Raw genomic sequence first — 144,179 nt, forward strand, 5'->3', positions numbered from 1 at the left:
AAAGCTTTCTGTAAGTCTACAAATGCTAGAAACGTAGGTTTGCCTTCGCTTAATCTATTTTCTAAGATAAGTCGTAGAGTCAGTATTGCCTCACGTGTTCCAACATTTCTACGGAATCCGAACTGATCTCCCCCGAAGCTGTCTTCTACCAGTTTTTCCATTCGTCTGTAAAAAATTCGTGTTAGTATTTTGCAGCCGTGGTACTGTATACACGTTCCTCAAAATAAACTATCCAGGCGCCTTGCAGAAGTTTTTGTTCTCGTGGGAGGGGACTTATGACCACAGCAGTTGAGTCCCATAGTGCTCAGAGCCATTTGAACCATTTTGTTCTCGTGGGAACAGCTCAGCAAGTACCTGTGGAGTTTACTTGGGGAAGTTACTTGCTAGTGGGACACACGCCCTACACTTGCAGCTTGTTTGGGTCTCAGTTGGCGTGCAATCGTTCGGCTGCCCCTCGCAGCACGGTGCCCTGTACTGCCAGGAACGGTGTGCTTGCTGCGGAGTCAGCTGTAGGGGCTCTGAGCCGGCGTCGGCCGACAGAAGCCGCGCCAGTGCGACATGCGCTTTTGGCGGGAAACCGGCGCCAGCTGCGGGCACGGGCCGGGCCGGGCCGCTGAATGAATTAGGGCGCAAGGCCGGAGCGGCAGAACAGGTAGGCAGGTGCGGCGCACATCTGCTGCTGCACCGCGCCAACCGCGCGCTCCGGAGGAATCCCTTTGTTACCTCGCAGCAGCCGCCAGCCAGCAGGTCTGCAGAGCGCTGCCTGAAGCGGCGCTGCACGAGTCTCCTCTGCACGTACATCTACATACTGCAAACCACTGGGAAGTGCACGGCAGAGCGTCTGTCCCACTGTATAGTTATTAGGGTTTGTTCGCGTTCCATTCACATATCCAGCGCGGGAAGCATGAGTGAACGACTCCGTGTGCGCTGCAATTACACCTACACTACTGGCCATTACAATTGCTACACCAAGAAGAAATGCAGATCATAAACGGGTATTCATTGCACAAATTTACTATACTAGAAATGACATGTGATTACATTTTCACGCAATTTGGGTGCGTAGATCCTGAAAAAACAGTACCCAGAACAACCACCTCTGGCCTAACAACGGCCTTGATACACCTGGGCATTGAGTCAAACAGAGCTTGGATGCCGTGTACCGGTACAGCTGCCCATGCAGCTTCAACACGATACCACAGTTCATCAAGAGTAGTGACTGGCGTATTGTGACGAGCCAGTTGCTCGGCCACCATTGACCAGACGTTTTCAATTGGTGAAAGATCTGGAGAATGTGCTGGCTAGGGCAGCAGTCGAACATTTTCTGTATCCAGAAACGCCCGTACCGGACCTGCAACATGCGGTCGTGCATTATCCTGCTGGAATGTAGCGTTTCGCTGGGATCGAATGCAGGGTAGAGCCACGGGTCGTAACACATCTGAAATGTAACGTCCACTGTTCAAAGTGCCGTCAATGCGAACGAGAGGTGACCGAGACGTGTAACCAATGGTACCCCATACCACCACGCCGAGTGATACGCCAGTATAGCGATGACGAATACATGCTTCCAATGTGCGTTCACCGCGATGTCACCAAACACGGATGCGACCATCATGATGCTGTAAACAGTAGCTGGATTCATCAGAAAAAATGACGTTTTGCCATTCGTGCACCCGGATTCGTCGTTGAGTACACCATCGCAGCGCTTCTGTCTGTGATGCAGCGTCAAGGGTAATCGCAGCCATGGTCTCCGAGCTGATAGTCCATGCTGCTGCAAAAGTCGTCAAACAGTTCGTGCAGATCGTTGTTGTCTTGCAAACGTCCCATCTGTTCACTCAGGGATCGAGACGTGACTGCACGATCCGTTACAGCCATGCGGATAAGATGCCTGTCATCTCGACTACTAGTGATACGAGACCGTTGGGATCCAGCACGGCGTTCCGTATTACCCTCCTGAACCCACCGATTCCAGATTCTGCTAACAATAATTGAATCTCGACCAACGCGATACGATAAACCGTAATCGCGATAGGCTACAATCCGACCTTTATCAAAGTCGGAAACGTGATGGTACGCATTTCTCCTCCTTACACGAGGCATCACAACAACGTTTCACCAGGCAACGCCGGTCAACTGCTGTTTGTGTATGAGAAATCGGTTGGAAACTTTCCTCATTTCAGCACGTTGTAGGTGTCGCCACCGGCGCCAACCTTGTGTGAATGCTCTGAAACGCTAATCATTTGCATATCACAGCATCTTCTTCCTGTCGGCTAAATTTCGCGTCTGTAGCACGTCATCTTCGTGGTGTAGCAATTTTAATGGCCAGTAGTGTATAAATCAATGCCCACTGGCAGCTAATGTCTTTAATTTCTTTGTGTCTTGATTCATTTATTTATTTCGCCTGATCCGATTAGGACCATCAGGGCCTCTTTCACGTCGAACCAGGGTTTCACGCATAGTGTACCTTTTTACATCATAGTTTCCAGAGAAATAAAAATTTTGATAAGATAAACAGTATAAAGGCATTTGAGTGTCTAAAGTGCCAGTGTGAGTAAATAACATTGTCTATGAGCTAATAAATTTAATATTGGCAATACTTGCAGCCTGCTACCAGTAATAGTGATACCAGTAACAGAGATAATAATAACAACAATAATAGTAATAATAATGATGACAGTAATAACAGCAACGATAATGGCAGATATAAAAAGAATATATCGGTGTACAAGAGACATGTTTGCTGTTATAGCGAGTCGTGGAGAAAGGAAATTTGAAAGTTTACCAGCTAAGAATAGTGGGAAAAGAGGGAGATATGGTTTTAATAAAGGATGTGCAAGGGTAACGAATGCGTACAGGGACAATGGCAATCCTTGTTGTTGCTTTAGGAGATATGTCGTTAGGTATTTTCTGAAACTGGATATGTTATTGAGTTCTCTAACATAACAGAGTCGAGTGTCTGCCACTCAGAAGGCCTTCGACAAAAGTGGCTGAACGATGGAGTGGGACAGAAAGGTTGTTTCCGCCATGTTGTTCAGATAAGAGCGGTAACGTCGAGGTGAGACATGAGGGGCGGTGTTCATTGATAACATAGTAAAGAAGGCAGGTGGTATGAAAATCTCTGATCTTATCCGCACGCTGCCAGGATAGCATATAATGGTGAAATATGGTAAAAGAGTCGAACATCACTTATGTCAGCAGTGAAGGGTTACGTGACCATCCAGTGCCATTTTTATACCGTGCATAGCGCTCCAAATCTGCTAGTGCGATCTTTTGAAGAACTGACTTATATTTTTTCCACTGGTCTTATATTACATATAAGACAGGTTTGTAAACCAACAAAAGGTGTGAGTCCAAAATTGAAGCCATCATAGAGTCTAAAATCAGAATAAATCAAGAAAGACGACGTCAGTCATTAGAAAGGGATGAATTCCTGCCGAAAATTCATAAAATCCTAAATTTAAATCATCATACAGTCAGTAGAAAATCATAATACATCAAAACAAGACCACATAGTTAGTTAAAAGAATGTGAAATCCTACCGAAAATCCATAATGTGTTTTGATTCATATTTTTTGAACATTTATGTTGTTATGAAGTGGGGTAACGGTGTTTCAAGGCGTAAGTGAACGACAGGATAAATCCTACGCAAAAAATGCAGTGCAGAGGGATCAAGTAAAGATTGTCCGTTTGTTAGTGATAGATGCCTGTAACCGACGATTTAGGAAGATGATTGAGGTACAAGGTACGTGAGCTACTGAAAAGAAAGTTTAGAAGATGATTATCGTGACTGGCTCGAAAAGACTGGGGAAAAACCAATAACAGAACTAAATATTGTTCTAAACGGGCAAGAAATGGTATCCACGCCATATAAAATACAATATCCGTGTGTGTTGAGAACATCGAGGATTATTGTCACAGTCTATAATAATCACGACACTCCCTCTCTTTATAATTACAGTCAATCTGAGTAGCTTTGTATCGCTATTTACCATTTCTGGAAAATGCTGGACGTAAAATAAATTACGTATCACAAGAGATTTTGAAACGTTTTGCAGCTATAGTTACTGAGAGTTTGGAAAAGTAAAAATGTGTACTAGCTTTGCCCTATTAGAGTAAAATGCCAATTTTAATGCTGGTACAAAGTTACACAGTCATACAGGATAACTTCAGACCAGTCTTAAAAAACAAAGAGTTTTCCCTATATCTAATGCTCTGGGTAAATTTAGATCACCCCATAAGGAAATCAAGTGTTAATAAAAAGTAAGAACAACCAGCGTTATTTCTTTACTGTACGTTTACTTTGAAACACCAAGATATTTCTATCGATCTGGTATTGTTCAATTTAAATCAGTGTCATCAGAAGCTCTCTCCATAGCCAACACAATAAAGGATAATCAGAAGGCTAAGAGCTTGAAGAAAGCTCGAAAAAAAGCTGAAATACTAACCAGAAACCACAGACGTAATAAAACTATAACTTTTAGCTCTAAATAATGGAAGTAGGTGGAGTAGCAGCCATTTGAAACAAAAGTGGTAAGTGATACAAACATAACCTGACTGGTAAAAAGTTACTTTGATTGACTGTACCCACTGCTATGGCAACGCGACAAGTGGCCAGCAAGCGACAATCCTGAATACGATATCGGATGAATTCGAATCCTATTGTTTACACTGATTTAAAAGATAGTTTTTTACAATATGGGGCGTATGTAGTGTCATAACAATAGACACAACATTTGCCATTCTTTGAATTCCTAAGAATCCTGAGAGGTATGAGATAGTACATTACAGAACAGTTTATTTACGATTCTCTTGCAACACACAAATATTTACTGAAGAATGTCTTTTGCCTTTAAAAACAAAAATTTGCTCAGAAGACCTGACATTTTCAGAAAGAAGTCGTATAGCTACCAAAAATCGTGAAGTTTGTTCGCTACAGTTTCAGCTAAATCAATAAATGCTGAACGTAAGAAACCTGTGTGGGATGTAATACCTACATTATTTAACGTACCAAAGAAGCCACCGCAACAGTAGCTGAAGGGTAAATCACACAGACGTGATAAAACGCGAAAGCAATAAAACTCTTTCCCAACACAGAAGAAACGAATTCCGTAACTGTTTGTACTTCTGACATAAAGTCAGGATGGAAGACTGCGACCATATTGGAAATCAGTAGGAGTACCACACAAATAATGTATTGGTCACTAAATAAGTAGTCACAACCTGATAAACCAATGACTTAATTTGACGTGTTTCTGGTAAAACCCATTCTGAACATAAAGGATTCTACCCGAAACGCGTCAAATAAAGTCACTGGTTTATCAGCTGGTGGCTTCTTTCTTAGTGACCCAATACAGCAGTTGCGTAGTACTTCCATTGATCCACAATCGTTGTTGCATCTGAGCCACGAATTACATGAATCTTCAACACATTCCCTTTTGAAGCAGAAGTAATAATTACGTTTACAAGTCTGTTCTAAATGTAAGAATTAGACTCCATAGAATATCTTTGTACCTCTCAAGGAACTTATCTACTACAATAAGAAAAGACAACAGAAATATATGCTTCTCATTTTTTTTCTTTATTGTAATTTTAATCACCTCATACAGGCGGGCTGTCAGCAGCATAGTACGCTGCTCTTCAGCCTTAAGTGGAACAATAACATGACATATAGGTGATACAGACAATACAGTAAAAACGGCGGGCAAAAAAAGGAGATACAAAAAACAATAAACATGAAGTCGTTCACGCTGGACGCAAAAAACGGTAACACTTGGTGACACGGCGCACAGAACACGGATGACGGCGACGGCACACGTGAACAGTTGAGGCGTGACGGTGACAGAACACCAAACACAAATCGAGGCACACACACGACACACAGATGGCGATGATCTCCAGCGTGCGGAAGTCCACTGAGCGTGTACGAGTCCGGGGACCTGCCAAGAGTGAAGGAGGAGGAGGGGAATGGGAGAGGGGAGAGAAGAGATGCCATGGGCAGAGGAGAGAGGGGGAGGGAGGAAGGGGGAGGGGAAGCCCGGGGGAAGAGGGGAGGAGGAAGGGGGGAGAGGAAAGAGAAGGGAGGGAGGGAGGGTGCCTAAAGGAAAGGACACAGGAGGTGGGGGGGAAGGTCAAAGTTGATAGGAGGGGTAGATGGAGGGGAGGAGGACATCATCAGGGAGGGGGAGCTGGCGGAAGCCACCTTGGGAGAGGGTAAGGAGGGTGGAGAGATGGAGACCGGGTGAGACGTGGGAATACAGGCGCGGCAGCGGGCGGGGGTGGGAGAGGATCGGGGATACGAGCGGGTGAGGAGGATCAAGTTTGCGGGAGGTGTACAGGATCCGTATCCTTTCAAGGAAAAGGAGGAGGTGGGGGAAGGAGATGAGATCATACAGGATCCGCGTGGGGGAGGGGAGACGGATGCGATAGGCAAGGCGGAGAGCATGGCGTTCAAGGATTTGGAGGGATTTATAAAAGGTAGGGGGGCGGAGATCCAGGCTGGATGGGCGTAACAAAGGATAGGGCGGATGAGGGATTTATAGGTGTGGAGGATTGTGGAGGGGTCCAGACCCCACGTACGTCCGGAAAGGAGCTTGAGGAGACGGAGTCGGGAACGTGCCTTGGCTTGGATTGTCCGGAGATGGGGGGTCCAGGAGAGGCGACGGTCGAGGATGACGCCAAGGTACTTACGGGTGGGAGTGAGGGCGATAGGACGGCCATAGACGGTGAGATAGAAATCAAGGAGGCGGAAGGAAGGGGTGGTTTTGCCTAGAATGATCGCCTGGGTTTTGGATATGCTTCTCATGCGTGAAATATGTATTTATATTGTCCTGGTGTCAGTGCAGTAAGCTACAATTATACATATATTCCAAAGGATTTCTTAATGAGTAACCAGTAGCTTATATCAGTGAATCAGTCGTAGCTCATGTCATGAATGAATGAGATTCGGCTGTTTTTGCATCTCTTTTACGATAATTCGTATCTCTTGGCAGTTTAATAACGCTTGGAACGCAAAAATATAACAATTATTTCATTAACTAAATGCAAAATAATTTTAAACATACATTAATTTTACGACATACGTCACTACTTTCTCACAGCATTCTTTCAGACCGCTTGGAGCGCTAGTGTCGCTCCAACTGCCAAACAGTAACAGCTTTCATACCAGAGAGGGTCGGGAATCTATGTATTAGACTGTCTTGTTATGTGATATACGCTGACGTTGTCTGTGATTAGTGCTTGTATTCTTTGAAACACAGGACATAATGTTTACTCTTTGTCAATAAATCCGCTGTTAACATAGAAAGTGACGAGCGTTACGTACTAATTTGTGTTATTTTACATTTTGTATCTGAAACACGAGAATCAAGAGATTTGAAAGACAAACGAGTTTGCTGTAGGCGAACAGTGACTGGTTCTGTCCTCATAAGTGGTGGATGGAGAAATAGCAAGAAAAATACGTCGGATAAGGTACGTAAGCCAAGGCAGCGGCGCCATTATATGTATTATATACCGATCAGTTTCTAACACTGCATTTTCGTACTGGCTCCGCGTATGCCTTTAATGGTGGTAAACAAATCTAGCCGGCCGGGGTGGCCGAGCGGTTCTAGGCGCTACAGTCTGGAACCGAGCGGACGCTACGGTCGCAGGTTCGAATCCTGCCTCGGGCATGGATGTGTATGATGTCCTTATGTTAGTTAGGTCTAAGTAGTTCTAACAAGGGAACCTCCCCATCGCACCCCCCTCAGATTTAGTTATAAGTTGGCACAGTGGATAGGCCTTGAGAAACTGAACACAGATCAATCGAGAAAACAGGAAGAAGTTGTGTGGAACTATGAAAAAAAAATAAGCAAAATATACAAACTGAGTAGTCCATGCACAAGATAGGCAACAGAAAGGAACCTCTGGGTTCAGTAGCGCCGTGGTCCCGTGGTTAGCGTGAGCAGCTACGAAACGAAAGGTCCTTGGTTCAAGTCTTCCCTCGAATGAGAATTTTTATTTTCTTTATTTTCGCAAAGTTATGATCTGTCCGTTCGTTCATTGACGTCTCTGTTCACTGTAATAAGTTTAGTATCCGTGTTTGGCGACCGCACCGCAAAACCGTGCGATTAGTAGACGAAAGGATGTGCCTCTCCAATGGGAACCGAAAACATTTGATCTCAAGGTCATAGGTCAACCGATTCCTCCACAGGAAAACACCTCTGGTATATTCTATACGACACTGGTGACGGCATGTGCGTCACATGACAGGAATATGTTGTCGACCCACCTAACTTGTACACTTGGCGAATGGGTGAATAGATTCTTCTACCTTGCCCGATTTAGGTTTTCTTGTGGATGTCATAATCACTCCCAAAAACGTGATGAAAACATAAGTTTGTTACATTAACTGCAACAAATAAATGCAACAGTTTAACAGTCGCACAGTTTTCCCTGTGCTCTGTCAAAACATGTTTTTAACGCTTTAAAATTTTTCCGTGTGTAGACTGTCAAATCCTGCATATGTCCAAGCAAATCTGAACATGTCCTGGAATTTTGGAGAGCGAAGTTGATTATGTGTGAGTACCTGAACTTTGATAATTGTCTCAAAATTAAAAATAAAAATTTTCATTCGAGGGAAGACTAGAACCAAGGACCTTTCGTTCCGCATCTGCTCACGCTAACCACGGGACCACGGCGCTACTGGGACCAGAGGTTCCTTTCCGTTGCCTATCTTGCGCATGGACTACTCAGTTTGTATATTTTGCTTATTTTTTTCATAGTTCCACACAACTTCCTGTTTTCTCGATTGATCTGTGTTCAGTTTTTCAAGGCCTATCCACTGTGCCAACTTATAACTAAATCTGAGGGGGGTGCGATGGGGAGGTTTCCTTGTAAGTTCTAGGGGACTGATGACCTCAGATGTTAAGTCCCACAGTGGTCAGAGCCATTTGAACCATCTTTGAACTAATCTAGTGAAGCGTTTGTAGCAGTTTCAAACATGCACGCACTGACCAGTGACTATTGGCGTTGATATTTAATTGTATCGCCGCGCTAATTTACAGCGAGCAAAATATTCATGTAGCAGTCGAGTTGCTTGGCGTAATGGGTCGAACGTCAGAGTCTTAAGACACTACATGATGTTATAGACCAATCATGACGTATTACATTGAAACCAGAATCTCTATCAGTTGACTAGTGGTGTCATCCATTTGCAAGTGACTTCTGGAATACTGTTCAGATTACCTCACCGGTTTCGTTATTACAATAATGAAATCTCGTGCAGTGTTTAGTTGCTCCGAAATATATGTGAAAGGAAGTAACATTTCGTTCAACTGGAAGGTAGTTTTTAAAACGCACAAAATTTACGAACACATTTTTCTAGATTGTCAGTGAGTGTATAGTTCGAATCTAAGTAGTGATATCGTTACCTAGCAGATGCAAATGGTCTTCTAATTGAAAGTATTTATTTTCACCCTCTCACGCTTCTCTTCGTCATTATACAACACAAACATAATACCGCGCAATACACGCATCCATTACTCTCATTTACATTCCACAAATACACGTAGCATACAACTCTCACCTATACCCAAGAAATAAAGTCTAAAGTAATATGATTTGAATGATAACGGTCATTATATATCTAGAACACGTTGGTCCTCAGAAAAAACTAACTGTAAGACTTTTTTCTATAACAAACGATTTGTAGTATATACTGACGGAAAAAAATGTCACAACACCAAGAAAGATTGTACTTTTAAACGAAAGTTGGTAGTCGTGGTTTCTACATCTGAGAGATGATGTATACACATATTTCGTGCCATTCTCATAAAGCCTAGTTTACATGGCGACATTGGGTTGCACCACTCGTTAGGTGCAATGAGTTGCACGCAAATGGTTTCATGTTTGACTGTAGACACGTTGCCACCAGTATACACTTCAGTTTCGTCGATTTGAGGGTCTCTGAGTAGTGTCTGAAATGAAAGTATTGGCAGCTGCACCTCGTACGAGTTGTGATGGAGTTAAATCTGGTTGCGTGGAATCGCTGCATAAGAAAAAAATAAACGTATTTCGATCCATGACTGGATGAAGGACAGACGTCAGCTCGGTTGCTCAGCATCCTTGCTGAAATAATTTATAATGGAAGACCCAAGAAGTTCTTCCAGTTACCTTAGAATGTCAACAGCACTGTTCACGTTTCTTCTAAGTAGAGTTAATTATACGATAAGGAGTAAAGATGCTGTAATGCACGAAGCACTGTTGCCAGAACTGCAATTACATATCATATTGCGTGCATTACAATCGAGAACACTCGGCATGTTATAAGATGCGGTTCTAGTTGGTGATGACGCTTTTTAATTAACATCAATAATTACTAACATTAACAATAATAATTATTAACATTAACAGCAATAATTATTCGAAGAAGGCCGAATTAAGAAGAGAATGGTTCGCAAACTACTCTCTTGAAGATAGATCTGTACAGTTGAAATATTTCAAAATTCTAACATAGTTTGGAAAGTAGGAGACGAGGTACTGGCGGAAGTAAAGCTGTGAGGACGCGGTGATCCGTGCTTGGGTAGCTCAGATGGTAGAGCACTTGCCTTCGAAAGGCAAAGGTCCCGAGTTCGAGTCTCGGTCCGGCACACAGTTTTAATCTGCCAGGAAGTTTCACATGTGAATGGGGATCACTGCTGCGACGTTTAAAATAGATGAATATTGAGTAAAGAATGCAGCTTCTTGATTTGTGTATCCTTCCTCCCTGTCAACAATATTCCTTAACAAAGAGTGGGCCAATTCGAACGATGGGATTTCATTCTTGTACACGAGAGCATTGCCATTTTGTTGTCAAACATAGCAGAAATATCGATACAGCTCAGTTAGTAACAAAATGTCAACTTGCAAATTCAATAGAAAGAACTGATAAAGAGGATTAGCACAGCTTCCAATTTGGATGTTTTGAAGTTTTTTTATATTTTAGCAAAATATGGGTTACAACATCGAAATAGCTTCGTGTATGAGTTGCCTTTCGTCCACGTCAATTTGGGAAACAAATCAAAATAATCTGACGGTCTCATATCGGGACTGTATGGTGGGTGGGGACGCATTCCCATCAATATTTGTCGAGCGTTGCTCTCACTGGTGGGGAATATGCGGTCTCGCATTAACATGCAAAATGAGGACACCAGCTGTAAGTGACGGTGACAACTCAAAAACACTGAACTTGACAATGATAAGATGACGAAAAAAGAAACTGTAAGTGAAACATGATTAAATACATACACACACACACACACACACACACACACACACACACACACACACACACAAAACAAAACAAAAAAAACCACGCAACCATTCTCTAAATTATTAATCTCTGGCATAGCCACAACAGTTTGGAAATAGTAAATTTTGCGTAAATGTTTTGCCTACATTAAGTTGTATAGAGTTGCAGGCGACAAACTGTAAAGAAAAACAGGCACTATAAAAACGTAATACAGCAGGAAAACCACACCATGTGGTAAGAAGTTATGAATACACAATTTTATGTGCTGCTCAAAAACCTGTAATTACGATTTATAAACTAATATTTGTACGTATTTAAACAGTAAAGAACCTTCTTTATGTTTAACAGCCATAACAATAAAAAAGCATGTCTGGGACAAAAAAAAAATCGTGTTTTGCTAAAGGCGGACCCCTCTCAAAAACATATGTGACAGCTGTTGACGAAATTTTAGGGTGCAAAAAAGTTGCAGAACCAGCTTTTAGTATGCACCTGTCACAGACGTCCTCTGGAGCACTCCATTCATGTCGTACGCGAAGATCATAATCAGTTTCACATTTTACTGCTGGTAGGCGTGGAGAGCCAGAACTTCAGTTCTGGCCCAACATCTCGTATCCAGGTTTCATGAAGGGCACAATCCTATTCAGATACTGTTCTCCTTCTTTTCTGAGATTATTTTGCGACCTGCTTTGTGCTCTTCCCTCATCATGTGGAACCCATCTCGTAGCCAGGTTTCACACAAGGATACATTCCAGACAAATATCTCCAGAAAAGACTTCCTAACTCTTAACTGTCCGCAGCTCGTGGTCGTGCGGTAGCGTTCTCGCTTCCCGCGCCCGGGTTCCCGGGTTCGATTCCCGGCGGGGTTAGGGATTTTCTCTGCCTCGTGATGACTGGGTGTTGTGTGATGTCCTTAGGTTAATTAGGTTTAAGTAGTTCTAAGTTCTAGGGGACTGATGACCATAGATGTTAAGTCCCATAGTGCTAAGAGCCATTTTTGAACTCTTAAATCTATATTCGATGTTAACAAATTCCGTTTTTTCAGAACAGATTTTCATGCTATATTCAGTCTACGTTTTATTTCTTTCGTACTTCGGTCTTCATCAGTTATTTTGCTGCCCAAATGAAAAAACTCGCCTAGTAGTTTGAGTGTATCGTTTCTTAATGTAAGTCCCTCAGCATTCTCTGATTCAATACAGCTTCTCTCAATTACCCTTGTTGTACTTTTACTGATGTTCACCTCATAATCTTTTTTCAAGACACTACCGAGTCCGTTTAATTGCTCTGCCATGTCATTAGCCGTCTCTGACAAATTTACAGTGCCATCGAGAAACCCCAAAGACTTTCTTTACGCCTGAACTGTAACTCCTGATCCAAATTTTTCTTCGGTTTCCTTTACCACTTGCTCAGTGTATAGATTGAATAACATAGGGGATAGGCTACAAACCTGTCTCACTCCTTTCTCAACCACCCCCTCCCTTTCGTAACCTTCCAGCCTTATAACTGCAATGTAGTTTCTCTAGAAGTTGTAAAAAACATTTCGGTCCCGTATCTTACCCCGCTACTTTTAAAATTTCCTAGAGTGTAGCCCAGCCCACATTGTCAAGAGCTTTCTCTAGATTTACAAATGTAAGTTTGCCTATCTTCCACAGTGTGTCGAAGGGTCAATGTTGTTTCGCGCGTTTCTACATTTCTGTATAACCCAAACTGTTCTTCCCCAAGGTCAGCCTTTACATGTTCTCCACTCTTCTGTAAATAATTCGTGTCAACATTTTTGAACCATGGGTGATGGTTTGGTAGTATTTACAACTATCAACACCTGATTTCTTTGAAATTTGAAACATTATTAATGATTCCTGAAATCTGAGTTTATTTCGCCTGTCATACGTCTTGCGCACCATGTGAAATAGTTTCGTCATGGATAGCTCTCCCGAGAATTCTGAGGGAATGCCCTTTACTCCAGAGGCGTTGTTTCCACTTGGGTCTTTCAGTGCTCTCTGAGTCTTCTCGCATTAGCGTTATTTCCCATTTCACCTTCATCGACATCCTCTTCCCTTTCTATATTAGTGTCTTCAAGTTCATTTCCCTTGTAGAAGCCCTAACCCTCCCACCTTTGAGCTTTCCCTTCCTTGCACAGCACTTGGTTGCTATCTGAGCTCTCCATATGCATGCAGTTGATTCTTTTTTCTTCAAAGATCTCTTTAATTTTCCTATTGCCAGTATCTATCTCTCGTTTACTTATGTATGCTTCTAAAGCCTTGCATTTGTCCTCTACCCCTTCTTACTTAACATTTTTTCACTTTCTGACAGTTTCATTTTTTGATGTCTGTGTGCCCCTTCGCCTGCTTCATTTATATATTTACTCCTTTCTGCACATTGTATGACAGAGTTGAAGAAAATAATTTATTTTACAAAATACCTTTATAGGCCTTCAATGTAGTCTCCAATCTTGCTTGTGACAGTTTCCCAACGTTTTGGCAACTTCTGTATTCCGGACATGACAGCTTCGTTGTTCCTTCGGTTTGGGAAACAAATCAACGTCTGTTGGTTTCATATCAAGACCGTACGACGGGTGGGGGCGTATTTCCCATCCATATGTGTCGAGCGTTTCTCTCACTGATAGGGCAATATGCGATTTGCATTATTGTGCAAAATGAGAACACAAGCTGCAAGCATGTCAGGCCTTCTTTGATGAATTTTAGGGTGCAGAATCAGCTTGTAGTATGCGCCTGTTACAGACTTGCCCTGGAGCACTCTATTTGTAGCTATGACTCCATTCATGTCATACGCAAAGATCATTATCAATTTCGTCTTTTGTTGTTCGCAGCTAATTGTTTTTCAGGCGTGGAGAGTCAAAACTTTTCATTGTGACGTCTGAAACTTCAGTTCTGGCTCAATATCTCGTATCCAGGTTTCATCAAGTGCAACAACCCTATTCATAAACTGTTATCCTTCTTTTCAATAACGCAGAAGCTCTTCTCTCAGATCATGTGGAGCCCATCTTGCAGCAAATTTTCTCGTCTTTCATTTTTCTGTTATGATTCTGTAAACTGAAGTGACAGACGTTCTGTCCTCGTACGCAATTTCATCGCACATTTTTCGTCGATTCTCTCTCAAAATCTCATCAACGATAACCGGAGAGGTGCAGTTTGTTGCGGTTGACGGCCCTCCAGTTCTTGGTTTGTCCTCAGTGCTCACCCGACCTTCACGGAAACGAGTAGACCATCGTGATACTGCGCTGCGATCCAGTATACTATTCCTAGCGTTGCAAATTTCCGATGGGTTCTTTCCATTTAGGGATTCGATTTTCATGAACCGCTTGTCGCAACGTGTAATCCGATCTGTCTCGGTATCAGATTCCATTTTAAAACTGTATTACTCGTGACACAGCTACACAAACCGCAAGCCAGCAAACACATATATACACTCCTGGAAATTGAAATAAGAACACCGTGAATTCATTGTCCCAGGAAGGGGAAACTTTATTGACACATTCCTGGGGTCAGATACATCACATGATCACACTGACAGAACCACAGGCACATAGACACAGGCAACAGAGCATGCACAATGTCGGCACTAGTACAGTGTATATCCACCTTTCGCAGCAATGCAGGCTGCTATTCTCCCATGGAGACGATCGTAGAGATGCTGGATGTAGTCCTGTGGAACGGCTTGCCATGCCATTTCCACCTGGCGCCTCAGTTGGACCAGCGTTCGTGCTGGACGTGCAGACCGCGTGAGACGACGCTTCACCCAGTCCCAAACATGCTCAATGGGGGACAGATCCGGAGATCTTGCTGGCCAGGGTAGTTGACTTACACCTTCTAGAGCACGTTGGGTGGCACGGGATACATGCGGACGTGCATTGTCCTGTTGGAACAGCAAGTTCCCTTGCCAGTCTAGGAATGGTAGAACGATGGGTTCGATGACGGTTTGGATGTACCGTGCACTATTCAGTGTCCCCTCGACGATCACCAGTGGTGTACGGCCAGTGTAGGAGATCGCTCCCCACACCATGATGCCGGGTGTTGGCCCTGTGTGCCTCGGTCGTATGCAGTCCTGATTGTGGCGCTCACCTGCACGGCGCCAAACACGCATACGACCATCATTGGCACCAAGGCAGAAGCGACTCTCATCGCTGAAGACGACACGTCTCCATTCGTCCCTCCATTCACGTCCGTCGCGACACCACTGGAGGCGGCACACACCGTCAGGTGGCTTGCGGAGTATGAATGAAGATGTAGATGTTGGGGCGTGAGCGGAAGACGGCCTAACGGTGTGCGGGACCGTAGCCCAGCTTCATGGAGACGGTTGCGAATGGTCCTCGCCGATACCCCAGGAGCAACAGTGTCCCTAATTTGCTGGGAAGTGGCGGTGCGGTCCCCTACGGCACTGCGTAGGATCCTACGGTCTTGGCGTGCATCCGTGCGTCGCTGCGGTCCGGTCCCAGGTCGACGGGCACGTGCACCTTCCGCCGACCACTGGCGACAACATCGATGTACTGTGGAGACCTCACGCCCCACGTGTTGAGCAATTCGGCGGTACGTCCACCCGGCCTCCCGCATGCCCACTATACGCCCTCGCTCAAAGTCCGTCAATTGCACATACGGTTCACGTCCACGCTGTCGCGGCATGCTACCAGTGTTAAAGACTGCGATGGAGCTCCGTATGCCACGGCAAACTGGCTGACACTGACGGCGGCGGTGCACAAATGCTGCGCAGCTAGCGCCATTCGACGGCCAACACCGCGGTTCCTGGTGTGCCCGCTGTGCCGTGCGTGTGATCATTGCTTGTACAGCCCTCTCGCAGTGTCCGGAGCAAGTATGGTGGGTCTGACACACCGGTGTCAATGTGTTCTTTTTTCCATTTCCAGGAGTGTAGCTGCCACGCCTGAATCTCGCTCGCAACTGACAAGTCTCGACTTCATCACTCCGCTGTAGCGGTCGCGCTTGAGCAGTGTGCAGGACTTTTGAAATGACGCTCGTAAATTCAATATATCCTTTGATATCCAAAGATTGCTACTAGGTCTTGTCTTTTTACCTACGTGAGCCTCTGCCGTCTTCACTATTTCACCTCTCAAAGCTATTCATTCGTTTCCTATTGCATTTCTTTCTCCGGTTTCAGTCGAACGTTGTCCAGTGCTCCTTTTGAAACTATCAGCAGCCTCTGGTTCTTTCAACTTAGACTGATTTCATCTTCTTAATTTCCTACATTCCTGCAATATTTTTAGTTTCAGTCTACAGTTCATAACAAATAAATTATGGTCAGATTCCACATCTGCCGCTGGAAATGTTTTAACCCCACTTTATACGGCACACCTAAAGTATACAAGTCAGCACCAGCGTCTCAAGTGTACAAGGTGGAATTAAAAGACTGGTTCACGCCGACCGATTACACGATATACCTACCACATATGTCTGCACAGGCACCCTAAGAGAATATATTCGGAACTACAGTCTTGTTTATGTCGTCGAGTGCGAAAACTGATCGGTTCGTAGAACTGCTACTCACTCATATCAAATCGTCTGAGAGATCTAGGTTCATATTTATTAAGCATTTGTTGTTCTCTTGAACAAATGGAATGAAATTGCATTATGATTATACAGAACTGTGGACTAAAGTGTTATTTTTTGTATCATGCTAGTGCATGAAAATTATTATCTATATTTGCTTTCGTTTCACTGCGTTTTAGATACGGAGGGCGCTATTTATGATGCATTTGAAGTGACAGTAGCCTCTAGCCTCTTTAGTAATTAGAAGGACAGAACAGCGACGTAATGCCATGGACAGGAATTGGGTTTGGCCTTGGCTGCGAAGAAGGGATTAAGGTGGGGACGCATACTCCCTGTTAAAGAAGGAGTTGAGGACTGAAGATCCTCTGGAATTCAGGAATTTCGACAGGATTAATGTGTCATGTTTGACAAGCTACTGACCATTGTAGACGACGGGATTCGCCCATGACACTGTGGTGAGGGAAGCTATTTCACTTAGCGGGAGGTAAGAATCAGACCATTTGATTTATGCGTTTTGTGATTGGACCATCACATATCACTGACAACTGACGTAATGCCCCATTATGTTTCAGGCTGGTTGTCACACTTCGATTCCTGGTAACTAGGGAATCATTAAAAAGCCTAGCTTTCAACCATAGAATTTAACAGTATTTCAAAAATTGTGCACATGTATGCTGAAATTTGTAACCAGCTGAAAGATAAATACTTGAAGGTAAACTACTGTTACTTTCCTAGTGTTGAGTAGCTTCAGATGGCGCTGAAACACTAATTTTGGTTAAACTGTTAACAGGTCCCAACAACAGGAGCAGAATAGAATCGTTCTTCTGAAGAATTTGGTAAGTTGTGGCAGTTTCCAAACTGTATTGGCAAGCCACAAAATTGAGCTATGTACTATTCAAAGCGTGACATTATGTGAACGTAAATGTGTACAAATGGAATAGTAATAGTGACATATTCTACACGAGTAGAACTTTTCAGCAATTCATTGCAGTTACCAGTATACGTGTGTTCATTATTAAATGTGTGTGCAAATTCTTTTTCATGTGCAACGGACGGGAAACACGTTGGCTTTGTTCTTAATGATCTGCAGGCTCGACATAATACAGCTACAAAAAGTTTCACAGCCTTGTGCTGCTGGCTGTTGTAGATGCTAGATACAGGTTCACTTTAGCTGACATTGATTGCAATAGCACAGTAAGTAATGGGGATGTCTATGCCAACAGTCAGATCAGTACTGCATTTAGTGAAAACTGGCTAAGATACCCCAGGAAAAAAACACTTCCAAGCAGTAACATAAAAGTGTGAGAGGGGTACCCAAAAAACCGGAATTATGTTTTAATAGTTATAGTTTTTCAAATTGTTTGCAAAACACCATCTGTCTCAAAAAACTCTCCTGTACAACTAATACTTTTGACCCACCAGTGCTTCCACTGTTCGAAGCATTTTTAGTTGTCACCTTTAGAAATGGCTAACAGCTCTTCCCTCATTTTTTTCTTGTCTTCTCCAGTGTTGTCAAATCAGTGTCCTTTCATGCCCCTTTTCATATGTGAAATTAAGAAAAAGCCAGGTCAGGTAAGAAAGGTGCGTGGGGCAGCGGAACCGTGCCATTTTTAGCCGAAAACTAACAGAGACGGCTGTATGTGCAGATGCGTTGTCGTGGTGGAAGAAACAGTCTCCTGTCTGCCATAAATTGGGTCTTTTTTGACAACTCTGTTGTCGAATCTTCCTAAAACTTTCAAATAAAATATACGAAGATGGTATCAGTTCTTTCCGACATGTCCGAAAGAACAGATACCATTGGTGATCTTGCAGCTCTCGAAGAATGAAGTTACAATGAAATCCAGATCTTTAGCTGCTTACAGGCGTTGATAAATATCAACGAAGAGAGTTGAAAATGTGTGCCCTGACGGGGACTCGAACCCGGGATTTCATAATTACATGGCAGACGCTCTATCTGACTGAGTTATTGAGGACACAGAGGATAGAGCGACTGCAGGGACTTAGCTCGGGCACGTTCCCTGTGAGACCCACACTTCCGACTTACTGTCCATACACTACATTTTTAGTGCTCTTGCCCATTATGCTCATTACTCGCGGCAGTTAATCTAGAGATTCCCCTAAGAGTTACCATCTTCATATAGATAAGGCTTACCGGCCAATGATCTTCAGTGCGGATGCACTCACATTGGCCGAACTCTTACGGAAATCGGTAGATTAACTGTCGCGAGTAATGAGTATAGTGCGCAGGGGCACTACAACTGTAGTGTGTAGACAATAAGTTGGAAGTGTGGGTATTTCACGGCATTTCAAAAATTATTATGCAGGCTTATGCTGAGCGTGCCAGAGATAAGTCCCCACAGTCGCACTCCACTCTGTGTCCTCGATGGTTCAGTCGGATAGGGCGTCTGCCATATCCGCAGGAAATCCCGGGTTTGAGTCCCGGTCGGGTACACATTTTCAAATGTCTCCGTTGATATTTATCAACGCCTGTAAGCAGCTAAAAGGTCTGGATTTCATTGTAATTTCATTTCAAATAAAAGGTTTGATTGACAGTCTGGCATGGGAGAACAAACCTTGAATGGATTACGCCCTAAGCAAATCAGCATTATTTTGATGAATGACTTGACATTTTTTTGGGCAGGATGACGATGATGTCTTCCATTGGTTTGATTGTTGCTTTGTTTCTGGGTCGTAGCCATAGCACCATGGCTCATCACCAGCTATGACCTTTGACAGAAAATATGAATCAGTTTCAAACTGTTGTTTCAAAGCACAACATGCTTCAACTCGACGTTCCTTTTGATTGTCACTCACAGCCTGAGTAACAAACTTGGCATCAATCCTTTTCATTCCCAAATCTTCCATTAAAATTCACTGAACCGAGCTCCAAGGTAACCTACTCATTTCTGACAGTTGATCAATTCTCAGCCGATAATCTGTGAGCACAAGCTCTCGAATTTTTCAATATTTTCATCTATTCGGGCTGTTTGTGAACGTCCAGAACGACGTTTGTCATCAGTCGACATGTCACCGTTTTTAAATTGAACAAACCACATTTACACCTGAGTTTTTCCAATAGCATCATCTTCGTAATCTGTTTTCAACATTAAAACAGTTTCAGCAAAATTTTTACTGAGTAGAAAACAAAATTTCACAGCTGCACGTTGTTCACATAAACATGCATTTATAATGAACGAAAAAACAATCACAGGACATGAACAGAACAAGCCAGGTCGACAACACAGGTGCCACTGAACTGGCAATTAGCCGCGCCATACACGCCTTGCGTCAGAAATGCGTACTGCACAAGCTCCTCCCATGGCAATGTTATTTCTTTTATTTTTCGTAACTCCTTGAAATAGTGGCACATGATGCATTTCATTTGGAACCACACATCATGAAGCCATTCACAGATTGTGAGAACCGTAAGGAAAATTAAGTTTTTAACGACAGGCCTTCAAGAGTGACGTGTAGTAGAAAATGCATTTGGTATTTTGGCCAAACGCTTCAGGATTTTCCTGAGTAACGTGTACCTTCCTGTGGAAAAACTGAAATTGATCAACCACACTTTGTGCATAGTTCATAATTATTTAATTTATGAAGCAGGTAGCAGTTATCTGGTAAATACGGACGTAGAAGACACAGATTTGTGCACCATAGGGAATGGTTCTTGGCAGGGTGACCACTCTCCCCGAAGCTTGCCACAACAGGGCAAAACAGGACATCATTATGTGCCAGAGAAGTGCATGAGGAGTTCTGTGAATATTTTAAGTCTGTAGGGTACATTCGTTGGCATTCATGATAATGCACTTGGTTTCTGCTTTTATTTTCCAGTTTTTAATTTTCTTCAATTCAACTATCATAAATAGGCCCAACTTACCATCCTCATTGCTACCATTCATTGCTGCTTGAATGTCTTGCAGCACTGACTATGTACTATTTGTCTGGCCGTCTTCAATCTCCCTCTTCTGCTTCTCTGAATTGGTATATTGCCCCATTTTAGATATTTCTGGTGTGCATTGAGGGGTAAACAAGGAACTGTTGTCATCTATACACACCACTGTAAATATGTCATGCGAGTACTAGGAAAAAAGAAATTTGTGACATGTCACACTGTAAACATGAAATTAAAATTAAAATGATTTTACCAACTACAGCAGATTGTATAAAATTGTGCATGGAAAATGTTAATTGTGTAAATAACATTTATGAAACCTGAATGTTGGAACCACCATCTTACTGCAATAAATATATACAATAATATCGAAATGTTAATGTTGAATTTCTTTCTTATTTTCTATAAAGAAAAATGGGAAGGAAATCAGGGACCCTGATAAAGTAAGTTACGTTTTAAATCAACATCATGTTGAGGTAGTGGGCAAAATAATAACAGTAAAAGAATTGTTTCTTCTTTTAATTGGTTTGTTTATAACTCTTCATGTTCCATACCTCCCGATGTAGCCTTGTCTGGTACTAATTTTTATGTTATTAGTTTTGTTTATTAATAGAAACTGTTATGCAGGCATGCTGTTCATATATTGTGTTAAATGTTTTCCTGTCTACTTCATTGTTATTTTCTGTTCAATTTTTTACTTTGTCATTGCATTACGACCACAATGTCAAAGATGTTACTTACTGTATGTTTCTGCTTCAGTCTAGACATGTTACTTCACTTCCAATGTTGTTTGCAAACATTGTAACTTCTTTACTGACAGTACTCAGTAAACGTCTGAAGGTGGCCTTGTAAGCCAAAAACTGGTTAACACAATAAAAGTAATATTGTAGAACAAAAGCAAACTGGTGCTTTTCATTTATTAAGTAAAACTCTCCTGACACAACCATCCATACGGTGTTGTAGAATACCTTGAAGCAAAAAAATTAATTTAATATTTCATATGTGACTATGTAAATAAATAAAAATTTTTCAAAATCACAAAGTGATTTACATCTTCGGTAATTACATGTCTATACCAACATCTTTTAGATGCTTGTATTTTAGAGGCTGTTTTTGAAGAAAACAGTCAGTTTACTGATACATCCATGCAGTATTTTTGAAACTTGTCGTGTTTCAAAGTTCACGTAAACTTGTCCAAGACCACTGTGTCTTTTGTTTATTTATGTCCACGATAATTCTGTACAAGAATGATACATGGACGTAAATAAACAAAATAACCAGGTAAATGTTTAATGAAATGACAGGAATTTTTATATGACGAATACACACACACACACACACGATGGCGCTATGGTTGGCCCGCTAGATGGCGCTGCCATAGGTCAAACACATATCAACTGCGTTTTTTTAAATAGGAACCCCCATTTTTATTACATATTCGTGTAGTACGTAAAGAAATATGAATGTTTTAGTTGGACCACTTTTTTCGCTTTCATTAGGACCCATGTTTCTGCTCCATAGATTCGAACTGGTCTGATGATTGTGTTATATAACTTTATTTTAGATTTCCTAGTCAGCGGTGTGGACTCTAAGAGATTCTGTGTTACATAATAGGCTCAGTTAGCATTTTGCAGTCTCGCTTTTATTTCTACTTGTCTCTGAATTTGTTCATCTACCACTGGTCCCAGAAATTTGAACTGTTCAACATGCTCGAATTTGTGTGCACGAACTGTTAGATGTAATTGTTTATTCCATTGATCTCTACATATTTGAACTATCATGATTTCGTTGTCTCGTCATTACTTTCTGGGCAAGTCATTGATGCTTCTGTTACAAGCTCCACAAATAATTGCCTAATCTTTATTTTACTGTTTCCACTGAGCATTATGTCATATGCATATGATAACACATTAATTTTGCTTTCTTGGAGGATCCCAGCATGTACCAGTTTGAGTTTCCTCACAACTCTTTCTAAAGCTAAATTGAAGAGAAAGGGGGGACAAAGCATTTCCTTGGCTTTACACAGTTTTATTTTTAAAATGGTCAGTCATTAATCCATTTAGTAAAACCCTGCTTGTATTTTCCTCCATGCATACTTTGCAGAGATTGATCAATTTAATTGGGAAACAAAATTCAGTCATTACATTCCACAAGCTTTGTCTATGAATGGAGTCATAAGCTTTCATAAAATCGATGAACAGGTAATGTACTTTTTGTTTACATTCCCAAACTTTCTCATTTATTGATTTGACTGCGAATATGTTGTCAGTGGTGGATCTGTTTTTGTGGAAGCCATTTTGATAATCCCCAATTTCCATCATACGGTTTTAAGCGGTATAGCAATAAACAGGATAAGGTCTTATAACCTGTATAGACTGATGATATTCCTCTATAGTTTCTGAGATCTTCCCTGTCTCCTTTTTTATATATGGGGACTATTAACGATTTTCTCCACTCTGTTGGGATGTTATCTGTTTTCCAGATTATCTCTATAAGATGAAATAAACGTCTGTGCAATGCTTCTCTTCCATATTTTAGTATATCATCTGGGATGCCATCACTGCTAGTTGCTTTGATACTCTCCTCATATGTGGTTCTGGAATTTCCTCACAGTTGTGACTGTTGTGGGAACTAATAATTGGTGTTCTGGATGAGGACAATTCAGTAGGTTGTTAGGTTGTCAAAAATACTCCTTGCCTGTCGCTAAAATTTTTTTTGGTTCAACCATCATATTGCCATTTAAATCCTTCATCACCTTGGTTTTGTAATGAAAACCTTTTCTAATTTTGTTGATTGTACCATACATTTTCCAGATGATGTTATTTTGATGATATTCATGAATAGATTCAATCTGTTGTTTTAGCAATTGTTTCTTTTTATTCCAGTTAAATTTGTTTGCCTGCGTTTGAGCCTGCTGATAAGCGAGTTCTATCTCAGGATTCTTATTTGTTTGCAACCATTTTTTCCATAGTTTCATAACCTTGTCTTCAGCTTCTTCACACTCTTCATCGAACCATTTCTTCTTGCATTTCTTAGCTCTCTGCAGGTTATTATTTGCAGCTGTGAGGATGAGTTCTTTACATTGTTCCAGTATTCATCACTGGTCATTTCAAGGCTTTCTTCCATATTACTTAAGGCCTCAAACAGATTTAAAACTTCAGCTTTGTACTTCGTTATTCCTTCAGTCCCTGTCACATTTTGCAAATAAAATCTGTTCATGTTTTCCAGTCTATATTTCACTTTTGGTGCTGCCTTCAGCTTGGTTTTCATTGTCCTTATTACTAGATCTGACCCCATTTCAGCTGCTCAGAAGGATCGTACATCACTAATTGTTTTTCTGTGTTTGCTTTGTATGAGAACATGATCAATCTGATTTTCTGTTTTCTTATCATTTGAGTACCATATTTCTTTATGTATTCTTTCATGAGGTGAGGTAGTACTACTAATGATCATATTTGTTGATGCAACGAAATTTATCACCTGAATGGCATTGTTATTACTTTCCCCATGCAAACTTTCTTTCCCAATAGTTGGTCTGAAAATACCCTCTTTTCCTATTTTTGCATGAAAATCGCGTATTACTATCTTGATATCATGTTTTGGTGGTTTGTTCCACAGGTCTGGTAAGTTTTCATAGTTGTCCTTTGCTACATCATCTTTGTCATTAGTTGTTGCATGACAGTTTATTAGTGACCTGATTCTAAGATAGCAATGTCTTTCATCAATGGCTTCAAATATTTATTACTGTAGGTAGAAGATCAATTAGTACACAGAAGCCACTCCAAATTCGTGATAACCATTTTCTTTACCACTGTTGAATATTGTGTACTTATCCATATCTTGGATATTCCGATCTAATAGACGTGTTTCCTGTATTGCTAAATTGTTAATGCCTAGTTGTTTGCTGAATGTTTGAAAGGATCCTGTTTTAAACATACTCTGTACATTTCATGTTCCAACTCTCATGTTTGATGCCCATTGCAAGGTCGTCATATTTTGGTGTCCATTTTTCATCTGAGACATATGTGAGATATTCATAAAATTAGAATTTTCCATAGGTGGGTTATTGGCCCTGTGTTCAACTCCCAACCTGGAGGACACGGTCTTTTTCTGTAGGAGTGTTCCTCCCTTAGCCTTTGTAGATTCCTCTGCCTACTACAAGGCAGCAGTGCTGAATTTGGTCCAGCCCAAGTATTTTATTTCCACGGTACGCATCATACCTGATGAGCTTTCCCCTATCCACCACCTGGAGAGGTGCCCGATGGGAGACCAGCAAACTCCACATGGAGTTTATATATATTACTGCTTATAGACAGCATGTTTCTACACAAATGGCAAAATGGAGGTGTGACTTTTTACTAATAGCAACCACATCACATGAGTTGCAGTGGTGAGATCAAATGCATCCTGGGGTATAAGATGTCAGTGGAGGAGATGCACTTTATACCATAATAAATTGTTCAAAAGTTCTTATTAAATGAAAATGATACAGAAGCATCTCCACAAACTAATGCACACAGTAGTGTATTTGATTTATCAAAAAGCCTTGTAGCTCCTTCTGTACAACAGACCATAAAAAATGCTCTCTGATGCACTGTTCTGCCTTACAAATATTTGGGCTGTTTTAAATGAATTTCACTTATTACTAACTGTGTGCCTGCATTAAAGTTTCCACTACTGTGCATTTGACATGTGAATGTTTCCATTTACACAAATAACATGAAGAGCAGAAACAAAGTGGAAGGATAAACAACTTGAGCACAAAATGCACATGTCAGAACTCTGGGAAGTCAGTTTATAACAACAGAAATTAATCGGGGATATCAATGTACATTCCTATAACACGATAATATATCTTATGTAAAGCAGAACACATGCAATGGCAAGGTAACAACAATTAATACTAATGCCTAAGAGTGGGATATTTGGCAGCGGTTTTCTTGGAGTGACATGATCCTTTAAAATGTCAAATGCACGAAGCACTACACGCTTGATTTGTGGAAGGTGTGTATGTGGTCGCGCTTGAGCCACTCTGCGATGTTTCCCGAACCTTTTTCAGTTCTGCAGAGTGATGAGAACAAAGCGGCGCCAATCGCGTCTTGAAGTCTTCGTTTGTAACAGTCTGGACAACTGCTCTCACTTTTGTACCAATTATAGCAATGCTTTCCTTCCTCGTATGCTGAAATAGTATAGAAGATGTAATGGAATCAAACACATGTGCTACTTTCACCAATTAATATGATATATACACCTATAGCATGTAAAATTACATGCACATTAACTTAAAACGTATAAACTCAGAAGTAAACATTTGTAGATTACCTTATTATGTTACAAATATCCGTTGAGTCACACACAAACCTTTTTTTTGCTATATTCTTCTATCAAAACTTCCGGCTTTCTCTATTCCATTCCATTCCTACAACAAGAAGCTATCGTTAGGTATAGAGCTTTCTTTCAATTGCAGTACAAAAACAAGAATTTTCATTTGTGTCATTAATGTACTAGAAAGATTTCTCACTGAAAAACACACAGAATATTGTGCGCAATCGTCGAAACATTTCTCAACCGCCCACTCTTTCTTCTAACGCTGTAAACAATAAAAAACGGAAAGCCGTCTCTACTGCGCATGTGCGGATACATGGCAGAATAGATCACTCCCATTTCTCCACGGCTAATGAACCGTCTGCTAAAATCGCAGCTTCAACCGTTCTGGCGCTAGGTGGCAAGCTAGCTACATTCAAACTGTAAATATTAGCTGGGTCGTGTAATAAAGGCTTTACACTTTCTGATCTTGTTCCGAAATCTCAGTGTTATCATTTCATAAACACTCGGAAACCTTCAGTGTCTTCCACATATACAGTCTTCTTGCATGATTCTTGAATCAAGTATTGGCGATTAATCAGTTATGGCCTGTACAAATTTGTACCAGACAGCTTCCTCTTTCATTCCTTTCCCCAAATCCGTATCCACCTGCTATTTTTCTTCTCTACCTTTTGCTATTTCGAATTCCAGTCCCGCATCACAATTAAATTTTCGTCACCCTTAACTGTCTGAATAATTTCTTACATCTGTGAGCTAGTTGGCATATAAAATTGCACTTCTGTCGTGGGTGTTGCCTTTGTGTCTATCTTGGCTATGATAAAAGTATTCATTAGGCTTTTCATGGTAGTTTACTCACATTCCTATTGTCTTACTTCTTATTGCTCCTACACTTGCACCATCTTTGTTTGATTTTGTGGTGATAAATTTGTGCTGATCTGACCACAAGTCTTATTCTTCCTGATACTAACGCCAGCTTCATAAGATTTTAACCTGTCCATTTCCGTTTTTAAATTCTCTAATCAGCCTACCCGATTTATATATCTCTCATACTGTGCTCCGACCAGTAGAAAAATGTTCAAATGTGTGTGAAATCTTATGGGACTTAACTGCTAAGGTCATCAGTCCCTAAGATTACACACTACTTAACCTAAATTATCCCAAGGACAAACACACACACCCATGCCCGAGGGAGGACTCGAACCTCCACCGGGGCCAGCCGCACAGTCCATGACTGCAGCGCCTGAGACCGCTCGGCTAATCCCGCGCGGCCGACCAGTAGAAGTCCAGTTTTGTTTTCCTGGTGACAATAGCTCCCTCAGTAGCCCCGTCCAGAAATCCGAGTGGGGGCCTACTTTACTCTAAACTATTTTACCTGAGAGGATGCCGTCTTCATTTAAGCATTCAGTACAGCAGAGAACGCTTTCGAAGAAAAGTCACAGTTGTAGTTTCCCCTTGGTTTCAGCCTTTCGCAGTACAGTACAGCAAGACCATGTTGGTTGATGTTACAAGACTAGATCAGTCAATCATCCGTCAACAACCGAAAAGGCTGCTACGCCTCAACACGAAATACAGTTTAGTCTGGCTTCTTCATACACTTCTATTTTTTTTGGGGGGGGGGGGGGGGGAGAAGTTCAGCCTCAGCTGTTCTGCCAAGGACGCAGGATCGACTGCTGCAAAACGTCAGTAGTCATCTGTCTTCTCTAATAATAATGTATCTCAAGAAGTAATAGTACACATCGAGATTGTATGTGAAGGTGTCATCGATGACTACATACGACAGCTGAGTGGTAAAATATCTGATACTGTTCTTGTATTGTAGGTTGGAACCAACACCTGTATTTTCCATAGACAAGCCGACCATGTTGATCGCTTATTATGAGAAGGCGGGATAACAAAGGGTTCTTTGCGCAGCTGAGACGCTTCAAAAGCCAAAGCATGCAAGTTGTTTCAAATGTGTATCCTTTCTTACCTAACAGCTTACTTATTAACGAACTGGCTGAAGTACAGCACTGGACATTAGCGTGAAGTACTATTAGGGTTTAATATTACAGGGTTATTTTCACAGAAAGTATTTTTGACGTAAAGCACAATTTATCAATGAAGTGTCATCTAAAGTGCAGACTGCATTTGAGAGAAATATTGTCACACTCTGCATTTCTATGGCGGATGTAATTTGTTATAAGTATGAAGCTAAGGCCACATAAAAGAAAACTGCCCAAATCTTGCCAGTAGTATATTTATCGTCATCGGTTTCCACGCATTTAAAGCCACGACATCTGTAAGGCAACCTGTGCGAGAAGCGCTTACTGGACCGCAGACAGGATAGTACGGAACAAACATTCGGCATCTCTCCTTCAATAAGTACGGAATTCTTCCCCAGCATACGAAGTGACGTCGCTCTTCTTCTAATAGAGAACAATTAGAAAGTAATACGAAGAGTTCAGAAGCTCCCATTATCCCTCAGTCATCAATTTATTGATGGGCCAGACCCAGCACAACGTAATCGAAGTTCCGACATCACAACGGACAAAACAGAGGTGAGTCAGACCACAAATATCAGTAACTCATCAGCTGTCTCATTTCCCCTAGCGACCATTTTCAGTTTGAAACAAGCATTTACGAGGCAGTCTCTGTTTGCTATCCCATAGGGTCAATCCATCCTCTTCTCCAATCTACAATTCGTAGAACATTGAGACAACTGTGATGATAAATATTCTGAATGTGTCTGAAATTTTTTTGGATAATCCATGGGAGAAATGTTATCCTGTGCTGAACGACCTGACGAAAGCTCTTTACCAACAGACGAATTCAAATTAATTGTTAAGGGCACCAGAAAATGTAAAAGAGTAGCGGATCTCGTAAACATGGTTGACAAAAACATAGTCAAGCCAGAAGATATAAATGTACACCACCAATTACAAAGATTGTTGCTGGCGTTATAAAAGGAACTAGAATGCAAAATCGCGCCAACACACTTTCTATGTTAAACCAATAGAACAAAAACGGCTGCCTTGTGAAAAATATAGTGCAATCCCTTCAAATAGTACAGGGAATCCTCAAGAATATACCAAATGCTTCAAAGCAAATCTGTAGCATTCTCGAGCGGCTGCGAGCAATCTTATGCAACTTGTAAAAAGCAACACAAATTTTGTCATATTTCGGCGAAAATCATATTATTTACTCAACAACGTAGCTGGAATAGGATGAAACTATAGAGCACACAGTGCGGTTAATGTGAGGAAAAGAGGCGCACTGATTGATACTAACAAATTAATAGCTGACATAATGCTGCACCAGTTTTCAGATGACCAAGATGCGGCGGTCCTAGAGCTCACTAAATGCCTTTACAAATTTCATGACGCCGACTGTATTTGGATATAACGCCAGAAATAGCTAGAATTTCAATATTTAAAGGGGAAACTGGAATGCTAATTGCCATAGACACTAACGCTCGATCAACAATGTAGCGCAATAAAACTTCAAGTGACAATGTGGAAAGATAAGGAAATATATGTCAATGCTAATAACCTTTTCGTCATAACGTAAAGAGTGCTCTGTTCTGTGGATGAAGTTCACTTTTTTGTCCATATTTGCTTTCAGATACACAAGGGTTAGATAAATTTATGGAAACATGCATGCTGGAATATGGATGCTTGCACATAATACAGATGTTATAGCCAAGCCTGCAAGTTACCCTGTTGTATTTGACCACGAACGGCACCTGTACTATGTCCATAGTACGTCGCATGTTTCGGCCGTGGTGAAAACATTGTTCTGTGTAGCTGAGGGGAGGAGGGTTTAGGTTAGTGGAAACAGCCCGATTGACCTATCTTCCCACCAAAATTCTAACTTTCCGCCAAAATCCGCCATCTTGGATGACGTCAACAGAAGACATCATGGACCCCATCTTGGATGACGTCATCGCCGCCATATTGGATAACGCCACTTGGGGGTGATGACCCCCTACTATTACCACTTTCACCCCTTCCTGTTCCAGTTGTGAAGTCTGGAAGAACGATTGTTGGTAAGCCACTGTGTGAGCTCAAATCTCTCCCTCATTGTCTTTCCGTGAGATCTATGTAGGAGGAATGACTATATAGTTTGACTTTTCTCGGAATGTACGCTCTCAGAACTTTAATATCAAACCACACTGTGATGCCGAATGCATCTCTTGTAGCATGTGCCACTGGAGTTGACTTAGCAGCTCCGTGACGCTGTCGCACTTGCTAAATAAACTTGTAATGAAACGCGCTGCTCGTCTGAGTCCGAACCGATAGGGATCCCATACTGACGAGCATTATTCAGTTGTTGGTCAAACGAGTGTTGTGTAAACCATTTCCTTTGTTGATGGACTACATTTCCAGAGGATTCATCCCATTCATCTCAGTCTATCATCTGCTTTACTCGTGATTAATGCTATATTCCTAGATATTTTATGGAAGTAATTCCTTCCATTGATGGTTGCGAGATTTTAAAATCGTAGAATGAAGAGTCTTTCTCTCTATGTATCCGTTGTACATTATATTTGTTTAGGTTGAGAGTCAATTGCCATTCCATGTACCAAGTGTCCATCCTCTGCAGGTGTTCCTGCGTTCTGATGCAATTTCCTAGCATTAGCACTTTCTGTATACAATAGCATCGCCCACCTTTCAGTAAGAAATTTGATGTAGTTAAATTTTATACTGGGATACGTTTACGCTGGAGACCACAGTTTTTGAGTTATTCAAGGAAAATGCGTTTGAAAGTCACTTTTGTACTTTTTTGTTGAATAATTCGAAAACTTATAGTCTGTAGCATAAAGTATCCCAGTACAAAATTTAACTACTTTAAATGTCCTACAAAATGGTCCTCTTCGTATTTTCTGTAGGTCCAATAGTTTGAGGGTATCAAGCATGAGAACATGAAAATCTCACACGTAGTTTTTGAAGGTATTGCGGATTGCCTAAAACTCATGGGTAGGGACAGCTGAATCACCCTATATATTGTGAAAGGTAATGGTCCTATAACACTCTCCTGGAGCACAGCACAGCACAGCAGAAGTTACTTCTACATCTGAAGACTCCTCTCCTTTCAGGATGGCATGTTGTGTTCTGTTTGCCAGAAAATCTTCAATCTAATCACAGAGTTGGTCTGATATTTCGTACACTCATATTTTGTTCACCATGCAGCAATGTGGAACTACACCCTCCATACACTGCAGGTTAAATGCATTATTATGCTGTTGGTACAATCGTCACCTTCCACCATTTAAAAAGAGGCAAGATTACGACTCGTCGGACCACACTACATGTCTACAATCAGCTTCTGTCCAGTTTCTGTGTTTGACCCATTGAAGAACGGTTGCTCTGTGTATTGCTATTAGGTTCCAGACTCCATACCTCTGTTTCAAAAAGTTTCTTTTGCTGTATTTGGTCAGACGCTAGCTGAGAAATCCTGCATGCACTGACTGCAGCAATTCCTATTGGATTTGAAATTGTCTGTCATTGACTAGGTGTGACACTCATGTCCAATCCATTTTGGTTAGTATACTTTCATGACCACTCATTTGACACCTGTCACATGGCTGTGAATTTTTCTTGTACATACGTTCGACAGTCCACTTTGATACACCAACAAATTGCGCTACTTCATAATGGCACGACCTTTGATTCATCCTATCACATTTACACATCAATCCAATTTAATGTAATGATTCCCTGCAATTGACTGGCGTAAATTGGGGCAGTGATCATCTTCATGCTCAGCCACATTAAAGTAAGTGGCGGAGCGCATCTAATAGACTTTTAATGTGATGTGATAAGAGTGCTGCCTTCTGAGAACCTGATCGTGGCTGTTAACGAAGCAAGACTCAGCATCAATCGGAGATTCCGTGAAAGATGAAAGATGTTCAGACATCCCCTGGGTTATGAATGCCCAGTTTCAATGGCAAGTTGGGAACTGACTGATTTGTTTTGTCTTATCAATGTAACATGTAGCGAAATTGATATTGAAAACATATGTGAATGTTGTGATTGACCTACAGTTACATCTGTATTCTGCAAGCCACATTATAGAGAGTGGTGGAGAGTACCATGTATACCACTGTTACTACCTCCACTTTCCAGTTCCAGTCACAAATGGTGCGTAGTAAGAATGATTGTTGGTACTCTTCCATGTCAGCTCGATTGTCTCTAATTTTACCATCATGGTCTTCTCCACTACAGATACATAGGAGATTGCAATGTATTGGCTGATCCTTCCAGTAACATACACTCTTGGAATTTTACTAGTGGGCCACACAGCTACACAAATGCTCTCTTGTAATGTTTGCCAGTGGAGTAGGATGACCATCTTGGTGTGTTTTTATGCTTACTAGATGAACCTTTGATGAAATACCCTCCTCCTCTTAGAATTTCCTCTACTTTTTCTGTCAGTCCCATTTGGTAAAGGTCCATATTGACGCATGCAAGCATCGGTTGAACGAGTGTTTTCTAAGCTACCCCCTCACGGATGGGCTGCGCGTTCTGAGGAGTATTCTAATGAATCTCTGCCCTTTCTACAATCACTTTATGTGGTTGTTCCACATTAAATCACCTCTGTCCATATTACCAGAGATTTATTTGATATGGCTGCTTCCACTGATTGTTCAGCAATTGTGTAATCAAACAATAACGATTTTCAACTGTCTCATTTAGGTATATAGTGAATAATAATGGTCCAGTCATGTCACACATCCGTAATTTCCTTTACATCTGAAGACTTATCTCCTTTATGAATGAAATCCTATATTCTCTTTGCTAGGAAGTTTTTCAGTCCTGTTACAAAGCTAGTCTGATGATCCACAAACTCTTATTTTGTTTTTTAAGCAGCTGTGTAGAACTATGGCAAACATCTTCATCTGCATCTTCACAGATACTCCACAAGTCACCATACGGTGTGTGGTGGAGGGTACCCCGTCCCACTAGCAATCATTTCCTTTCCTGTTTCACTCGCAAAAGGCTGTCTATGTGCCTCTGAAAGTCACTATCATAGCATCAACCTGGGTGTCAGAATCTGTCGAGTATTGTGGACAGTCATTTGAGTTTCACACAATCATTGTTTGCATGATATATGATAATTCCTATGGAAGAGATTTTTGGTCTCCAGGAAGGAGGTCCAAATTATACAACAAACTGACATCAGTGATATAGGCATATAATTCTTTGTGTCTGTTTGAACATCCTTTTTGAAAGTAAGAGCGATCTGCACCTTTTTCCAATGAACAGGAACGCTTCGCTTCTCCAGCAACCTATGGTACATTGCTGCTAGAAGAGGAACAAGTTCTTTTGGATGCTCAATAAACAATGGTCTGCAAAACAATGACAGTACAAAATTATCTATTACAGCATGTGGCATTAATATGCGGGTGATGGAACAGTAATTTACTGAATATGTACAAATACACTTTTTGGGGCAAGTTAGAAATGATACCTATGTATACATATATAATTAATATTTCTAATTATAGTGCTGGTTAGGGTAACATACTGCATAAATTGTGAAATAAAATAAAAAGTACTTGTCATGTTGATTAATCATGTTTCTGCCAGTCATTCGTGTCTTTCCTGCACGATATTTCAACTGCGTGACTCCAAGTCGTCTCCAGGTGCTGTCCGATACTGATTACAGTGTGGAATGAGTCCGATATTTGTGCCTACATTGTGCTAGGTGTTCCCTGTGCGGTCCGTGCCACGCCTGGCGCTCTGTCCGTGGTGTGCGCCGACCAATAGCAACGGCTGTAGCATTTTCTTCTAGCCGCGGCTGTTCCGAACGCTGTGCCCATACTTCGTGGTTATCATCCGTTTTTCAATACAGCTGAATTAAGTTCTGAATGGCGTCCAAGCTGTGCTAGACGTTTTATCTTCTGCTTGCCATCAGTGTGGTCGTAGTGTGCCGTGTTAGGCATTCCGTCTGAATTGTTGCCCCCCCCAGGAACGGCTGCATTGTTACCGTATTTCCAGGATGATGGTGTTCAGATTGTCGTTCGAGACTCTGAAGAATGTCCTCAGATATTGTGCCTGTTGTCTTAGGTACCATTTCACGTACGTCCTTTGTTACATGTACTGGGCTGTTACCTCTAATTCCATCTTTATACTTGGTTCCCTTGGGGTCTGGATGTTGCCTACATTCCGTCATCAGAAGAGCTCAACTGGAAACTGCTGTCCTGGTTAATGAGATTCTCCGTGACCTTAAATCTCAATAGATTCTTTGATGATGCTGTCCCAGTATCTCGATGTTCATGTTAAAATCTTGGCAATATTATACTTCACAGAATGATTGAGTTCTAAACTATGCTCGGTAATCACTGACTTGGTTGCCTGTCTCAGTCTGGTGCCCCTTTGGTGCTCTTTGCACCTGATGTCAAAGGTCCTGGTCGTCTGGCCAATGTATGCCATACCAGGGTCATCCTTCACACTCCCTAGCAGAGCCTTAATCTTGATGGGTGGGTGGAACATGCTTTTAATGTTATGTTTGAGGTGAATTGTGCTGATTTTGGCAGATATCGGCCCAACATACGGCAAATGTGCAACCTACTCTATTTCTTCTTGTATCTATTCAGGAACCGCTGGGGGGGGGGGGGGGGGGGGGGAACAGGGCACAGTGCCTTTTTAACATCTCGAGAACAGTATCCATTTATGTAGAACAAAGATTGTAGATGTTCTATCTCCATCGCCAAGTTTTCCGGATCTGGCAGAGTTTGTGCCTGTGGATCAGTGTTCTGAGCACACCATTTTTCTGTGCTGGGTAGTGGCAACTGCTGGCTTGCAGGTACAAGTCGGTGTGAATGGTTTTGCGGTACACACTGTGACTGAAGGTACTATCTCCTTTCCTCTTAACTAGTACATCTAGGAAAGGGAGTAGTCCATCCTTCTTCAGTTCCATGGTGAACTTAATGTTAGGTTGGTGTGAGTTTAGGTGGTCCAAGAAAATGTCGGGCTTTTCCCTCCCATGGGGCCATGTGACACGTGTCATCCACATACGTAAAAAAGGGCACATGGGTTGATCTGGGGCCAGTGTAAATGCGTCCTCTTCAAACTTTCCATAAAGAGATTGGCCACCACTGGTGAGAGTGGGCTGCCCATTGCCACCCCTTCTTTTTGCTCTTAGAATTGACCCCCATATAGGAAGTACGTCGAAGACAGTATGTGTCTGAATAAGTCCAGGAGAGCAACGTCAAACGTTTCTCCAATCACCTCAAGTGAATCATTCAGTGGTACACGGATGAACAGGGAGACCACATCAAAACTGACCATAATGTCAGAGTCCGAGATCTGTAGTTGCCTGAGGCATTGTAGGAAATCCTCTGAATTGCGAATGTGTTGGGCGCACACCCACATATGGCGAGAGCATTTTCTTAAGCTGTTGAGCAGTGACGTAGGTGGTTGCGCCAATATTGCTGACTATTGGACGTAGATGAACTCCTTCCTTCTGCCCCTTAGGTAGGCCATAAAATCTGGGTGATACTGGTGCTTTAGGCCTTAACTGCTTAATGGTCTTTCCTAGATGTCTGGTTTCATTTAGAAGAGCCCTGGTCTTCTTATTCACCTTGTCTGTCTCTTTCTATTGGTCTGCATGCCAGGTTGTCTAGAAATTGTTGCACCTTACTGTCATAATCTGCCTTCTGTGGGATGATGATCACATTCCCTGTATCTGCTGGTAACACCACAATGTGGGCCAACCTCTCATCACCAGAGATGTGTGATTTGGGCACCTTGGTTTTAGATCACACATAGAGAAGGAACTAATGATTAATTTAGGTTTTATTTGAATAGAGATAATTTTCTTATTTTTGTAGGTAGCCATTACGTTTCATGCCTTTGAAAGTTGTAATCACGGCACACTGAATTGCAACATAATGAATGAGTACATGTTTTTATTGAGTATCAGCAGGAGCAGTGGGAATGGCAATTTAACATCCACTGCTGGTTAGGGCGTTGTTTACACGTGTCCATACATCACAGCTTTCAATATACTCATCTTTGTTGCTCCTTTATTTGATAGACTGGACCCTCCTTCCAATAGGTAGTCTACTATATGTTTTCTTATCTTTTGGGTGTCAGTCCTTTGAACACTGACCATTCATTTTCATTACAGTAGTAATTATGTCTTTCATTCCAGTCAGTTGCCAAATCCCTCTGTTGTTTCGATGTCTCCCTTGGGAATTTCCAATGTACATCTCTAAACCTTCGTGGAGTAGCTTCCAGTTTTATAATGGTTTTCACATTAAAATACGTATCTAATATAAATCAGAACTGGTAACACATTGAGAGAGTTATCTTCCATACCAATAAGGGAAGTTTTGTTTTGTAAACCCTGTACAGTTTACTAGAAACACTGCAGGCTTTTCTTTTTACTCAGTTAAATTATTTCATTGTCTGGGAAGACTTCTTCAGTTTCCACACATAAAAAAACTCTGAGAGTTCTTTATTAATTCGTATAATTTCTTTCTGATGTTGATAATATATTTTAGCTTTTTTGTAACTGATTTAAATCTCAATCCTGCAGTTTACTCTTGTATTAGCAGTTGAAGTTTATCTGAACTACAGGCAAATATTGGAATGTTATCAGAAAAACAAAGTTTGTTTACAAGATTTTCCATTAACACATATATTTCTTCAGTATTCCAGTTTAACGGTCTGAAATCTTCATCTAGAATGGCTGAGGATCATTTTATTAACGTGGAATCACCTTGGTAGGTTCATGTTTCGGCACTGCATTTCACACTAGCCTAATTAAGTGTAGAATTTACATGTTCACTTTTATTACCTTTATTCAAGAATTGTGATAATTAGCTTCTTCCAGTACCAATTTCTTACTCATTCTTCCACAGTTTCTTCAGTTGGTAGGTCGACGTATATATTCTACAGTGTACTAACATAGCTTGAATTAATGCCTTGTTTCGTAAGTGGTATTTGTATTGATTTTTTTTTAAATGACTACAAAGTTTTTTCGTCATTTGAGAACCTCACACATAGCAATAAATCATACCCAGAACTCAGCTATATTATTTAATTGAGAACTGGTGAATGATGCATCATTCAATGTGCAATGTATACTTCTAAATCAAACTCATTTTTTACCATATTAAAAGTTTTCTTCTGTGCAGTCAGTGATAATTTTTGTGAATGTCTTGCACATTCTCTGTTATGAAGTAAAATGATACAACTTTGTTCCAGTTTGGGGGGAACAGACATTTTGTAGACAACTTTGCTTGTTCCTGTTCCATTATTTTGCCTTCTGTTTTAACCATATACACACAAATGTCATCTATTGACACCTTTCTTTCATTTTCATCTCCAATAGTTATACACATCATCTGGTGTAATTGCCAGAGTGTCATTAATTTGGTTAATTATCAGTTTACCTAACTGTTTTATTGAACTATGCATACATGTAAATAAATTTCATAATTCCTTTATAAATCTCATTGCCATCGTAAATGATAAAATGTTGTGTCCCCCCAACCCAACTCATTTGTTTTGCCCTTTTATTACTCCTATTGTTTTCAACTGTTCTCCTCACCAAATTATCATAGAATCTTCTCACTTAGACACAGAGAAATTATGCAGCACATTCTACCATGATTTTAATAATTTGCTTGAACCTTTTGCCTTCTCTTTAACCTTTTGTCTTCTCTTCTTGTTCTATTTAAGATTTTTTTCTCTTTATTTCCTTTATACCTCAAACATCTTTAATGATTTGCATGAGTACTTATGAGTCCACCTTCCTGCCGAATGAATCTGTCCCTTGTGGATTCGTATTTGTTTGTTCTCTGCACTTTACAAGTTTATGATTCCTTCAAATTGAAAGCGGTTTGTGACCTTCACATCCAGATTAATAAAGCATATTCTGATTTTTCTTTTGCCAGGTTATAATACTAAACTTCTATAAACAACAATATCTAAATTATAAATCCGGTCTTTTGTACTGTCATCAAAGCATTTTATATAATACATACTTTCCTTATGTGTATAACAATGATTGTTTAATCTGAGCTTCGTAAAAAAAAGAGAGAAGTGCTCACAAAAGAGAACATGATCAAGTCTGGTTAGCACAATGGACTCTCATTTGGGAAGACAACACTTCAGATCCCTGTCGAGCCATCCACATTAAGGTATTCCATAATTTCCCTAAATGCTTCATGCAAATGCTGGGATGGTTCCTTTCAAAAGATCACGGCAATTTCCTTCCCCATCCTCTGATGATATGAGCTTGAGCTGTCTCTAATGACCACACTGTTGAGGGGACATTAACCACTAATCTTCTTTCCTTTTTTTAATGAGCTCGGTTGCAATTTTCATGTGTCAGAACTACTTTGTTTTATATAAATTTGAGGAATATAATTATGCAATGTTAACTGAAAGTGATACGGATTCTAATATACCAATTATTATCTGATTATATGTGATGTTACATAAGAATGATAAACGTAAACGTAAGAACAATATTAACGTACAGTTCAATCCTATGCATGGGTAGCGAATCGATGAAGTATACGTAAAGGTATTTTGATGTTGATAAAACAAGAATTAAGCTGTATTAAGTTTCAATATATTTATTACACTGCTAAACATTGAAAACAATGTAGTATTAACTGCAATAACTGTGAGGATGTCAGAAGTATTTCTGCCCAATTAGAGCTGCAACTTAACAATATCTCAAACCAATATAAAAGGTCACATAATCTAAAGTCAAATTACACTTCATAATTGTTAAAATATTAACACAAATGGTGACTTTGCTATTTGTTCATTAGCAACTCTCTGATTGTTAATTTTTATGTGCGTACTAGTATTCTACTCCCTTTAAATTTTAGGGAAATGTCACCACAAGCTGTTTCTCCTATGACATCATTGTACATGTACAAACCCTACAGTAAATTTGCCTAGAGGAGATCCCCAACAGTTGCCACACCTGCTTGGTGTGTCTATCTCAACTATTCACGTAACATGATTTTATATATGTCTCTATGATAACACCAGTGGTCTCACTGCTCTTCAGACAACTGTTTTTTTCCCTGTTGTTGTATGCGCTTCACAGTTGAAAGATGGCAGCGATCATCTGTCACAGATTCTGCTACTGTGAGGAAGCACAGGATGACCTAATATAGAGAAGAAACTGCCTTTAAAACTGTCAAGTTATTCTTAGTTAGTGTATGCTGATTTTCATTATGACATCCAATGTATGAGCCTGATACTTCCGCAAAGCCACAGCCTACATCTTCCCCTCAGCGTCATCCATCTGAACTTTAGTACTACATCACCAGTATCTGAGGCAAAGACAGCACTCATCATGCAATCTTTCCAATTCATCGAGATATTAGCAATGACTATTTCTATGGTGTATTACTACTGCAGATAACCATCTTTAGTTTCATGTTGTGAGCCAGTTAGAAGTATTGAAACTGTTAGGAAGTAAAAAAAAATTCCCAGTAAATGTCTAGAACAAATTCTTCAAGTGTGTTAAGTCAGTATTAGTCACTGATTTCAGCAGCTTGACAGGTCATATTCAAGTGATTGCTGACGTTCCACTGGAGAAATATCTTGAATAACCAATGGCTTAACAAGGCTGAAATGCAAGAAGTATGCCTTCTGTATTGAAACAGATTAGTGGTAATACTGGTAGGATATTACTCTACAGTACTGACAAATAGCACTATCCTAAAAGAGGTTTAATAGAGCAAATATACGTACCAATTACTCAAGGTGATGTTGTGAATATAAGTGAAAGGCCTTAACTTCCAATAATTTTCATTAAACACTGTCATATGTAACTGAAGCTCTATTAGAGCAGCTATTATAAATGGATATTCATAAACATTCACCTTATGAAGATGTGTCCTGAAACCTACTTGTGACAACAAAACAGTAATTAATATTCACCATAATTTGAAACTCTTCATCATATGGCATTCACAGTCACAATGTAGTACCTTTCACTTTCTGCAATGAATATGATGCCAACAATGAAAACCCACAATATACCTTAAGACTGAATGATTTTGTCATACATAAGAGACTACTTCAGTAAGTTAAACAGCAGTGTCAGACAATTGTGTTTTTGTTGTTACTTGTGTTTTTCTGTTAACAGCCAGGAGTGTGATAAATGTCAATAATGCACAAAATGTACCTGGTAACACATTCTTCATATAAATTCCAAGCAGTTGACAAACACCTCTTCCCACTGATGTTGTCTTGTTTTTACTGTTCATCTGATTTGTTGTAAACGCAATAATGCACATATTTCTAGCATGTATAGGTGGCTTATGGGTGTGCACAATTTGGTTATAAGATTATGTTATTTCATTACTTGTATCAGGACACAGCATAAGACCTGCTTGTCAAATTGTGCAGTTTCACGCCATCTCTAAACTCTTCAGTCTGTTCAGTCCCTGTGCAAGCTGATTTTTCTCCTCTGAAATTCTTGTCGTTCTTAAGGTATTGTTTTACTGAAGTCTGCTCTGCTCCCATATAATGTAAATATCTTATATTCTGATTGGATTGTTTGATAATTTTACAGTTTACATACCATTCGTGTTTTCCTTATTATAAACAATAAATCGGTACCTCTTCATACACAGTGTAACTGGTAAACACCTGGGAGTTTACAGATGACTAACAACCATTTTCGTGGTTAAATGTTTTTTCTGTAGAAGTAAGAATATACTTTACTTTTACTTTACTTTACACGTGGCTAAGGCCTTATCGACCATACACCTGCTCTACGAGCCTCTTCCAATTATTTCTATCCAGGGAAATTGTTGTCCAATCAGAGTTGATGCCCATCCTAGCTGCATCTTCCCGGATATTCTCCATCCACCTAATTCGAGGTCTTCCTCTTCTTCTCTTTCCTTCTAATTTCTTAGTGGATGCTATTTTGGGTAGTCTGTTCTCCGGCATCGCTGTCTCCAATTAAAACTATATTTTGAGGGACAAACAGATATACAGCAAGATGTATTTGAACTTCTATAGAAGATGATTTATGATCAACAGGGAATAAACCACAGGTACAGTAATAATACAATGTAATGTTTTAATGCCAACAAGGGAAGCCATTTATTTGCTCGACTCTCAATATATATTTTTCTTAGTCTGCACAACTCTACAACAATCATTTACAATTATCATTACTTTTTACAATTTTAATATGTGCCACATGACACTTTCATTATAGGGTGACATACAAGTAAGAGTTTGAGATCATATTTTTAAATCACAGGTGTTAAAATAGATATATGGAAATGTATAATGGATCATGTTTACTGGTACACCACTACCTGTTAACAAAAACAAAAAAACACCTAGTATTTTCATAAGGGCAAAACAAAACTGAAGGACACTGAAGCAGTTCTCTTTTAGAGATCATATGGCTATGCAGAACATAGAATCTTTGACTCACATGAATGATGCTACCAATTATATTGCAAATATGAATTACCTACTATGAGAAAAATGTATACAAGCTGTAATGATGAACAAATATTGATGAATAAGAGCTGCCTACTGTTACAGCATGGTGGGCCTGATTAACAGAAGTGCCACAGTCGTACCACTGCTACAGTAAACCTTCTGATACTACTACCACAATGTCTGAAGAAAATTTTTAACATCTGTGTAACTGAAATCATTTTGTACTCAAAATTTCTTTGGACACTATACACAAAACATACATTACATTACTTTTTTAAATAATGTGAAGAGACAAAGCATTCCTGTAATAAAATCATACACAACATGTCACTTGTGTCCAGACCCTTATTCTACCCACAGAGATATCTACATAAATTGCGTATTGTCAAAAACCTGTTTGAATTATAAGCTGTCATACAACCAACCTCCAATTACATAACAGTCCAAAGTCTGTACAGAGCAACTGCAAATTCAATAACCACAAAGTGTTTAATGATAACTGTGAGTAGTAACTTACATCATATGGAATGTGTTGGTCACCTGTCACCACTACACAACTTGAGAATAAATTCAGAGATCTGATGAATAATATTTGAGTACTGTGTGATGAGTTTGTATACTAAAACTGAATATTGTCAATAAAAAATAATTTTAAAGAGGAACCTTGACAGCCATAACCAACACATTCTTACATAATATTAACAATATTCATTATGAAATCTGTAATAGTATCAAAAATATTAACAACATTAGAAATCAGCTTCTTCTGTGTCAATGCTTGTCTTTGTGATACACAATCATGCAAAAGAGTTGTTCATGGTCACAAGAGGGCCAAATACACACATTTTACAATTGCTACTCAAATTCAGAACAGGCAGTTTTCTAGCTCAGAAGTAATATAGATAATTTTGTACACAAAATATTCTTAAATCTGTTATAGTTACCTACAATGAAACCATGCAAACCTAATTTAGCTAATACTTTTCAGACACACAGAGCACACAAATCATTCAACATTCATATATTAACTTTAAAAATTCTTTATTATAACCTGACTTGAGAAGGAAATTCGTTAAAATGCACCAAAATAATTTTGATGAATGTCTAATAAATTACTTCATAGAATGCATCTTTATAAATAAAACAAATTATGAGAATACATTCACAAAAAATGAGCAACAGTGTGCCTGTTTGGTTGAAGTTATTGACTGAAATTTTTGTCTGAAACAAAGGCACAGTTTCTAATCCCACAAAATACTGCACATAATTTTTTTGTTTTAGTTCTTTTTTTCTACTGTGTGTAGGATATTACATCATCTATAGCTAAACCTCACAGAGTGCACTTCTGGAAAAACCTACACATTACAGAATAACATATCACAACAAACGGTAAGCACAAATAAAGACATCAAAAAAATATGAATAATTGAATTTTGTTCATATTAAAAAGGTAATTACCCCTGAGATATCAACTTTCTTCACTCTAGATGAATGGTCTTAGTACACATTTCTCCTATAATGGCCCATTACTTGGTCTCTTAATAAGCTTTTACTATTTTCAAAAGTGCATAAACACACAAAAGAAACCTGTTTGTAAATTCATAAAAACATACTTATGGGTAAAAATATGTGGAGATCAAAGAACTGGGAGTGGTGCTAGATATGACATGGTGTAATAGGTGGGATGTCAATCAAACAGGGCTTTATCTTTGGTAGATTTACTGCATATTCAACAATGGCAACTAGGATTATAAGAGATCAAGACTTGCCTTTAACTTGCCCAGCTATAATCGTCTATTGATGTGAAACATGACTGCAGTATTGAACCCATCGCAGAAATCTTGCTTGGGTTTAAAAAAAGAAGTGTGAAAATGAACTTAGTGCAAAACATTCTAGATAATATCTAAGTGGTTTTAATATTGGTGTATGGACAGTCATTGCAATGCGTATTTTCAAAATTATCCATGATATAAATGATTCAGTTTCATGTTGTGTGACAGAAGTCCACTTTAATAAAAATTGTATGGCTAATGCCCACTTCATTATTTTTTTCTGCATCCTACCCACATTTTCTGGCAGAGAACAGAAATCAGTTTCATGAATGATAGCTGTTCTGTTACAGAAAATTAAAAGTGTCTTCCAGATGAAGAAATGACAAAGAATTTGTAATATTTTAAATGTTAATACACCACTTTTTTCAGAATCTAAAACTAAAATAACATTACTATGAAGTTTCTGGAATTAGTATTCCAAAAACACCATAGTAGAGTTATCTTGAGCAACAAGAAAATGAACCATTGAAATCATAACAATGTGGAACTGGTTGTTTGCAACTGATGCATAAGTTTTGACAATACCAATGAAGTTTCTGAAACAACTGTTTCAGAAGCATCACAGCAGTGCAAACTTAAGACACCAATATATAAGTGGGATTCTGTCTAAAGAAAGTGGAAGAGCTAAAATGTTAAGGAAGTATTCAACTGTTCATTGTTACAGAAGGCTTCAAAAACATTTAAGCTGTAACCACTTGTATTTACACTACATCTGTTCTATCTACAAAGATAAAATAGGGGAAGAGGAAGAGTGACAGTGCAAGAGCACACATTATTACTTTCTTAGATGAAAGGTGTTACATGCATTGTCAGTTTACCACATCTTCCTTCTCAATATGATAAGACCAGCCAAAGAGTGGTTTTGCACTCTAATCCAGCACCATCCCTTGCTTTATTCAAAAACATCTAATAATAAAAATTTAAAACAAAATAAAAATAATTTACAATGCTATACATCTGCAGTAACAACTGCACAAATATACTCACATGTAGCTCAAATGATAAACTAAGTTACCAGCAAATAATTGTACATTTTAATTGTAATAAACTTTACGAGATCGTAGAAAGTATTGTTACTGGAATAGTGATGTTCTTAACTGTGTGTCTTCTTTGCTTGTTTTACAGATGGCCCCTCCTGTGCTATCTTGTTTGGTTTGGTGCCAGTGGGGCCACTTGTCCTCTTTCTGCTCTTCATGAAATCTGAAACAAGAGAAATGCCACATGTAAAAGTGTGTTGAAGTCAGATGAACTAGAGAACTGTCATGAACATTTGCAAAGTACAGGAGAAAGCGTAAGATGACATGAAAAAATAGCAGAAACACTTAAATTACATAGATTACATGATAAATCATTTCAGATTATCACTTTGTTCTCACTCACAGACAAGGTAGCAAAAATTCCACTCTGCATCAGTTTTAGCATTTCAGTAACAAAAATGTGAACCAATCTAGCTGAATGATAAGCAGACTAACACCTTTAAGATGCTAGCACATTGTGCCTTACTGCAGGCATTAGTGCTTATCTGTCTGCTTCCACATTTTTGCCAGAAAATACCAAAACCACAGCAAAAGAGATAAAAGGCCTTACTGAGACGTTAATTATCATATGTATGTTCAGGAAGAGGAAAAATGTTCTAAGTAAGTACTTAGACAACACGGAAACAATATGCAATATAAGTGATAGTTGGAGAAAGTGATGAAATGAGCGAAGTAGCAAAGTTTGCAGCAGGGAGTGCAAATATAAACAATTGCAAAACTGAAACTTCCTGGCAGATTAAAACTGTGTGCCCGACCGAGACTTGAACTCGGGACCTTTGCCTTTCGCGGGCAAGTGCTCTACCAACTGAGCTACCGAAGCACGACTCACGCCCGGTACTCACAGCTTTACTTCTGCCAGTACCTCGTCTCCTACCTTCCAAACTTTACAGAAGTTCTCCTGCGAACCTTGCAGAACTAGCACTCCTGAAAGAAAGGATATTGCGGAGACATGGCTTAGCCACAGCCTGGGGGATGTTTCCAGAATGAGATTTTCACTCTGCAGCGGAGTGTGCGCTGATATGAAACTTCCTGGCAGATTAAAACTGTGTGCCCGACCGAGACTCGAACTCGGGACCTTTGCCTTTCGCGGGCAAGTGCTCTACCAACTGAGCTACCGAAGCACGACTCACGCCCGGTACTCACAGCTTTACTTCTGCCAGTACCTCGTCTCCTACCTTCCAAACTTTACAGAAGTAAAGAATCCGGTCTCCCGCGAGCCGGTCGGCCGGACACACCTGAGTCTTCGGCAATGTCGGAACGTGTGGACACTCTCATTCCAGGTGATCGACGGATCACAATCAAACAAATCGTTATTCAACTGGACGTCTCTGTTGGCAGTGCCAATCGGACGTCTCTGCTGCCAGCGCTGACACGCTCGTCCATCAGTTGGGGTACTCAGAGACAAATGACGTGTGCCCCTCGCTGCTTAACGGAAGACCATAAAGAGCAACTTCCATCTGTTTGGCCCAATGAAGGATGCACTCCACGGGAAGCAGTACGTGGATGATATGGAGGTTGTTGATGCAAGGCGTTGGCTCTGACATCGACCAATAGAGTGGAACAATGCGGGCATACAGGCTCTCCCATAAGACAGTGTAAGGTCGTCGCATTTGAACGGAGATTTTGTTGAAAAACAGGGTTTTGTAGCCAAAAATGTGGGGAATAATTTCGTGTGTTGGAATCCTGAATAAAACCCCTACCTTTTCTGAAAGAAATGTATTGCATTACTTACTGAAAGCTCCTCTTAGTGTACGGCATATTGTCACGTAAAACAAGCATGTCATATAGAGAAAAATGCGGGCATGGGAAAACGAATCACGATTGTTAGTTTACCGGCCGCAAGCATCGTCTACATCTAAATGTAGCAGCTTGATTGTTGATACGATAGCTGCCCTGTGAACAACTAGCTGTCAATTACTTTGTCATACTGCTCCACGTATACATTTTGCATCATGCAAACCAACCGTATTTGAAAACCACAAGCGTATTCTGCTCCAATCTGTACAATAACGAGGAGGCTTTTCCACCATAAGAACCGTCAGATGCAGAAATGATACGTCAGAAAGTCAGAGCCTGCTTCTTCTACAGATCAGTACTGCGGACAAAGCTAACCGACGTGGAAAAGTACAGCGCTGGACTGTGGTGGGATGCCGCGACCAGATTAGCTTTCCGGTCGGTGGCAAAGCGAGGCGTGGGGTCGCGCGTGACCCATATTCCGACCGCCAGATGGCCGCAACGGGCAAAGCACACATCTGTACGACTGTGGCCGGATGGAGATATCTGCACGCGCGAGGTCGCACCGTTGTCACCCGATAGCACTTGTGCTAAATGCGCAAAACCCAACGCGGGAAGCAGTTCTGGACTCTCCCTGTTCGTTGTCCGAGTACGTCTCCACCCTGCCACGGTACATATCCGTACCGAAACACCGCGATTTCGCACACTCGCTAATACTCTGCTACGACGTTTCATGCATGTTGTGGCTAATAGTTCGATGATCTTCTATTGCCTTTCACTGCGTTCAGCGGCATCACTCCATCCCCAGTCAGAAAATATATCTACATGGTTAAGAATTTAGTAATGTAATGAAGAACACATGAGACACAATGATATCCACATGGCATTTGTTGACCCTCCGTAGGCCGTTCTCTGACACAGACGAAACTTTGCAGACTCAAAATAAACGGACACCTATTTTCGCTTAGGTGTCACTGAGAAGTTTCGAGAGATTTCATCAGTCTGCTCGCGCATTGTAGCGGTAAGCGACTGGGTAGCGTAGTGGTTAGGAGCACATTTTCGATTTTCTGGCCGGCCGCTGTGACCGAGCGGCTCAGTCCGGAACCGCGCTACTGCTACGGTCGCAGGTTCTAATCCTCTCTCGGGCATGGATGTGTGTGATGTCCTTAGGATAGTTAGGTTTAAGTAGTTCTAAGTTCTAGGGGACTGATGACCTCAGTAGTTAAGTCCCATAGTGCTCAGAGCCATTTGAACCAAACCTACGATAACAAATTCGCACGTTGCGAACGGAATGAGAAAAATAACCAAGGAAGCGGAGGGTGGCGGTGCTCGTAATGTTTATATGACACAAGTTATTCCTTATGAACCATCTACGAGAACAGAGGAAAAAACTGCTACTTGGTGAGTACATCACTGAGACGCCGCTATCACAGCAACGTCAATCATATTGCTGCGGGTTACTATGCCACGCGATATGAAGTGTAGTGACCTCGTGAATGTAGGGGGCGGGGAGCATGCTCTGTTTAGCTGGAAGGTTTCAGGGTAAGCTTCGGTTAGCAGTCAAGAAAATCCTCATATTTGCTTGTATTTTGGTGGCAGCAAAACGTGTCGCTCGAAAGCTCCGTCATTGAGCGACTACACCGGTTGTAATTTCAAAAGAAATTAGCTTCCATTTCAACTAAAGCAACGTGGTGGGAACTATGAACTTATCCATACTTCGAGCGTCTTGCAATATATACCGCTAAAAAAAATTGGCAAAGCCGTCTTCAACCAGAAGCTTGGTTTGAACTCCACAAAGCTTTACAAGGCAAGGTCCTTTTGGTGGTGGTATACACTTCCTTCTTCCGACCCAGCTAGTTATGTGGGACCTATAGTTTAACGTGGATTCCGAACAATAGTGAAACTCTGAATTTTTCGTATTAATAAATCATTGCCGTGAAAGGAGCGATAGCCAAAAAACTCCTACTGTTTATTGACCGAACCCCTGACCTTTATAGCTGGTGACACTAAGCTGAGGAACTAAATTTATCCAAATCATAAATTTCTGTTAATGGGACATCGACAACTGTTATGTAAATTGTTCATTATTGAAACTTGTGCTACAACTGTGCAAAATGTGTGTTGCCTGACGTCTTACACGACCCGGTTTCGGAGTCTCGGCCCCATCCTCAAGTGTACCGAAAATCAGTACGAAGTGTACATATCCAATTTCCATACTATCTCTGATGAGCCATGCACAGCAGATGTGCTGCCTTTTAACTTAAAGGAGATTGGGTTGAGACCCCGAAACCAGGTTGTGTAAGATTTCAGCGGAAATTTCAATTATGAAGAATTATTCAAATCAGTTTCACATGCTGCCACTGGAACATGAAACGGGTGGATTCATGTGCACCAGACATTGAGTCGGCCAGCTGATTTAAGGCTTCCTTCATGTGACTCGAAAGATCATCTTCTTAATACCAGCCTCTTCACTGACATGTCCTGAAGCTAATACGGCACTTTCATCAGAAGTGTCCGCAGCCAACAGGCGAGGTCACATGGTGATACCCGCTGACTCAGGCGGAGTCGGCGCAGTGGTAACCGGTAGCCACTCACGCGGAAATCACCGTCCGGTCGGTGACGCATCGGTGGGCCTGGGGACAAAGCCACGGCTGTGCTGTCTTCAGCACGCGCTATCTCTTCCGGCCTGGCTACATTTCCAGGCAACTGATTCACGGCGGCGGGGCGCGTCGCCGCCGAGGTGTAGCGTTGACATTTGTCAGCACCTGGTTCAACGCAAAGTACATACGTTCTCCTTTTTCATCTTATTCTGCGCATGCGCGTTGTGATAGCAGCCTTAGTCACTTCCTAGCAAAACGAGGCAGTCTGCCACTAAACGACCTCATCATTCATCAGATTGGCGACTCAAACGAGCCTGCACCGTTCTTATTTCTCGCGCCAACCTCAAAACGTTCCAAGAACTGAACTATCCATCTATTTCACGGGGAGCTTCTCACTTTTACTACCCCGGATGCGTCGCAAGGATAGAGAAATTGTGTTCTACTGATGCGTCCTCTGCTGCTACGACTGCAGTTAAAATAATTTATGCTCCATATTTGTCGAAGAAAGAAGCATCCCAACATTACTTGACGCTACAGGACTTATGAAATCTATGTCGCCACATTCACAGCTCGTTTTTGTACACGAAAATTCGCTATACCAGTTGAAAGTGAAGTGAAAAAGTATGTGAAAAACATGGCATGTAATAATAATTCGCGAAGAAATATACCAAAGACGTTCATCCAGTACAGCGAAAAATACATCCGTCAAAACAAAAAGCATACAAGCACATCAACAAGTACAATCCCCTCTTTAAAATTGACGCAGTGTCAAGAACAAAACGAGACCCACTCACGATGACATGCACTTGTCGAAACACTTTTGGATACAGTACGACGATTTTTTAACGGAAGGCGAGTTTTAAGACCAAAATTTAAGTCGCAAAGGCAGAAAAACGGAAAAAGCTGCTTACAACCACAGCAATATGACTATAGACCCAAATGCTTTCACCCTAACACGGAAATTAGCATCATATTTAGGGAAGTCAAGTGGTCTCATTCCTATTCCTTCCCATAGGCATCTGGTGTCTGTTAAGCATAGTAACATCCTTCAACAAATAGCTATAATGCACGTTATGAAATCTCTTGAAGGGAAGCTAAGCAAAAAGTTTATCGTTAGTTGTTTACTTTTCTTTGATACTCTCGAGCAGTCGTTGGATTTTCCACACGGCAAAATGCGATTATTCCACACGTAGCACAGTACACAGGACTTGTTTCGACACATTAAAACTGCCGGTCGAGACACGAAACCGGACGTACTTCTTCCATGAGTAATGTTGTTATCGGTTGAGCCAATACGTGTACGGTGGCGATCCACTGCAGAGTTTCAAGTTGTAGCTAGCTGCAAGCTCGACAGTTTCTGCCACACCAACGTACTTTCAAATAGGAGCGAATTGGATGGGTGTTCAGGTCTCAACATACATTAGTTGCTGGGCAGTTCCTTAAATATACCTATCACCGAATTATTTACGTGCCAAACACACAAATCCTAGCTATTTTAAGTCAAACGCAGCTGTGGAATTCATCAGATTGGCAGAACGCCTTTGGCGTCTGCATGTCGCTAGTGTCAGGAGAGGCTAGAAGCGTTTCTTGTTTCCGCCGGCTCGTTAGCTCATTATGTCCTCCGCTCGCGCCCGATAATAACAGTGGGGAACACGACTGGAGCACCGTTTAATTTGGGGCCAATCCGTTCACACCCGCCGCTGCCCTTTGTGTGCAAATGGCCGAGCTGAGTGACGTCCAATCCTTGCCCACCTCTTTTCTATTCTAATGTTCTGATTTGCAGGCGCCCTCCTCGCCGTATAAATATTCAGCTATTATTGTCTGGGCCACTTTCTCCGCAAACAGTTCCTGCCCCGCCCGTAGACAAGGCGTCGCGTCGGTTACTTTTTTTTTTATCGTTATGCAAAGATGTAATGTCCACTGTGGACGAACTCATAGACCTGGAGCGTCACTTAATAGCTGGTTGCGCATCTCTGGTAATCCATTCTGTGTACAGGACAAATCTTTTAATCTGTACCGGAGAGTGAGCTCTGCTGATAGTTCCTGCCACGAACAGTTGTTTGGTTGTTACCGTGGTACAAATAAGACACTCTTGTCCGGACCTGTGACTATCCAAGCCTATCTGAGGCCAAAGCGGAATTCCCGGTTCGATTTCTGGGATGTCAACAATGTTTTCCTCAGCGAGACAGCACTGGCAAGGCCTAGATCGAACTCCTGAGGAAAACTGGAGAACTGCCCTGATTTGGAAAAGGTATGAGTACTAATCCAACATGGTAAAGAGGAGAGAATTCGTGGCGTCTCGAAAGTTTTAGAGGCCCTGGAAGGAGTGAGGCTGCGATGGAATGTCGTTAGTCATGCCCGGACAATTTAGTATGAGCGCTGTACGTAAAATGTAAGCTTTTGCGTTCGCATCCAGACCCGCTATAGACCCTAATGAAGTCTTAACTTGCAAGAATGTTTTTTCAGAATTTTATCTTTATCTTTCTCCCGTGTTGCCGGAAGATACAAGATCGATAGCCGCTCAGAGCTGTCGACTGCTTTACCCCTTCAGCTGCATGTTTCAGAACTGTGTGAGACAGCAAAAGTGTGCGAGTCTCTTCTCTATCTTCGGCCCAATTAGGGGCCCTCTCCGACCCCGGTAGGTGAGTGGTCAGCGCAACAGAATGTCAATCCCAAGGGTCCAGGTTCGATTTCCGACTGGATCGGAGATTTTCTCCGCACAGGGACTGGGTGTTGTGTTGTCCTAATCATCATCATTTCATCCCCATCGACGCGCAAGTCGCTGAAGTGGTGTCAAATAGAAAGACTTGCACCCGGCGAACGGTCTACCCGACGGGAAGTACTCACCGACAGTTATTTTTGAGGGCCCTGAAATAGAGGCTCCCTAGCTTAGAAAGAAGTAGAGTGTAAGACATGTCACTGATAAAAAACAGACGACGAAAAGGAAAAAAAGGTCTTTCGTCAGTATTTCTTATTACACTTCCGCGGACTAAAGTGGTTGGCACGCAAGACCCTATATGCAACCACGGTGATGTGTTGAAAATTTTGCGCAAACGCTATCGTGAGCTGTTGGCTAAGTAGATCTGGTTCACACTGAGGCTTGGAGCCAGCTTTCACCATTGAAAATAAAACACAGTGTGTTCGCGCCCTGGTTCGCATTCGGCGTGAAAGCGGACATCCCCACCCGCGTGTGTTACAGTGTTCGGATTAAGTTCGCAGAAGTCGGGATGAGTGCCGCACTGGTGAGACGGAAAATGTAAACAAAAAACCGCGACAGGCTTGCACTAAAGAAAAATGACTCCCTGTCTGCAAATGCATAGCAGGCCCATTTGCACAGGTCTTCCAGCGTATACCTTACTCATTCTGTTAGAACGTGCGTGTTAAGTCAAGACTTCCGGCGTCTTCTGAAACACTGCGATTGCACTAACAGCTGCCAACTGTACTTCGGGGCCAAATTTGAAACCAATCACACTGAATTGCGTCACCGGATACTACACTTTTTCTTCACAAATAAAATGGGCCAAATCTCAAATGTTGCTGGTTTCCGGACTTACAGAATATTAACAAGTAAATAAAATAAAAAACCGAACAAGTGCCTGTAGGACTCGCCCTCTGACGATTTCGTACCAACTAAATCATGCTTATAGGTAGTACATCTGTAGGTTTTCATGAGTGATTTTGCTATTATCAAAATATGTTACATAAATGGCCGTATCTTTCGATTGCACTGACTTACAAGCTTAAATTTTTCACACCGCCAAGGAACCGTAGACTTAAGTATGCGACATAAATTGCAACGAACTATCTCTCCCCCGTCCTGAGAAAAAAGGGGTCTTGACAAACCAAGAGACAGACAAAAGGACAACAAAGTGATCCAATAAAAGTATTTCATATTTCAAAACACGGCTGTATGAAACAAAACAAGTGAACTTGGCCTCTAAAATGAACACTCAGCTACAGTACACTTGTTCATCGTAGCTGCCATGAAATATCTTCTACTGCAAGTTCCTTGCTGTTACGTACGACTTACAGAATGCAGTACACACACGAGAACCCATTACTTTGTTACTGTGAAACAGCAGAGCTAATGTAATGTGTTTGCTGCTAGATATGATCTACACTTGTGACACATTGCTGAAGGATATGATCAAAATGGTATCCACTCACAGTAATGCAAGCTTCTCTCCGACGTCTTAGTGAATTACGCACACTGAAAAAGTCCGGGTTGGTCACAGAAGCTCTGACTAGCGTTGATGACGTATTCCCGTAATACTTGTATACCGTTAATGGGTCCTGCATTCACCAAAGATTACAAGTGTCCCACGAGTAAAAATCCGAGGGTTTAATAAAGATCGAGGGAACGAACTGGCCGACGTACTAGACTTTCCCAACCAATCCGTTGCCCATCATGCGTGAACCACATATCTCCTACCGTTGCTGGAATGGAACCGTCTCTGGCAAGAACAATTACAGAGGAATATGTTCTCATCTGTTTACTGCATTTTGTAGGTAGTTCGTAATTAGCAAAGAACTTGCAGAAGAAAAATGTTTCTCACAGTAACAAAGATGAACAAGAGTTCATAGGTCTTAAGGAATGAACTTTAAAGCCCACGCGTGGTGGACATTTTTTGCTTGTTTTGTTTTACACTGCCACCTCTTAAAATATGAAATATTTTTTAGCATCCTGTCTGATTATAGGAACTTTTCTTCTAAATTGTCCATTTACATTAATGTGATCACCACCGCTTATGTGTCCGGGAGGGAGGGGGGGGGGGAGGAGCGGGAAACAGTGGAGCCGTCGTTGCAATGAGGAAATGGTGCGATTTATCTACGTCCAAGAGGACAGAATCATTGCCTTTCCAACCCAGGGAGGAACCATTTCCGAAACGTCTAATGGCAAAATGGGAGATGTTTATGGACGAACAGATGTGTAACTGTTGAGCATGAGCAGCTGACTGCCTAGATAATCAAGGGGCTACCAACAGTGTGTTCTCAACCACCGCTCAGAGAGCGATGCTGTGTATGGCCTGCACAGATCGGGGGAACGAGTTTCGCGTTGCCATGCTGACTGCTATTCATCGGCGGCGAGGGCTGAAATTTGCTCCCCAATACCGTAAACGACGTCCACTCAGTAGTCTTTTCAGATGAATCACGTTTCGTTCTCCATCGAGCAGAAGGCCCTTGACCTGTACGGCCCTGCAACAATCGTCGAATGGTTCCAGGCTGGAGGGAGGGGACATTATGGTCTGGATAATGTTTTCGTGGCGTTCCGTGAGTGATCTCGTCATTCTGGACGGTACAGTGGATCAGCACAATTATGCATCTATCCTTGGGGACCTTGCACATCGATACATGCAGTTTGTTTTTTCACTGACATGTTGGCATCTACCAGCAGGACAACGCAACGCGTCCCTAGCTCGCTGTGTACGTGCGTGCTTCGATGAGTACCAGTATAAGTTTACCGTACTCCCCTGTGCACGAAACACTCCGGATTTAAACTCAATCGAGAACCTGTTCGCGCCATGGATCCTCAACCGAAAAACCTATCACAGCTGGCCAAGGCACTGGAAGCTGCATGGCTGCATACATCTGTCGCTACCTTCGAGAACGTCACTGATCTCTTTCTGGACGTCTGCACTGCAAATGGAGGTTAATTTGGCTTCTGGAACGTCACTGGATCGTGTAGTTTTGGGAAGTAGTGTCCTTTAAGAATATGTGCCCCCCCCCTTTTTTTTTTTTTTTTTTTTTGACACGCTGTCTAGAGCGGCGATTCTGCTGAAATTCGGTCCACGACCCTCTTACGTACGGCAATCTTCACTCATTCGACATACATATCAGAAAACATTTCTGCGTATCTGTCACGCGGTTGCAAACCAGCGTACGCCAACAAAACTTCCGTGTAGTGTATCACCGTAGAAGATGCGGGGGATATTTCCGGGGTGATAGTCGCGCCTGGCTGCGCTGGGGCTTTATTGCGGCAAGAAGGCGCGCCGGCGTGCTGACACCGGCAGAGGGGAAAAAATTTGGCAGCCAGCAGCCGGCGCAGCCGCCTGCCGGCGGAGTCCGCGGGGAGTGACGCTTCCGCGCTGCTGTTTGGGGACGCGGGTCAACGCTCTGGCCGAGCCAACGACCGCGCCCGCATCAACGCCACGACACAGCACCCTGCTGCACTGCGTCACTCGCGCAGCTGGCACGTGCAACGCGCACCACACTCACGCCTCTACCCCTTGTTTCGTAGCCCGCGGCCTCTGCAGTCCTCATCCGACCATTAGCCGACAGGGTCAAATGGGGCCACTGCAAGAGAGGAACTATTTACACTCCTGTATCTGTTACTGAACGAACATCGCGGGACAAAGTCCCACGTACCGAATGCGTTCTAACGGCTATGGATTTTCGTTATTTCCTATAAATATAATAAAAGTACATTACAATTCTGTCATAATCTGCCCATTAAGAAATATAATATTATGTTCTGGGTTTAACACAATACCTACTAAAGTTAGAAATTGTGTAATGTCTTAAGGCAGCGTAACTCAAGGCGCGCAATTTACTCAGACTATTCATCCAGTAGTTAAGAATGAAAGCACTTAGATGGACTTTACAAATAATTCCAAACATTTATGAAACTTTCTCTCGCTCACACTCCCCACTAAATGACGGAAGAAAAAAAAAATTATCGCTTACTAAATTTTCGCTGTTCATGCAATGAAACTTCAGAAGCGGCCATGCCGTTGTGATTCATCAATTGTTTACTACAACCTATTCGCAATACATTTTGCAGACAGTATCCACATATATCACTGAATGTAGCTGCAGAATTATGTATCATTGTACGACAGTCAGGAGTTAGGACACAAAAAATTGCAATGCGTGGAAAACTATCCTTTGCTTAAAACTCAGCGCAAATTATCCATACTATTATCTTTCAGTCGTTCATAATGAGAGCACTTAGCAACTTACAACAAACTTTAAACAAAACTGCAAACTGAGCAAGGTGGCGCAGGGGGGGGGGGGGGGGGGGAGTAGTAGGATTGCTATACAGGAAGATTCTCACACGCTACATGAACAGGTGATGTTAGTGTCAGCAGAGTTGCTGCGAGAACACACGCAGAGAGTTTATATCGTTTACTCTGCACCTCACAACGTTTCGTTAGCAGTATCCCTGAGATATAGCCTGGCCTAAATTAGTTGGAATTTGAATTTTAAGGTCCTGGTCCAGCGGCGCTTTAACCATCGAAAGGCATGGTAGACATGCTTATGAGTTAATGCGGAACCGATTTAGCCTAGAAAAAAAATTTCAAATTTTGGCCACCAGGTGCGAGTTTGGCGCTGTCGACGTCTCCGTTGCTCATATTGAACAAATTGTGCGACTATCTGTTAATAATAAAATCAAGATTATGCCTTTATCACTTGTGACTTTTTCCCCTTGTCAGTCTGTTACATGTGGAAACATTTCTATACGTCTTTTTTTGCATTCACAGCGCCAAATTTGCAGCTGGTGGCCAAAACTTAAACTTAATTTTTCCTGCGTAAATCGGTTCCGTATTAACACATTACAACATCTACCAAATTTCGCTGCAATACGATACTTACAACTCGCATTGGACTTCTGTGAGTATTGTACTTTTTGATTATAACCACCTGGTACTCGCTGAAGAGAAGTGGGGCAAAGAATCTGTACCTATTCAGCTTCGAACATTTCCCTTGGGAAGACATCGTTCTTTTCTTTTTATCTCTCCCAACGTTCTCGGTATTTACCATAATGCGTAACAAATACACAGTTTAAGGCCAGGCGAATGTTTGGTAGATGGATGAAGTACGTTCCTTGCCGGGACTTCAACAATTTTTTTTTTATTTTAATCTCATTTTGTTCTATATTGTTCGTCGACTTTGTTCGTGGCGGACGTCCTATGACACTTGTTCTGGTTGTTCGTTGATCCGTTGACTCAGTTTTTTTATTTCAGAGGATAGCTAAACCCTCTGACCGAACACGCTGAGCTACCGTGCCGGCTTAAAATAAGTCGGAGACCGTTGGAGGAGATGGGTCGATGCTGTCAGAAGACACGCAGTAGCAGCATTTTCATCCAGCACTGGATATCATATGGCCGCTGATACAAATGGCCAATTTCGGGAAACCAATGGGAACGAAACACATGACTGTCACTTCTGCAGATGTGCTCAACAAGAAACACATATTGTTCATTAAAATTAAGGCTGCTCGACGTGACGGCAACAAAAACTCACTGTGTCTCTCATTTGGGGCTCGCATTTAATTCGAAACCAAAAGGAAAACGGGGAGGAAACGAGAGCAACACGCACGCGGGGCGAAATCCGTGGCAGCGGAAAGAGGGACGCAGTAAAAACAAGAAGCTGATGGTCACGCGCGCCTAGAAAATAACGACCCATTGCTGCCGGCCACTGGCCACTGCCTCTCGGAGGATCTGCTATCTCTTTTTTCCCTCTCCCTGTGTCATCTTCTTTCTGGTTTATTTACTGCTCCAGTTGCTCTAATATACAACTGCCGTTCTTTAAAAGAAAAAGGATACGACGGCTGGATGAGAGAAAGAAAGAGAAAGGAAAAAAGGAGGTGTAGGGACAGGAGAGGGGTGGGGGAGAGGATATGTCCGGAGTACAGCAGTAGCCGCTGCAATAATTATCGCCGTCCATCTAGGGCGGTGGGCCGCGCAGCTCGTTACATTTAAATGGCCCCCGAGCGCAGCGCCGGGTCCCGACGCACAATGGCCGGCGGGCGAGCTGGTAGCTGGCCGCGCCGCCCACTCGCTCTAATCTGCGTTTCGGGACGGCTTGCGCCGCGGGCGAGTCCGGTGGACGTCGTAGGAGGAGGAGGAGGAGACAGACAGAGAGAGAGAGAGAGAGAGAGAGAGAGAGAGAGAGAGAGACGAAGGAGCACAAAAGAAGAGAAGCAGCAGCAGCAGCGGCCGGACGGCCGGCCAGCGCGCACAGTGGCTGACTGCCCGCTCTGTGCCCGGCGGACACAAAAAGGATGAGGATGAGGAGGAGGGAGAGGCGACACGAGGAAGAGAGAAAAAAATGCTGCGGCGGCCTGCAGCGCCGACGCGCCTCACCGGCTCACCTTGAAACTGTGCGTTCAACTTTGAGACGCCACTCTCTTACAACCAAATTTTGTACGAGCTGGTTGGTGAGGGGAATGGCATCCACTCGAAGCACAGACTCCTAACTTGGCCGCCCTGTTCTCTTTACGGGGCCCCTACTCCTCTTGATCCTCTGTCTGACCCGTTCTTAAGTTGCGTACCACATCCGACAACAGCAGCAACAAGGCTTCAGAAAATTTTGTTAGTAAAACTCCGTCTTCTGGCGCAATATTTCACTTTGTTTTTTTTTTCTTTTTTTCTCTTCGGAGCTGCAATTGTATTCTAAAGGCTACAAAAAGGGGGATTACTAGTACAAATGCTTCACTTACCATCGGTTAGCCACGAAATGATCTGCGTCAGTGGAACACTTCCTCATTTGCAATAACACTGTAAGTAAAGTAGTATGTTTATGGTTGATTTACAATGTTCAATGCTAATGCAGTACAGCCATAAAGATGTACGTTACTTAAAATGTAACTGCAAATGAGGAAGTGCATTGTAGCGAAAGAAAAACTGACCCCGAATACTACACTACTCACTGACGCCTGTCAATTGGCATCTATTGCTTCGAAGCTGTTGCGACTACTTTTTGTACTGTCAGTCTGAATTTGAATTAGTTTATTTGTTATTTCTTTATGATCTAATTATTACATGTGTATCTATTTACTGTTGTATCTGCTCGTGGCGGGCAACAATTAGTGCGCAACTGGCAAGCATCCTGCGTTTCATAGACACAGATGATGTACATTTCGTAGCCAAAGCAAGTTGGTACGATGAAGCAGATTTACCGCCCAAAACATTCCCACTGTAGTCCTTGAGAATATAACTGCAGCTGCGAAACGCATTAGCGTAACAAAATATTGCCTGCACACGCGTTATATTAACAACAATACTCCTACCCTAAGTTACAGTAACTGAGGCCCTAGACCGAATGTCTGCTAATTATCATTAGTAACATACATTGCCCTTCCAGCAAGGTGCAGGCATTTCGATTCTTCGTCGCTGTAGCGTCATAGGAAACAGTTTTGTCGTTCCTTTGTTCGTCCATGTTTCCATTTGGCTCCCGTTCCAGACCTTTCCCACCTCAGAAATCCGAAGGGGACACAGTAGTCAACGTCACCACATCACAAAGGCAGTAGACAATGGCAATGATTGATTTTTTAGTGAAGTATTTAATATGAACAAAATAAGCTTCAACTTTGAATCCTATTCGTCACCGACCGTGATACCAATGCGGAACGTCTCACACTGCTTGCGGGCATGCCATTATGATAGGAAGTTGTCTACAGGAGAGATATTTTCAATGTGCAATGAGGGTTATACAAATCCCGGCCGTTCGTACAACACGGTGCAACTTGACTGGCAACCACGGTTCTTTCACGTCTAGAAACCGTACCCGATAAACTACCTACAAGGAAGTGGTGACACAAACATAGAAATTGTAATGTATATGAAATTACTGGTAGCTTCACAGTTTGTTTCAATCAACTGACAACATACCCAATAAAACACGAAAGTACATGGTATGCATATACAGTATGTAAAAGAAAATGCTGTTTCCAGGTTGCTTTCAAATGTGATTTAATTGTACTCTGAAAACATGATATATCTGGAATAAAAAAAGAGTTCGCTTCGAAACATGTTGCAGATACACGAGTTGGGAATTCGTGTCTCACACGATCAGGAAGATTCGCCTCCGTAGTTGACAAGAAACGTGCCTGTCTGCCACATGGAGGAACCGGATTCGTTTCTCGGAACTGGTAAACAAATTTCCTTAGTGGGAGAAGCGGAACTGGATTAACTCGGCCAGCTGATGACAACTGAGAAGTTACCTGAAGCAACCGTAAGGACTCATATTCCAAAAGCAGACATCAAAGGCCTACAAGGACGTGTGCGGTTGCTTGACATCAACCGGTGATGTTCGATGGCGTCGTTGGCAACATAACGTGATACTATTGGTCTGCTAGTCTATTTACGATTTACAAATATGGAGCATATGAACTCTTCTAGTTAATGGTAGAAACTGTACAACTTTTTTTTAATTTAGGAAAAGATGGGTAATTTATGTGGAGCATGACGTATTCCTGTTACACCTGCCACAGTAGCTGAGTACTTCAGTGCAGTGACAGAAAAATACATACGAAAAGTGGGCGTGACTGTGGCAGTTCTAATCATCCTTAAACGCTGCTGACGGATACGTTCGCGTCCCACTACACACCCAGTTCGCAAGCTTTGGCGAAATCTCAAATTGGGTACGCGAGTCTTTCCCTGAGGGAACCGCAAAGTAGAGGGGAGATTACGAGGCACGCTTCGTGGTCTGGACGACCGACATGATTTACGGCGACAGGCTGCATAAAGAGGGACCGTCGCACGCACTGAGACCAGCACCGATAAATCCTGAGCGGGCCCAGAGCGGTCACAAAAACTGTAAGGCGGTGAGTGTGCAGCAGTGAAGTTAAAGCATGCCAGCCAGTCGTGTGTGCAACGTAAATGGGACGCGCTCTTAGTTACCAAGCGGGCGACGGCTGCAGAAGCATAATTGTCTTGGAAAGAACTGTATCTCTGTGGCTCTTGCACGTGCGATGAAACTGTCAACCGCAACAAGAAAAGGACATCGCTACAGTAAAGGTTTCACTCTGTCTCTCTATCGCGATGTGTTCTGCAAGATTAATCACTAGACATTTCTCTAGCTAAAACAACCGAAGTCGTTCAGCAGAGGGGGCACACAGCTAGTTTTTCTGTTTAGAATAAAAAAATTCAGTCGAAGACGATATAGCTGCACATGGATATTTATGATATAGGTGACTACAGAATCAAGTAGAGGGAGGTATTTTGGTTGGTTATAACTAAAAGCGTAGTTACTCACCGGGTCCAGTGTGGGTTGTAATTATCGTATGGTAGCGAAACTTGGTACATATTCTAATGTGTTAAAGCGGAACCGATTTAGGCTGAAAAAAAGTTCCAATTTTGGCCACCAGGTGCACATCTGGCGTTGTAAATGCAATAAAGACGTGTAGATATATTTCCATATGTAGGCCCAATGGACTAGGAACGGAATGTGGGCAGAAAAGGCAAAACGAGTGAAAGGCACAACGTTCATCTTACTATTAATACTCGTTTAGAAAATTTGTTCAATATGAGCATTGGCACCGTCGACTAAATGCTGTACAGCAGAACATTTGTACCTGGTGGCCAAAATTGGAACTAATTTTTTCCAGCAAGAATCGGCACCGCATTATCGCATATCTACAAAGTTTCACAGCCATATAGTAAGTACAGCCCACATTGGACCACCATGAGTATCTGCGCCTTATTATAACCATTCGGTACCACAACAATTACTAAAGCATAACATCCACACTCAAGTACAAATGCAGGGAAAGATCCTGCATTCGAACCACTGCTGTTCCTGAATGTTTTGATGTACCGCGTCATACGAATTTCACGAACTACACGTCTACAATGCTGTCAATATTTTTACTGCGACAGGCTCATAATCATCATGATCATTTCCACGTTAAATAGTCCCAATATGCAATTACTTCACAATTCTCGTTCTTCCTTACTCCATAGCCTCGGCAACGTCCCTCAATACTTTCACTGCTACCTTTTCACGGGTGACGATGTTACGTACAATACATTTTTTGGAATATATACGCCTTGATATGAATTTTATGGCAACTTGCTTGCAGAAAAGAAACACATGAAATAACGCCCTGCGCTTAACGTAAGAGGACAGCAGGCTTTACGAACAGGTTTAGTGACCAACAGCTGTAGTAAAGAAGTAACTGTGGGTAAAAAGGGGCAATGGTATAAATAAAATCAACAATGGCGTGGGTAAAGAAAGGTAGAAAATACCGTTAGCCTCAGAAAAACCTTGCTCGACACAGAGAGGTATCCACGGGCTCAGTATGACGTTTCTCAAAATGCATTTGAAATATATTACTGAAAGAAGTAGAACGTATTGCTGAACTGTACAGTAAGAAACAACGAGTCGCCAGAACGAACGAGAGGATATAGGTATATATAAAATCACTGGCACAAAATGGCTCAGGATAGTGCATTCCGGAATTCTTCATTTTTGCAACGGGAGGATCAGAATAAGGGGGGGGGGGTAATTATAGGAGCGGATGGAGATTAGAACATGTAGAAATGGAGTACCAATAGTACTGGAGGATGTTGGGGGCGTTGTTGAAAAGTAAAATAAGAAAACGCGAGTCACTAGAAGGAACAAGAGAGGTCAGGCTAAGGCACCCAGGATGGCTTAGTTGGCAATGGAAGGATTACAATACGTAGAAGTAGTGTATGAATGATGTACCGAGCGAGGTGGCGCAGTGGTTAGCACACTGGACTCGCATTCGGGAGGACGACGGTTCAATCTCGCGTCCGGCCATCCTGATTTAGGTTTACCGTGATTTCCCTACATCGCTTCAGGCAAATGCCGGGATGGTTCCTTAGAAAGGGCACGGCCGATTTCCTTCCCCATCCTTCCCTCATCCGAGCTTGTGCTCCGTCTCTAATGACCTCGTTGTCGACGGGACGTTAAACGGTATCTCCTCCCTCTGTGAATGATGTGTGTAGTATGATTACATAGGTATGAAAAGATTGACGTAAGATAAGTGGATATGAACGGCGATACCAAACCACTCTAAGCGTAATGTGGTATGACGTGAATAACAGTATCTGCTCTATCAAAAAACTGAGAGAGAGAAGGAGAATTTCTGTGAACTCATTCAACTATTGAAGCAGCTGAGAAGTGGTGGTCGGTGAACCAACCAAATTACGTACTCCCACAGCGTTCTCCATTCCCTGGGTACCTTCCGACTTGGTGTTCTTCAACTGTCGATAACATCTGACGGGCCCCTTTCCAGCCGAAACTGGAGCCGCGCAGCTCAGTGTTGAAACAAGCGTAGTTTTTCTGGCGTGACCGGCACGGGACACGCCCGTAAATTACCAGCACTGCGGTCGAGGTGCGGGCAGATGAAAATCACGCCGTTCCATTAACAACAGAGGCTGCTTACGTAACGTAACACCCCTGCAGTGACTCACGCCACGACGCGTTTGTCACCGCCTCTCTCCACTGACGTCATCTGCTATTTGCCACTCTCTCTCTCCCTCTCCCTCTCCCTCTCCTCTCTCTCTCTCTCTCTCTCTCTCTCTCTCTCTCTCTCTCTCTCTCTCTCTCTCTCTCTCCCTCCCTCCCCCCCCCCCCCACTTTCTCTCTTTGTGTGTTTGTGTCCTCACTCTTCATGGCAAGCGAAGAAAAAGTATACTAACGACGCACATCAAAACAAATGAGGCTCTATTCGTATCCGCCTTTTGAGCAACGAACCACGTGTGAGGCGTCGTCGAGTTGATGAGGTGACGCCGGTGCGGAAAGTTCTTAACATGCAGTACAGAACGTATTACGCTCGACCGCGAAGGCTCATGAAAAATAGATGAACAAGTGTCAAGGAAAACTCAACTCATATTCCTCTGAATAGACCTCAGGCGAATATACGTCTGCATCCTTGTCCTATCCGAAAATGTACTCCATCTCTTACTACCTAGTCACACATGGGGCATGACGCACAATAATTTTTGCTTCTTTGCTGTTCTCGCAGTAAAAGCCTACATTCGTGGACTGAACCAATATACGCATTCATTTGAATGCACAGGATTACTAAAAACCATTATGCACGTCCAGAGTAAGATATTACATTAGACACATTGGTTAATGTCCGATGAAAATTTCTCCGGTAGAGTGGCCTACATGCAAAATTTCGACGACCCTCCTTCACGTGAGGATCAAGACTCGGAAGCTCGTCGAAACATTGTACAGACCGGCTGCAGTTGCTCCCTTGGTACTCGCGACGGCGAATATGATTTAACATCCCGTATGCAACTAGTAGGACCGCACACTCGTATTGCGGAAGAAAATCATCAGTGTCCTTTTCAAAGAAACCATCGCAGCATTTGGCTTACGCGACGTATGAAAATTATAATCAGAGGAGAGCGTATTTTAAAATATTCCCGGCGAATTGACTGTTCAAACAAATTTCGGGCTTGCAGCCGGTCGTCGTTCAATATTTCGCACGATATTTCGACTGCCCGCCGGCAGTGTGGTTCAACTATCAAGTTTTCGACGCATGCGCAGAATAGTTACAGTACGCTGTATATTGCGGAACGTAGGACGTTTTCGCCAGTCTGTGACGGCTCACCTGAAGATGACTGGCAGGTGCCCAGTTGAAATATCGTGCGAAGTATTGAACGACGACCGGCTGCAAGCCCGAAATTTGTTTGAACAGAGGAAAGTGCGTCAGCAAATTTAGAGAAGAAGATCTGTATTTGCATATAGGGCAGGATTTATGTAATGGGAAAGCTGGGAAAGAAATTTTTCAGTTTTAATGTTCTGTTTCTTCATTACAAATTGAGGGTTTTCATTCGAAGTAATGATTTCTCTTTGTTATATTTCCGATAGTTTCTAAATATGAAACCGACGCTATAACAAGATAGCAACTTGCACAGCGACTTCCAAGAATTTCAATAGTAATAAAAACAGCCTTCAGCTACGAATGTTATTTTATTAACGTGTAGCCTATTTCCAGCCCTGTAGGCTATTATTTGTAACATGTGACTGTAAATTCTTTAGGTCGCGGTTAATTATTCATTCGCGGGACAGTTTGAATGACACAGTGACTGTTTCAAAAATCATAATAGCGGCAAATAGTCCAAATTATACTGATCCTGGTCAGACAGGCTTACACACGATCGACCACGAAAAAGCATCCAAACGTTCACAAAGGATTTGTAACGAACAACTTTTGTGCGTTTAAAAACTGCCACTTTAAGCCGAGAAGGAAGTTTCTAAAACAGTTGAAATGTGCTTAAGCGATTACGTGATAAGACACTTACATCAGACCACGTGGTCGTGTTGAGTCTTATCTGACAGTAACCGTGCAGAACGACGTGAAGTGGGTCGTTTGATTATGATAAAGTAAAAAGGTTAAGGATTACACTGTAGCCCGCGCAGCAATGAAATTTTTATGGGATATTCTTTTAATATTGATTAACTCCCACTACAACGAGTTAACTATTATGCTATCAGAAGGCAATTAATCAATGTGAGTAATCACAGAAAAGCAAAGACTTGGTAAAGAATTCGTAAGTTAAATTACAACGAGCACAGAGAAAGTATTCAGGTATGTCTCGAGAAATAGTCGGAGGGGATTCGGATGGTGTAAATTATGGATAATTAAGAAGCGTTTATACTGGAGAAAGTCCCAGCACCGCTGACGGACGGAAAAGCTACAGTTCGGCCCGCATTAATATACACACCGTGTGCCAAGTTCAGCAGGCGTGTCGGGAGACGGAAGGCTTCTAGAGTGTCTCAGAGCGTGCCTAACCGCTCTAAGTGAGGTAACTGGGTCGCGAAGGGTCTTTGACCGCCAGCGCGGAACCAAATTGGTGTCGCTTAGCATGCGGGATAACAACGTGACAGTAGGGGGCGAGGGAGGGTAGGGGGTAGGGGAAGGGACCTAGTTAGGCAGGGGGGGGGGGGAGGGGAGGGGAAGAGGTCGACCCACGTCTGAAGATGGCAGCGGTTTTCTTTTCTGCTAATCTTTCTCCGAAGTGTGTCAACAGTTAAATGCCCTTTCGCGTAGCCCGACCTAGATTCGGAGTTGTTTTCAAGCCTATTGGCTGCACACTGATAACGTCTCGATTATTGCGAGTCTCGCTTCCTCCAACTGTTTTCTCTTTAAATACCAGACACTGATGTCATGTTTCTGCCGTTGTAAAAAGGAAAGCCAAAGAAAACACTCGCTAAAACTTCCTTCCAAGATTAAGAAATAAACGCAAGGCATTACAATTTTTGATTTATAGCACCGTAAAAAAAAGAACCTTTCCATCAGTCACAATTTTAACGAATGAATGTTTTATTTTGCTGTAATTAATTTCGGGCATGAACTCATCTTCAGGTACACATTTCTCGTGCCAGTTATTGTTTCACCTACACGTTGAACAAATGGAGGCACCTGATGCTATACAGAAATGTAAACTACACAAGGACAAAGTAAAAACATGAACAGGAGCTGATGTTTCAAATGACTTACAACGGCATTTCACTATAAAAAATTATAATAAGGCCCAGCAGCACGTTACTTTCAACAGAACAGGAACCGCTCCCTTGAGGATTTCAAAATACACCGCATAGGACAATTCAACTTCCTCTAAAACCAGCGCTTCCCTGGCCACAGCCAGGATCAAAAATTAATTTTGTAATTCAGTGACAGCCTTGTACGATTACAGTTAAGACTTAATCTATTCCTTGCTGCCTCACTTAAATACAAAACACACATATATTTCCATTACTTTGCGAGCACCTAATACTCCAGCAGACAGCAAGACCTCCCTTAAACAAACTTATTTTCCACGTTTCTTATGCTGTCCGATAATAAACGATGATGAATCATGTACGGCCGCAAGTGACCTAGTGAGGGTAAGTCAGAACTCGCAAATGTGAGACGAGGGCAGTAATGCGTTACAGTCATCAACGTTCTGCAGTGATCGTATGTAATATTATACAGCTGGTGGACAGTATTTTCCTCCTTTTCCAGCTCGTCTGGGTCTCATTCCTGAAGTCACGCCTAGAGCATTATTGGGTCTTCTGAGACGAGTTGTCGTAGCAGAAACAAGTGATAAGCTGAAACTTCTGAATCCGTTATCGAAGTGCACATGTCTTGGGAAGACTGTCCGCGAAAAACAGTGATGCGCGTACAGCGATAAAACAGTCATCAATCGTCGGAAAAGCAGCACTGTTCTGAAGATGGCTGGTAATGCTCCGGACGATAAATTAGGAAAAAAGACTCACTTCTGATGGATCAGCATCCATTGAAAACTTAATAAAATAAGGATAACATCCTGAAGTGTTGGTCGAGACAGAAGACTTGTAAAGGAACTACAAAAGACAGAAAGTCGTAGTAAGGATTGGCAGTGAAACAGATGAGGCAAGTATCGGAAGAGCTTTGGGAAAAGGATGTTGTTAACGTTTTTCAATATTTACGCTGCGAATCTAACAGATCAAGCACTTGGAAAAGCAGGAGGGATAATACTTGTAGGAGAAAGGGTAAAGACAATTAAGTATGCAGATGTTCAAGCAGTGTTGTCTGGTTCAGAGCATGGACTATAATTTATGATTTAGAGGATCGTATAACTGAGATAAAGAGTATGGAATGAGGTCTGAATGTAGACGTGACGGGAATGATCCATCTGTATAGCCAACTGCGTTTGCACACTGCTTTCGGTATTCATGGAGACGCGCCTGCCACGAATCGGTTCCGCCCAGCGGATTAACCAAGAGAATCCCTGTGCCGGGCCGGCCGAGCGGTTCTAGGTGCTACAGCCTGGAACCGCGCGACCACTACGGTCGCAGGTTCGAATCCTGCCTCGGGCATGGATGTGTGTGATGTCCTTATGTTAGTTAGGTTTAAGTAGTTCTAAGTCCTAGGGGACTGATGACCTCAGAAGATAAGTCCCATAGTGCTCAGAGCCATCTGAACCATTTGAATCCCTGTGCCGGGCTACCCGGGTGTGGTTTTTAGAGAGTTCCCACATCCAACTAGGCGAAGACCTGGCTGGTACCTACACCCCATCTCAGTTATACAATTCGCAAATATTTCGAAAAAGTTCACGCATTTCACATATGGTAACACTAAATGCAGACATTTGGGCGTGTATCCAAATTTAGTTCCGAGTGAGAGGTGTGGGAAGGGGGGAGAGGGGCGAAAGGGGGACATCCGGCCACCTTCTACATCTAACATTCCCAAATCCAATAATTAACATTCCGACCCCATGAAGATATGGAATTAGGGCCAAAGTGATCGCCGCCAACACGTATGTTCCGTCTAAACATCATTGGAAGGAAGGAATTTGGAACAAGTACAACCCTCTAGGTATTTAGGTACCTTGATGACAGAAAATGGAAGCTGTGTGAAGAAAATGGCTAAAAGAGATTACGAAGAAGTGAAAGGTTTCTAGATAGCTAAAAAATTTCCGACTAAATTAAGAAAGATATTCGCCAAATACTTTGTCTGTGGTGTAGTACTGTATAGTAGCGAATCATGTATAGTCAAAAAGAACGTGGATGGCCTGAGAGAATGATAACATTAAGACATTCTTCTAAGAATAGGACAGGAGAGAAAACTAGTCGAATTTACACGAAAACATCTTGTCTTGGACTGTTGACAGCTGTTTGAACTGGTCAGTATGCTGACTGCTATTGAATATGGAGAAAATTGAGTTTTGTGCTGTTATTAAACATTTTCGTTTGAAGGGCTGAACTGCAGCACGAATCACAACAGAACTGAGCGAAGTCTACGCTGACTCTGCACCATCAATGACGCCCAATTACTTTTGGACTAATGGATTTAAATGTGGTCGAACAAGCACCGAAGACGAAGCGCGCTCCGGCCGTGCAACTGCGGTCACCATAAAGCAAACCATTGACAAAATCCAAGATCGAATAAGAGTCCGTGAGCTCGCTGAGGCTGCAGGCATCTCAGCTGAACGAGAGCATAATATCCTTCACGGAGAATTGGCTATGAAGGAGGTGTGTGCGAGATCGGTGCCGTGATTGCTCATAGTCAACCTAAAGGGCATCGGCACAACATTTCAATACAATGTCTGACGATATTTAACCGCAATCTGCGAGACATTATGGGGCAATCTGTGACTGTTGATGAAACCTAGATGTATCATTACACGCCAGAGTCAAAACGGTAGTCAAAACAATGGATAAAGGCAGGTGAAAGTACACCGAAGAGGGCAAAGCCTATTTTGTCAGCTGGTAAGGTGATGGCCAGTCTTTTTGGGATTCCAAAGGAATAATCCTCAAAGATTACTTTGAAAAAGGCAGAACCATAACTGGATCTTCATGGCGAAAGTGGACGAACTGGACTTTGAATTGGTTCCTTATCCACCCTGTTCACAGGACTTCGTTCCTCAACCACCCTGTTCACCAGACTCAGCCCAAAGTGACTTCTTCCTGCGCCATGACTCGAAACTCTGGCTTGCTGGGAAGAAATTTTCATCAAATGAGAAAGTGATAGTTGCAACCGAAGAATATTTTGCACAGTTGGACAGAAGCGTTTTTTCCGACAGGACCAAAAAGCTAGAGGATCGCTGGACCCAATTGATGTCCCTCACAGGCGACTCCCTCGAGAAGTAAGACGAGCTGTTCACGAAACAAACATTTTCTCTTGCCTTTTTACCAGACTCATGGAACCACTTTCGTATAAAAGGGTGATTTACCAAAGAGGGAAAAAAAGAACATTTTACTCGTACGTTCTACACTATTGGCCATTAAAATTGCTACACCAAGAAGAAATGCAGATGATAAACGGGTATTCATTGGACAAATATATTATACTAGAACTGACATGTGATTACATTTTCACGCAACTTGGGTGCATAGATCCTGAGAAATCAGTACCCACAACAACCACCTCTGGCCGTAATAACGGCCTTGATACGCCTGGGTATTGAGTGAAACAGATCTTGGATGGCGTGTACAGGTACCACCCCCCCCCCCCCCCTGCAACTTCAACACGATACCACAGTTCATCAAGAGTAGTGACTGGCGTATTGGACGGGCCAGTTGCTCGGCCACCATTGACCAGACGTTTTCAATTGGTGAGAGATCTGGAGAATGTGCTGGCCAGGACAGTAGTCGAACATTTTCTGTATCCAGAAAGGCCCGTGCAGGACCTGCAACATGCGGTCGTGCATTATCCTGCTGAAATTTAGGGTATCGCAGGGGTCGAATGGAGGGTAGATCCACGGGTCGTAACACATCTGAAATGTAACGTCCACTGTTCAAAGTGCCGTCAATGCGAACAAGACGTGACAGAGACATGTAACCAATGGCACGCCGAGTGATACGCCAGTATGGCGATGACGCCAAACACAGATGCGACCATCATGATGCTGTAAACAGAACCTGGATTCATCCGAAAACATGACGTTTTGCCATTCGTGCACCCAGGTTCGTCGTTGAGTACACCATCGCAGGAGCTCCTGTCTGTGATGCAGCGTCAAGGGTAACCGCAGACATGGTCTCCGAGCTGATAGTCCATGCTGCTGCAAACGTCGTCGAATTGTTCGTGCAGATGGTTTTGTCTTGCAAACGTCCCAATCTGTTGACTCGCAGGGATCGAGACGTGGCTGCACGATCCGTTACAACCATGCGGATAAGATGCCTGTCATCTCGACTGCTAGTGATACGAGGCCGTTGGGATCCAGCACAGCGTTCCGTATTACCCTCCTGAACCCACCGATTCCATATTCTGCTAACAGTCATTGGATCTCGACCAACGCGAGCAGCAATGTCGAGATACGATAAACCGCAATCGCGATAGGCTACAATCCGACCTTTATCAAAGTCGGAAACGTGATGGTACGCATTTCTCCTCCTTACATGAGGCATCACAACAACGGTTGACCAGGCAATGCCGGCAAACTGTTGTTTGTGTATGAGAAATCGGTTGGATACTTTCCTCATGTCAGGCACCGGCGCCAACCTTGTGTGACTGCTCTGAATAGCTAATCATTTACATATCACAGGATCTTCTTCCTGTGGGTTAAATTTCGCGTCTGTAACAAGTCATCTTCGTGGTGTAGCAATTTTAATAGCCAGTTGTGTATATATCGTCAGCACCAACATGAATTACGTGATTTATCGAAGAGTCGATAATCGATAACAGAGAAATATACTGTCGCTCGACGTAGCACCTGCAACAAAACTTACTAGTCCGTGCCTAGTCCGGCACTGTGGGGTTGAAACCAACCTTGGGGCTGAGGACTGGTTTCAGCTTTAGTGTGCGCCGGGAGACGGTAGCGGCCGGTGGCAGTGTGGGAGCCGCGGGGTTCTGGGGTCGTTGCATTGTGGCTCGGCGCGCAGCTGCGCCGCACCCGCCGCCGATATTTTTCCACGGGGCAGGACAGGTTGGATGAAAAGCCCCCTCCATCCAACCCCGGCGCGGCCCACTGCACCGCCGGCTCCACGGGCGAGATTAGCCGCCAAGGACGCGCCAGGCGCTTTGTGTACACTTGCTGATTCCTACTCGGGGTTGCCACGTCGCTCCCCCGCCGCCGCCGCCTCCGCCGATGCATCCGACTAACGCCGGTGGGGGCAGAGCGAGCCACTCATTATGCAGCAGTGCCCGGTGCTTGGGAGAGAGAGGAAGGCAGCCGTGGCAGCTACGGAGCAAGGCCGGCCGTCCCACCTGACGCCGACACGAAATGCTATCACAACTGTTTCTACTAAAATAAGGCAGCGCCATGTGCGAGAGTACTAAAAGGTCGCGGGTGCGATTCGCACAGCGTGTGCCTGAGTAGGGCATTCGCTCTTTGCTTCTCCTTCTAAATGTCTGTGGAGGCTGTGATATCCACGACTGTACGTGGTAACGAATTTTGGGCTGTGAGATTTCGATGGGTATCGGTCTCTTCACATACTCTTGTTATGTGGTATCGGTAAATACAATTGCTTCATTTTCTCCACATGAAGATTAACTGACCATTTCATTTTCTTCCTAGAAGTAAGTTTTATCAGATGATCTGAACACCTTATAAGCTCCCTGCGTCTTGGAGATTATATGGGTTAATTAATGATTATTACGTTACAATCCTCTTGTTGTAGTTGACCGTGTATATCGAGACTTCGTTCATTGTTAAATGCAATGGTGTGGTACTAACTGATGGAGACGCATTAAGAACTGGTAAAATTTAATTTATTTCCTTTATCACACTGCACAAACATAAACAAACTATTATTCAAACTGCGTGCCACTACTATTAAACATAGAGATAAATCCTTCGCTAAGCAACCGCCTTTGGCATCACGCAGCCTACACCTGCCACAGCCTCTGCTTGCGACTCTCTGCGCCACTGGGCATTGTCGCCCTCCAAACAACAACCACTTACAGATACTACACACCAGTACCCTCACAACCTGTAACAATCACGACATATAAAAACTAGAAATGCAAATGGATTAAAGATCAACATTTAATAACACTCATCGTGGATCTTTGAATTTCTTTCGTGTTTATCCATTAGGACATCCTCCACTATTTGAACGACGCCACCCGACAGAATACCTGTGAACACGTCAAAAGGGCGTATTTCTTTAAAATAGAATGGAAATGAGAACCTATGCAACTGTCAAATAAAGAGTCCGTATTTCCTACTGACGAAACAAGTTTCGAATCCCATACAGTGTAGCCCATCATATTACTCAATGTCAGAAACATCTTGGTCAAAATTATACACACGGATTAGAACCCACAAATAAGGTACTTAGATACAAGGAATTACTGGGAGAAAGTGGATATGTACACAGCGTGTTCGGTAATTCCCGTTACAGTCTTCTGGGATTTGTAGATGGGACCGAATACGTAATATTTTGAATACGAACCATGTCTGGGAGCCTACCGTTTCCGTTCTACAACGATTTCAATTCAGATGTGTCAATGTGTCCACGTCTGCCGAGGCAAAGAGAAACGTCTCACAGTTGTTTGTCTTGGTACACAATAGCACAAGTGTCGTATGCAAAGTTCAATTTAGAGACAATTGTAGAGATAGAGGGAGCTCTGCTGGCACGAGCTCTGGTCGCAGCACTAGAAACTGTAGACAAATCAGGCAGGATGGAGACTGTACTTCGAAGATACAAATGGTTCAAATGGCTTTGAGCGCTATGGGACTTACTTCTGAGGTCATCAGTCCCCTAGCACTTAGAACTACTTAAACCTAACTAACCTAAGGACATCACACACACCCATGCCCGAGGCAGGATTCGAACCTGCGACCGTAGCGGTCGCTCGGTTCCGGACTGTAGTGCCTAGAACCGCTCGGCCACCGCGGCGGGCCCCTCCATCACATATTTAGCACATAACTAAACTGTTAGTGAAAGACTTTTCTTGGAACACTTTTATTGGTTAAATAATGAAAGATGAATATTTACTTTGTGTGTGTTTATAATGAATGACAAAGGAATCCATGGTGCATCTCAAGTGCTACCCACAACTCCTTCTCAGATAAGAAAGCTAACCATCCACTGTGAGGGTAGACACTTGTTACAAAACAAACTTCCCCAGCATTACTGCTCTCCATTGAGGCGCTTGCTTGACCAGCACCTTGCAACCCTATTTAATATCAGCGAAGTTAAAATGTGTGCACTATATTTACTGTTCACATATCAAATGATTGCTGCACTCCTTACTTCTGAACTGACAGAAATTGGAAGACTCCAGGCTGTTAATGCTTTGTGTCTGACCACAGCTACTGATAATAATAGTAGTAGTAGTAGTAGTAAATAATGATAATAATAATAATAATAATAATAATATTGTGTAGAGCAGTATAGTAGCCCTTATGTTGTTATTGCTGTGTCGTACTGTCAATTAATTCATGTACCTGTTTCGAAGCTAGTAATGGAACACTTTCTGGACTACCGCAGATACTGTCTACGGCTTGGAGAAGACATAATCTTCAGATATTTAGTTTTTGTTACATATAGTCTCACTTTTATCATCAGCGGTCTATGGGACGTAGCACAACATAAATGTGTAGTGGGTGGACGATGTTGCGAATCTGTACTCCACCACATTAATGCTACAATAGGTGGAGTCACGAACGATTTCGGTCGCGTTTAGGCGTGTTCTGCGCACCTACGTCACGCATTCTCCGTCAGCCAATGAGCGTCCATCATGTTCTAAGCGCTCTGCTATGAATGCCGTAGCTAATGTGAGCATTAATTTTGATCGTAGAGAGTTGTCTAGAGAATTTCGATTCCATTTGTGGCGAGTTGTCATCACTGATTGTGGTGGTAAGCAATAAATTCTGCATAAGCAAGCGAGTGGCATAATTTGCAGGATATAAGCTTTCTTCAAGCGGAAACCACGCGCATGCGCACACCGCGACTGTCGCTTGGAATCGTCAACAACACAATACGCGTCCGTGCTTCGACATGCGCGAACTGACGGCGCTATAATTGAAAAAAGTAGTGATTGATAACTTATATAGTCAATATTAGAGCCTTACCAAACTGTGATAAAAGTTATAATATTTTGAAAATAATTTAGTTTCGTGACTGAAACAGAATCGAATCTTTTAGTTTGTACCCCATCATATAATTTCATTTTACCCCTCAAGGGGTAATTACTCCCAGGGTGGCAACCACTGGTTTACACAAAGCTTGCCTGAGACGCAGGGCTGCTAGCGAAGGCGAGATACGCGAAGTCTAATTTCCCGTAGTCAATGAAAAGTGACAGTAAAAAGAAGCAATAACAGTACTGCAGCGCACGCTGCACAGCAGCTACACACTGTCTCCGCAGCCAGCGATACCGACTCTTGGTAAGTTTCCACTCCAGCTAGCTACGTATCGATATACACGGGGGCGCGGCGCGGGTGTTATGCAGTCCTCCACAGCACATTCTCACTTTCCCTCGTACTATGAATCAAGGACGGCGACACCGATATGTCAACAGCAGCGTGCATCGCGCAGTCAGGTGTAAACAAGCAACAGAGTCGCCAAACAATAACATTCCCATGTACTGCAACAGTCAGAACGTCGATCGACTTTCAGCACGAGGATTGTACTTTGGCCGTCATATAATATATCCGGTTTTCGATCTACTTAATCCATGAGTCTATTTTCCAGTCTCCCCACAACCTCACATATGAAAAAAGACTTTGACCTATGTGTAACAGCAGCAGACCTGCTAGGAGTGGCACATGGAAACCTTTTATCGCCACGAGAGTACGGAATAAAGCAAATTTTACTGACGATCTGTACCATAGCATCGACAATACTTCTAGAAACGATCGACCATTTTGGGGTATCAGGCTGTACAGCCCGCATCATACAGGTTGTACAACTAACAGGAGTGGTAGAACATTCAGGACACATTATTCACACATAAAAATAGGTAAGGCTGTCATAAACCACAGGTTGGTTTGAACACGACAGTGCTTCACGAAGGGTGCGATACAGTATACCGTAGTATTCCTCCCATCCATCCAGTTACGAGCAGACCTACAGTTTAACGTGAAATCCGAACCACAGCGCCACTCAGCATTTTTCACAACAAACGTTGTCATTGGTTAAATAACTGATGATACACGGAAAATAAATGGTTTAGGGTTGGACGAGGATCGAACCGAGAGATTCTGCGTCCACAGCTTTGCACTTCATCGCTTAGCCACATTGGTCACACACAGAATAACAAAATACGTTACAGGAACATGTGCCTGGAAACGCTATTCATTCCAGATCTCATTTTCTTCTACTCTTCTTAGGTCATTAGCCATGGTAAGCACGCTAGAACGAGAACGTACCAGCTTATCACACAAAACTCTCCCTCACATGAAATGTTCATATTGCCCTCCATTGCATCAACCCGCCGTAACATTGAATACTAAATGAGCTGCAGCATTGTGTACGATTTCGCAACGTTCCTCATTACAGACATAAAAACGCCCAGTATCTTATGCACACAAGATTTCAAATGCCCCCACAAAGTTAAGTGCAGTGAATTCACGCGCGGAGAACGTGGAGATCGGGTTATAGGTCCACCTTTGCCTGTTCTCCTATGATGAACACTAGTAAACACACATGTGCTCGCAATGTCTGTAATGATCACATTAGCATCTGCTGCTGCTTGTTAATAAAGCATTGAAGTGAGTCACGTGTGAACACAAGCAATGGCATGACTCTCGTGTCAACATTACCTTCGGTGAAAGCACTTGCGGTGAACCTGAGAATTACAATTTGAACAGGCGTAAACAAGAGGGTACTTTGAACATGTCAGAAAGAGTTTAATGATGTTTCCTGGTGGGTTCTGTTCCCGTTAAGTTTCTCGCGGTTGATGTAGACCTACTAGGAAGGCCTGTTTCCTTTTGCCCCCTCTCCCCCGTACGAATAAAGATGATGAAGATGATGACGATGTTTGGTTTGTGGGGCGCTCAACAGTGCGGTTTTCAGCGCCCGTACAAATTCCCAACCTTTGCTCAGTCCAATCACGCCACTTTCATGAATGATGATTAAATGATGAGGACAACACAAAGACCTAGCCTCTCGAGGAACTGAGATCTAACATGGAAATAGTTTCCGTGCCGTCCATGCAAAATATTGTTTTCTTTTTCTCTGTTTCAAGAACGTATCCTGAACGATTGACCTAGCCTTTTCTCGCGCAGTGTATGCACGCTGTCACGTGTACATGGAGCAGAATCAATGGGATTAATAAGTTCCTTAAAACCCAGTCTGTACGCACACCGAATAATGGAATACTAAGTTATATTAATGAAAAAAGTTCTGCAGATTGCAAAACAAAATCGCACAAAAGTTTAACCTTTTCAGTGCCATCTTTGTCGGAATGAAAGGCATTAATGTATGGTTATTCTGATTAATGTTGGCGTCAGAGATAATATCATTAACTATTTCCCGCCGTTTCGTTTTCCAACTCTGGGAGGGGTGGTACTATTTGTCACACTGGTATTTTAACGTGGGGCATACAGAATGATGTGGTAATGAAATGAATGATCACCCTGTACTTTCATTTACGTCATTCAGGGTGATTCAAAATTCCTTTTACAGACTTTTTGGGCTGTAGAGGGGACTTGGTAGATTAAGTTTTCGTAAGAGGCGATGTCCGGAAATTACTGTTTGGATGAAAAAAAAAAAAGTTTGAAAATCGGACCACTTTCAAATCTCTCACTTCACGGTACACACAAAAGCCGCGAAAAGGTCTCTGTTGTCAGTCTTTGTTGCAATTATGGCATCACGTAACACCGTCCGAGTGCAACGGCTGAGAGAAATTGCTGCATTCAAAACTAGGCGGGCTGGCTGGTGTTTCACGGACGTACTGCACTCTCGATTTTAAAGAGAACCTGAAACACGAATTCGAAACATTGCCTTATCTTCGGCCCCTGTAGACACAGGTTAAGAGTTCATTGTCTCCGCTGTGCTCGTACCGTGAAGAGGAAGATCTGAAAGTGATCCGATCCTCAAACCGATTTTACATCCAAACGGTTCATTTCCGGACATGAGTTCTTTATCAAAATTTCACCTCTACAACCCCTACAAGCGTGTAATAGAAATTCTGAATCACCCAGTATATTTTCAGAAAAGCACTTGTATGGCGTTTATGATCGAAGATATCTGACATTTTTGTAGATTATTCCAAAACCCTATCCTTTATCATTACATGCGAGTTCGAGTGTATCATATTACTTTAACATTTCGATACGGTGTGATACTTTTTGCGCAAAACAATGTCACATGTGATACATAGCAATAACATGCAGAAATCCGCACTGGTTCTCTGGACCTATCGTTGGACACATACATCCCAATGGTATCTAGTAAAAAGATCTGTTGCGGTCCCATGATTGGGCTACTGGCGTGACTCCTTCGCCACGGCACTAGGAGGGAGGGCGTGACAGGCCCATTGCATTGGTCGCCTTTTACTCCCGGGAAATATCCCCAGTATTCGTCTGATAGCGCGCTGAGTGCAGCAGGGGCTGTCCAGGAGGAGCGAGGAAAATCGCCACCTCTATCCCGGACTGGAGCAGAGATCTCCAAAGCAGGAGTCCAGTGCTTTAATCGCTCGAGCACAATTGTGGTGAAAAGGCTTCATTATGATACGAGAAGGGAAATCCATTTCCCGATGACGAACGTCTGGCCGTGTCGGCGTCAACAGGTGAACACACAACACAATACAAGCATAAGCCAGCGCACTACACTGACCCCAGCGGACAAATTTGTGCAACAGGTGTGGGGAAGGGAAAGGCAGCCGCTGCAGTTTATCGCTGGGTCAGCTGCAGGCTCTCACAGCTGCACATACAAACGTTTGCAGTTACTTGCCGGCCGCTGATACGGGGCCTCCTCGGCTTGCGAGCTACGTGACCAAACGCTATCAGTAACGTCAGGTTCAAGGCTGCCCGTTGCCTTCTGAACGAGCTGCGCCGATAAAAGACCACGCCAGCAGTTTACGCAAGAAAATAGAGGCCCGTTACGGTCTCGAGCCTCTTAAACCCGAATTTACACGAGCGACTTCCTAATCAAAACACAACACACGTGATGGGTGCGCATCACACGCCTGCTTGTAAATCATGAGCCGACGACATCGCGAGTGCGTCAGTGATCAATCAATTTCACAGTGTCGAGTTCGAAAATCCTGAGTGTGCTGATCGTGCTCATTCTTGTTCAGTTATGACTTTGGATTTTGTGCTTTTTGCCTGCTGTCTGTGATATTTTTACAAAGAAATTTTTTGCAAAAGGGATGTTAGATATCTGAACATAGGTTATAGGTTTAACAATACTACGGACAACCTAATGAGAACACAAATCATGTGTCTGTATGAAAATTGTTTGAACCGTTAAATTTCAGCTCTGCTGAAGAATAACAATAATGCAGGTTTTTATTTAAGTCAACGGAAGTTAAGCGCTGTCGGACTTGGCTAACACTTGGTAGGGCGACCGTACTGGTGTTCCAGACGCTGTTGACAATCGGCTGCACTCAGCCCTTGTGAGACAAACTGAGGAGCTATTTGACTGAGACGTATCGGCTCCGATCACGAAAGCTGACAATGGCCGAGAGAGCGGTGTGGTGACCACATGTCCTCCATTTCAGCATCCAGAGAATCCTATCGGCTGAGGGTACAGGGCGGTTGTCGGTACCGTTGGGCCTTCCGGGGCCTGTTTGGAAAGAGTTTTAGCACTTTGGTTGTTATTTGGCAGAAAGTAAACCAGATATAAAGGGCAACCTAAACGCCACTTTCGAGTATTCGTATCTGAGACTTGGTCCATCGTGGTGGCACAAACGCCACCTTGCGTATTGGCTCCCACATTTCTCGAATTAAGGCAGTGGGCTTAGTTTGTTTACGCTGAACGTGAATTATGGAGGAACGATGTGGTCATAGTTAATTACTCTGTTAGTAAATTTCAGTTTTCCTATAGTTGTGGACCACTAGAATCCACGGGTAATACTATTCAGCTGGATGCGGAAGCATCTTGGGAAATCGGTACGCAGTACGCGCGGATGCTTTAAATAGCCTCCGGTCCCTGCGCCTCTCTGATTGTTTATCGCATGCTGACGTCGCCAGTCGCTTCCCGGAAGATGGCGCAGACCGGAAGGAGCGTACGAGTACACACACAACGCTGGCTAAAAGGGAATGCCCGCGATAATGAGGAAGCATCGATAAGTCTGCACAGGATGCGGCTGCTATCAACGGCAATCAGGCTAAAGTGAAGTGTTCGTAGCTGCTTTGGAAAATTACTGCTCAAATGTGCACTGTATTGGGTGCGATATTACATGATACGAGAGTTTAATCACTGCAGGATGATAGATGCCAAACTGCTCTCTGTAGGTCACCTTGCTTCCAGACAGTGTGACCTGAAACTGTCACGTGCTTCTTCAAGGACTTTCCGCGACTGGATTTTATGTCAACAACTTCGGTTTCCGATCGCGCACTTATGTCGTCAGCAGTGCTTCATTGCAGAGCGCAGTGCCACGTTGACTCTACGGCTACCGAGCACTTCCTAGTAGTTTGCCACTGTGCCGATAGGTGGCAGCTGCTGCCGCGTCCCGAGAGCCAACGACTCTTCTGTATCGCGTAAACAGCGTACGGCGCTGTTAAGTCTGCTTGAAGAATACGTAAAGTATCCTGTCCTTCCTCGTCTCTTTATACACAGCATAATCTACACCGAACCGCAACTCCACTACCAAACAGGGGAAAACGTTTTACTGTATATTCATAATTTTTTTTTATATATAGACTCTTAATCAAGATTCGCGTGCAAAACACGTTTGTTCACTGGAAGGAAATACTGTTTTTATCACCGACCATGTTTTACGTTATCGATACCTTATTCCACAAGATAAGAACAATCGCACGCAAAATCTCCGATGCGATAACCTTCCTCTTTAAAAGGTTTAAACTTCTTTTTCTGAACGTCGTTTCAGTGAAGATCAGGCTACGCGCCACGCTATGGAACTAAAATTTCACTCAGCTTGTAGTTCCACACTGTACTGTTGAGGAAAACATGATAAAGCATTTGATAACAAACAATTTGATATGGAACAATAAAAGATGGACTGATGTGCTACCTGCTTGCAGATGCAAAAGTATATGAAATAATAAGAGAAATGAAGCGGTTCACTGTAGAAAGACTGACGAAACTCAGTCCACTAGCCAAAGCAGCCTTCAGCACATCCTGCGTAGGGTATTGAACTGCTACTCAGGGGAAGCAGAAACAAACAAGTTCTTACCCCAACACAAAACGCTTCTCACTCTCAATTGCACTGAAGAAAGGAAATGTTGAAAATGGGAATAAAAGTAGGGTAAGACTAAATATAAGGTTGGATATAGTTCTTTGAAAGTAAAAAAATTCAGTGTAGTTTTTTAGCTCATTTTCTTGGCTACTGGGTAAAATGAACAGATTTCAACATCTACCACATCACACAACGACCAGAAATTAACAGCAGGCCTAACCCCTAAACATATGGTACTGATTTCTTTATTACAAATTCTGTTCCAAAGAAACAGAATTTTTATTTATAAAAGCCGTATTTTAATGATTAAAATTGCATATATTATGAGTTAAATTTTTTTTATTATCACCAACAATAAAATCCCGAATATATTCATGCACCGTACTTTGACAAAAGTGTCCTGAAATAACAGTTATTTAAAAAAAAATTATCTGGGTATGAAGTCGGATCATGTATTTCACAATCGTTTCCTGTGAACAGAAATCTTGGAGGAGTTTGCTGGAGCACAGTAGACGTTTTGTCTCCTATAACAGGCGAGCACTGGTCCGTCATCTGACAAATTGTCATCAATATCAGTCTCCAGTGAAGGATTATCACATTCTTCTTAATTTTCTGAGCCGCCGAATTCAGTGTCAAACTGATAATACAGGACAGATGCTGAAAGCCGACATTTTGTTGCAGAATATCCAAAGCTGCACACAGTAAAGGCGATGTCTGATGACAACCACCTCAACCAAAACACGACAGCCAGGCTACATACAGGTGTGTAGGACTGGTTGCTCTCTGGTGGACGAATACTTAACTGCCAGTGCTGAAACAGCTACATGCGACGTTTTGTTTCTTCGAAGGTTTGCAATGAATTAGCCCAAGTATACTCGGTGTTATAAGTTTCTGTGAAAAGTCTTCACCAAAGTTCGTGATGTTAGAATCGAGTCTTAATTGGCTCAAACGAATACTGGAAACGGCCTCAAAAAAGCACCTCAACTCAAAAGCGCTATACGCTACTCGTGACTGCTCGCTGCTGTTTTGTCACCTTTCCCCTCCTCACAACCCGCCGCTTCCCCGTAAGGTCGAGTAGGGCGCCATCCTCGTGCGAACTTCATTCGCGCGCGCTGCGATCTTGCGGTACCGTAACAAGGCTATTCCATCTGCGCTGTTGAAAGTTGTCCCTCGCTCGCTTCTGTAAACTGTGCCGCCATGTTGTGACTCAGGTAGGTCCGACCAATTAGCAGGTCTGCATATGTGGTCATGGCTGCTGTGTGTGTGTGTACTTCGCTGCGCCAGTAGCTGCCGGCCAAGTGTCGGGCGTGAATCCAGTGTGTCTTTAGTCCACACCACAGTGATATGCAAAAACATGGGACCAAAATTATGCAGATGTAACCTAGGCGGCTATACTTAATGCATTCACATAGTGACTGTATTTCACGATTACCTACGACGAGAATTGAGCAATAACTAACAGGAATAAACAGTTTTGTCTATGAGAACACAACAACGTTTCGAACCTACCATTATACCGGGCGTCGCAGGAGGAAAGGCCAATATTCACGGATATGACAGGTAAGATCATTCGAAAAAAAAAGTCTAGCAAACATGGGCTCTAAACTGTGTACCTTAAGATCTATGAGCACTTCTCGAACTTTAATATTGTGAAAGGAATCTCTTTTACTGCAATCTCTTTGCTTTCCATATTGTGGAAGGAAGTAGTACGGCTGAAAGCAAAACAAAAAAATTGTCTTTTGTAAACATACACTCAAAATGCATGTCATAAGAGCAATGAGCACTTCTTCAGTAGAACCGTTTCACAGTAACGAAGCTGAATAGGTGCTCATGGCTCTTAATTTATGCACTTCAAAGTGTCCATGGTTACTGAACTTTTTTTTCTTAATTTGGTCCGTAATGTCACATCTCAAAATATGGAAAGCAAGGAACTTGCTGTAGGAGAGATTATGCTTCGCAGTATCGAAGATGAATTGCTCTATAGCTCTTAAGGTACGCGTTTTAGAGCCCATGTTTACCAGATGTTTTGCTTCAAATTATCGTTCCTGTCATATCCCTGAATATTGACCATTCCTCTTGCGACACTCTATTATATATATATGTCTTTTACGCCAAACTGGTTCCCAACCACGTGGCCGAAATACGAGAAACTGTTCGCCCGACTGCACATAGTTGAAGAAAGTAACGAACTTGAACAGGAGTCTTGTTACAGGTATGGTCTTTTCGTGGAGTAGTGTATTCACATACTTTCCGTTATTGGTCCACAAAAGCCAATCAACCTGCAGGGAAGATACTTGACAACCATGCAATACGGCAGTTGAGAGGCAATGCAATGAGGCACTTCGAACTGTTCGGCTGTCAGATGTTTAATGCAATCATTGTGTTTATTTAACCTGAGGCACCCGAAACTCCGTGAATTACATGAATTCCTTTGTCAGTACTCTCTCAAATGCTTCATTAGATTCTATGATTTACATCGTGAGTTTGACAGAACACTGCAGCATTGCTCAAGTTCCTTTCTTTTTTAAAGAGGAAGTCGTTAGCTATTTTTTTTTTTTTTTTGCCTGCCGTATATATATGTGTGTTACGTGTGAGACAGTGAAAGCGCAAGTATCTTATCCGGTTTAATCGAGGAAAAGACACCAGATGAAGCAAAGTACACACTCGAGAGAGCTATGACATATTACGAAATACGATTATCATAGGAGAGATTACGGTGATATTAGTTAACGTTATCGATGTGAAGGAGATTTCCTCAGGTGCTGATAAAGCGGCAGCTCGCCTACTTGTCTCTACACGCAATGTAATTGCTTCTCTTCCGATAGCCACTGAGAACTGTAGGTGACCAATTGCAGTTGTTTGTGGTTCTTCTTCGTCCCTAGGAAACCGGGAGCGGTGATTCATACCGGATGACCCTCAAATGAAAATCCAGGGAGTGCGAACTAGCTTAATTTACGTCTAAACCTGTATCCCACAAGCCACCTTATGATGTGTGCTAGAGGGTACTTCTTGTTGACACTGTGACTTCACCCAGTTGCTAAAGTTGTGCGGCAAGGAAGATTGTTTGGACAGCCTCTGTGCTACCTCGAATCTTTCTTATTTTAACGTCATGGTCATTTCGCGAGGAATGCGTTGGAGGAGAAGCAATACAGTCGTTGACTCTTCTAAGAATTTTAACAGTGGAAGGCATCGTGATGCACAACGTCTCTCTCTCTCTTTTTTAATTTTTTTACAGAAGACACGAAATATTGGAACGGGGGGGGGGGGGGAGAAGGAGGGAAGATGAGTAGACGGGGGCGAAAACCAGATGTCTGCTGCTGATCTGACAATATTTTACGAAAAATTCCTGGCTTTACACCGATCTCCCCAAACTTCAATTTGCAAAAAAATTAGATCATTTTCATATCATCTAACAATCACAACGCCGTGGCGTAGTTTTATCCCTCCTGTCTGGAAAATTATTTTGTAGTTATTGTTTATTTAATTAAGCTGTGATACAAAAAACGATGTTGAACTTTGTGTGAGGGCCTTAAGGCACTGTTACTAACGAGTGATGTGTGTGCCGAAACTTCCCGTTCTAATTACTCTACCAACGGAAGGACCGCTCTATGACTACACCGGTATATTATTAAAAGAATGAAGGGCGGCAAAACAAAATTACGGAACACGAAGGGAAACTTGATTACTGTGACAGAGGTCTTGCCAACTGGCGCACCGAAGTCTATGGGGAAACGACCGTTACGGCTCGTGGCGGGCTTTCGTGAGGACCCAAGGCGGGGAGGGTCGCGTCCACGCCACGCGACCACATGTGTGAGCGCAACTCACCCCGTGGCACACAATGGGCCCACGTAACGGCGCACACACCCTGCAGATGGGGGGTGCTCCGCCCCTTTAAATCTAACCGACGCGCGGCTGCACCATTTTTGAATTTTTTTTCCCCTTCCCCGTGCGAACGTCCCGCTCACAGACGAGACTGCAAAACACCGCTAACCGAAATCACGACGTATATCACCTACTAGGGATGATGTTTCTTGATTGCGTTTTAACGGTTACATGGCGCGCCTTGGCTGTCTGGGAGAAACTAAGAATAACACAGCTTTCTTTCATGACTGTAAGCCTTGAACAAGTACACCTCGTCCTCATCATTTCAAGCGAAGCACTATGATTCTAAGCAAAACTTCCATTTTTTTGTCGATTTTTTTATCTAGACAGGGGGCCAAGGGAAGGCAAAAGTTCGCAAATTAACGTGAGAAACCCGCAGAAAGAATCGTAGCAGGGTAAAAATAATGGCATTCTGAATTTAGCCTCGCAAACTTCCCCAAAAAGGGTTGTCGCGCAGGCAGCATGAAACTGTGATACATCCTGTAGAGCTAGAACAGCAATACTGCTAATGAAACGGTCACAAAATATTTGCACACTACTAGAAAATCTGCGGTTATATCTTAATGAGAAATAAAACTGCAAGATTAGGTCGGTATAATAAAATAAATCAAAAGAAATTGTGGGGAAATACGAGAAGGACTAGTTCGACCAGTACAGTGATTAGAGACAACGTTACAGTAGCATCCTGCAACCAGTCTGATAAGCACGGACTCCTACCACAGATCTTATCACTCGACTAGCGGAACACTTGGTCTGTAACACAGCATCGTTGGCTTGGAATTTGAAGACTATGAAACTCTGTTTATCCTTCTGGAAGAAAATCAGAGACGAAAAACGTAATCCTGAAATTGCCTTGGAACGCCACGGAAGCAGAAAATGTTGCCTTGACCTGTTTGATTTGGTATACAAGAAACAAGCATCACATAAACGTATAAACAATCCAGGCTCGTTTGCAGACAGCACAATAGCGCCCAACGCGACGCTGCATTCGTTTTTCGACTGCTGCAGCACGTGTAGCGTAGTGTCAATTAATGTCACAATCTGTGCGCTTCCGTACGTCTGTCTACGCTCTCGTGCGCAGAACGAAGAGCCTGGTGTGGATGGGAAGGCTAGGCAATTCCCTGGGATCAAATACAACCCTGAAATCATATAATTACATCCTTAATAGTAGCCACTTCGCCCCTTCGCAACCGAAATTGGGCTTGGCCTCCTACACTGATCTCCCGACGACCCTAAGTTTGAGACAAGAAGCCTGGCCATCTTTATTATGAAGCGTTAGCTTTGTGTGTGTGCTACCGGCCTTTCTTGAGACAGTCACGCCGCAAAGTTTGTCCTCCACCAAGTTATTTGGAGACTAACTCTCTTTCTCTTGATAAGATAACCGCTCCCTGCCGAGGACACGAGGCGTTCGTCCTCGCAAAGACAATATTTAACGATGGTGCACACTCTTGTCTTAGTTAAAAGGAAAGAGCCACGAGCACAGATGCTTTATTTTTTATTTTCTTGCAGTCCCAGCTTTGACCGTTATCAGTCTTATGAAACAGTAGAGATAATCTTTTGAGACAACGACAAAGCTGTGCTCATCACTTTATCGATTAACAAAACAAGGAGACGTGCGATGCACCTCTTAAACATTCATTCCCCGAGCAGTTTACATCGGAGCGTCCTACCCTTAAGAGTGATTCCGCAAAATACTAATAACCAGTCAGTATTAAATGCACTAAGAACAATGCAGGACAGTCATCGTTACAACCTTGCTGCAGTCATTAGCACGTACATTAGTCATCAGTCCGAAGGCTAGTTCGCGCTGCAGTTATCAGCGCACAAACACATTACTGGTTAGGAATGTTAATGATTCTCTGCGTTCGATCACATTATTTTGTTGTCTCTGTTGTAGCCCAACGCATGTCGGAACTAGAAGTCGCACTGTACTACTTACGTTGTATATTAGAATGTAGTACGGCTATAATAATGTTAGTGTATTTGAAGTGGTAAGAACATTTTTTGGCCAGATGAAAATGATAAATTGAAACAGATGCAGTCCCTGAAATTGGAGTTGTAACTTGAAAAACGCATTGGACTAAAACAGGAAAAAAGTATTGTGACAAGAGGCAGCATTACTAAAAATATGTATTCCTAACCTTACAAGTTACTGTCAAGGACAGCCGTTAATTAAACTTTTGTTAAGCAGGCTATTATCATCAACAAATTTCTGTGAAATTGAGTTCGTAAATGTATCATTTCCTTCTTACGACGACTGAATCTTAACTGTGTCCTTTATACGAACAGTATTTCAAAGTACAATCAGTATGGGTTGTGATGGGTCAACTACAACTGCAGTAAAACCTTAACTATTAAAAAAAAGTACTGTTACAGAATAATTACCAATTTCTGACGTACAATTCTGTTGAATGGGAGCCGGCCCGGGTGACAGAGCGGTTCTAGGCGCTACAGTCTGGAACCGCGCGACCGATACGGTCGCAGATTCGAATCCTGCCTCGGGCATGGATGTGTCTGATGTCCTTGGGTTAGTTAGGTTTAAGTAGTTCTAAGTTCCAGTAGACTGATGACCTTAGAAGTTGTGTCCCATAGTGCTCAGAGCCATTTGAACCATTTTGTTGAAAGGGAGTTTCTGTTCTTTACTTTTGTATTTCTGGTATTTCCATATCCAGTTTGCTAGCGCAGCTAAGAGCTTAACCAGCAAAATCTAGATCAATCTTCCTAACAAGGATTTCCTTCAGTTTAAGCATTTGATTTGTGGTGACATCATCAGGGGTACGCAGATGCTTTTAGAACTAATTGTTAATAAAAGTAAAAGGAATACGTGATTTCCATACAGCTTCGATACAATGTCCAAACAAAAACATCACAGAATTTTAATCGGATGAAAGAGTTTTCACTTACGAGGCTTTAATTTATTAACGTACAGTTTATTTACACAGCGAACCAAAAGATCTTAGGTCTGAAGCTGGGAAGACTGTGTACCTTAAGACCTATGAGCACTTCTCTATCTTTGATATCGTGAAAGGAATCTCTTCTACCGCAAACTCTTTGCTTTCCACTGGTACCTTTAAATGCGAATTCGTACAGCACCTAAGAGTTGTTTTATTTTAATGAAGTCCGGTTCAAAGAATGCACAAGGAAATGACACATTACAGCTCTCTCGACCGGTTTTACTTTTTTTTGGCGGCAACCTGATAGTTTGATATTTTAACGCATAGTACAAAATCTCCGAGAATCGCGAAGCACACCGCAATGACAGATATCACAGGCAGAGATGACAGTTTCTATATACCGGAAGACAATGACTATATTATTAAATCACCGTAGATTGTAATAACAAAATTTGCGCAACTGCATAACAAGCCGTCGACGGCGCGCTTATAATATGCATTCATGTCGGAGAGGCTCTCGAGAATTCGTTAGCGCAGGTTACGGGGAGATACAGTTACAGTGATTGCAGAGGAGATCGGGGAACTGCGGTGGCAGTTTCGCGACGCTGTGGCGCGCGGCCGTTTCGTAACAGCGCGCCTTGATAATTGTGGCTCAGAGATGTGGCAACAGGGCTCCAGCGAGACTGTGCTGCTGCTCGCTGGCAGAGGTTTGGCACCATCTCGGCCGCCGAGCTCGGCGGCAGCTCGCCTAGTACAGGCGCAGGCGAGCGAAGCAACAGCCTTCCGTGGTGGACACCTAGCCAACCAAGCCCGACAGTTCGTGAGGCAATCACCCCATGCGCAAAATTACGTAGCAAACATGCCAGCGATACCGGGTGAGCGACTTGCGATTTATAACAATACGGCAATACAATTCTTCAAGCAGCTATTGTTCAGCGGTCACACTCGTCCGTTAATTTCTCCCATTGTTGTGATTTGGCCTTACACTACAAACGGCGGGGAATAAGGCAGAATATAGCGGAATGGGTTTAAAATCGCAATCACTGACGACAAGAAAACGCAAAATTAAACCACTGTTGGAAATCGAATAGAATGCCAACAGCCGTTGTCAAGTAGGAAACAAGCAAATGAAAGCGAATTACATTATACGCAAAAACTATCAAGAGATGGGTAAATGAAGCTCCTAGCTTTCTGCATGTCAAGAAATATTGCTAGATAAAATATTCCACAGAAAAAACGGCAAACAGAAATTGCTTTCGCCACAAGCTGATAAAAGTATTTCAAATGGAAGAATACCAGTTTAACTTTTTGCGTTGGTCAGTCCTTTGAACATGACAAGCGGAGTTATTTTAAGGATTGGTGTTGAAAACGTAAATGCTCTTTAAATCGAGAGTCAACAGTAAAGCAGCCCATTACAACCAACGTAAGGGGACCACAACAACGTCATTCGCCTACGAATTCAATATTTTGCTAGCGAACTTTCGAATGTCAGATAACCTTGCAAGATAAAATGAAATTAAAGGTAACTGACGTAAATATGGTAGGCAAAATCAATCGTCCAAAGTCGTTTCTCCCCACAAAAAAACGCTATTTACCTGAAACCGCGTGTATTAAATTCCATAATCACTTTTATTATCTGCTGGTACTTAATCAGGAAAATATTGCGCCAACGAGCACGAACCAGCTAGCTACCCAGCGCGAGCGGCAATGTTCAACTTCATAGAACGACGACTGCACTATCTAGAGAGAAAACTGCAGCGGCGAGACGCATTAAACTGACGCATTAAACTATGAAAAATGAGCGAGGGACGAGTAGCGTGTCTATTCAAGTCCAGACTCGCTTCCAATGCAGGTAGCGAGTGTGTCTCTCAGATCGCCACACACACGACGCGCGTGGAAGCCGACCTTGGCTCGCATTTTTCGCGCCAAATAACTTCACACAACAAGCAGAGGCGTGCCGCTCGCTATTGCAGACGCACGAAGGACATCGAGCCGGGATTGCTAAGCGACAACGCCGTAACGTATAAAACGCGAAGCGAGGCCCAGGAGACGCGGGTATGAAATACACTCTGACATGAACATTTTTTTTTTTTAATTGCATGAGGTACTTTTCTGCAGTGAAGCTACGAACAGAAATACTTTGAACGGACAAAATGCTCTCAAGTCTGCAAGCCAAATTAGCGTGCGTTGCTAAGTATTCGACTTAGTCTACGGCTGCTGCATGACATTCCTAATGAGCCGGTATACAGTCGTACGCAATGGAGCTATAGTAAATGTTTCACTAATCACGCCAATAGGCAATCTCACGTAGCTTTCACGCCTGCTACAAATCCAAGTTCCTCTTTCTGTCTTAATTCCACCAATGTTTCAAACGGCTTGATCAAAACAACAATATGACATGGGTTGTATAGTGATTTTCCGTTGATTTATGATAAATCGAGATACTGGACCAACATCTGTCTGGAAAAAACACGTACAAAAGTAGTATTTGCAGAACACGCGTAACTTTCTTACGAAAGAAAATATGACTCGTACCATCAGCTTTGGTCCATGAGGACATACCGGTAAAAATGATGGACTTTGATAATAGATATCTACAGAAAGTATTACACGGCTGCGGAAACATATCTGGATTACCAATATATGGGCTGTAGGACTGGATGCATGGTGCTTCAAGAATAGAATAAAAGTTACGTAGTTCCTATGTGGTTCTAAAATGCAACAAAATACTCATCGGAGACTCGACCATTACCTAATATACGTTTTCCAAATTTACTTCGCGGTTGCATTTTTACTTCGGAATATGAGTTAAATATTGCGCGAGGTAAACATTAAGCAATGCTGCAGACTAATCTATTAGCACAGGCTTTGTTTGGCATTCAGATTCGCTGCCTTCGAATCGCGTCCTTTCAGTAAATTTGACGTAATATGATATTCGAAACGGAACATATTCTGGAAATCCCGAGGATCAATCTAGCTGTGGAACTGAATCATTGAGTGTTGAAGAGGGAATGAAGAAGTGGTTACGCAATTCCAGACTATTTTATTTGTTTATGCATAAGGCTGTCACTTCATTAATTTTATACGTGTCAAAAAAATGGGGTGCTTTTGCGGTATTCGTGGTCCGTGAGTAGTACCGAGATGACAGCAATGTAAGTCGAAAAGATGCAGAAGCGATACTCACCAGAAATGCAAGTCTGCTTTGGGGTGCTGACGCTGTTGTTGTTGTTGTTGTTCGACGCCTTGGCGAGCGCCGGTGCGGCGGCGATAGGCGTCGTTTCGGCCGACGTCGCGCTGACGGCGAAGGGCGCCGGAGACGCCGTCTGCACAGCCTTCTCTTCCGTCCCCCTGGGGGCGTCGTCTCCGTCCACCGCCGCCTCCGCCACCGAAGCCGACGCTACGGCTGTCGCCGCGTCGGCGTGCGTCGCCAGGTACGGGAGGCGGCGCAGCGCGTAGGACGCGGGCACCGCCGCCTCCGGCTGCACCTTCTCCCACACCAGCCGGCTGCCGGGCAAGGGCGCCTCGCGCTCGAAGTCGAAGCCGTAGTGCTCGGTGTCGCGACGGCGCATCGCTTGCAGCTCGTCCTGCACGAAGCGCCGCGTCTCCTCGTGGTCCACGGGGCCGAACAGCTGCCGGCGCACGCGGTCCAGGCCGGCTACCGGGGGCGGCGGGGGCGAATAGCCGCCACCGCCGCCTCCGGAGGACGCCGCCGCCGCCTCGCCGCCGCAGCCCGCCGTGGCCGCCGCCGACGCCGCGCTGCCGGCGCCGCCGGCTACTCCGCCACCCCTGAGCATCCTCCGCATCTCGGACAGGAACAACGGATTGTACACGCGGGCACTCATCGCTCGACTACACCGCACGGGGGCACGCCAACAGTACTTGCACTTCTTTTGCGTTATCGCGCCTCTCTTCTTCTGTGGCGGGAATGCTGTCTGGCGACGCACACTCCGCCCCCTCGCAACTTTCCTCTTCTTGCCACTCGGCACTTCCAGCGTTTATCACACAAGTTCCCAAAAACTTAAGAAAAAGCCGGCACGCCTCCTCGGTAGCAGGAGGTATTTCTCTGTCAGTAAGCTTTGTCGGTCACAGCGCAGAAGGAGCAGTCGGGTCAGGCTTCTGTTCGTTTCGATACACACACACACGCCACGCCGCACACGTTCTGCTGCAGTCCGCTCCGCCAAACTCTGCGCCTCCGCCCACTCCCGCGTCCCAAGCACTCACCTCATGGGGACCGACACGCCGACTGCTTTCCCGCTCAGCGCGCCTGCGTGATAGCGAGCGAGCAGCACTTCCCCCACCACGCCTTCCCAGCGATCGCCTCTCCGCCGCCTCGGTGGAGGCAGTGCTGTATCTCTGCTTCCCCTCGCGCCGCTGCTACTACGCAATCAGAGCACAACCGTGTGCGTTCGTAGTGCGGCGAACGCTCGTGCGGGAGGGGAGAGAGGGGGGGGGGCGGCAGCAGCAGCGTCTTGCTTCATCGTATTTTCGAGTTGACCAATAGAGTGGCTGCGAAGTGGTCGCCTCAGTACTGTGGTGGGGAAGACGCGGCGTGGAGGGGAAACTTGACGTCACAAGTCACCCGCACAGCTTTGCTGCACAGAAAGAAACCACGCAGAAGAGCGCGTGACGGAGGACAGCGAACGGTGACGAGAAATCTGGCGCAGCATATGTGCCCCTCAGTCATTTCTCTGCGAATATCCTCCGTTAACAGTGATCACACCAGTTGCAAATATTATTCTCTTCTGAGCAGTATGTATCTAGAAAATAAATGAGCAGCCTGTTTGAGCAACGAAAGCACGATTCACCACACTTCTGTCACGTCGCGTTTCGGGATCTTGGCAATTTGTATATTTTAGTTTGTAAAGTCGTATCATTTGCTACAATAATTTTGGGTTCTGTAAGTCACTCAGTGCTCCGAAACGCATCTTTATTAGTAAACGTAAAATCTAATGACTCGTTATTTTTCATTTGTTGTTCTGGCAAGTGTATCGAACAGATAGCCTTACAAACTTAGTCCGATGTGTATGAACCGTTTAAAAGAAACATGTTTTCCAAGCTGAAACGTCAGTCGTTTTGGTTGTAAAAAACAGTTTTTGTCTTGCTTTCACCTGAAATTCAATATATGATGATTTAATTTTGTTGACTTTGTGTTCTACTGATTCCAGACCATTTATTTATCTTAAAAGGACGTTTATGAATCTGCTATGGAAAACGACCTCTTAATTGTACACCGCTGATAGTCACAATTTTATTACGCCAAACTAACATGCCAGCTTGAGGTTCCCTTTTGTAAATAGCCAGTTTTGCCATGTGAACTGTCACTCACCCGAAAAATCCTGACTTCATTTTTAATTATTGTCTTTTGTGCGCTAATCAATCAATCTTTTTGCCATGAAACCAACTGATTTGGGTTTCGGTTAGCGTTCTGTGTATTAAAACACGTTAAGAAAACCGAGAAGACGTGGTCAGATGTAAATAATGGGAAACATTTTAGTGTGTGTGTGTGTGTGTGTGTGTGTGTTCCATTTTGCAATGTCTTTGGCTTACTGTCCCAGCAATCGTAAGAACTGTAACCAAACGCCTGTGCTTGTAGTCGCAGCGGTAGGCTACGCTCGTACCGTGCTGTCATCTAGCGGTGTAACCGGGAACTACGTGCCTGCTTGCCTTGCAGCTCGGATCCGATGGCTGGCAGCGGGAATATTCAAACGAACTTTCCCATCCGCTAAATCACTTTAGACGGAGTGGTTCCTCCGACACGAACGCAGTGTTTTTCTCCAGTGGAGCAGATCCGCTTCTATAGACCTCTCTATCGACAATACCTCCTTGTTTTTAGTTGGAAACCTTTTAACATACACTGCTTGACAATTGCTAAGAGCACTTGCATTGTTGTACAGATATAATCACAGGCAACCATGGACAACATGGAACACGGTACATAACGCCTAGGCAGTACCGATGACGTTCATGGCTGTTTTGTGGTGTAACGTGATCCTCCCACTCTCCACACTAATTGGTGGCCAGAATCACTTGCCAAAGTGAAGCAAAGTTCGTCGGAGAACATCACTCTGGAGCACTTTTGTCGACCCCAACCGAAGTGTTGCCTACATCAACGAACTCTTTCTTGATGGTGGCGCAGCTGCACTGTGATGCATTTAACAGGCTACCGAGCATACAAAATAGCCTGATTTAATCGCCGCGAAATGGTCTGGCAAGACGTGTGTACCGGTATTGGCTGCAACGTCTGCAGCGATCTGCCTAGATATGAGATGTCTTTTCCCTTTCGCCACCCATATCGAGTCTCTTGTGGTGTGGTTGTCTGTTTATGACCACTGGCATGCTTTCGCATAGCATTTCCACTTTCAGCGGCCTTTTTAAAATGGCGATTACTGTGGCGTGACCGGCTTCGAGCCTTTCAACCGCTCGTCCACGGTCGTAAGCATTCAGATGACGTCTTAGAGACATGTTGCCGTATCACATGCAATAACTTTCGTCCCTGGTGCTGCATGGACTGCCGAATGCGTACGAAGCATTTCTGCACAGACTTCACTGCAGTTAATGTGTCCCGCTCTCTACATTTACTTTTGCTATCATTGATATGGTGTTCCTTAGGCCGGTATTACATTATCAAATTTCTTTGTCAGGGATTTGATCAAAGATGTGATCGAATATTCCGTTAAATATATTTGACAAAGATCACTGACGTAGCGCTAGAGGGGGTATTACACTGTCATCATATTTTTCATCAAAGTTCAAGATGGCTGACAACAACAACTTGTTATTAACTGCAGCAGTTGCATGTACCACAATTGCACTGTGTGCACATGCGGAAGAGAAGCGAGGGAAAAAAAGGGAACATACCTGGGTGAAGCAGTGGGTTTTACGACGACACGATAAAAGCATTCAACAAAACTTGTAACGTGAGCTTATAGTGGAGGACGTCAAGTCATACATCAATTGGATGAGCATACATTTCTGTATGTGCTCAGTGAAGTGTATCCTCATATTACAAAGCACAATATTCACTTAAGAACTGCTACATCTGCAGAAGACAGGCTCACTGTAACACACTGATTCTTTGCTGCAGGAGAGGGTTGGGTTAAGTTAGGTTAGGTTAGGTTAGGTCAGGTCAGGTCAGGTCAGGTCAGGTCTCCAATCTTCTTAATCTATTTTTGTATTCAGGGTGGTTCACGTTGTAAAGCGCCTCATCAGCTTCATACATCTCTATTAATTTTGTAGTTGTCGGCACACACCAATTGTATTTACTGGCAATGTTTATAAAAACACTACAGACGACAGAACACTGCAGCGATGCTAGCGCTCCATGTGGTAACATGTCACATTGCAGTGAACAGAAGACAAGCGACTTCTTTGATCAAATCTACAGCGAGGCCCTAGATTTGATCAAATATTGGACGACATTTGACAAAGTTCCCTTTTAAACCATCAAATATCTTTGACAAAGATTTTTGACGAAGAAATTTGATAGTGTAATACCGGCCTTAGCAATTGCCGGTTGTTCCGTAGCAATTGGCAGTTGTTCTTTAGTAAGTGTCAGTTGTTCATTAGCCTTATCTGAAGGAACAGATATTGTAAAAATAAGTATTACAGCCTAGATGGGCACAAAGACTATAGTACTAATGTGGAACATGTTTGTCTAATTAATCCTGTTGTGGGAATTCAGGTAAGCTGAGAGCAGTGGAGGAGTAGACGCCGTGGCATATGGAGGTTTGGATCGGTCCTAGTTGCGTGCGTGGACAATCGAGATGGTTAAGGCAACCGCTCACAATAAGCAGGAAATCCGAATTCTAGACCCGGTCCGGCACAAGTTTCACGTGTCACTAACAGGTATTATTCCCACACCTAATACAGCTGATGTCAAAAATATTCGCAACTCAGACAAAATTTGGCCCCATTAATATAGTTTCAAAGTATGCGTATCATTTTTGTGCGTTGGTGGACTTCAGCCACTCTCCTTAAGTAAAGCGAGACTTAAGGCTAACTGGAACGATAGATACAAACACTATCTCTGCCTAATTAGCACACAAGTCAGAAAGTTACGTCAGTAGCGTTACGTCCTTCCTGCCTCCGAGAAGAACTTGTTATTTGTGTTAACACGGGTGCTTTGTAATAGCCCTGTTATCTTCTGATCGACACACTAGCTCTCACGAAACAAGTAAAAGTTTAGGTTCATACGTTAGCTGGGTGCTCGGCTCTGAAATAGGACAATTCAAGTACAGATTCAACTGGCACACTGGGAACTTACAAATTTTATTCAAATTACCACGATACATCGAGTCCTGAAGCTCTTGATTTCGTCGTTCCAGTTTTTCTGTTTCCTCAGACATGCAGTTTGGCTTATCTTGCCATGCTTTAAAAGTTTATTTGGCCCCCAACATATGCTACCTTCACACCAAATGGATGTGTCTGTTTTTTACTGCGCGGAACTTTTTTGTAGCGGCAAGTGCGCAATTCTGACCAGGGAAGTGACGTATCTTTCCCCTTTCTCGAAGCTCAACGTCATGGACGGAGCCACAGGCCGAGCATAACAGTATGGTTGCTATGGCAACGTGACGTCATCCGCGTAATTTTTCCTGTGGAGCAGGCATGCAGTGAGATGACGTCATCCGCGTAATTTTTCCTGTGGAGGAGGCATGCAGTGAGACTAATGGAAATTTTATTCCCGTCTGCTTCCAGTTCCACACTGCAACGCGCTGGTTGTTGTGTGTTTGGAGCACACTCCCATCAGGAGTGCGTATAGTGCTATATGTTGTAAATATGAATCCTACTGATGAAATAGGTTGTATTTTCGCGTTGTATCGAACCTTGTATTACGAAATTTTGGATCACGTTTTGATGTAGACGAATGAAAGATTTCGTGACAGTGAAAAATTGTTTATTTGCCTCGCCGATACCACAAAATCTGAAGAATACCACACATCTTTTCTTTCTGGTGCATCAGAAATTTTGCAAATTTTGTTTGGGCCAGTGTTCTCCAAGACACGGCGCTTAAGACTCGAACTCTCTATTTATATGCCGATGAGAAGTACAGAAAGTGAGGAAAATAATATTTTTACAGATACTTATAAACTGTTCTCCCTTACTCTGTCCATCTCTTCTACTACAGCATCTGTGGAGCAAAGCTTTTCTTGCCTGAAGCATATAAAACATATCTGAGGAATGCTGTTTCACGAGAGAGGCTTTCTTCTTTAGCGAATATCTCAATTCAGAAAGAATTTCTGATGCAGTAAATAATAACACGCCATTCTATGGAGACATCACCGACGAGTTTGGAGCCTTAAAATACCGGGAGATTGATATGATGTACCATAAATAGGTAGGTATAATTTTTAAGATCAGATTGTGTAAATCATTTGTCTTTCCTGCTAGCTCATCACCCAACTTCCCAGTCACGGAATGCCAGATACTACGAAACACTAATAAAGGATTTTATGTGTCTTTTAGCGAAGTCATGCTTGCTGCGGTAACTGTGTTTAAAGGTTTTGAAAGATACGGTTACCTGTCTGTAGGGCTCTCTGGAGTTAACTGTGAGCCCGCATCTCGTAGTCGTGCGGTAGCGTTCTCGCTTCCCACGCCCGGTTTCGATTCCCGGCGGGGTCAGGGATTTTCTCTGCCTCGTGATGGCTGGGTGTTGTGTGCTGTCCTTAGGTTAGTTAGGTTTAAGTAGTTCTAAGTTCTAGGGGACTTATGACCACAGCAGTTGAGTCCCATAGTGCTCAGAGCCATTTGAACCATTTTTTAGTTAACTGTGAAACTCCAGGACACACCCTGCTTCGTCCAGAGTTGGAAACAAAGATAACACAAGTGGACAAGAACAGATTAAGGCAAAATTTCAGAAGTTTCGTGCTAACACAGCGATGATTTAAATGACAAAAGACAACAAATCGTCAGATTTCATGTACAACTTGACTGAGCTCTTTTTCGCTTTGCACCACTGCAAGGCTTACGGAGAAACAAATCCGTAAATTAAGATACTATGTTTATTTTCTTTCAGTGATGTTCTGCTGGCATTTTGATCGTCAGCCCTAAGATTAGTTTAGCGTAGCCCGTCAGCTGTGCTCTCCATCATCAACGATTTGCACATGTATATGCATATCTGTGCCCTCTCCTTCGATTTTTTCTTACATCATCCCTTAAATTACAGTTTTTAGCAACGAATAAATCCTAATATATGCCGACATGGACTTAGGTAGAAATTTATGCAGGTGGAGAGGCAAGATTCTAAAATTGCCGTTATCGAAGTAAATGAGTCAGTCTGGACACATGTCCTGGCATGAAAACTAGGTTAAATTAATGATACAGTTGACTAAGCGAGAGGTTTAGCAGAGCCACGAGAAACCACCTAGATGCGTATGATAATTCTGTACTCCAGATCCCAGTAGGGAAAGTGTCTCTAGTTACACACCCAATCCGCCCCCACCCCCACTTTCTGCCACCATTCACCACGCCTGTATGTGGCGAGCCATTGTCTCTCTTCGATTGATAAAATTATCTATTAGACATATTTTCTCGTTAACTCATTGCAGGATTAGATATTGTGGTAGTTCATTTATGAACAGACATTAGAGGGATACTCCCAAAATACCGGGTGATCAAGAAGTCAGTATAAATTTGAAAACTTAATAAACCATGGAATAATGTAGATAGAGAGGTACCAACTGACACATGTGCTTGGAATGACTTGGGGTTTTATTAGAACAAAAAAAAAAAACAAAAAAAAAAAACAAAGTATTGCTAGACGCGTGAAAGATCTCTTGCGCGCGTCGTTTGGTGATGATCGTGTGCTCAGCCGCCACTTTCGTCATGCTTGGCCTCCCAGGTCCCCAGACCTCAGTCCGTGCGATTATTGGCTTTGGGGTTACCTGAATTCGCAAGTGTATCGTGATCGACCGACATCTCTAGGCATGCTGAAAGACAACATCCGACGCCAATGCCTCATCATAACTCCGGACATGCTTTACAGTGCTGTTCACAACATTATTCCTCCACTACAGCTATTGTTGAGGAATGATGGTGGACATATTGAGCATTTCCTGTAAAGAACATCATCTTTGCTTTGTCTTACTTTGTTATGCTAATTATTCTATTCTGATCAGATGAAGCGCCATATGTCGGACATTTTTGAACTTTTGTATTTTTTTGGTTCTAATAAAACCCCGTGTCATTTAAGCATTTGCGTCAATTTGTACCTCTCTATCTACATTATTCCGTGATTTATTCAGTGTTCAAATTCATATTGACTTTTTGATCACCCGGTATTTAGAATGCCATGGTTCTAAAAACAAATGAAATTTGTTTATATTTGACATAACTTACAATAGTTTGTGAGTTGATTGCTGTGTGGTTTGTCCAGTTTGCTCTAGTAGTTCATTAATAGTCGCGCTTTAAAGTTTTTATGTGCACAGACAAAACAATCTGATTAGAGAACATTTCTGGGCTATGAAGTTTTCCGATTTTAAATCGCATTAACACATAAACAACACGAAAAGATCAGGTTGGAAATGCATTTGGTGAAGAAGCGCCGTCTAAAGCAACAATTATAATTGGTACAGAGCATTCAGAAGAGATCGGTTTCCTCTTAACGACGAATCTCGTGAAGGGCGCCGTAGAACTGTTGTTACTTATGAAAATATTACCGCTGCTCAGGCAATTTTTGAAGAAAATAGATGGACATGCTATGAATTTATTTGGGCGACATTAGGCATTGGTACTAATAAAGGCCAAAACATTTTACATCTGCGGTTAGACGTGAGAAAACTTTGTTGTCGATTGATTCAACATAACCTGACTCCCGATCAAAAACAGCAGCGCTCTGACTGGTGCAGAAAAACTCTGGGAAAATTCCAAGGCGGCATCTCAAACTTTGTTTGGATTACTGCTACAGCTGATGATTCTTGGATTCTACACTCCTGGAAATTGAAATAAGAACACCGTGAATTCATTGTCCCAGGAAGGGGAAACTTTATTGACACATTCCTGGGGTCAGATACATCACATGATCACACTGACAGAACCACAGGCACATAGACACAGGCAACAGAGCATGCACAATGTCGGCACTAGTACAGTGTATATCCACCTTTCGCAGCAATGCAGGCTGCTATTCTCCCATGGAGACGATCGTAGAGATGCTAGATGTAGTCCTGTGGAACGGCTTGCCATGCCATTTCCACCTGGCGCCTCAGTTGGACCAGCGTTCGTGCTGGACGTGCAGACCGCGTGAGACGACGCTTCATCCAGTCCCAAACATGCTCAATGGGGGACAGATCCGGAGATCTTGCTGGCCAGGGTAGTTGACTTACACCTTATAGAGCACGTTGGGTGGCACGGGATACATGCGGACGTGCATTGTCCTGTTGGAACAGCAAGTTCCCTTGCCGGTCTAGGAATGGTAGAACGATGGGTTCGATGACGGTTTGGATGTACCGTGCACTATTCAGTGTCCCCTCGACGATCACCAGTGGTGTACGGCCAGTGTAGGAGGTCGCTCCCCACACCATGATGCCGGGTGTTGGCCCTGTGTGCCTCGGTCGTATGCAGTCCTGATTGTGGCGCTCACCTGCACGGCGCCAAACACGCATACGACCATCATTGGCACCAAGGCAGAAGCGACTCTCATCGCTGAAGACGACACGTCTCCATTCGTCCCTCCATTCACGCCTGTCGCGACACCACTGGAGGCGGGCTGCACGATGTTGGGGCGTGAGCGGAAGACGGCCTAACGGTGTGCGGGACCGTAGCCCAGCTTCATGGAGACGGTTGCGAATGGTCCTCGCCGATACCCCAGGAGCAGCAGTGTCCCTAATTTGCTGGGAAGTGGCGGTGCGGTCCCCTACGGCACTGCGTAGGATCCTACGGTCTTGGCGTGCATCCGTGCGTCGCTGCGGTCCGGTCCCAGGTCGACGGGCACGTGCACCTTCCGCCGACCACTGGCGACAACATCGATATACTGTGGAGACCTCACGCCCCACGTGTTGAGTAATTCGGCGGTACGTCCACCCGGCCTCCCGCATGCCCACTATACGCCCTCGCTCAAAGTCCGTCAACTGCACATACGGTTCACGTCCACGCTGTCGCGGCATGCTACCAGTGTTAAAGACTGCGATGGAGCTCCGTATGCCACGGCAAACTGGCTGACACTGACGGCGGCGGTGCACAAATGCTGCGCAGGTAGCGCCATTCGACGGCCAACACCGCGGTTCCTGGTGTGTCCGCTGTGCCGTGCGTGTGATCATTGCTTGTACAGCCCTCTCGCAGTGTCCGGAGCAAGTATGGTGGGTCTGACACACCGGTGTCAATGTGTTCTTTTTTCCATTTCCAGGAGTGTAGTTGTTATGACCCTGGAAAGAAATGCCAAGAGACTCAGCGGGTTTTTCGAACGGGTCCAAAGCCTAGTAAAGTCTGGCGAATTCGGTCTGTTGGTAATAAGCTTGTTACTATTTTTTTCTTAAAGCGCACCATATTGTTACTACGTCATTAGGAAACAGACGTGCCGTTACTGCTTATGGGTACGCAAACGACTGTTTACAGCAAACTTTTTGAAAAGGTTAGTGAATAAAAATAATTTTCCATCGCAACAACACTTGGTCGCATACAGTAGAACTAACAACCAAGTACCTGGATGCCCAAAGGTCAGCAGCACGGACCCTCAAGCATGCAGTCCTGTCCTATCACCTTACGTTTTCTTTTTTTTTTTTAGTTTTCAAAAATCAAAGCTGAGATGCGTCGGATCACTTCATCGTCATCAGACGACGCAGTGGAACATTATAAAAGTTTGGTTTTTGAAATTCCTCAGGAAGAGCGGCATCCTTGTTTTACACACTGATTTCACCGAATGAAAAAAAATTATTGATGTTTAAAGGGGAAATTTTGAAAACCATTATATCATTTAATATTTTTAAAACTAATCCTTGTTTAATTTTCTGAAACTTTTCAGTGTTACCCTCGTGCAATCGTGTGGAGAGGCGAGCAAAGCGCTACGGTTGGATTCTGGGATGAGTCACAGTTTACTTTCACTTCTCCATATCCCCTCCACCAAATACAATGTTGTAACTGCTACTACCAGCGTATCACGGTTGCCGAGGAATTAGTAACAATAACATGCATAAAATGTCCTTATACACTGAAGCGCCAAAGAAATTGGTATAGACATGCATATTCAGAAACAGAGATATGTAAACAGGCACAATACGGCGCTGCGGTCGATAACGTCTACATAAGACAATAAGTGTCTGGCACAGTTGTTAGGTCGGTTCCTGCTGCTACAATGGCAGGGTATCAAGATTTAAGTGAGTTTGAACGCGGTGTTATAGTCGGCGCACGAGCAATGGAATTCGGTATCTCCGAAGTAGCGATCAAGTGGGGATTTTCCCGTACGACCATTTCAAGAGTGGACCGTGAATATCAGGAATCCGGTTAAACATCAAATATCCGACAACTCTCCGGCCGGGAAAAGATCCTGCAAGAACGGGACCAACGGCGACTGAAGAGAATAATTCGAAATGAGGGAAGTGCAATGCTTCGGCAAGCTGCTGCAGATTTCAGTGTTGCACCACCAACAAGTGTCAGCGTGCTAACCATTCAACAAAACATAATTGATACGGGCTTTCGGAGCCGAAGGCCCATTCGTGTACCCTTGATGACTGTATGACAGAAAGCTTTACTCCTCTCCTGGACCCGTCAACACCGACATTGGACTGCTTTTGAATGGAAACAAGTTACCTGATCGGACGAGTCTCGTTTCAAATTGTACTGAGTGGATGGAGGTGTAAGGCTTTGGAGACAACCTCATGAATACATGGACTCTGCTTGTCAGCAGGGGACTATTGAAGCTGATGGAGGCTCTGTAATGGTGTGGGGGCGTGTTCATTTGAACTGGTATGGGACCCCGATACATCTTGATACGATTCTGACAGGTGACACGTACATAGTCATCCTGTCTGATCAGCTGCATCCATTAATGTTCATTGTACATTCCGAAAGACTTGGGCACTTCAGTAGAACAATGCGACATCCCACACATCCAGCATTGCCAGGAACACTCTTCAAAGTTTAAACACTTCCGCTGCCTACCAAACTTCCCAGACATGAACATTATTGAGCATATCTGGGATGCATTGGATGCCTTGCAATATGGTGTTCAGAAGAGATCTGCACCCCTTCGTACTCTTTCGGATATATGGGGAGTCCTGTAGGATTCATGATGTCTATTCCCTCCAGCACTACTTCAGACATCAGTCGAGTCCATGCCACCTCTTGTTGCGGCACTTCTGCGTGCTCGCTGGATCCCTACACGAAATTAGACAGGTGTACCACTTTCTTTGGCTCTTCAGTGTATAGCAACAACTTGCTTACATTAATGAATGTCGTGTCACTAGGGCCTCCTGTCGGGTAGACCGTTCGCCGGGTGCAAGTCTTTAGATTTGACGCCACTTCGGCGACTTGTTCGTCGATGGGGATGAAATGATGGTGATTAGGACAACACAACACCCACTCCCAGAGCGGAGAAAATCTCCGACATAGCCGGAAATCGAACCCGGGCCCTTAGGATTGACATTCTGTCGCGCTGACCACTCAGCTACCGGGGGCGGACGCTTACAGTAATAACGACCGAGTCACATTAATGTGACCACCACTTACGTTCGACGTCAACGTGCAATGACCTCTCACAGATGGTGCGTGGCAGCACTGTCAGTGGAGGGTAAAAAGAATATCGAAGATACACGGAAAACAGTGGACAGACTGACCAATCAGTCTCCTTCTCCGTCGCCGTCGCTCCTGAGATGCCGGAGATGACAGATGAGGTCGACTAAACTGAGAGAGCCGAAGAAGAATGGGAAGTCTACGATACGACCACCCAGACAACATGTCTACAGGTCGCCAATACTACACCACTGGCCATTAAAATTGCTACACCAAGAAGAAATGCAGATGACAAATATATTATACTAGAACTGACATGTGATTACATTTTCACGCAATTTGGGTGCAAAGATCCTGAGAAGTCAGTACCCAGAACAACCACCTCTGGCCGTAATAACGGCCTTGTTACGCCTGGGCATTGAGTCAAACAGAGCTTGGATGGCGTGTACAGGTACAGCTGCCCATTCACCTTCAACACGATACCACAGTTCATCAAGAGTAGTGACTGGCGTATTGTGACGAGCCAGTTGCTGGCCACCATTGACCAGACGTTTTCAATTGGTGAGAGATCTGGAGAATGTGCTGGCCAGGACAGCAGTCGAACATTTTCTGTATCCAGAAAGGCCCGTACAGGACCTGCAGCATGCGGTCGTGCATTATCCTGCTGAAATGTAGGGTTTCGCAGGGATCGAATGGAGGGTAGAGCCACGGGTCGTAACACATCTGAAATGTAACGTCCACTGTTCAAAGTGCCGTCAACCCGAGCAAGAGGTGACCGAGACATGTAACCAGTGGCACCCCATACCATCACGCCGGGTGATACGCCAGTATGACGATGACGAATACACGCTCCCAATGTGCGTTCACCGCACGTCGCCAAACACGGATGCGACCATCATGATGTTGTAAACGGACCTGGATTCATCCGAAAAAATGACATTTTGCCATTCGTGCACCCAGGTTCGTCGTTGAGTACACAATCACAGGCGCTCCTGTCTGTGATGCATCGTCAAGGGTAACCGCAGCCATGGTCTCCGAGCTGATAGTCCATGCTGCTGCAAACGTCGTCGAACTGTTCGTGCAGACGGTTGTTGTCTTGCAAACGTCCCCATCTGTTGACTCAGGGATCGAGACGTGGCTGCACGATCCGTTACAGCCATGCGGATAAGATGCCTGTCATTGTGACTGCTAGTGATACGAGGTCGTTGGGATCCAGCACGGCGTTCCGTATTACCCTCCTAAACCCACCGATTCCATATTCTGCTAACAGTCATTGGATCTCGACCAACACGAGCAGCAATGTCGCGATACGATAAACTGCAATCGCGATAGGCTAAAATCCGACCTTGATCAAAGTCGGAAACGTGATGGTACGCATTTCTCCTCCTTATACGAGGCATCACAACAACGTTTCATCAGGCAACGCCGGTCAACTGCTGTTTGTGTATGAGAAATCGGTTGGAAACTTCCCTCATGTCACCACGTTGTAGGTGTCGCCTCCGGCGCCAACCTTGTGTAAATGCTCTGAAAAGCTAATCATTTGCACACCACAGCATCTTCTTCCTGTCGGTTAAATTTCGCGTCTGTAGCACGTCATCTTCGTGGTGTAGCAATTTTAATGGCCAGTAGTGTAGATAGGAGACACCAGAAATCGATGAGAAGATCAGAAAACTCGATTTATTGTCTCAGTACATTTCTAAAGATCACTGGGACAACGAAGCAGCCTATATCCTGCTCCTGATAGGGAGCTACGTCGAACTCCCGAAGATGATAGACATCTTAAACGATCCTGAGCAGTAGACCTTGCCCTCTCTTTCACCAGTCCGGCCGTTATTCCTGACCTTCCGTCATCTAAAGATTGACCTCCTCAACTTTCCAGCGTTGCCTGGCAATCTTGGAAAAATTAATTCTCGATTCCCAGAGGAAAATACCTCAACTCACCATTTAGATACCAAGTCCTGATATCCTTAAAACTTACCAAGACACTGTGGAAGCCAGGCGGGCAAAGCCCTGTGGTGCTTCCAATGTTTTGTGTACAGGTAACAACACGGAAACCAATGTAGTTGTTGTCGTAAAGCGGAAATGGAGTTGCTTATTTGGCTTCCAAAAGGTCATGGTCATTGGCTTTGGGGCCATAGAACACAAGGATGAACAACGGCGAATAGATGTGCAGTTGTTGAGCAACTGGCCTCACTTATGTATCAACTGGCTAGCAACAGTGTCTCCTCAACGACCGTTCAGCGAACGTTGCGCCATATGGATCTCCACAGGAGGCCCTGGTTCATGAATCCATGCTGACTGCTATTCATCGGCGACGAAGGCTGGAAGTTGCACCCAAGTATCGCAACTGGACGTCCACTGATTCCATCGGACGGATGGCCGGTGGTGTGTGGGGCGTCAACCGCCTGAAAGCAACACCCTGCAACAACCGTCGGAAGCTTCCAGGCCGCAGGAGGGAGTGTTATGGGCTCGGGAATGTTTTCGTGGCATTCCCTGAGTGATGTCCTCATTCTGGAAGGCACAGTAGATCAATACAAGAATGCATCTATTCTTGGGGACCATATACACCACTACATGCAGCTTATTTTCCCTCGGCACGATGGCAGTTACCAGCAGGACAATGCAACCTGCCACACAGCTCGCAGTGAAAGTGCGTGCTTCGAAGGGCACCAGGACGAGTTTACCGTACTAACCTGGTCACCAAACTCCGCAGCTTTAAACACGCTCGACAATCTTTGAGACCACATCGATCGGACTGTTAGTACCATGAATCCCCAACTGAGAAACCTAGCACAGCTGGACGTGGCATTGCGAGCTGCATGGCTCCACATCCATGCCAGTACCTTCCATAACCTCACTGAATCTCTGCATGTACGCGTTGCATCTGTCCGCGCTGCAAACAATGATTATTCAGGCTTTTGACAGGTGGTCTTTTGTATGTTACTGGACAGAGTACATAAACGTCACTTTAAAATAACTTACACGAATGTTGGCAGAATGAGATATTCACTCTGCAGCGGAGTGTGCGCTGATATGAAACTTCCTGGCAGATTAAAACTGTGTGCCTGACCGAGACTCGAGCTCGGGACCTTTGCCTTTCGCGAGCAAGTGCTCTACCATCTGAGGAGTGCTAGTTCTGCAAGGTTCGCAGGAAAGCTTCTGTAAAGTCTGCAAGGTAGGAGACGAGGTACTGGCAGAAGTAAAGCTGTGAGGAGGGCGCGTGAGAAGCTTAGATGGTAGAGCACTTGCCCGTGAAAGGCAAAGGTCTCGAAGTTCGAGTCTCGGTCCGGCACACAGTTTTAATCTGCCAGGAAATTTTACACGAATGTTAATTTACACGATTTAATAGCCAAGTAGGCACTCAGTATTATCAGTAGATCACTTAGGTTTGTAGCCTCAGGTTATGCGAACGTATAACTGAAAGGAATGATAATTGTCTCAGTGGTTTCCGGCTGTGGTCAGGTAAGTCAGTTTTTCTGTTTTTTTTCTTTCTTAGTGGGGTGACTTTCCCTTTTTTGTCTTACCTCATTAAACTGCCTGTGGTTTGCCTGTCCTGCCTTTGGCCTCACGCACAGTGTCGGTTTATTTGTTGGCAACAAATAGATACAGCCTGTGGAAGGGCGCGTTTTCCTGGCTGGAATGCCCTCTGTAGCCAGTCAGTCCGCGAACTCATACGCGAGCTATACAAGCAGGAGAAACTTGTAATTTTCTCCCCCATCCCCCACCCCCTCCATCCCTCCCACTGAATCCAGTGGCAGACGCCTGTGATAGTTATATTTGTTTGCGGTGTTCCAACATAAATGTGGCGGAAGTAGAGTCCCCTGCCACCAAAAGTAGCTGCTGTTATTGAAGTGGCTTGCTAGAACGCAGCAACTAAGCAGCGTCGTCACAGAGTCAGCTAGCTTTGGGCAGATTATGGAAGGCAACAGCCGTCAGCAACACTTATCAACAAATGAAACTACATGGTTCCAGAGACCTTTTCAGGTCTCAAACATCTATAATGTATGTGCGCAGACTGAAGCGGCGAATGAAAATTTGTACCAAGACTGGGATTCGAATCTGGGTCTTGGTACAAATTTTAATTCGAGACTTCAGTCTGCATCTATAGGTTATACATGGTTGAATCTGGAGATGGTCTCTCGAACCATTTAGTTGCATTGGATTAAAGCACCTATGCCTGGGTTTCAGGCAGGGTTTCACTCGATGCTCAGGTGCTATCCCAATAAAGCTGGAGGACTCATCAGTGTTGTTCGAGTTTACAGGGAATGCCACTTGGGCTGAGGCGTGAATGGAAATTGGACTGAGGCCCGAGGCGTGCTGGGGTAGCCCCTTGCAGTTGCGCAAAGCCACTGTGCCAGCGTGGCGTAGTGGTCAGCGCCTTTGCCTTGTGAACAGGACGTAATGGGTTCGAGTCCGCGCCCAGGTACAAATTTTGATTCGTCTCTTTAGTCTGGATATTAACTTAACAATAGTTTATGAATGGAAAATTGCATAATACTTAACTAAAATCTAGTAAAGCTTGGGAGTGATAATGATGGGTTGAGCCGTGAGTGAACACTGTGTAAGCTCTCTACAAAAATGTATCTGTAAATGAGAATACTGACTAATTTTTTTCCCGCGATACGTGTGCTTTAGATGTTGTATTTAGCTGCTGAGCAGTACTGACTGTTGGTTGGCCAACCGGCCGCTGTGGCCGAGCGGTTCTAGACGCTTCAGTCCGGAACCTGCTACGGTCGCAGGTTCCAATCTTGCCTCAGGCATGGATTTATGGATGTGTATGATGTCCTAGGTTAGTTAGGTTTAAGTAGTTCTAAGTCTAGGGGACTGATGACCTCAGATGTTAAGTCCCATAATGCTTAGAGCCATGTTGTTGGTTGGTCCTGTGCTGTGCATGTGAGTAGTGTCATGAAACAAAGCTTTAAACTTAGTGAAGTACATGAATTTGAAATGATGAAATCTAATCCGATTAAATGCCGAAGTAACGGTGTTGTGAGTGAAAATTATTTTACTGAAACTCAGTTCTGAAGTACATTATGAAAGCTGGATGAGATGAATTACGAGGGTAAGTCCATTATTATCCGCAATTTAGTTATATTTTTGTTTATTTTGGTAGTACTGTCTTTGTACGTTGATGACGCATGCTTTGTTTATTTGTTGTTAAATCTTTGCAATTTTAAAGCTGCCAGGTTACTTTCGCTATCGCTGCCGTGCTGTTAATCATGGCTGCTCCGCTATTTGCACCAAAGAAGATCCATTTTTTGTGGTCGGAAGACGCATCAGGGGCCGAAATTCATCTAAGACTTACGTACAGTACGGGAACAGTGTTTTGCCACAACGGAGCGTCTACAAATGAATCGAAAAAATCCGAAACGGTCGCACAAGTGTTACGCACGATGAAGGAGCCGGACGACCGTTTACTGCCACAAATGAAGAAACCATTGAGCGTTCACGTGAAATGATTCTCTTAGACAGACAATTAACTATTGACGAAGTGGCACATCATCTACAAATTAGTCAGGGTTCTGCCTACCAAATCATCCACAAGAGACTTGGGTTACATAAAGTATGTGCAAGATGGTTCCCAAAACAACTCATACAGTTGCATAAACAAACGCGCTTGGACATCTGCGAAAAACATTTGGATCGCTATGGTAACGAAGGGGACAACTTTATAGACAGGATCATTAGTGGTGACGAAACATGGATCCATCATAACGAGCCGGAGAGTAAACGGCGGAGTACGGAATTGAAACATCCAAATTCGCCGTGCAAGAAAAAGTTCAAAACCCAACCGTTCACAGGAACACTGATACTTACGGTTTTTTGGGACGCACAGGGTCCAGTACTGGAACGTTATGGGGAAAGGGACACAACAGCCGGCCGCCGTGGCCGTGCGGTTCTAGGCGCTGCAGTCCGGAACAGCGGGACTGCTACGGTTGCAGGTTCGAATCCTGCCTCGGGCATGGATGTGTGTGATGTCCTTAGGTTAGTTAGGTTTAAGTAGTTCTAAGTTCTAGGGGACTGATGACCTGATGTTAAGTCCCATAGTGCTCAGAGCTATTTGAATTTAGGGACACAATAATAAACAGTTGAAACGTCCCCTTTGAAAAATTATACAAGACTGTGCTTAAACTGACACACAACATTTTTAGCGCAACGGTATCTGACTTTCAAAAATCCCTACAAAAGAATGGCCCTGACTAACATTAACCTATACCATTCACAAATCACTTACCTCACAAAAATCTTCGTTACTCGAACTACTGCAATACAGCGAGCGCCACTACTGCCAGCTAAATAAAATATTCAAACTACTGAAGGCATTAACTACTGATAGGCATAGTTAGCAAATGAAAGATTGTAATAGAGAACAAACAATGTATTTACCTCAATAGTGTTCAAAAGTCATAATGTATATAGCAGTTCATGATATCCAGTATTACAAATTTCAAAACTCCATCTCTCTCCTCACATCCACCACTGCTGGCGGCTCACCTCCAACTGCGCAACGCTACGCGCTGTTCACATCCAGCTGCCCAACACTACAATGGCAGACAACAATGCAAACTAGCCACAGACAGCACACAGCACAGCCAGTGATTTTCATACAGAGAGCTACGTAACGTTGCCAATAAGAAAACATAAACAACCTACTTACACAGTGTACGTTCCAGTGAGATGTTTACTGCCAGGCTAAAGCCTGCATTTCTAAGCATACGCCGAGGATTGGTGCCAAAAAGTGTTGTGTTGTTGCACAACAATGCCCGTCCAAATACTGCTGCCCACACTGCTGAAACCCTCCAGAAACTCAAATTTGAAATAATTTATCATCCTCCATATAGTCCCAATTTTGCCCCTTCTGATTATCACTTGTTTGGTCTCCTCAAACAGGCATTAAGGGACCGTCGATTTGCCTCGGACGTAGCGGTGAAAGAAACGGTGCATTCTTGGCTCGCAGCTCAACTGAGAAACTTCTTTTATGAGGGAATCAGGAAGCTTGTTCAACGATGGACCAAGTGCATTGAAACGCAAGGAGACTATGTCGAAAAATGATGTTCTTGTAAGTTTCCTATTTGATTACAATAAAATTTTGTAACTACGTTGAGGATAATAATTGATTTACTCTCGTAGAATTACTGACCTGAAATGTTCACAACCTGCTCTACTCAGAAGAAAAAAAATAATTGTTTGAGATTACCTACGGTGTTCACTGCTAATTAATGTGCTTGCTTAACACCGCATCTGATAATTTTGACTGCGAACTGTTTCCTCATCAGAATGCAAGCTAAAGGAAAAATAAACTAGTCACTAATTTGTTTTTTGCTCGTCAGAAAACAATCTGTGGCTTCGTGCGGCGTAAGGTGCAATGCATACCCGACAAAATATTCAATACCTTGTTAAGAATGGTGGAGGCGGGTTTTACATTACGGAAAGTCTTTCTAGAAAAATTAAACACTTTTTATTGACAAAAAAGGCTGTACAGCATAAGAAGATCCTAATGATTACGAAAGTTTCTGGATATAAAAATTACAGACATTCAAACCAAATGTGTCCTTTGTGAAATAATGAAAACAAAGGGATAAAATTAACGCTAATCATGACTGTCATTTGTTATCTGAGGGACAAAGATTTCTTCATTTATTAGTTCTGACAAACAAACATTTCATTCTTGCACCAGCACTGGTTACCTCGAAAAACTCCAAAAATCTTTTCCGTCAATAGAATCAAAAACACATGTTTACAAACAAGTTTACACCTGCATAGCAAAGTATCCCACATAATTTCTCTCAGGTTTACAAGTATCAAATCTCCTTTTGTAAAATCTCAACTGTTGGCTACTGTGCCTGAAATATGAATGTTCCAGCGCTGCACAATTGACAGGTGCGCAAGCTAACCACACATAAACTTACAAATACACCCGAGGATCTTATTCACTACTCCTGCAGCGCGCTCATCCATCTTTGTCCCAGTACGGTAAAGAGGAATTATTTACGACGTCAGAAAACATATGAAAACTTTACAATTGTTCTGAACAAATTTTTTTCACAAAAAGTTGTATAAAAGAGGCACATCAATGACAAGAAAACTCAAGGAAATAACAAATTTGACTTATTGTCTATGGCTCATGCATGGAATTTCATCGTTGAAAGCTAAAAGTTCATACAACAACTTTACTTCCCCAAAAGTATTTAACCCTTAATGATATAGTGTGTGCCTCTTGCACATATCCGCATCAATTTGCTTAAATCACATTTAACATTAATAGTCGTTAGCCGACCAGCAATTACTAAAATAGAATAATTCGTGCCAGATGTGTCGTGGTTTAACATGAGTTGTCTTAACAACGATTTAGATTAATAAAAATTGTAACAAAAGTGTAATCAATAAAACTGTAATATCACGTGGCTACGTATTCACTTAACACGCGTTACTTATGCGCTACGTTTAACAACATACACAGACTTTAAGCCCTCAGGACTAACGAATACTGCCTACAGCTGCAATAACATAGCCAAGCTGCACTCCGGGGTATTTGACAAACTCTATTACCACTTGCACCGTTCCACAAAATGCAGTTTACCCCGGCTCATGCTAAAAAGTTATACCATGAAAATATCTGTTATCGCAGCAGGCCCACCTCTCCCCCTTCAAAAACGTAACTACTACTCAGCTACGGTAATGAGGCTGTTCAAATCAGTTTTAACGCGTCATTTGAAATATCACTGGATACACAAGTGAATGCCTACCCACAGTTACAGACCAGAATCATTAAAACGATGATCAGATCGTCTCAAAGTTACCAATATCGAGCAGTTGTACAAACATTCCCTGCATCAGCGGAAAAATGCTCCTATCGGAGCACAAAAAGCGCCAAAGAGTCTGACTGAAAAGTGCGGTACCAGCTGCCTTGTTCTATCTTCCTCAGCACCTTCAAAACTTTACCAAAAATTTTGGCATGCTGACATATTCGTGCTCTTCCTAACACGCAGCTCACCTCTTACTATCATAAGCTCCCCTAACAGCAACTCAGTTACGCCTACAAGTCCACCGCTGTACACAGAGGTGATGAAGGTCACGGTATAGCGATATGCACATTCAAAGATGGCGCTATATCGCGAACACTAGGTATAAAACGGCAGTACATGCATAGAGCTGTCATTTGCACTCAGGTAATTTATGTGAACTGGTTTGCGACGTGAATTAACAGACGTTGAATGCGAAAGGGTAGTTGGAGCTAGAGACACGGCGCACTCAATTTCGGAAATCGTTTGGCGTTTGGAAATTCAACATTCCGAGATCCACAATGTCAAGAGTGTGCCGAGGATACAAAATTTCAGGCATTACCTCTCACCACGACGGCCTTCATTTATCGACCGAGAACAGCGACGTTTGCGTAAAGCTGCGAATGCTGACAGATAAGCAACAATGCGTGAAATAACCTCAGAAATCAATATGGAACAGTGCGGCGAAATTTGGCGTTAGGTGGGCTACGGTAGCAGAAACCGGCGCGAGTGCTAGTGCTAACTGCACGACACCACCTGCTGTACCTCTCCTGGGCATGAATCACATTTAACTTTAATAGTCGCCCATGAGCCGTGCTGCGGCTCGCGTTGGTGCTGTGTGTAAGTTTCTGCCAGACCGTATCGTATAGTTGGCATGGTTGCGCTGTTTGTCTTCTTCTCGTGTTCACTGGCGCCACTAGGTTTTGTAAGCGTTGCCTGTCCGCTAGTGGCAGCAACGGCACTTATCGATATGTAGTTCTGCTGCCCTATCTTAGGGGCGAGCTCGTGCTTCTTCCGTGTGGTGTGAGTGTGGAGTTCGGCTGGGGACGCAGGAGCAGCGAAGTCCGCGCAGAGCGACAACACGCTGGGACCGGTGGCGGCGTGTATGGACTGCCGGATCGAAGGGCAGTGGCCACGAGGGTGCACGACCTCGTCGAAACAGGATCCTGCATGTTTGAGTGCACTGCTATTCGCGTAGAGAAACCTCCACTACTGTGGAATCTCGTGATTCCCCAGTGACTTGGGTTCGTGTTGCTGCTCGTAGTGTCACTGTGGCGAAAAGCTGCGAGTGGAGTGCTTGGGGAAGGCGGATCTGATTAGCGTTCCTGAGCTTCTAATTACTCTTTACTATTTACAGCTTTTTCAACCAGCGGTATTTTTCTGTCTTTTGGGCCCTAACGCCCCAGTTACCTGCCCTGCTGGTCGGTGTATGTAACGGCAGTGTACGTTTCCTCGCCTTGCCGCCGCTGTCCGGTGAGGCGTGTAAGTTTGACAGCTTCTTGATTGTAGGTTGGATGGCGTTCTTCTACTTTAGTGGTAGTCATTCCTTCTTGTTCCGGGCGCTCTAAGCACAGTATTCTGCGGGCGGAGCCCAGACCGCCGGTTCCGGCTTTGGCGTAATTTTACATCTTGCATTTCTTTTGTTGGATGTCAGGTAGCCTCACCAAGATTATTATTAGTCGCTCGTTTGACTGCCACTAGTCCGAGTTACCATCTTGTGATCTGATTACAACTCTTGGCTGCCTTTCTCCTCGCTCGCGAAAGTGTTTTTGGTGTGACCTACTCAGAGGTCGATTCCTGGAGCACCGTCTGTCACAGGCCCTTGTGTTTTATTTTGTTATTGTATTATTAAGTTACCATAATTTGTCTCACCTGTTTGGTGATCTGTTGTTTGTTTTTTAAAATTAACTTTTGCTACGCCATTCGCCGTTTGACAGTATATTTGTTAAATTTTTTTATAATCGCCGTTTTGGCGTTAAAGGCCCTCAGTCTTGATTGTGGTTACTTGCTTTAAAATTGTGATTGCGACCTCATTGGTTTGTTTTCCAGAATTACTTGCTGCCTGTATTTTATGTATTTTTGTTAAATTTCTGTAATAATAGCTATTTGGGCGTTAGAGGCCTTCAGCCGTGATTGTGGTTAATTGCTTTAAAATTCTGATTGCGACTATATTGGCTTGCTTTCCAAAATTATTTGCTGTCTGTGTTTTATGTATTTGTTAAATTTTAAATAATTACCATTTTTGGCGTTAAAGGCCTTTAGCCGTGATTGTGGTTAGTTGCTTTAAAATTCTGATTGTGACCTCATTGGCTTGTTTTCAAAAATTATTTATTAAATTAATTGAGTGAAATTGCAAAGGAAACCAATATTAATTGATTCGGGCCCCGTCCACAATCGTAACCCGATCCTGCCTCCCTTAATTACGAGGTCTGAGTCCAACCACATCGGTTGGACCCTAGACGACTGGAAAACCGCGGCCTGGTCAAATGTGTACCGGTTTCAGATGGTACGAGCTGATGGTACGGTGAAATAAAGTCACCCATCATGGTGCAACAGCGCAAAAATATATCTGTCTCAAAGTCAAAAACGATAAAACTACGTTTTGTTCAAGTCAATGTTTCTTCCGTTAAAAAAGCGCAGTCGTTGGTAGTGGGCTTCGACCAGCATCAAGATGATAAATGATTAGAACTGATACTTCAGTGCATACGTTTGTCTTTAGTGCCTGTCCGAACGAGTAGAAGGTAAGAAAAATGGATCGCAAACGGTTGTAAGAGGTATGTGCTGCCTGCGATATGTAAGCTATAAGAGAATCTGAGACCAAAGAGCAGTGTTGACTGCAGTACGAACTGTGTAGCAGTAGCAGCAAGTTGTTGCTAGCGAGCAGTCGCCTGTCTGCTCTGGTCTGGTGTATCATGTTGGCTGGGCCGGTCGCGGTGCAGCGATGCCGAAGCCTGAGTATTATTGTATAAGGTAAAAAAGCAGCCTCGCGCACTTCTAGTAATGTTATGAAAAGTGCCATGTAAATCTTTTAAAAATGTCCTAATAATAATCTTCGTGATATAAAGTAATTTCTAAAAAAACATTCATTTCAATTTAAAGAATTTACTAATTTCTTCAATCCATGATCATAACTATCGTTGCAAAAGAAAAATCAGTTGCTTCCTTTCATAAATAACAAATCTATCGGCCAGCATTGCACAGAGCTGTGTCGGAAAAATTTTATATAAGAGCAGATATATTCGCCGTTTTTATTAAGGTAAGAATTTTTCCCCTTTTTTATTCAGAATGATCTTACAGGGCCATGACGCAGCGTTGCCGTCGTCCAAATTCTATCAGGTTACTGAATTTATTTTTTATTACGAGGTTAGGAATTTTTCTGTTTCGAGCTTACATTAAATGGGAAACAAATTTTGTGTGGAGGTTAAATGTGAATGAATTTCTGTAGGGAGGTTATAAATGGGAACCAATTTTGTTCTGAGGTTACACAAAAATTAGAATCACTATCAGTATTATTTATTATATTATTATCATTTTTTGCGTGGGGAGGTTACACGGTTAGTTTTATTTTAAGTACATACAAGGTGACAGAAGTTATGAGATAGCGGTATGTACATACACAGATGGCTGTGGTATCGCGTACAAAAGGTACAAAGGCGCAGTGCACTGGCGGAACTGTCGTTAGTACTCAGCTGATTAATGTGAAAAGGTTTGCTACGTGATTATCGCCGAGCGACGGGAATTAACCGAATGCTAGTTGGAGCTGCACGCATAGGACATTTCACTTTGGAGATCGTTAGGGAATTCAGTGTTCCCAGAGTCAAGAATGTGCAGCGCATACCAAAATTCAGAAATTACCTCTCACCACTGACGACGCAGGGACCGACGGCCTTCACTTAACGACTGAGTGCAGCGGCGTTTGCGTAGATCTGACAGTGCTGACAGGCAACACCGCGTGAAATAACCGCAGAAATCAGTGTGGGGCGTACGACGCAGGCATCCGTTCGGACAGTCGGCGAAATATGGCGTTAATGGGCAATGGCAGCAGACGACCGAAGCGAGTGCGTTTGCCAATAGTGCGTCAACGCCTGCAGCGCCTCTCCTGGGCTTGTGGTTTTATTGGTTGGGCCCTAGACAAATGGAAAACCGTGGCTTCATCAGACGAGTCTTGATTTCAGCTGCTAAGAGCCGATGTTAGGATATGATTGTGGCGCAGACCCCACGTAGTCTCGCACCCAGGTTGTCAACAAGGCACTGTGCAAGCTGGTGGTGGTTCCACACTGGTGTGGGCTGTGTTTCCATGGAATGCACTGAGTCCTCTGGTCCAACTGAGCCGATCATTTACTGGAAATGATGACTCTCGGCTACCTGGATACCATTTGCAGCCATTCATGGACATCATGTTCCCAAGCAACGATGGAATTTGTATGGATGACAAACCGCCGTTTCATCGGGTCACAGTTGTTCGCAGAACATTCTGGATACTTTGAGTAAAGGATTCGGCCATGCCGGCCTCTGTGCCCGTGCGGTTCTAGGCGCTTCAGTCCGGAACCGCTCTGCTGCTACGGTCGCAGGTTCGAACGAATCATGCCTCGGGCACGGATGTGTGTGATGTCCTTAGGTTAGGTAGTTTTAAGTAGTTATAAGTCTAGGGGACTGATGACCTCAGAAGTTAAGTCCCATAGTGCTTAGAGCCATTTGAACCATTTTGATTCGGCCGTCTTGATGGCCCGACATGAATCCCATCGAACATTTATGGGACATAATCGCGAGGCCAGTTTGTGCACAAAATTCTGCACTGGCACACTTTCGTAGTTACGGACGGCTGTAGAGGCAGCATAGCTCAGCATTTCTGCAGGGAACTTCCGAGGACTTGTGGAATCGATGCCACGGTGAATTGCTGCACTATCCCGGGCAAAAAGAGCTCCGACACATGACTTTTGTCGCCTCAGTGTATTTATGATTATGCGTAATATTCATAGTGATGCAAAATAAGCCGGCCGCGGTGGTCTAGCGGTTCTAGGCGCTCAGTCCGGAACCGCGCGACCGCTACGGTCGCAGGTTCGAATCCTGCCTCGGGCATGGATGTGTATGATGTCCTTAGGTTAGTTAGGTTTAAGTAGTTCTAAGTTCTAGGGGACTGATGACCACAGATGTTAAGTCCCATAGTGGTCAGAGCCATTTGATACAAAATAACAAGGAAGTCCCTGGTAGTAGTACAGAGGAAAGACTAAGAAGAGCGTGTTACCAAGCACTGATATAAAGGGTTGAGCGCCAACAGCAAAAAATGGGACCAGTTAATCAGCTATAGACCTGTAAATTATAGATTGCAGCAATCAGTCGTACTTTTTAAATTTTATTATACAGATCTACAGTTCGGTTAGAAGCTAGTCATTTCACTCAATGCGCATTGACCGAAAATAATAGTGCATTGAGAATGGCTAGCTTCTAGCCGAAATCTAGATCTGCACAATAAAATTTAAAAAGGACGACTGATTGCTGAAATCTGTAATTTACAAGTCAATATTACAGTCGCTGAGTGCAACCGCTTTCTGAATGGAAGGTAACGTGGTCTATAGACCGTCACGAAACACAATAGACTCGAGAGGAAAAGAACTTTTAAGGTATGTCATAAATTTTCTTTTTGTCATGCTAAATATCTTTTGCTCTTCGGTGTGTCATTTATTTGGACTTGAAATCAAAATGACTTTGATTTAATAATCATAAGACTCCGTCTTCAGGGACCTAAGTAGGACGCTGTGAATATCCGAGAGGGCAGAACTCGCTCAAGAGACCAGAAAAGATGAAAGTGCCCGTGGATTCCGCATTTACTGGGATCAATGTCGGCTTCCTAACAAGTGGCCACCTTGATCACAGTTCGACCACAGACACCACCTGCACTGACGAATTCTTAAGAGAGCGCCCATTATGCGTGGCTGAGTGAGCAATGTTATCTTTCCGAAGTCTATTGTGTTTTATATCAGGTTTTTCCTGTCTAAAACTTTAAGAGAATGTTACACCAGACGCTTTTCGCATTCATTGCCAAAGCATCATCAGAGGCGCTTTTGTAAATATAGAATATGCAATACGTTTCTCCATTTTCTATTTGTAGACTGAAAACAGTTTTTGATTACGAGTATGGGAGCTATAAATATCAGAATGCAGAAATGCACTGTGTACGCTCCATTTACAGGACTACCACTGGTGGTTCATTGTAGAAAGGACAGTCAAGTGAAAACGAGACAGATGGAAAAACGTACGTAAACTGTTTATTATTTCAAAAATAATCGCCGTGAGGCAAGACGGTCAATGTCTTCGTGAAAAAATTTTTGCGGTTTCCCACCGAACCATGATCGTATCCAGACGTGCACCGGGGGTTCGTGTCCTTCCTCGGGCATGGGTGTGTGTGTTGTTCTTAGCATAAGTTAGTGTAAGTAGTGTGTAAGTCTAGGGACCAATGACCTCAGTAGTTTGATCCCTTAGGAACTCACACACATTTGAACACATCTGAACAAACGTGCACCTCTTCCCCCGAGCAAATCGGCGGTCACGAACGTCTTTCTTCAGGGCTCCAAAAATATAGAAATTGTATGGGAGAGACCGGGACTGTATGGACGATGTCTAAGGGCTTCACAGTGATACTTCTGCAGTGCAGTCGAAACAACCTTGGCAACATGTCGGCGGTCATTATCCTGCAACAGAACGATTCCTTCCGTCAACATTTCTAGGTGTTTGGACTTGAAGGCGCCTTTCAGTTTTTGCAAATTGTAGATATATCGAAGCACGCCAACAAGTCCAAATGACCAGGAATGCTGACGGACAGCATAATTCTGTTGCATGATAACGTCCGTCTGCATGTTGCCAAGGTTTCTTCAACTATGCTTCAGAAGTTTCGCTGGGAAGCCCTTACACGGCCTCCATATAGTCGCCATCCCTCCACTGTAATTTCCATATTTTTGTAGCTCTGAAGAAAGATATCCGTCACCGTCGATTTGCTTCGGCCGGAGAGGTTCACTTATGGGCGCAATCATGATTCCGTAGGCAACCGCAAACATTCTTTCATGAAGGCAATGGCTTTCTTGTATCATAGTGGGACAAAAATTTCACGAGTGATGGCGATTACCTTTGAAATTATAAAAAGTTCATTTGCTTTTTTTTCCATCCGCTCCGTTTTCAATTGAGTGCCCCTTGTAAATAAAATGAAACCCATCTGGTGTTATCACTCTCCTAAACTGCAGTACGTTATAGACATGAGAAAGTAGATACTAACTGGTATAATAACAGCTACTGCGGAAGATGGTCATCAAAACATACATACACGGAAGTGCCAAAGAAGCAGGTACACCTACCTAATTTCGTGTAGGGCCCCCGCGAACACGCAGAACCGGCCCAACACGACGTGCCATGGACTCGACTAATGTCTGAAGTAGTGCTGGAGGTAATTGACACTATGAATCTTGCAGCGCTGTCCATAAATCCGTAAAAGTACGGAGGGGGGGGGGGTGGAGAACTCTTCTGAACAGCACGTTGCAAGGCGTCCCAGATATGCTCAATAATGGTCGTGTCTGGGGAGTTTGGTGGCCAGCGGTAGTGTTTAAACTCAGAAGAGTGTTCCTGGAGCCATCTTGTAGCAATTCTGTACGTGTAGGGTGTCGCATTGCCCTGCTGGAATTGACCAAGTCCGTCGAAATTCACAATGAACGTGGATGGCTGCAGGTGATCAGACAGGCTGCTTATATACGCGTCACTTGTCAGAGCCGTTTCTAGACGTATCAGGGATCCTATATCACTACAACTGCTCACGCCCCACACCATTACAGAGCCTCCACCAGCTTCAACAGTCGCCTGCTGACATGCAGCGTCCATGGATTCATAAGATTGTCTCCGTACCAGTACACGTTCATCCGCTCGATATAATTTGAAACGAAACTCGCCCGACCAGGCAACATGTTTTCAGTCATCAACAGTCCAATGTCGGTGTTGACAGGCTCAAGTTAGGCGTAAAGCTTTGTGTCGCGCACTCATCAAGGGTACACGAGGGGGCCTTCGATTCAGAAAACCCATATCGATGATGTTTCGTTGAGTGTTTCGTACGATGACAGTTGTTGATAGCTCAGCTCTTGAAATCTGCGCCGCGTAGGGTAGCCGTGCGGGATAGCAGCGCGGTCTTAGGCGCCTTGCCACGGTTCGTGCGGCTCACCCCCCCTCCCCCCCTCGGAGGTTCGAGTCCTTCCTTTCCTCGGGCATGGGTGTATGTATTGTCATTAGCGTAAGTTAGTGTTTAAGTTAGATTAAGTACAGTGTGAGCCTAGGGACCGCTGACCTCTGCAATTTCGTCCCGAAGGAACCTACCGCAAATTAAAAAAAAAAAAAAAATAAATAAATTTTTAAATCTGCAGCAGTTTGCGGAAGGGTTGCACTTCTGTCACGTTGAACGATTCTCTTCAGTCGTCGTTGATTCCGTCCTTGCAGGATCTTTTTGCGGCCGCAGCGATGTCGGAGTTTTGTTGTTTTGCCGGATTCCTGATATTCGCGGCACAATCGTGAAATGATCCTACGGGAAAATCCCCACTTCATCGCTACCTCGGAGATGCTGTGTCCCATGGCTTGGGCGCCGACTATAACACCACGTTCAAAGTCACTTAAATCTTGATAACCTGCCATTGAAGCAGCAGTAGCCGATCTAACAACTGCGCCAGACACTTGTTGTCGTAGAGAGGCGCTGCCAACCGCATCGCCGTATTCTGCCCATTTACATATCTCTATATTTGAATAAGTATGTCTATACCAGTTTCTTTGGAGCTTTATTAATAAACAGTTCATTTACTTTTGTTTCATCTGCTTCATTTTCATTTGGCCGCCCTTTATAAATAAATGCGAAACGCGTCCGGCGTTATCACTCTCGTAAACTGCAGTACGTTAAAGATAGGAGGAAGTAAATACTAACTGATATATAACAGCTACTGCAGAAGATGGTCATCAATACATACATATTATCGCGTTATAATATGAACACTGGAACAAAAAACGTAACTGAGGGGAAATATATTCGATGCGATAAATAGATCATAACCCCTGCTCATATTGGGACATCAATCAAAGAACAAAAAACATCATAATCTTTAGTCACGGGACTACAATTTGTTATTTGTATTCGGTGCAATCACTTGACCATGGCCTTAACAGTCTCGTTTACGTATCACAGAGGCACCAAAAGTACTTGGAGGACTTTGTGGCCTCTGGCTTATACAATCCACGCTCCGCTGTAAGTTTAAAGTAGCGTGATAGATCCTGGAACCTTAGGGGTGTGGTGGGACCACAAAATATAGGTCTGTCCGACCGAGCCGCGGCCACTGCCAGGTACGACCGCTGGCTACAGGCACTGCGACGTACCTGCGCTGTTTTGTTCCCATCAATGGCCTGTAGTAACGAGCAGTGGGCACCGCGGACTGCCCCCATAGAATTGCGCGTAACAATGGCCGCTTTAGAACTGCCAGGGCACCCGAACAGTTACGAAAAACCGCTTTCATCTGCGCCTCTACCATTCGGCTTAACTAGTGAAGACGCAAAGCTCTCCCTCTACACACTAAACTACTTCGTTTGTTGTTATATGCCGGCGGGAGTGGCCGAGCGGTTCTAGGCGCTACAATATGGAACCGCGCGACCGCTACGGTCGCAGGTTCGAATCCTGCTTCGGGCATGAATGTGTGTAATGTCATTGGGTTAGTTAGGTTTAATTGGTTCTAAGTTCTAGGGGACTGATAACCTCAGCAGTTAAGTCCAATAGTGCTCAGAGCCATTTTGTTGTTATATGAACGATGAAAACGTGAACAGTGTTTATAAAATGCAGCGTTATCAGTTTCACTGTGGAAAATGAATATTATTATTTCCCTCTTCACTTCTTCGTCCAAATAGCTATTGTTTGTCTGCTTTCCACTTTAATGGTCATCGATTCAAACCACTTCGCTTTTTCAAGCACAACTGGGGGAATCGATAGAAAGTACATTAACAAGTATATCACGTGAACATTAGGCCCTTCATTCATCCGTCTTCTTTTTATCATACTTGTTGATTAAAGTACATAATGACGAACCAGTACAAGCACAAACACAAGGTGAAGACCAGTGAAACCCATATAACCCGAAAGTTACATCTACGTAACATGGGTTATCTAGTAAAACTTGAGCCGTGGCGACCTGGCGCCAGTCTTATTTTGTTCATGTGTCGTTGAGATCGATTGTGGTTGAGGTAAGCTATCTTTGATTTTCACGTGTCTTATCTTGCGGCTTCGCAGGTGAAGCGAGTTGATTGCTAGCCTTCGGCGGGTAACCCTCGAGATCTCGTGTCATTTCGCGGGGGAGACGAGTGTCAACGGCTGCCGAACGAGTGTGATGACCGTTACACGTTGTGGTGTGGAATTGGTTGGGCGTTTCGCCTACATCGACAGCTTGGAGACACAAGTTCTGTGACTTCGCTGGGAACAAAATTTGAAGGGAAGCGGCGAAGCTGTGGAACCCGCTCCCTCGTATTGTGTACCGGATACGGAATAAGTCGTCGTAATTGTGTTTGTTCACCGACGCACTCAGAGATTTTAAACTTTATTATTATGGGAGACTTTCTTGGCCTAGTTAAATGGTGGCCGTTATTTGAAAATTTTCTCACAAGTTTTTTTGTGTCTTTTGCAACCAAATTATTTTATGTTGCTGCTTTTAAAGCTTGCACTCTATTAATACAGTTGTCCATGTCTAAGTGAGTTAAAGCTTCTGCCCAGCGTTTCTATGTTTCAGAGTTATTGGGATGTCTTTGTGAGTCGGGCAGAAACCTTTAATTGTGCCAGCGCATTGGCGGCGAGTGAAACGTCATCCGAGGTCTAGGCCTGACAGTGTTTGAGAACCTGGTCACTACCGGAGTTGTTCACATGTCCACTTCCAAAGTTTAGTATTTATCTTCCTTCCGTCAAGGCGGGTTAAGCTAGTAGATATGTATTTTGTATGTAACCTGTTCGCATATGAACTTGTTTTCTTAAATATTACAGACTGGCAACTGGCTAAACCTTAACTGCATAGCATCTGCTGCGTTCCTTGCGCAGCTTTTTCTAGTAATTTTTATTAACACCTCTGAGTACGTAAACATTTATTTTTTATGATCAGTGTCTCTGTTGTAGTTTTTTCCAATTAAGTGATTCTACCATGTTATGTTGTGGCATCTTAGTTTGTAACTAGTGCTCAAGTGTTATTAAGTCACCCCTTTACCTGTAATTGTTTCGTCATATCTATTTTGAGGGAAGTCCTATATGGGAGTTTGAAGTTCTCAAGTTCGTCAGTAACCCCCTTTTCTTAATTTGGAATTGTTTGTTAGAGTACCGAGTACGTTGGGTTTATAATTGTATTTGCAAAGTTTTATCTAGTGGCTCGTCCACAATTTGCAATTCTCAAATTCTTTTTTTAAAGGCGTGACGCCAATAAAGTGTCTTAATTACAAAGTGTGACTACCAACCATGATTCCATCACGCTTCCTCTTTTATGGTACTTAAGATATGCTGTGTAAGTGTGGTACGACTAAGGAGTAACGTATCAAAACTGTTTCCTTTTGAATATGAAATGGTGATGAAGAATATAATTTATGTTGCTACGACCGTGTGCTGTCCGATCACCACCACAACTTATTCTTTTAAATGACGTTATTTGACTGTACATCGTTAATGTCTTGAATATCTGTAGGTTTGCCTCATCTGAGAGAGAATATAATAAAGAACTGAAAATTATTTTCTATGGCACTTTCAGATATTGTCGTAACTTTCGCTTATCGTTTTTCTGTGTAACCTAGACAACCAGCGACCGTGTTTAACAGGCACCCGCGATCAATGTTTGGTTTCTGCGCCAGCAGTTATAGTTGAAACTAATTATTTCCAACAATAATAGACCATAACATTATTTCCTTTCTAATATGAACGTGAACTTTTCATCAAAAAATAGATACTATGTCACTGAAACGGAAAATAATTCATTTGTAAATGCGAGTCTTCGGATTATTAGTAAGCCACAGATGAAGCAGGCAAAAGGGAATACAAACGTCTCAAAAATGAGATCGACAGGAAGTGCAAAATGGCTAAGCAGGGATGGCTAGAGGACAAATGTAAGGATGTAGAGGCTTATCTCACTAGGGGTAAGATAGATACTGCCTACAGGAAAATTAAAGAGACCTTTGGAGAAAAGAAAGCCACTTGTATGAATATCAAGTGCTCAGATGGAAACCCAGTTCTAAGCAAAGAAGGGAAAGCAGAAAGGTGGAAGGAGTATATAGAGGGTCTATACAAGGGCAAAGTACTTGAGGACAATATTATGAAAATGGAAGAGGATGTAGATGAAATGGGAGATACGACACTGCGTGAAGAGTTTGGTGGTGGTGGTGGTGTGTTGGGGTTTATGGGCGCTCAACATCGAGGTCATCAGCGCCCTGACACACATTAAAAGGAACGAATGTGAACAGACCTAAGAAAACTAAAGCACACACTCAAAGAAAGCAGGAAAAGAAGGAAAATTCTACATAAGAAAGTAAAACCTAAGGAAAGGGGAAACATAGCAACAAGAATGTCACAGCACTGAAAGACCTGAGTCGAAACAATGCCCCGGGAGTAGACAACATTCCATTAGAACTACTGACGGCCTTGGGAGAGCCAGTCCTGACAAAACTCTATCATCTGGTGAGCAAGATGTATGAGACAGGCGAAATACCCTCAGACTTTATAATAATTCCAATCCCAAAGAAAGCAGGTGTTGACAGATGTGAAAATTACCGAACTATCAGTTTAGTAAGTCACAGCTGCAAAATACTAACGCGAATTCTTTACAGACGAATGGAAAAACTGGTAGAAGCCGACCTCAGGGAAGATCAGTTTGGATTCCGCAGAAATGTTGGAACACGTGAGGCAATACTGACCCTACGACTTATCTTAGCAGCTAGATTAAGGAGAGGCAAACCTACATTTCTAGCATTTGTGGACTTAGAGAAAGCTTTTGACAATGTTGACTGGAATACTCTCTTTCAAATTCTGAAGGTGGCAATACAGGGAGCGAAAGGCTATTTACAATTTGTACAGAAAGCAAATCGCAGTTATAAGAATCGAGGGGCACGAAAGGGAAGCAGTGGTTGGGAAGGGAGTGAGACAGGGTTGTAGCCTGTCCCCGATGTTATTCAATCTGTATATTGAGCAAGCAGTAAAGGAAACAAAAGAAAAATCGGAGTAGGTATTAAAGTCCATGGAGAAGAAATAAAAACTTTGACGTTCGCCGATGACATTGTAATTCTGCCAGAGAGTGCAAAGGACTTGGGAGAGCAGTTGAACGGAATGGACAGTGTCTTGAAAGGAGGATATAAGATGAACATCAACAAAAGCAAAACGAGGATAGTGGAATGTAGTCGAATTAAGTCGGGTGATGCTGGGGGAATTAGATTAGGAAATGAGACACTTAAAGTAGTAAAGGAGTTTTGTTATTTAGGGAGCAAAATAACTGATGATGGTCGAAGTAGAGAGGATATAAATTGTAGACTGGCAATGGCAAGGAAAGCGTTTCTGAAGAAGAGAAATTTGTTAACATGGAGTATAGATTTGAATGTCAGGAAGTCGTTTCTGAAAGTATTTGTATGGAGTGTAGCCATGTATGGAAGTGAAACATGGACGATAAATAGTTTGGACAAGAAGAGAACAGAAACTTTCGAAATGTGGTGCTACAGAAGAATGCTGAAGATTAGATGGGTAGATCACATAACTAATGAGGAGGTATTGAACAGAATTGGGGAGAAGAGGAGTTTGTGGCACAACTTGACAAGAAGAAGGGACTGGTTGGTAGGACATGTTCTGAGGCATCAAGGAATCACAAATTTAGCATTGGAGGGCAGCGTGGAGGGTAAAAATCGTAGACGGAGACCAAGAGATGAACACACTAAGCAGATTCAGAAGGATGTAGGTTGCAGTAGGTACTGAGAGATGAAGAAGCTTGCACAGGATAGAGTAGCATGGAGAGCTGCAGCAAACCAGTCTCAGGACTGAAGACAACAACAACAACAGATATGCTTCTGGTTTCTATCACTTTTCAAAATTAAATAACTGTTTCGTGTGCCTCTGGTTAAAATTTCGTAACAGATACAACTGAAAAAATCTTTTTATTGGATATATAAGAGATAATAAAATCAATATTATACGAAGACAGTAATTTGCTCTCGAAAGAACAGTTACTGTTGATGACCGTGCAGCTTTTCCCTGGAATAAATTATGACTAACTGAAAACCTCAGCTGCCGACAGGTGTTGTTGATATACCTCGATGTGGACAGCTGAAAATGTGTGCCCCGACCGGTACTCGAACCCGCGATCTCTTGCCTACGTGGCAGACGCTCTATCCATCTTTTTTGTTTTTTTTAAATCTCATTTTGTTCGTTACGTCTGCTCGGGGCGGACGTCGTAAGACATCCGTCTATGTTCGCTGTTGATCGATTAACTCAGTTTTTTTTTTATTACAGAAGAGAGCCAACCCTCTGACCGAACACGCTGAGCTACCGTGCCGGCTGTCCATCTGAGTCACCGAGGACACAGATGAATAGCGCGACTGCAGGGACTTATCCGTTGCACGCTTCCCGTGAGACATTCCCAACTGTCCACAATCCTACATATGTATTGTACCTTATAGACATTTGCCCACTCACTCATTACTCGCGCACGCTTTGGCGATTCCCGAAAGAGTTTGGGCAACCTGTGCGCATTCGCACAGACGAAGGTCAATGGCTAGGTAGCCTTTAACTATATATACGAAGACAGTAATTTGCTCTCGAAAGAACAGTTACTGTTGATGACCATGCAGCTTTTCCCTGGAATAAATGATGACTAATTGAAAACCTCAGCTGCCGACAGGTGTTGTTGATATACCTCGATGTGGACAGTTGAAAATGTGTGCCCCGACCGATACTCGACAGTTGGGAATGTGAGTCTCACGGGAAGCGTGGAAGGGATAAGTCCCTGCAGTCGCGCTATTCGTCAGTGTCCTCGGTGTCTCAGATGGGCAGTCTGCTTTAGGCGGTGGCGCGGCACGGACCTGCTGTCCCGGCCGCGGGCGCGCGTGGACGAGGAAGTGTTTACACCGTCGGTACTCGCGCGTGTTGTTGTCTGACTCGATCGCCATGGCACACAATTTTCGAAAGACTACGCTCCAATTTACGTTCGACAACGAATTTGCCAGACCCAAAGCTTTCGAAATAGAGCGTTTTTTGAGGGACGAAGTTCGTTTACCTGCTACAGACATAATTGGAATACACCTGTCCATTGTAAGCAGTACAATGTACGTAAAGATGACCGATGAAGCTGCGTGTGAAAGAACTCTCTCCGCTGCTCAAAGAGGATTTAAATTTCGACACTCTGATGGCCATATCAGCGATGTAACAGTAGCTCCTTCAGGATTGGGTGTGAGGATCATTCGGATCTTTGAATTGCCGTTTGAGGTGCCAGAATCGATGGTTACTGAATCGCTGCGACCATATGGAACGGTACTTAGTCATACGCCTGAACGCTGGGCAAGTTTTAGTACCTATCCTGTGCTAAACGGCGTGCGACAGGTGCGGATCGTCCTTACTAAACATATCCCGTCTTATTTATACATTGGCGGGTGTCGAGCTATTGTGATCTACGATGGCCATCCACGCACTTGTTCTGGCTGTGGTGGAGAAGGACATATCCGCTCGGAGTGCATACAACGCCGCGTCGTGCAACTGCCACATGGAGACGCGTCACAGCGAGAAGTTCCCACGCAACTGCCGATGACGTACGTGTCGGTGGCTCGCCGGGATGTGTTGCCCAGTTCGGAGCGTGACAAGGACGTGTTTATGCAAGAGCCGACCGAGTTACGGGAGCATGGAGGTGACTCGGAGAATGTCCCTACGCCCACGTCACGTCGGTTGAGGGAGGAACCTTCCGACATCTCACATGAAGCACGCGACGTGGAAGTAGAGGTCGAGACAGTGGCACCGGCAACGGACCAACGAACGATCGACGAACACAGTGAGGCAGCAGAGGGCAGGGCACGCAAACAGCGATCGCCGAAGCGTCGCAAAAAGCGTCGCCATAGTTCGGGTGACACGTCCCCCCCTAGCCTAGGGGACACGGAAGGTATCCTAGCCGAAGAACTGTCTGACACAGAACACGTGCCTTTAGAGGACGCTGACAGGATTCCATCAGATGGCGACCGGATGTCCTGCCTTTCAGATGGCCCCTCTTCATTGACACCGACTGACCCAGCGCTGCCGACGAAGGAGTCAGGGATACCAATGTCCCAGCAGCCTCGTCGAAATACATCAGAGGACGTTTCTCGGATGGATGACCACTGCGACTGGGCGGAACCAGTCGAGGACATACAGGAATTGCCACCCCCTAATGATGACCACTCACCTACAGGATGCACACCACGGAACGACAACAAAGGTGGGCAGCCCGTTGCCGGGCACCCCTCTGAGCACGAATAGTGGACTAACGCCCTTGGAGTTCTCAGTGACATGACACGAGCATGACAACGACAACGAACCAAGCATATAAGGTGGGCACAGTGAACATTAACACCGCACGTTCGCTTGCAAAAATGCGACTTCTCCGGGACATGATTTACGCCACTGACGTTGATATTCTGCTGATGCAGGAAACCTGCAATGCTGCTTTTCCCGACGTGCACGGATACAACACTTACCTAGCGCCGACTCCAGATGGAGGACGTGGCACAGCGATACTAGTCCGGGAAGGGATTCCGATGTGTGACCTCGATTACCTTCCTTCGGCTCGGGGTTTGGCTATGACCGTGAACGGCGTTCGTATCGTCAACATCTATGCACCCTCCGGATCTGACAATCGACAGGCGCGTGCACGATTCTACTCGGAGGAGATTGCCCCCCTATGGGAGGTATGACCACATCTTGGTAGGGGGGGATTTTAACTGTGTACTCGCCTCGAAGGATCAAACTCCTAATTTCAGCTCATGCCACGCATTGAACACGATCTGCCGGGACATGGCCCTTATGGACACGTGGGAAAAGATCCATGGGCAGCGAGAGGGCTACACGTATTTTACTAGCCACTCGGCGAGCAGGCTGGATCGGATTTATGTTTCTGACGGATTAAGAGATCACGTGTTGGCTGCTGAACGTTGGTCCACAGCTTTTACGGATCACCTTGCATATTTATGCACGTTAACCCTCCCACGGCAGAGGGTCTGGCGGAGTCGTTGTTCCTGGAAACTCAATTCATCCTTATTGGTGGATCTCGAATGTCGCCAGCGGATCGAAGAAATATGGCAGACTTGCACTCGCTGTCTGCCGCTGCACCGTACGGTTCTTTCGTGGTGGCTGCAGTGTGCAAAACCGGCGATACGAAGAGCTCTCATCACGTATGGCAAGGAACAAGCGAAATGGCTCCGAGATACACTTGACTATTTCTACATGGTGCTCCGCGACCTGTCCTCCATGGCCCCATCGCTCGAGCGTCAAGCGGAAGTCCATCGCATTCAGGCCTGTATTTTATCGATCACGAGACGTCGACTGGAGGGACTTTCGATCCGTGCTCGGTGCTTGGACAACGTCGATCGAGAACGTATTGGCATGCATCATGTGTCCAAGGGACGTGCGCGTAATCGCCGATCCCTAATCACAGTCCTCCATGATGACGATGGTCGGCCCTTGACGTCACAACAGGACATTGCTGCTGAGTTTCTGGAGCATTATCGCCTCCTTTTCACTGGGACGCCGACGGACAATCGGTCAGGAGAAGAAATTTTGCGACAGATGCAAACGGAGGTGGATGGTTCGGATGCAGAGGCGCTATTGGAACCCCTAACGGAAGATGACATCCGGGGCGCACTCGCGAAGGGTGCGGTGCATAAATCCCCTGGGCCAGATGGGTTGACACTCGAATTTTACCGCGCATTTGCGGATTTAATGATGTCCCAGTTGGTATTGATGTATAATGAGTTATTGAGCCCTGACACGGACGTTCCGTCGCAGTTCATGGCGGGACTGCTTATACCAATACCGAAATCGACAGCGAGTGTCAGCGCCCATCAATTTAGACCGCTCACGATGCTCAATACTGATTATAAGATCTTTGCGCGAATGTTGGCGGCAAGGCTCAAGACTGTAATATCCAAGACAATACCACCAGACCAGGCTTGTCTAGGGGTTCGGAGCAACATACATACTATCCTTGGCGAATACCGTGACGTAATTTCCCTGACGGAAGCTTGTCGCATGCGAGCGGCGTTCGTATCGGTGGACTTTGATCGTGCCTTTGACAGGATCAACCATGATTTCCTTGACTCGACCATGCGACGCATGGCGATACCACAGGATTTTATTACCGTCCTCATGCGCCTCCTTCGCGGCGCTTCTTCGACGGTGAGAGTCAATGGCAGGGAGGTAGGACCGATTCCTGTTTGCAGCTCAGTTAGGCAAGGATGTCCCTTGTCGATGTTACTGCTTACAATAGCGCTCGAACCATTGATGCAGACTCTTAGACGGACTCTAACAGGCGTCCGACTCCGTGCGAGTTCCTTCACGTGTCGTGCATATGCCGAGTAAGTCAGGTGGTTACCCTTCTTACTACGTACGGAGTAGCTGCGGGAAGCAGGGTCAACATGAATAAAACCAAGATCATGCACATCGGTCGAGGGCTGGACGATCTGCACAGTCCGTTTACGACGGTGGACATCTTGCGATGCTTAGGTGTATTGTTCACCCGATCGCTACGGCAATCAGCGGCGGCGAGCTATCGACGTCTCCTTCAGAACGTCCGACTGCACATACGCAACATTTCACTCCGAACGCACGACCTGCTCCAAAGGGTGGACTACACTAATGTTCACCTGGCCTCGCGACTGCCGCACGTGGCACAGGTACTGCCAATGCCACATGGTATTGCTGACAGATTAATGGCGGCCTTTGGATACTATGTCAGCCAAGGAATGTTGTTTAAGGTCAAATACAAGACTTTAACTCTCCCACACCATGCTGGAGGACTTAACCTCACGGATGTGCGGAACAAGGCTCTAGCTCTATACCTGCGAGCGACGCTACGCACTTGGAACCAACAGCAACACGCCATCACGTCGGCCATCCTGGATGTGCTTCTTCCCACGTCCTTTGAACAACCGGTGGCGGTAGGCACAATCTCGCCCTCTTTTTCTCACGTCGCGCAATTTTTTGTTGATTTTAGTTATGTTCAGTTACAGATACCTTCTACAAGAATCCCCACTACCCGTGAGATATATCGATACTTGCGGCGTCATCATGGCAGCAACGTTGTCGAACTTAAATACCCAACACGAAACTGGCGACAGATTTGGCGAGCTGTCCATACACCTCTCCTCACCACAGCAGCGCGATCGTCATGGTATACACTAATCAACCGCAAGACAGTCAACCGCCAACGATTGTACGACATTCGCATGGTAGATTCCCCTCTCTGCCTTATATGTGGCATGCAGGACACCGACGAACATTCTCTGCAGTGCGGTGAGGCAAAGGATGTTTGGCGGCTGACGCAACGCATCATGGCCCTCCTCAGACGCACCGACGAATCAACGATCACGACGGACGCTTTATTTTTCCCTGACGCTGTATTTTTCCCCTCACAAAAAACTTCGGCAATCCGATGGATTGGTGGACACGCATCGCACTACGTGCTCTCGCGGACATTGATATCGGGCATGGACTATTGGCATTATCTACTAGAACAACACGAAATCATCCGACGCCACTCTAAATATAAAACGAATTTTGCGAACTTTCTAGGCAGCATGTTTCATAACCCCCCGAAGCGGTGGGGAGTCCCAGGTTTACGTTGTTTCGAGGGATAGAATGTACTCCCAGTGAAGTGACGAGGATGTCACTTCAGTCCTATATTTCTTTTCCTTCTTTTTTATATATGTTTTTTCTTTTGAAAAAAAAAAAAAAGATGGATAGAGCGTCTGCCATGTAAGCATAAGATCCCGGGTTCGAGTATCGGTCGGGGCACACATTTTCAGCTGTCCACATCGAGATATATCAAGAACACCTGTCGGTAGCTGAGGTTTTCAGTAAAATCAGTATTAGTTATGTTTCATTAAAACACTTTTACATGATTTCTTTTTACCAACGATATGCAACATTTGGTCGCGCATGTGAATCTTATTCGATAGCGGCTATGAAGAGACATACATTGCTTTGAACATTGGTTCGTTTTCTCGTTATAGTATCATAATCACAGCATAAGATGTATTATAGCTTCAGATTTCTTGGCAGATTAACTAAATTTGTAGTTTGGTAGATAGGTGCTCGTCAGACTACAGATACAAGTGTGTGGGGTACAGTTCTCAGTCTGTAGTAAAATTGGTTTCTGGCACCTGGCGCTACTTTCACCTCATGCAGTAACTGTACATGTGAAACATGCCACTCCGAGCTATGGTTCGAAATCGACAGTCAGCTGTAGATCACCCTGCAATCGACTGTATCGGCCAGTTCAAACGTTGCAGGATGCCAAAGGACGACTATGGAGTTGAAACCATGCTTTCTGTTCTGTACAATTTTCCGTATGTAAAGTGACAAGGGAAGCAATCTTTTTGACTGATGCTACTGCTATTACGTCAAGGTAACGACGCTTAATATTGTTTAATTATACCATTTTTGTGTGCTTGACGTTATGTAAGTACGGGGGCAATCTAGAATAATAGTGGTTGCAAAGATGGACCTCGCCATGGACTTCGGGAATGAATTTGCGCATCACGCAGCCTATTGCGCACTGTTTCAGTCGTAACACGACGTCCTGTGGCTGCACGAAAATCATTATTCAACGTGGTGGCGTTGCTGTCAGGGTTCCTCCGAGCCATAATCCGTAGGTGGCGGTCATCCACTGCAGTAGTAGCCCTTGGGCGGCCTGAGCGAGGCATGTCATCGACAGTTCCTGTCTCTCTGTATCTCCTCCATGTCCGAACACCATCGCTCTGGTTCACTCCGAGACGCCTGGACACTTCTCTTGCTGAGAGCCCTTCCGGGCACAAAGTAACAATGCGGATGCGATCGAACCGTGGTATTAACCGTCTAGGGATGGTTGAACTACAGACAACACGAGTTGTGTACTTCCTTCCTGGTGGAATGACTGGAACTGATCGGCTGTCGGACCCCCTCCGTCTAATAGGCGCTGCTCATGCATGGTTGTTTACGGCTTTGGACGGGTTTAGTGACATCTCTGAACAGTCGAAGGGACTATGTCTGTGATACAATATCCACAGTCAACGTCTTTCTTCAGGAGTTCTGGGAACCAGGGTGACGCAAAACTTTTTTTGATGTGTGTAGTATTACATAAACGAAACGAATGAAACATATTAATGTATATAAGTAAAATAAGCCAGTGGTGAAGTAAAATATTCAGGTTATAACGAAAGATACACTAGGAGTGTACAACACCCATGCATCCTTAAGACAAGCACGTCAGTCACCTAACAGAAGTAACAATAAAACAGTGGTGGCAGTGTAATGCAAACATCATTGCTATACGTAATATTTGACACGCTTATCTTTTACTTGTAGTTGGCTCATATTTTACACTCTCTAACCCTGATTCTATTGCCGACCGCGGTGGCCGTGCGTTTCTAGGCGCTCCAGTCCGGAACCGCGCTGCTGCTACGGTCGCAGGTTCGAATCCTGCCTCGGGCATGGGTGTGTGTGACGTGGTTAGGTTAGTTAGGTTTAAGTAGTTCTAAGTTCTAGGGGACTGATGACCACAGCTGTTGCGTCCCATAGTGCTCAGAGCCATTTGAACCATTTTGAACCTGATTCTATTCTCATGGTTTATGGCACTAATACCTATTTGACTGAATTATTCATATTACGTAGTACTAACAGCGTTGCTATACGATCTTCATCGGTCATTAGCCAGGATGGTTATTTTTCCAATACGGTTATTAGTTTGTCACTTTATTTCTAGGAGGTTTAAAATTTCACCTCAGATATCCGACGATATTCTTCATGTTTATTCTGCGTATATATATACAAAAAAAAAGATCCTTGTCGCTTATACCTTCAGATATTTGTGGGAAATGACTGTATAGCACTAATGTCTGCATGACACTGACACTACTGTTTCATTGTTATTTCTACTATGTGGCTGATGTGCTTATTTTAAGAATGCTTGGGTGTTCCACATTCATAGTATATATTTCATTCTAATCTGAATACTTTACTTCACTACTCATTTCTTTTACTTATATAGGGCCTACGTTAGTATGTATCATTTGTTTCGTTTTTGTAATATCATGTGTGACACCCTGTTACGTGTTTATCTGGTGTCTTGTAGCTTTATTCTATAGGCCTGAAGATGACGTGAGTGAAACGTCGAAACTGGTTGTCTAACAAAACAATTTTGAAATAAGACCTGTTGGTACAGTATTATTACATTCATCGACCAGCCGCTGTCCCCCGTTCCTGAACCCAAAAATGGGTCAAATGGCTCTGAGCACTACGAGACTTAACATCTGAGGTCATCAGTCCCCCAGAACTTAGAACTACTTAAAACTAACTAACCTAAGGACATCACACACATCCACGCCCGAGGCAGGATTCGATCCTGCGACCGTAGCCGTCGCGCGGTTCCAGACTGAAGCGCCTATGAACCGCTCGGCCACACTGGCCGGCACTCCTGAACCCAAGATGGAGCTACACTTACTAATTCAAATCCAGTCAAGCCAGTTATAAGGCACTTAAGCGCAGAAAAGATTTCCCCAAAATACACTTAAAATAAGTCGGTTGAGGTTTAGGTGATGGAAAACAAAAACAATTAAGAAAATAGTTATCATAATATATGCAGGCAACAAAGGAAATACATAATTGTTTCACTGTTAAACTATGGTATACAAATCACAGTATTATATGCCGACGTACAGTAGAAAGTCTGGTTGCTACGTAACATGATGCTCAACGTCTAAGTCTGGTTTAATAGAAGGCGCAGCTACCAAAAGGGCATGATCAATTGATGCACTCTTAAATTACCTTATACTAGTCACAGTATTATTTCTGATGGTGAAACTGTCGCCATTTGTGCCTCTGCAGAGATTCACAATAGCGATGATGGCTTAAGTGACAAATTTGGAGCTCAGGCTGTAAATATCTGGACACCTACTCTGGCAACACGTAGCTGGTCCAAATAATTGTTTATTTGGAAATCTGACGAAAAAAATGACGGAACTAATAGTAGCGTAACGCCTGCGTGATAGTGCTGCGCATAAACGACGTTCGAATTTGGCTCAAAAGAAATTTAGTAATAAGATCAATGTATAGAACTCACTACGTTTTTTTCCGCATCGGATCAACATTTGTGAGGAGAAGACGTACATCTTTTTGAGTGTAGACCATCTGATCCAAAATATCTTGACACCAGTTAGTGGACATTAATGTGGAGTTTGTCCACCCTTCGCGTTTATCAGGGCTCGAACTCTACTGGAGAGACTCTCAGCGAAGTCTCTGAATATGGAGGAATGGCAGCCTATTCTTCCTCAAGGGCCGAAACCAGAGAAAATGACTCTGTTGGACGCTATAGGCCTGGAGCGAAGTTTTAGCTCACCCCAAAGGCTTTCCTCTGGACTGAGATCGGAACTCGGGGCAGGCCAGTCCATTTCAGAACGTTGTTATCCAGAAACCATTGTCTCACATATGCTACTTTATGACGGGATACATTGTCATGCTGATGCAATCATCTTCTCCGAACACTGCCTCTACTATACGCAGTATGCAATACTGTTAAATGTGTTCATATCCTTCCGCATTTCTCGTTTTGTTGAGCGCAATAAGCGCACTGCACCATAACCTCGAAGAACACCGCGATACTATGACACCACCCCCTCCTTACCTCACTTCTGGCACTGTCTACGATGGCAGGTAACGTCTCCAGGGATTCACAAAACCCAAACCCTTCCATAGGATCACTACAGTCCTCACCCTATGTGACTCGCTTCCAGTCATCCACAGTCCAGCGGCGTCATTCTTTGCATCACCTCAACTGTTGCTTAGCACTACAGAAATCTGTGCTCGTTGCGGAGACGCTGTACCATGGTCTCGCATTCTTTTTTAACTCCCTACACACAGTCATTGTGCTGCCTGTACTGCTGCTAGTACTTTGGAACTCACGAGTGATTACTTCCTCTGATTTCATGCCTTTTTTACAGCCATCATCCGCAGTGCTCGATTGTCTCTACACGCCAGTACGTGCGGTCTGCCTGGTCTTGGTTTAAGTGTGGCTATTCCTTCGCTTTTCCACTTCACAGTCACATCACCAACAGTTGGCTTGGGTAGCTTCAGAAGGTTATTTAGTCGAAAACTGACATTCTGTGGCTGTGAAAAAAATATAGGTTGACTCTTACAGAGAAGATAACAGCAACCAGCCACTGTTTATAATGCTCTTTATTTATTTAAATAGCGCCTTTGTCGGTTTCGGACCGACAGGTTCATCTTCAGAAGGCTTGTTCACATAAAGACAAGTTTACATTAGCTTTCACTTTTTCTATTCCCAAATGATGAAATTTCCTTGGTGTGGTAGTGCCCTACAACCAAGATGTGAAACAATGTCTGTTTAACTGTAATTGTGCCTCACAACGATTTTAAACGATTTAAACAAATTATTAAAGTGAAGATGTTTTGGTTACTTACGTTGAAAAATCCGCTCCATTGCGTCGCAGGCTGACTGCTTGTGTTCATGCAGCAGCTAAGATTGTATAAAGCACCTTCTTGATGTATTTTTATACACATAATCTGAAGTACCACTCACACACCAAGAAATTTCATCACATGGAAGTATGTATACAAAGATGGGGATATGGAAACCATAAAAATGCCAAAGACTATCACTCACAGAGATATTTCGACAGGTACGTATACGTGATAATAGGTATTTGCAGACTACTAAAGTTCCACTACTTACTATTTATATTAAAAGAGAACTGATTATGATAGGTAAAGCAGCTAGTTTGTTATAAAGGGTTACGGCAGTGATCTTATGTAAAGATTATGATATACGTTGGAAACAAAGTAAATGATGTACATAAATAAAAATTACAACTGTGGACATATTATGTAAGTAATATGATGTATATTGGAAGCAAAGTAAGTGATATGGGATAGATGTAGATAAACAAATGTTGCCGGCCGGTGTGGCCGTGCGGTTAAAGGCGCTTCAGTCTGGAACCGCGTGACCGCTACGGTCGCAGGTTCGAATCCTGCCTCGGGCATGGATGTGTGTGATGTCCTTAGGTTAGTTAGGTTTATGTAGTTCTAAGTTCTAGGGGACTTATGACCACAGATGTTGAGTCCCATAGTGCTCAGAGCCATTTGAACCATTTTTTAAACAAATGTTACAACTGTGGACATTACGTCCAGTTGAAGGCACTGTATGATAAAGCAAGCTTTATCATTTATGCACTATTTCATGTTGAGTTAGTATCTACATGTTGTTACTGTAAAGGGAGTAGTGTTTTTATTTTAAACTGGAAAGCAGGTAAATGAAATGTCGAAGAAAGGCTTCATTGGCTAAATCGTTCTGTTCATTGAGGAGATTTTGTGGTGATTTGATTTTATGTGCATATATTTCAATCTATTCAGCAAATTCGTAAAACTACCTTTCTCAGCAGATGCAACTACATCAGTGGAAGCTAATATAAAATATATCTTATCATGAACGAGCCGTCTGAAGATGAACCTGTCGGTTGGAAACTGGTAACGTGATTTGATTTTATGTACATATATTTCAATCTATTCAGCAAATTCGTAAAACTACCTTTCTCAGCAGATGCAACTACATCAGTGGAAGCTAATATAAAATATATCTTATCATGAACGAGCCGTCTGAAGATGAACCTGTCGGTTGGAAACTGGTAACTGCGCTGTTTAAATAAACAAATAAATAGCGTCAAAAAATTGTTTGGTTGCCGTTATCTCTGGAACACAACCTATAGCTTTAGGAGGGTTGGAATATCCGTTGTAGATCTGCTACTCAGGCGACATACACGTTCGAAGTGAGTGAGCTCTCCCGACCGACCCATGCTGCTGTTACTGGTTATCTGCTGACAACGCAATATTCTCCGCCTGCTTTTAGGAGGGTTGGAACTTCAATAGTCGCAGCTATTTATTTACAGCACGTACAAAACAGATACTTGTTTCAAAGTTTTACTGACCTTCAAAGTAATCACCAGCATTGTGTATAACCTGTTGCCAGCGATGTGGATGTCGTAGGATACTCTTAGCAGTGCCAGTTGTGTTGACAGTTCGAGCGGCGCGGTCTATTGCGCGGCGAATTTATAGCAGTTCTAAAGCGAATGCCGTGAAGTGTTCCCTCCAGTTTAGAAATCGAGTTGAACTCACGAGGGCTTAAGTGAGGGGTGTGCAGTAGGTGGTACAGCACTTAACACCCCCATCAGTCAAACAAATCAGTACCAGCTTGCATTGTATGTGCTTGAGCATTGTCCTGCAAAATGATGGTCAGGTCCTGCAGAAAGTGTCATCACTTCTGTCTTTAAGCCGGTCGTAGGTTATGTTTCAAAAATTAACAGCACAGAGACAGAAGTGATTCGCTTCAGAACAGCCAGAAATTCGTCGAGCAATAGACCGCACAGCTCGAACTGTCAACACAGCTGGCATTGCTAAGAGTATCTACACTTCCACATCGCTGGCAACGGGCTATACACAATGCTGGTGACTACTCTGAAGCTCAGTAAAACTTTGAAACACGTATCTATTTTGTACGAGCAGTAAATCAATAGTTGCCACTATTAAAGTTCCAACCCTCGCACATTGGCGGATCCGCATACATCGCACAATTCCGCATTACAAAGTGGTGGTAGGATACTTTTAATCACGTAGCGTTTAACCGGTCTCATCCTAATTTTGTTTCTAAATTTCCGGATTATTCCGATTTTCGGTTATCCGAATGGTCTATGCTTAGAGTTGCCAAAATCTCCGCTATTAACGAATTCTGGCGTTTTTTCGACCAAATCTTTGTCTTCCGTTTATTTTTTAGCCGTAGTCAGCAATTCTCAGTGTTTGTGTTCACGTCTATTACAAATTGTATTTTGTGGAATAAATGTAATCTCGACACGTTCGTCGCCCAGCGTAATTCAGTGAATTCAGTGAACCACCTTCACAATTCTCTATTATTCCAATCTCGTATAGGGCGCGGAAAGAACGAATACATACGTCTTCCCGTATGAGCCCTGATTTCTCTTATTTTATAGTGGTGATCGTTTCTCCCTATGTAGGTCGGTGTCAACAAAATATTTTCGCATTCGGAGGAGAGAGTTGGTGATTAGAATTTCGTGAGAAGATTCCGTCGCAAAGAAAAACACCATTCTCTTAATGATTGTTCAAATGGTTCAAATGGCTCTGAGCACTGTGGGACTTAACATCTGAGGTCATCAGTCCCCTAGAACTTAGAACTACTTAAACCTAACGAACCTAAGAACATCACACACATCCATGCCCGAGGCAGGATTCGAACCTGCGACCGTAGCGGTCGCGCGGTTCCAGACTGAAGCGCCTAGAACCGCTCGGTCACAATGGCCGGCTTTTAATGATGTCCAGCCTAAATCCTGTATCATTTCAGTGACACTCTTTCCCATACTTCGCGATAAAAAAAACTTCTACTTCTTTGAACTTTTTCGATGTACTCCGTCAGTCCTACCTGGTAAGGATCACACACTGCGCAGCAGTATTCTAAAAGAGGACTGACAAGCGTAGTATAGGCAGTCTCTTTAATAGATCTGTTACATTTTCTAAGTGTCCTGCCAATAAAACGCCGTCTTTGGTTAGCCTTCCGCATAACATTTTCTATGTCTTCCTTCCAATTTAAGTTGTTCGTAATTATAATTTTTAGGTATTTAGATGAATTTACGGCCTTTAGATTTGACTGATTTATCGTGTAACCGAAGTTTAACGAATTCCTTTTAGCACTCATGTGGATGACCTCACACTTTTCGTTATTTAGGGTTGCGTTGCCGGTGCTCTAGCGTCACAGAATCTTCGATTCATTACAAGGAATACAATGCTTAGTTCCGAAACGGGCAAACTGATAAGCAGTTCGGCTAGAGGGTGGCCTGTGACCTCTCTGCAGGTATCCCAGATCCGTCATAGAGTCGAGAAGCATACTGTATGTGAGGCGCACATCAGTGACCTTTGTATCCTCAAAACGTTTCTTGGACAGTGTAAAAGAATAATTGAAAGTGAAGAGAGCAGTGATGAAATAGTAATGCACATCGAACTCAGACGACGATACAGAGGAATCATATGCAAGTGAAGACCTTGATGAGGTGTTGGAAGAACTTGCTGCAGACGAAGAAGACGAACTGATTGCTGTTGATGATCGATTGGACAATATCCAGTGGTACGAATTCACTAACACGCAGCAGTCATTTCCGTTCACCGGAAGAGGTGGGCTTCTGATGGATTTGCCGTCTGATATTAGCGCAGGCAAATTGCTTTCGCTGTTGTTAGACTACAAAGTAATAAGCCTTTTAGTCTAAGAGACTAATGGATATGCAGAGAAAAAATTACATGAACGTACGAGGGTGAGTCAAATGAAAACTTTAAATATTTTTTAAAATATTATTTATTGTGCACAAGTGGTACAAAGCTGTATCACTTTTCAACATAATCTCTCCTACGCTCAATGTAAGTCTTACAGCATTTGCATAAACTCTTTTAGAAAAAAATTCTTTTGGTAGTCCACGCAACCACTCATGCACCGCGTGGCGTACCTCTTCATCAGAACGGAACTTATTTCCTCCCATTGCGTCTTTGATTGGTCCAAACATATGGAAATCACTTGGGGCAAGGTCTGATGAGTATGGTGGATGAGGAAGATACTCAAAATGCAGGTCTGTGATAGCTGCAACTGTTGTACAGGCGGTGTAGGGCCTTGCATTATCATGTTGTAAAAGGACACCTGTTGACAGCAATCCACGTCGCTTTGATTTGATTGCACGCCGCAGATGATTTTGTAGGAGATCTGTGTATGATGCACTGGTGACAGTGGTCCCTCTACGCATGTAATGCTCGAAAAATGACGCTTTTTTCTTCCCAAAAGAAAGTCAGCATAACTTTCCCTGCTCATGGTTCTGTTCGAAACGACTTTGGTTTTGGTGATGAGGAATGGCGCCATTCCTTGCTCCCTCTCTTCGTTTCCGGTCAGTGAAGTGAACCAGGTTTCGTCCCCAGTAACGATTCTTGCAAGGAAACCATCAACTTATCGATCAAGGCGCCGAAGAAGTTCTTCACAAGCATCAACATGTCGTTTTCTCATTTCAGGAGGCAGCTGCCGTGGCACCCATCTTGCAGACACTTTGTGAAATTGGAGCACATCATGCACAATGCGGTGTGCTGACCCATGACTAATCTGTAAACATGCTGCAATTTCATTCAGTGTCACTCGGCAGTTTTCCTTCACTATGGCTTCTACTGCTGCAATGTTCTGTGGAGTCAAAACTCGTTGTGCCTGACCTGGACGAGGAGCATCTTCCACTGAAATCACAACATTTGCTAACTTCCTACTCCATTCGTAGACTTGCTGCTGTGACAAACATGCATCACCGTACTGAACCTTCATTCGTCGATGAATTTCAATAGGTTTCTCACCTTCACTACGCAAAAACCGAATAACAGAACGCTGTTCTTCCCTGGTGCAAGTCGCAAGTGGGGCGGCCATCTTTATACTGATACTGCGACGGTATGTGTGCAACTGCACTATGCTGCCACCTAAAGGCCATTCTGCACGCTTTTTGTAGTACGCTTACCAACTTACAGGATAACGACGATTTAATTTCGATTTGTATAACAAATTTAAGGTTTTTATTTGACTCACAATCGTAAAATGACTGAACATGTTCAACTGAACTGATGGAAACCACCACGTGCGAGGAAATTATAGATTTTATCAGACTTATGATTTGGATGGATCTAGTGTAGACACCTCTCGTTAGTTATTGGTCAACGGACCCTGTTCACAAGTTTCAATTTCCACGCAGCAGGATGTCCCGTTATCGGTTTGAATTCCTGTAGCGTACTTGCATTACGCAAATAAAGAAAACGACAGACGAGATCAGCATACCTTGGAACTTTCTACTATTCCTAAACATATTGACAGACAATTATCGAAAAGTCTTTTCACGAGGCGAAGATAATGTAGTGGATGAGACAAGGTTCCTTGGAGAAGATTAAGGTTCAGGCAATATATACCAACGAAATCTCATAGATGTGGTATAATAATGCTCCACCAAAGAGTATAAATGGTCTGAGAAAGTATATTCTGGACGAGATACTAGCGGAAGAAAGCAAGTTGGCATAGTCGAAAACGTCTGCATTGAACTTGCAGCTAAATTGCTAAATGAAGGACTAACTTTGTTTGTCGATAACTTTTACACGAGTTATGAACTGGCAGTCAAATGTCTAAATTCAAAAAGCATGTCGGTGGAACTGAATGGTGTAAAACAAAAAATTTATGACCCGTTTTGTAATGTCATTCCCATTGAAGAGATTTGAAATGATAGTAAGTGAACATGACAACGGTATTTTGGTGCGATGTTACGATGTTATCAACAAAACATGCAACCATTATGACATCAAGCTTGGATTCTACGCATCGCGGTCGCTCTCGGAAACAGAAACCTTTGGCGATGCTGGCGTATAACAAGAAAAACTGGCATCGATGGAAGTGACCAAATGGCGTCATATGCCACAACGATATGGATGGGTTTCAAGTAGTATCGGAAATTAGCACTGCATGTGCTATTAGGAATAAATACAGTAAATTCTGACGTCGTATACCAGAGGACCACAAATACAAATGTTGTTGTTGTTGTGGTCTTCAGTCCTGAGACTAGTTTGATGCAGCTCTCCATGCTACCCTATCCTGTGCAAGCTTCTTCATCTCCCAGTACTTACTGCAACCCACATACTTCTGAATCTGCTTGGTGTATTCATCTCTTGGTCTCCCTCTACGATTTTTACCCTCCACGCTGCCCTCCAATGCTAAATTTGTGATCCCTTGATGCCTCAGCACATGTCCTACTAACCGGTCCCTTCTTTTTGTCAAGTTGTGCCACATACTCCACTTCTCCCCAGTTCTGTTCAATACTTCATCATTAGTTATGTGGCCTACCCACCTAATCTTCAGAATACAAATAAAATACAAATAAGAGGTCAGAAAATTTCGGGAACGGCTCCGTTCTTAAAGGTTGTCCGAGGAAAATGCTATGCCCCAAAATAATAGAAATAAAGCAAGGAATGTGTCCCGCCATTTAAGGATTCGTTAGAATCAGCAGGGCAAGCCTATACGAAGGATGTGCGCCCTGTGTTACCGGAACAGGCAAACAGCCGAACGCCAACAAGCGAAGAAAAATGTAGAAACAAAACTGCGATCTATTCTTCCAAATGTCCAACATGCTAAGCTTGTTTCAACAAGCACCATGCGAAATAGTATAATGTAATAGGTTATCCTAAATGTAAATGAATAAAACATATTGTATTGTGTGGATATTGTTTGTATATTTATGTTGCATATCCTACAGTTGTATTTCAGTGCTGTTTCCATTTAATATCTTGGAAAATTACAACTGCAAACTCTGTTAACTTGAACAAGATGGACGACACCCATATGTGGGTTACGGAGCCCTCCATGGAAACTTACCCTTCACCCAGAGGTGGGTCACGCGGCGATTAACGAGCTAATACTTATCTAACTAACAAATGATGTTATTTTAGTTCCTTGGGTTGCGTTGAATTTCATGAATGTTGGCAACGCTTTAGCTTCCAAATTGTAGCTAAATCATCAATACTAATGTACATTGCTTTCTCCTGCGCGTATCGTCTCAAGGTGGTTCCTTGTGTGTTCTTAATCTGTTAGTCTTCGCTAGAAAATTAGTTTCACGTTTAAAATGCTGAGGGTGAAGAAGATCTATCAAAGATTCTTCCTTGAAAAATTTTTAAACAAAGACATCACCAAATACACTCCTGGAAATGGAAAAAAGAACACATTGACACCGGTGTGTCAGACCCACCATACTTGCTCCGGACACTGCGAGAGGGCTGTACAAGCAATGATCACACGCACGGCACAGCGGACACACCAGGAACCGCGGTGTTGGCCGTCGAATGGCGCTAGCTGCGCAGCATTTGTGCACCGCCGCCGTCAGTGTCAGCCAGTTTGCCGTGGCATACGGAGCTCCATAGCAGTCTTTAACACTGGTAGCATGCCGCGACAGCGTCGACGTGAACCGAATGTGCAGTTGACGGACTTTGAGCGAGGGCGTATAGTGGGCATGCGGGAGGCCGGGTGGACGTACCGCCGAATTGCTCAACACGTGGGGCGTGAGGTCTCCACAGTACATCGATGTTGTCGCCAGTGGTCGGCGGAAGGTGCACGTGCCCGTCGACCTGGGACCGGACCGCAGCGACGCACGGATGCACGCCAAGACCGTAGGATCCTACGCAGTGCCGTAGGGGGCCGCACCGCCACTTCCCAGCAAATTAGGGACACTGTTGCTCCTGGGGTATCGGCGAGGACCATTCGCAACCGTCTCCATGAAGCTGGGCTACGGTCCCGCACACCGTTAGGCCGTCTTCCGCTCACGCCCCAACATCGTGCAGCCCGCCTCCAGTGGTGTCGCGACAGGCGTGAATGGAGGGACGAATGGAGACGTGTCGTCTTCAGCGATGAGAGTCGCTTCTGCCTTGGTGCCAATGATGGTCGTATGCGTGTTTGGCGCCGTGCAGGTGAGCGCCACAATCAGGACTGCATACGACCGAGGCACACAGGGCCAACACCCGGCATCATGGTGTGGGGAGCGATCTCCTACACTGGCCGTACACCACTGGTG

The 144,179-nt window shown here is 43.5% G+C and overlaps 1 protein-coding gene and 1 non-coding gene across 2 annotated transcripts; one reads left to right on the forward strand and one right to left on the reverse strand.

Moving 5' to 3' along the window:
• The first annotated feature begins 10,551 nt into the window (after positions 1-10,551).
• On the forward strand, positions 10,552-10,626 carry Trnas-cga (transfer RNA serine (anticodon CGA)). Its single transcript has one exon. It is a non-coding gene; the product is annotated as a tRNA-Ser (tRNA).
• Positions 10,627-40,924: 30,298 nt separating this feature from the next.
• Positions 40,925-91,179, reverse strand: LOC126094582 (cyclin-dependent kinase inhibitor 1-like). Its single transcript, XM_049909047.1, has 2 exons — positions 90,014-91,179; positions 40,925-44,459 (listed from the first exon to the last, which is right to left on the reverse strand). Exons 1-2 carry the CDS (start codon positions 90,669-90,671, stop codon positions 44,353-44,355), a joined length of 765 nt encoding a protein of 254 aa, XP_049765004.1. The 5' UTR covers positions 90,672-91,179; the 3' UTR covers positions 40,925-44,352.
• Between the last annotated feature and the right edge of the window lie 53,000 nt (positions 91,180-144,179).

Source organism: Schistocerca cancellata, chromosome 8, assembly GCF_023864275.1.
Source record: "Schistocerca cancellata isolate TAMUIC-IGC-003103 chromosome 8, iqSchCanc2.1, whole genome shotgun sequence".
Classification (NCBI taxonomy): domain Eukaryota; kingdom Metazoa; phylum Arthropoda; class Insecta; order Orthoptera; family Acrididae; genus Schistocerca; species Schistocerca cancellata.

Coding starts and splice junctions, on each gene's coding strand:
- LOC126094582 (XM_049909047.1), bottom strand. CDS start 90,671: ATGAGTGCCCGCGTGTACAATCCGTTGTTCCTGTCCGAGATGCGGAGG. Junction 44,460..90,013: donor AAAGCAGACTTGCATTTCTG/GTGAGTATCGCT, acceptor CTCTTGTTTCAG/ATTTCATGAAGAGCAGAAAG.